This window comes from Neovison vison, chromosome 7 (assembly GCF_020171115.1).
Source record: "Neovison vison isolate M4711 chromosome 7, ASM_NN_V1, whole genome shotgun sequence".
In the NCBI taxonomy this organism is placed as follows: domain Eukaryota; kingdom Metazoa; phylum Chordata; class Mammalia; order Carnivora; family Mustelidae; genus Neogale; species Neogale vison.
In genome coordinates this window covers 49671074-49804481 of record NC_058097.1, presented here as the reverse complement: position 1 = coordinate 49804481, position 133408 = coordinate 49671074, and the positions used below count along the sequence as shown (strand labels likewise).

General features: G+C 46.4%; 8 protein-coding genes and 1 non-coding gene across 12 annotated transcripts; 8 read left to right on the top strand and 1 right to left on the bottom strand.

Annotated features, from left to right (window-relative positions):
* The first annotated feature begins 2563 nt into the window (after nucleotides 1-2563).
* Nucleotides 2564-12239, top strand: LOC122911760 (sialic acid-binding Ig-like lectin 8). Its single transcript, XM_044256760.1, has 7 exons — nucleotides 2564-3046; nucleotides 3251-3529; nucleotides 3757-3804; nucleotides 4639-4896; nucleotides 5533-5629; nucleotides 5929-6025; nucleotides 11863-12239. The coding sequence occupies exons 1-7, from the start codon at nucleotides 2602-2604 to the stop codon at nucleotides 12037-12039; spliced, it is 1401 nt and encodes a 466-aa protein (XP_044112695.1). The 5' UTR covers nucleotides 2564-2601; the 3' UTR covers nucleotides 12040-12239.
* A 4040-nt stretch (nucleotides 12240-16279) lies between these two features.
* On the bottom strand, nucleotides 16280-25794 carry CEACAM18 (CEA cell adhesion molecule 18). The gene is made up of 7 exons (XM_044256768.1): nucleotides 25673-25794; nucleotides 23892-24248; nucleotides 22373-22645; nucleotides 20782-21057; nucleotides 19176-19314; nucleotides 16908-16968; nucleotides 16280-16570 (listed from the first exon to the last, which is right to left on the bottom strand). The coding sequence occupies exons 1-6, from the start codon at nucleotides 25722-25724 to the stop codon at nucleotides 16932-16934; spliced, it is 1134 nt and encodes a 377-aa protein (XP_044112703.1). The 5' UTR covers nucleotides 25725-25794; the 3' UTR covers nucleotides 16280-16570; nucleotides 16908-16931.
* A 17030-nt stretch (nucleotides 25795-42824) lies between these two features.
* Nucleotides 42825-44253, top strand: LOC122911763 (myeloid cell surface antigen CD33-like). The gene is made up of 4 exons (XM_044256767.1): nucleotides 42825-42885; nucleotides 42944-43312; nucleotides 43518-43796; nucleotides 44027-44253. The coding sequence occupies exons 1-4, from the start codon at nucleotides 42825-42827 to the stop codon at nucleotides 44188-44190; spliced, it is 873 nt and encodes a 290-aa protein (XP_044112702.1). The 3' UTR covers nucleotides 44191-44253.
* A 7770-nt stretch (nucleotides 44254-52023) lies between these two features.
* Nucleotides 52024-56462, top strand: LOC122911762 (myeloid cell surface antigen CD33-like). Of its 2 annotated transcripts, none has more exons than XM_044256766.1 (7): nucleotides 52024-52079; nucleotides 52145-52528; nucleotides 52730-53008; nucleotides 53239-53286; nucleotides 55396-55489; nucleotides 55775-55855; nucleotides 56223-56462. In XM_044256766.1, the coding sequence occupies exons 1-6, from the start codon at nucleotides 52037-52039 to the stop codon at nucleotides 55845-55847; spliced, it is 921 nt and encodes a 306-aa protein (XP_044112701.1). In that variant the 5' UTR covers nucleotides 52024-52036; the 3' UTR covers nucleotides 55848-55855; nucleotides 56223-56462. The 2 variants fall into 2 exon arrangements, with proteins under 2 accessions (XP_044112701.1, XP_044112700.1); XM_044256765.1 differs by lacking the exon at nucleotides 56223-56462 and adding an exon at nucleotides 56112-56211.
* A 4360-nt stretch (nucleotides 56463-60822) lies between these two features.
* Nucleotides 60823-69303, top strand: LOC122911761 (myeloid cell surface antigen CD33-like). Of its 3 annotated transcripts, XM_044256761.1 has the most exons (7): nucleotides 60823-60931; nucleotides 60998-61381; nucleotides 61586-61864; nucleotides 62095-62142; nucleotides 63095-63191; nucleotides 63425-63506; nucleotides 68743-69303. In XM_044256761.1, exons 1-7 carry the CDS (start codon nucleotides 60889-60891, stop codon nucleotides 68905-68907), a joined length of 1098 nt encoding a protein of 365 aa, XP_044112696.1. In that variant the 5' UTR covers nucleotides 60823-60888; the 3' UTR covers nucleotides 68908-69303. The 3 variants fall into 3 exon arrangements, with proteins under 3 accessions (XP_044112696.1, XP_044112697.1, XP_044112699.1); XM_044256762.1 differs by lacking the exon at nucleotides 62095-62142; XM_044256764.1 differs by lacking the exon at nucleotides 63095-63191 and having other exon boundaries at nucleotides 63388-63506.
* An 8320-nt stretch (nucleotides 69304-77623) lies between these two features.
* Nucleotides 77624-85455, top strand: LOC122911759 (sialic acid-binding Ig-like lectin 13). The gene is given in 10 exon segments (XM_044256759.1): nucleotides 77624-77812; nucleotides 77878-78261; nucleotides 78443-78721; nucleotides 78908-78955; nucleotides 82184-82441; nucleotides 82529-82787; nucleotides 82789-82811; nucleotides 83123-83222; nucleotides 83560-83641; nucleotides 85273-85455. Coding segments are annotated over 10 exon segments (1665 nt in total). The 5' UTR covers nucleotides 77624-77763.
* A 1211-nt stretch (nucleotides 85456-86666) lies between these two features.
* On the top strand, nucleotides 86667-86769 carry LOC122914841. The gene has a single exon (XR_006385909.1). It is a non-coding gene; the product is annotated as a U6 spliceosomal RNA (small nuclear RNA).
* Nucleotides 86770-98144: 11375 nt separating this feature from the next.
* Nucleotides 98145-109989, top strand: SIGLECL1 (SIGLEC family like 1). The gene is made up of 7 exons (XM_044260495.1): nucleotides 98145-98252; nucleotides 98424-98550; nucleotides 105041-105167; nucleotides 106410-106691; nucleotides 106813-106918; nucleotides 108026-108182; nucleotides 109240-109989. Exons 3-7 carry the CDS (start codon nucleotides 105143-105145, stop codon nucleotides 109252-109254), a joined length of 585 nt encoding a protein of 194 aa, XP_044116430.1. The 5' UTR covers nucleotides 98145-98252; nucleotides 98424-98550; nucleotides 105041-105142; the 3' UTR covers nucleotides 109255-109989.
* An 8509-nt stretch (nucleotides 109990-118498) lies between these two features.
* Nucleotides 118499-126125, top strand: LOC122913854 (SIGLEC family-like protein 1). The gene is made up of 5 exons (XM_044260494.1): nucleotides 118499-118538; nucleotides 118886-119167; nucleotides 119322-119424; nucleotides 124965-125103; nucleotides 126039-126125. Exons 1-5 carry the CDS (start codon nucleotides 118499-118501, stop codon nucleotides 126123-126125), a joined length of 651 nt encoding a protein of 216 aa, XP_044116429.1.
* The last annotated feature ends 7283 nt before the right edge of the window (nucleotides 126126-133408 follow it).

Below are 133408 nucleotides of genomic sequence, written 5' to 3'. Positions count from 1 at the left end.
AATTGTCAGATCAGGTCTCTCAGTGAGATGTTGCTCCTCTCAAAGACAAGGGATAGATCTCTCATATTCACCCCCTTACTGGAAACCCGAAGACACAATGTAGATGGTTGTTGAACGAATGAATGAAATTTCCTCTCTCATCTCATGGGAAGAGTTGATCATTCTTCCCTATCAGATTAACATAAGCTAACCATCTCCCAGCTCACTGGGTCCTGGGCTGACAACGATTGATGAAGTCGGGGTTGGAGGGGGCGTCCCTGTGTAGACAGTGGTGCATAAGACAGGGCACCGGTATGATCTGGGCAATTCATTTGCCCACTCTGGACCTCAGTGTCTTCTGAAAGTCAGAGAAGTGGGGCTAGAAGGCCTCCCAGCTCTGATGGCCTGTGGCTTTTAAGTTTCTCTTTTGCATACAGCTAGATTCTCTGTGGTTTCCCTGTGTCTCTCTTCCTCAGTCTTCTGTTTTTCTTTGCGAACTGGGGGCCATGGAAACAGACTGGGGATGGCCCAGCACTTCTGAGCCCAGAGATTCTCCAATTGGCCCTGCTGGGAGAGAATGGGTTGTCCAGGGCAGGGGGCCGGGGTGGAGGGATGGGGCGACAGGGAGAGACACGGCTACAAATGCAGGAATTGTTGATGGTGTGGGAGTATATATGCATGCTCAAATCCTGCCCCTTCCCTTCTCAGTGACCCCAGCACTGACTATACCCCTAGTTATGGGTATTGGTTCTGGGAAGGTGTTAAATGGGATGGACAGATTCACAAGGTTAAATGGAAGAAAAGAGACTGTAATTTTTTCTTTGCATACAAAGTCTTAAGAAAAACATGTGTAAGGCCATAGTATTAAAGGCAGAATGCTTGGGTGATAAAGCTATGAAGAAAAAATGAGGGAACAATTAGCATTAAAGTGACTCTCAGCAGGGCGCCTGGGTAGCTCAGTGGGTTAAAGCCTCTGCCTTCGGCTTGGGTCATGGTCCCGGGGTCCTGGGATCGAGCCCCATGTCCGGCTCTCCACTCAGCAGGGAGCCTGCTTCCTCCTCTCTCTCTGCCTGCCTCTCTGCCTACTTGCCATCTCTGTCAGTCAAATAAATAAATACATCTTTTTTAAAAAAAGTGACTCTCAGAGCTCGTTTGGGGGGAGTGGGGTGTGCGATAGGGATGGGGACCCAAGGGGACGGTCCAAGGTGCCTGCAATGCTCTATTTCTATCTTGTGATGAATCACTGAGTTGTTTTTGTGGCATCCTTCCTTTTTTTTTAAACGACAGAGAGAGGAAGGGAAGCAGGCTCCCCGCTGAGCAGAGCCCGATGTGGGGCTTGATCCCAGGGTCCTGGGATCATGACCTGAGCCGAAGGCAGAGGCATTAACCCACTGAGCCACCCAGGCGCCCCACAGGCATCCTTCTTTGTGTGTATCTTATATTCCTCCCCCTCCCCCTGCCAAATGTATCAAGAAAACCAACATCAGTGGGAGGAAGTGCCACCTACCAGGGCTCCCAGCACCTTCTCCCAGTCCCTAGCCACACAAAGCTAACCTTCTGTGAATTCAAGTGCACACCTCTTCTCTCACCCAGTCCTCGCCATCTTGAGGGTGGATGGCACCTAGCTGGCATCCTCCCCGCCCCCGTGTCCCCTGCACTTCCGACTCCTGGGAGAAAAACCTGTAGGCTGTGGAGCAATGAAGAGGAGCATGGCCCCGTGAAGTACCAGTGGTGAAGAAATTGTCCTGGCACCAGACAGTCACGAGGAAGGGGGAAAGGGGAACTTTCTATCCCTTTCAAAATCTGCCCCTTCTCTTCTGCACTTCTCCCCACAGCAACCCCGCTTACAACCACAGCCTCAGGTTCCCTTTCCTCCTTTGAGTCAGGCACCCCTCAACATTCTTGGAGTCTTCGCCTCCACTGCCCGAGTGTCCCTTCTGCCCAAGCTTCCTGTGACACAACCTCCCACGTGGGGGGACAGTAGCCCCTCACTCTGCCTCTGGCCCCTGTCACAGGGGGCTCCAGGTGCCGGACACTTACCATCTCCCCATCAGACAGTGACTCTTGGGGCAGCGGCTGGGGCTAGTCTGTGACTTCACGAGCAGGGAGGGGATGACCCCTGCGTGGATGCCAAGGGCGGGAGGACAGTTGGCCTCCTCATGCCCCCAGGCCTGGCCTCCCCCACCTGTTGAGTCCTTGTGTCCTGCCCCCAGCAGGGCTGACTTCCACAGCCTGAGATTCAGGGGGTCTGGCCAGAAGGGACCCATTTTCACTTTGCAGAAAACAATCCCAGAGGGAGGCAGTATCAGCAGGGAGACGGGAGATGGGGTTCGAGCCCTGCACAGGGGGTGAATTTGGCTCCCTGAGGGCTCTCACCCTCTCTGGCCTCCAGGCCCAGCGTCCCCAGGAGTGGACACGTGGTGGCGGATGGCTGATTCCCAGCGGTTGTCCTGGCCCTGACAGTGTCTAGGTGTGAAGTTCCTCCTCTGAGGAGGGTCACTGTTCTGACATCACCTGCATCTTCCTCTTGGGGCTTCCTCTGATTATTGCAACTTTTAGTTCCTGAGAGACCAACCCTAAGAAACAGACACTCTGGGGACCCTGGCACTGCCAAGGCCGGACATGCTTCTGCTGCTATTGGCCCTGCTCTGGAGGAGGGAGGGGGCTGACGGTCAGAGGTGGCCCGAGAAGGGGGTCCAGAAAGTTTGCAGTCTGCAAGTGAATGGCTTGGTGACTGTGCAAGAGGGCCTGTGTGTGTTTGTGCCCTGCAACTTCTGGAACCCTGAGAATTACAGGTCTGACTTAACCTCAGCTCTCGGCTACTGGTTCCAGGAAGGGGCTGTTGTACATCACGATGCTCCAGTGGCGACAAACAACCCAGATCGTAAAGTGCGGGAGGACACCCAGGGCCGATTCCACCTCCTTGGGGACCCCCAGGCCTACAACTGCTCCCTGGATATCAGAGATGCACAGAGAAGGGACTCGGGGACATACTTCTTCAGGGTGGAGAGACAGTCTTCTGTGAGCTGCAGTTATAAACAGAACCTGCTTTCCGTGCAAGTGACAGGTAAGAAGGAGACCCCAGGAAAGGCCACATGGGAAGGACGGGGGTCCTGGGTCAGAGCTGGGATGGGACTCCCCCTCCTGGGAGGGGTTGCGGGTAACACAAGTCAAGGTTCAGAAGCAGGAGCTGGACCAAAGCCTGAGGCTTCTCTCAGGGTCTCACCTCGGACCCTCCTCCTGATTCCCCTGTCTCCCCTTCTCCTCACAGCTCTGAACTACACACCTGACATCCTCATCCCGGGGACCCTGGAATCTGGACACCCCAGGAACCTTACCTGCTCTGTGCCCTGGGCCTGTGAGAGGAGCACACCGCCCATCTTCTCTTGGACGTCAGCTGCCCTCACCTCCCTGGGCCCCAGGACTCACCTCTCCTCCGTTATCACTCTCACCCCACGGCCCCAGGACCATGGCATGCCCCTCACCTGTCAGGTGACCTTGCCTGGGGCCAGAGTGACCACAGTGAAGACCATCCACCTCAATGTGTCCTGTGAGAGCCAGGCCAGGAATCCCTGGGTCCCTGATGGTGTCATGAGGGCAGCGGGTGGGGGGTCAGGGCCTGGGGCATTGGGTGCTGGTCCCAAAATCTGGACTGGAAGAGGGTCAGGAGGACACCTGTCTCCATTCTTTCTCCACTTATGCAGCTGTTGGGGACAGAGGGCCAATGTCCACGAGCCCTCCCTATTGACATGAATCCTCCATGTCTTTCTGTCCCAGACTCTCCGCAGAACTTGACAGTAACTGTCTCCCAGGGAAATGGCACAGGTAGGATAGAGCTTTCTCCTGGGGTGTGGGGAGCAAGGGCAGGGCCAGGGTCATCCCCTTTCCTAGCCTCCATGTTGCTGTGAGCAACTGTCCCCTTCAGCTGCCTCCTCCTCCACTTCTGCACCACCCCCCACCCCAGCTCTGTTATCAGAAGAGGAGAACAGGGCAACGTGCACACAGCACATCTGCCCTTTATCATGCATCTCCTGACTCCTTCTTCATCTTTTATCCTCCCTAGCAACTGTTTATTTAAGTACTTCTGAAGAGGTAAAGCAGTCACACAGACAAATATTCAAAATGCACAGCAGAGTCTGTCCTCAGATGCCCAGTCTCCTCCTGGGAAGTGACCAGTGTCCATAGTCTGCTCTGAGTCTTGCTGTGTTTGCCTGGACGATCTGAGGGGTCCTGTAATATCAGTAGTACAGACTGTCCTCGATCTCCTCCGAGACTGTGCGGTATTCCTTCCCGTGGATGGATTCTGATTCTGTTTGAGTCTTCCGATGGGAGATCATGGCATCCATTTTATTCTATTAGCTGAAAGGCTACAATGAGTAATCTTTTGTCTCCTGCACAACTCTGTATATGTATGTCTGGGGGATAAGTCCCTAAAAGCAAAATGTAGCTTTTATGTTCTTTCCACGTTGAGATATGTGGCCAGTTGTCCTGAACGGAGGATTGACAAGGGTGCATTCCCACCAACAAGGGGGAAAAAAACATGCCTTTTCCTGCACCTCAACCTACTTCTGTTTCTCTGTCCCCTCATCCAGTCTGTTTTCAAATCCTGCTTTCGCTCTCTCTTTTTGTCTCTCTGACCCTCTGTCTCTTTTTCTCCAGCACCTACAGCCCTGGAAAACGGCTCATCTTTTTCAGTCCTGGAGGACCAGTCCCTGCACCTGGTCTGTGTTGTCAATAGCAACCCCCCTGCCAGGCTGTACTGGGCCCGGGGGAGCCTGACCCTGTGTTCCTCAAATCCCTTGAACTCTGGGGTGCTGGAGCTGCCTCGAGTGCAGGAGAAAGATGAAGGGGAATTCACCTGCCGAGCTCAGAACCTGCTGGGCTCTCAGCACGTCTCCCTGAGGCTCTCCCTGCAGAGTGAGTGCACCTGTGTGTGTGTAAGGGGGTGCTGGGGGAGAACAATCTCACTGCCCCCAGGACCTCCAGCAGCCTCTGAGCCTTACAGGGAAGCTCAACTCTGGTCTGTGCTCCCCTGTGAGGCCAAGATTTTCCCTGCCACCTATAGTTTCATTGTCCTCTTCCTGCCAGACCAGGGCTGTAGGGTAGGGTGAAGCCTGGGAGGGGAAGGACATGGGTCTTGAAGGAGAGGGGCTGGGGCCTGCACAGGTGTGTCCAGGGACACAGATCCTTGATTTGTGGGACAGGGAGGAAGGTGAGGCAAGTGAAGCACTCACCAGAGCACAAAATTCAAGGAGAAGCCCCCAAAACTTCAGTAATAAGAAGTAATACTGCATTGCAGTGTTTTTAAAAATATAAATGAATGCAAAATAAATATTACCATGAACCCAATATCCACATTTTAAATACAGACAGGCTGTACTTCAGCATCTGTTTGCCTCTCTCACCTGGCCCTAATCCCCTCCCCAAGACCCGGGTGCCCCTGTTTGGAGTCTGGCAGAGGGGCTAGAAAATGGGAATCTGGGATCCTACAGGGAGTGGGAGATCGTACCGAGTTCTTGGAGAGGAATCACCAATAATCCAATCTGTCTGCAGGAAAAGCATGGCCTTTTTCTGAGAGGTTGCTGGGGGCTGCTGGGGGAGCAGGTGTTATGGCTCTATTCTTCCTGTGTCTCTGCATCATCGTCATCGTGTGAGCATTGACCCTGGGGGTGGAGGGAAAACCCCCGGGTGGAAAGGGCAGGCGGGCCCAGAATAGAGGGACTTGGATGGCTCAAGACCCTAAAGCAAGGGCAGGAAGGAGGTCGATGGCACCTGGGTGAGTCTGTCACAGAACTCTGGCCCCACTGTCGAGGATGGGGAAGCCTACATTCTTCCACTCTCCTACCTCCATTACCCTCCAGCCCTTGAGAGAGAACAGAGGAGGGAGTCAGTCTGCTTATAGCATGCTGAACTGATCAGACTGAAAGGCTCTCTGGTCTCTTTTCTCAGAGTGAGGTCCTGCAGGAAGAAAGCCACAAGGTCAGCAATGAGCATCAGGAACATGGGCATGGAAGGTGTAAACTCTGTCACAAGGTCGGTCTCTCAGGTGAGTGACCTGGGCGACTTGCCATTGAGCATCCATCCTGGACACCTCCCCCTAGGATGGCCCCCAGGATTGTTGCTCAGCATGGTCCAAAGGTGCTCTCCTTATCTCCTCCTCTTCCTCCTTAAGGATTCCCCTTCTTTGTGACAACACAACCACCCCCTCCTCTTTCTTTCAGGCCAGGCATGGAGGAGTCACCTTCTCTTTGTCCTCCCTTTCTTCTCCTAAAACCCCAAATTCACCATGTCTTGTCTATTTTTCCTCTTAAGGACAGCTAGCATCAGCACCCCCTCCCATCTTGACTCCCATCATTGCCAAGGCTTCAGAATCTTTTCCCTGGACCCCCTCACCCTCTTGCCTCTCACCTCCCTTGTTCTACACCAAGCAGTCATCTAAAAACCCATCACTATTCAGTTCCTCTGCGTTTGAACTGCTTGTCTCCACTGTCTAGACCAGAGGCTGGCAACTTTTTCTAATCTAGGGCCATATAGGTATTTTTGGGTTTGCAGACTTTACCTTCAATTGTAAGCATTCAACTCTGCTGTTGTCAAGTAAAAGCAGCCATAGACCATATGTAAATGAATGAGCACAGATGTGTTCCAATAAAACTTTATTTACAGACACAGGCAGTGGGCTGTATTTGATCTATGGGCTATAGTTTGTGGACCCATCACCCAGAGAATAGAGTCCAAACTCCTTACCCTGCAGCCCGGCATATTCCGACCAAACACGTCTCCAGAAGGACTAGGATTAGGGTGAAGTGAGGGAAGAACTTGCTGCAGATGCAAAACTTAACGTAGTGCTCAAAAATATCAGTAATCCAGAATAATGTCTTAATATACTATTTTTTAAAAAAGTGAAATTAAGGCAAAAAAACCACGATAAGGAAAATACCAAAAAACTCTAAAGAATGACAGGATCAGTAGACTAAAGTTAGTTAAAAATTACGTAAGATCATAATTGAGTTTAGAGAAATTGTCAAACATGGCAGCATTCTCAAATGAAAACTAGAGAAGGGAGAAGTTGATTTTAAAAATGTCCTCTCTACATTTGCTTTCAGCAAAACCAGAAAAGCAAAATTATCAAAAATGCTGATTTGGATATAAATAAAATCTTTAAACTGAAAGTAATGTTTTATTACACACACTCTTCAAGTTTTCAATAATATTTCAATTATTTTAATGTGAAAAAATAACCATTAAAAATACACAAAAACATTTTTCAGGGGCACACATGTCTTCTTTGGTCTCAAGCTCCAAATGGTTCAGAAAGTCACTCTTACTTTCTACTCCATCGACTTCTCTGAACAAGGTTATTTGTGCCCCTGGATCTTTGCATGGGCTGTTCCTTTCTCCTCAGATGCTTTACCCTCTCATTACCACTTCTTCATTCCTGCTCAGCCTTCATGATCCAATGTAAATATCACACTTTTCATCCATTTATATTCAGAGTCTGACTGGAAGCCTTTGCAGGATTTTGAGCAAAGTGCTATGTAGGCTTTCATTCATTAATTCATTCAGGAAATGTTACTGAGCATGTGCCAAGTGACAGGCATTTCATCTGCCAAAGATTCATCTATGAAAAAAATCTGGGGTCGGGGGCACCTGGGTGACTCAGACAGTTAAGTATTGGCTCAGGTCATGATTCTGGGGTCTGGGATCGAGTCCCACATCAGTCTCCCTGCTTCTCCCTCTCCCTCTCCCTTTGCCATTCCCCCCACTTGTGCTCTGGCTCTATCTCTCTGTCAAGTAAATAAAATATTTTTTTAAAAAAGAAAAGAAAAAAATTCCATCTCAGGCTCAGTAAGTTTTAGTCTAGACATAGGGATATAACCAATCAATCAAACAACCAAACCACAAATAAGTGACTACAATGGAAAGGACAGACCTGTACTTTGGGGGCAACGCAGGGCACAGAAACTGGGAATGATGGGGAGATGGCTTATGTTTTATTGTTGTTGTTATTCTTTATTTTATTTTGATAAACTTACCACCTAGCCATCTTTAAATGTACAGTTGTGCAACCAATTTCCAGAACATTTTCATCTTGCAAAACAAACTCTGTATGTACCCATTGAACAACAACAAACCACTTCCCCTGCTGCTCCAGCCCTGAAACCACCATTCTATTTTCTGTTTCTGTAAGTTTGATGACTTTACATACCTCATGTAAGTGGAACCATGCAGCTTTTGTCTTTTTGCGACTGGCTTATTTCACTTAGCATATTATCCTCTAAGTTTACCCATGCTGTAGCCTGTGACAAGATGTCCTTTTTCTAAAGGTTTATTTATTTTTTATTTGAGAGAGAGAGAGAGAGAGAGAGAAGTGTGAGGTGAGGGGGAGGGACAGAGAGGGAGAGAAAGAGAATCTTAAGCAGACTCCCCACTGAGCAAGGAGCCCAATGTGGGGTTCAACCCCACAACCCTGAAATCATGACCTGAGCTGAAATCAAGAGTCAGACACTCAACCGACTGAGACACCCAAGTGCCACAGGTGTCCTTCTTTCTAAAGACTGAATAATATCCTGTTGTATGTATACAGCACATTTTCTTTATCACATTTCACATATCACATTTTTCTTTATCATTTTCTTTATCCATCATCTGCTGATGGATACTAGGATCATTCCACCTCTAGCTACTGTAAACAATGTACAATGAACAAGGCAATGTAAATATCTTTTTGAGATTCTGCTTTCCATTTTTTTCTTTTTGATAAATACTCATAAGTGGAATTGCTGGATCATGGGAGTTTTCATTTTAACTTTTTTGAGAAGCCACCATACTCCCTTGCCTCTTGGCTGCACCATTTTCCTTTCCCACCAACAGTACATAGAGTTCATTTTTTCCACATCCTTACCAACACTTATTGTTTTTTATTTTTTGCCTCTTAAAATATTTTGTTTATTTATTAGAGAGAGAGAGAGTAAGAGAAAGCATAAGTGGAAGGGGAGGGGCAGAGGGAAAGAGAGAGAGAAGTAGACTCCTTGTTGAGAGCTGAGCCTGACTTGGGGCTTGATCCCAAGACCCTGAGATCATGACCTGAGCCAAAGACAGATGCTTAACTGACTGAGCCACCCAGGTGTCCCTATTTTTGTATTTTTATAGTGGGCGTCCTCATGGGTGTGAGAGGATATCTCTTGTAGTTTTGATTTGCATTTTTCTAATGATTACTCGTGAATGTCTTGCGTAGGCTTATTAGCCATTTCTATGTCTTCTTTGGCAAAATGTCTAATTCAAGGTTTTTTTTTTTACCCATTTAAATAACTGGGTTATTTTGTTGTTGTTGTTGTTGAGTCATGGAAGTTCTTCATATATTCTGGATATTAACATCTTTTCAGATACATGATTTGCAAACATTCTGTGCCATTATGTAGGTTGTTCTGTGGTTTTCGTTAGTGATGATTAAGCAAAGACATGAAGGACCCTTAAGACTTTGCAATCTATTGTGCACAAAGAGCACTCTGGGAAGAAGAAATAGCAGGTGCAAATGCTCAGAAACAAGATGCAGACCAGTGAGTGGAGGACCAGCAGGAAGTCTGTGCAATTAGACAGAGGGAGGCAAGTACCAACAGGCAGGAAATTAATTTGGAGAAGTCAGGGTATGTGTAAATCATGTCTGCACACCTAGTCTGCTGTGGGCATCTGGAGATGTTTAAAAAAAAAAAAAGAAGGACATGACTTTCATTTTCACAGATCCCCCTGCTTACCATGTGTAAGAGACTGTACGTAGCAGGGGAGTTAGAAAGGAGGCTGGAGAAGCATTCAGGTATGAGATGATGATGATGACCAGAACCAGGATGGCATGAGAGATGGGCATGATTGCATCCTGATGAAGTCTGAAATTAAAACCAATGGGAATTGCTAATGGATTAGGGGTGGGATATGACTGACTGAAAGGGGTCCAGGATGACTCCTAGATTTTTTCACTGAGTAGCTAGAAAAGTGGAGGCATCAATCATTGTGCTTGAGAAAATTGTAGGAGGAAGAGATTTGGGGGAGAAAGAGTTCAGTTGGAATATATGTGTTTTGGACAAGGGAAACGGGATTTTAATTACACCATCAGATCAAAGGCCACAGTTCAAGAGAGGGAATGGACTGGTGGTAAGGCTTTGGGAGCCATTAGCCTATAGATGACATGAAGACAACTGAGTAGATGAGGTCACAAGGTGAAGCTGAAGAAGGAAAAAGTCTGGGGCCCCTCTCCTACTTAGAGTTCAGGGAAATGGAGGGCAACCAGCAAAGTGTCTGGCAGGTCAGTTGATGAATACCTTGTGATTAAGAAAAGAAAGGCTTTTACATAGGGAAGACATGCAATGGGGTCATCCGCTGTTGCAAAGTCCAGAGAGGCAGGAACTGAAAAGGGAACATTTAGATTTCACTAAGCAGAGGTCTTGATAACAGGAGTGTCAGGAAGTGTGTGTGTGTGTGTGTGTGTGTGTGTGTGTTAATTTGAATAACAAGATTTTTTAAAAAAGATTTTATTTATTTATTTGACAGACAGAGATCACAAGCAGGCAGAGAGGCAGGCAGAGAGAGAGAGGGAGGAAGCAGGCTCCCTGCTGAGCAGAGAGCCTGTTGCAGAGCTTGATCCCAGGACCCTGGGATCACAGGGCTCCATCCCAGGACCTTGGGACCATGACCTGAGCTGAAGGCAGAGGCTTTAACCCACTGAGCCACCCAGGTGCCCCTAAAGGGTTCTCATCTAGAGGGGGCAGCAGAGATGGGTGCCTCCCAACCCCGGTCAGCACCTTTCACTCTGCAGTAATGAATGGCTATACATTTAGTGGCCTCCAACAGCATAATTTTGTCATCTTATCATTCCAGAGGTCCCAAGTCCAAAATGGGTTTCACTGGGTTAAAGTCAAGGTGTTGGCAAGCAGGCCTGAGCTCCTTCTGGAAGCCCCAGGGGAGAATGCATTTTCTTGCCTTTTCCAGCTTCTGGAGGCGACTGGATGGCCCTGGTCTCATCTTCAAGGCCAGAAGCATCTTCAAATCTGCCTCTGCCTTCTTTCACTTGTAAAGAGAAAGACCCTTGTGATTACACTGACCACATCCAGATAATCCAGGACAATCTCCCCATCTCAACATGGTTAATTTAATTCCATCCCAAAGTCCCTTTTGCCATATAAGGTAACATATCCATAGATTCCAGGGGATTAGGATGTGGGCATTTTGGAGGGTCTGTTTTTCTGCCTATTTCACAGGGACATGATTTCTTTCACTGACTGACATTCCACCAAACTGTGAGCTACCTAAGGACAGGTGCTATACTCAAATCAAGGCTTTGTAACTCTCTCTCCCTTACCCAGTTCCTGTCCATTATATAATAATTCACAGTTAGATATTTATTTATTTAACACTTCTTGCCTCCTCCCTAGGTTAAAAAGTAAGCTGCAAGGGGAAAAAAAGAGTAAGTTGCAAGAGGTCAGGGCTTATGTCTGGTATATGCATTACGGTGTCCAGCTCAGGGCTGCATGCACAGGGGGTCCTCAGTAGGACACCAGGCTTTGGGGTCAGGAAGAACTTGGACTGGATCCTGGCTTCACCAGGGATTTTGAACAAGCTACTTCCTTGGTTTACCCTCTATTTTCATAGTGATAAAATAAGGACAATAATACCTTCTTTATGGGGTTGTTATGGGAAGTTAATGAGATTCACAAGCACCAAATAAAGTGCTATGTATTAAATATTTGAGGAAAGTATGCCTGGAGGAGATTCCACGAGAATATACGTGGGATGAATGGATGAAGGAATTCATGGGTCTCTCTCCTGGGTACTCTCTGTCTTATCCTGTCCCCACCATTCTGCTCTGACTCCTTTTTCTCTCCCTCCACTCAGGGTCCCCTGATTGAATCCTGGGTAGGCAGCCTTCCCCCAGATGTGGCTACCCTCTCCTTGGGGGAGGAAGAAGAGCTCCATTATGCATCCCTCAGCTTTCATGGGACAGACACTTGGGGCCAGCAGGAACAGGTGCCAACTGGTACTGAATACTCCGAGATCAAGATTCACAAATGAGAGCCTGCTGAGACCCAGCCCTGGCTTGGGGGATCTTGGCTGCTGAGGGGCAAAGAAAAAGTCAGTCTGATTCCTGTAGAACTAAAAGGCCTGCAGGCGATGAGTTGTAAGTACACAGCTTTAGAACACAGGCTAAAAGAACACAGGCTTTAGGAACAGTTTCAAGTTCAAAACCACACGCCACCCCTTTACTAAGCAAGTGACAGACCAATCCCTACTTTTCAGTGTCTCAGTTTCCCACTCTGTGAAACAGGGATGAGAACCCCTAGCTGCAAGTTCTTGGTGGGAATTACAGTAGGAAAATCCAGTCAGAGCTCCTGGCACAAAGTGTATGTTGACCATATGCTGGATCCCTGTGCTCTGAGCAGAAAAGTCTTCCTGAGAATTTTCCTGACTCTGGAGGGTTCCAGCAGCAGCCCTCACTCTCACCTGCTGACATGCCTCCTCCTGGAACATACTTCCCACTAGGTCTTCCTCTGCCTCTGTCCTTGAAAGCCAAGCTCAAGAGGTAGACTTCTGGGTTCAGAAGGGAGTCAAGCAGTGGGACATGATCTCTCCCTGTGGAGACAAACCAAACCTATGAGGAAGGTTCCCAAATGAGTCAGTACATACATATGTTTACATGCATAAACTGGCAAATTGGTTCCAAAATTTACATAGAAATGTGAAGGATCTAGAATAGCAAAAACAGTCTGGTGAAAGAAGAACACAGTTGGCGAAATAAGACTACTACAGAGCTAGAGAAACCAAGACACTGTGGTGGGGAAGAGAACAAAGTCTAATTAGAGTGTGTATATATAGCTAATCGAACAGGTCCAAGTCTATTCAGTTGGGGAAGGAGGAACTTTTTTTTTTTAAAAGATTTTATTTATTTATTTGACAGACAGAGATCACAAGTAGGCAGAGAGGCAGGCAGAGAGAGAGAGAGAGGAGGAAGCAGGCTCCCTGCAGAGCAGAGAGCCCGATGTAGGGCTCGATCCCAGGACCCTGGGATCATGACCGGAGCCTAAGGCAGAGGCTTTAATCCACTGAGCCACCCAGGTGCCCCAAGGAGGGACTTTTTAACAAATGGCCATAGAACAAGTGGATCAAGGTTTAGAAACAATGAACCTTGACCCCTTTCTCATGTCACATGCAAAACATTAGTCTGAGGTGAATCATAAACCTAGAGGTGAAAACTATAGAGGTTTTATAATTGTGCTGCCCAGTGGTAGCCACTGGCCGCGCATGGCATTTAAGACATGCTATACTAGGGGTGCCTGGGTGGCTCAGTCACTTAGAACATCTGACTCTTGATTTCAGCTAGTGCTGTGATCTCAGGGTCCAGGATAGAGCCCTGCATCTGGCTTGCTCCATGAGGAGTCTGCTTGCTCCTTTCCCTCTATTCCTTCCCACCCTCCTGCTTGCACTCTCTCTCTCAAACAGATAAGTAATTCTTTTTTTAAAAAAATATGTGCTACACTACTGGGTATTTACCCTAAAGATACAAACGTAGTGATCCAAAGGGGCACATGCACCCGAATGTTTATAGCAGCAATGTCCACAATAGCCAAACTATGGAAAGAACCTAGATGTCCATCAACAGATGAATGGATAAAGAAGATGTGGTATATATACACAATGGAATACTATGCAGCCATCAAAAGAAATGAAATCTTGCCATTTGCGACAACATGGATGGAACTAGAGCGTATCATGCTCAGCGAAATAAGTCAAGCGGAGAAAGACAACTATCATATGATCTCCCTGATATGAGGAAGTGGTGATGCAACATGGGGGCTTAAGTGGGTAGGAGAAGAATAAATGAAACAAGATGGGATTGGGAGGGAGACAAACCATAAATGACTCTTAATCTCACAAAACAAACTGAGGGTTGCTGGGGGGAGGGGGGTTGGGAGAAGGGGGTGGGGTTATGGACATTGGGGAGGGTATGTGCTTTGGTGAGTGTTGTGAAGTGTGTAAACCTGGCGATTCACAGACCTGTATCCCTGGGGATAAAAATATATATTTATAAAAAAAAAGATACACATAATAAACTTTACTCCTTTAAAAAAATATGTGCTACATTTACAGTACAAAAAGGGATAAAAGATGTCATTAATAATTTTTAATATGGATTACCTGCTGGAATGATAATATTTTAGATATACTAGTTTAACTATACTGTTATTAAAAGTAATTTCACCAGTTTATTTTTACTTTTTTTATTATAGCTACTAGATTTTTGAAATTATATATTTGGCTTGCATTACTTTTCTATCAGGCAGAATTGTTCTAGGAGAAAATTTAGGGGAATATCCGTGGGTATACAAAGATTTCTCACAGAACATCCACAACAGTAAGCATTATATGTTTTTTTTTTCATTAAAAACTCCTGTTCATCAAAAGACATGATTAAGAAAATAAACAGGCAAGCCATAAACTGGAAGATATATATATATATATATATATATATATATATATATATATATCTATATATCTGAAATGGGGCTTGAACTTAGACTATAAAAAGAATTATTACCAGTTAATAACACAATAATCTAATTTTTTAAATGAGGAAAATGACTTAATCATATATTTCACAAAAGAAGAGATTCAAATGGCCAGTAGGTAAATGAAAGGTGGTCAACACTGCTGGACATCAAGGAAATGAAATTCTCCACAATGAGATGCCCTATCACATCTGTCAGAATGGCTGAAATTAAAAAGCCTGAGCACACCAAATGTTGGAGAGGGTGTAGAGGAATTGAAACTCTTGTATATTTCTGGTGGGATATAAATTGTACAACTGTGGGTTCTGTACAACGGTGTGGTGGTTTTGTATAGTTAAACAAAATACCCACTCTATGACCCAGAAATTCCACCCGTAATTTTTACTCGAGAAGAATGAAAACAAAGGTCCCACACAAACTTTTGTACATAAACATTTATAGCAGCATTATTCATAATAACCAAAGGTAGAAACAACTCAAATGCCCATCATCAACAACAACTACAAACCTAGATGCCCATCAACAAGTAAATGGATAACCAAAGTGTTACAGCATACAAACAACAGAATACTATTCCTCAAAATATAAGAATGAACAGTTGGCCCATGTAAAAACATGAATGAGTCTCAAAAACATGGTGAGTGAAAGAAACCAGAAACAAAAGAATATATTCTATAATTCCACTTAGATGGGGCGCCTGGGTGACTCAGTGGTTAAGCCTCTGCCTTCAGCTCAGGTCATGATCTCAGGGTCCTGGGATCAAGTCCCACGTCGGGCTCTCTGCTCAGCGGAGAACCTGCTTCCTCCTCCTCTCTCTCTCTCTCTCTGCCTACTTGTGATCTGTCAAATAAATGAATAAAATCTTTTAATTCCACTTAGATGAAGTTCAAGTACAGATGAACCTAATCTATTGGGACAGAAATTCAACAAAAGGAGCTGCCTCTGTTTGGGGGTGTGTGGCTGGGGGATAACTTAAATAGTGCACAAGGACACTTTCTGGGATACAGGAAACATCCCATATCTTATTGGAATAGTAGTTATATGAGTGTATGTATTTACCAAAACTCATTGACTTATTCATGTAAGATTTCTGCATTTTACTGTATATAGATCTACCTTTGACAAAAAATAATAAAAATTTTTAACAATAATGAAAAGTCTTTAGGTAAAATTCAACAGTCTTACTTAAGACTGTAAGGTGGGGAGGGGCAGCTGGGGGGCTGAGTCCTTAAGCATCTGCCTTCCACTCAGGTCATGATCCTAGGGTCCTTGGGTGGAGCTGCTACGTTGGGCTCCTTGCTCAGCAGGAAGCCTGTTGGCACCGAGATGCATAAAAGCATGCACATACCTATTTTCAATCTGCCCGCACACCTCGAAGTTGATTCAGAAGACAGTGCTGGTCAGCCCATCTGAGGACGAGCTGTTAGTGGGGGAAGTGGGACGGGAGGTGCTTAAAACTGGAGCTGGCTCTTCCTGCAGGCAATGTTTTAACTTTATTGGGTTTTAGTAGAGCAGAGTGGCACAGTGAAGACTGCTGGGTCCATAACTTTATTGTTTTTTTTTTCCTGATTATAAAAACAGTTCATACATTTTGTGAGGGGAAAAAAAACCCACTTTGGAACATACAGTAAAGTGCAAAGAAGAAAATTAAGAGATAAGACTGTTAATAGTTAACATTTTCCATGTTTTTATACAGGGGTGTATATATGTGTATATGCACACATACATGTGTATGTATGCACATATATAAGTATCTGTGTGTGTATACATACAACTGTAGTCAGCTAATCTCCCCTCTTCATAACGATGGTCCTACCAGGTGCAGTTTTACATTATACATTCCTAACAATGAGTTGTAAGCATTTCCTGCATCAGTGAACACCTTTCTCCAGCGTGGTTTCTAACCATGACAGACTAGCGCAAACTGTGCAGTGTCATTTAAGCCATTCCTGGTTGCTGGGCAATTATAGGTTGTTCAGTTTCCCCGTCACTGGCAATGGTCATCTTTGCATCTTCTCTGGTGGTGCCATGGCATCAAGCTAAGAGAAGGGAGAAGTCAGAAGCGGGTTTGCTTGTGGAGAAGAGGCCTCAGAATTAGAGCACAGGGCTCCACATATGACCCGCCCCAGGCTACTTTCCATTGATTGGCTCTGATTGGCAGATGGAGCAGCCAATGGCCGCTCTGCCCTTGATGTCTCCCCAACCCTGTCCTACGTGGGGACTCCAGACTTGCTCCTAGAGTCTCCATCTCCCAGCTTCAGTGTGGCTGGGCTGGTTCCTTCTCTTGACTCTCTCCTCCAGTTAGACCCTGTTCCCTCTCCAGCCTGGCCCATCCCTCTGGGGACTCTCAGTGCTTCCCCCTCACTTCCACCTCACCTTTTTGCCCATTTGGTTTTGTCCTCATGTTCTAAGGCAGATACTGGGTAACCGGGGCTGCCTGCGGGGAGAAATCAGAGAAGATGTCATGTTTCAGGTCCTTAGGAAACAGAATTCCGGAGAATCCTGGGGAGATGAAGGGTCAGCTTCTTCTTTCCAAGCCATCCTTGTGAAGGACCTCAGGAGTAGCAGGGGATGAATCTGGGAGCTTAACCTCTGCATTGAGAGTCCTCCACATTCCCCATACGTTTTAGCATTTTTGATTTCTTAAGGTCACTGGAGGAAGATGCCGTGGGGCAGCAGAAGTGGGGAGGGAAAAGAGACTGTGTGTACCTGGGGAAGAAGCTGGCATTACCTGGGCTAATTCCTAGTGATAATAATATTAAGTTATTTCACACCTGTTATATGCCAGACACTAGAGTAGATGATTTATAGAAATTATATTGAATCCTCTCAACAGTCACATGAAATAGAAACTTTAACCCTGTTTTGTGAATGAAGAAACAGGACTTCAGAGAGGTGAAGAAGCTTGCCTAAAGTCACACAGCTAGAAAATGACAGAAGCTTGTTCTGAACCTGGCCTTTCTGATTCCCAGCTCCCTGCTCTCATGCATTCCAGACTGGAGAGCTGAGACCAAGGAGAATGTGGCACCTCTAAGGAGAATGGGGCAATGGAGATGTTCAGTTCACTCCTGGCTATGAGGAGGGGGTTATGCCTGGCTAGATTGCATCTTTCAGGTTGTAGAAGAAAAAGTAACCTAGATATCCTGGAACTACTCTTAAACTCCCCAGAGTTTATCATGACTAGTTTGGAAAAGTACATAAAGCACATTGAATGATGATGCTATCAGAAATAATACTTAAGATTTTATTCAGTGCTTACTATGTGCCAAGCTTTGTTCCAAGCTATTTGTCAGTGACACTGACTTTATCCCCATAGCAGATATCCCTGTGAGGTCAATACCAGTATTACTCCCATATTACACATGGCAAACTGAAGCACAAATGGGCTAACTGTCACGCTGGCAGTCAATACTTTAAGCTTCTTGCTGGACCATGCAATGATCACATATAGGTTCCATATCAAAATACTAAAATGATTTGAAAAAAGAATGTATCTTCTAAAATCTTCACTGTCATCACCACAATCAATACCACTGCCACCCCAATCACTACCACCACCATCACCACCGTTACCACCACCACCACCACCATCAACATCATCACCACCATCACCACCACCACCACCACCCCCATCATCACCATTACCACCATCACCACCACCACCACAATCATCACTAACATCACCATCACCACCATCTCCATCACCACCACTATCACCACCACAACCACTACTACTTTAGCATCACCAACATCATCAGCATCAGCATCACCATCATCTCCATCATCACTGCTTTCTTTAACATCTACTGCAATGGTTCTCAGTCAAGGCAATGTTGTCCTCAAGACCTTTCTAACACTTAGAGCCATTTTTGATGGTCTAAACTTAGACTGATGGAGGTTATTGCTGCTGGTATCAAGTGGGTAGAGGCCAGGGATGCTGCTAAGCATGCTACAATGTAGCCTTAACCCACCCCTGAAATAATTATCTGACCCCAAATATTGATAGTGCTAAGCTCGAGAAATTCTGATCTACTTTGTACCAAGAATGCTGCTAATTGTTTTATCCTCCAAGAATTGTGTCTAGTCCCCATATCTCCCTTCAGGGAAGATGTTACCCTTCACACCCTCCAGATGGGTGAAGAGGACCTGAATGGATTATGATCTACTGAGGGCCACCTAGACAGCTAAAGTCAGAGCTGAGATTGAAACCCAGATTAGAATCTTCCCTCTGACCAGTCTCCTCCCCTGCAGTTGACTCTACTACCTGTTTCCCTAACTTCACTTGGTAACTAGCGACTACCATGTTCCAGACATATGCTCGATGCTTGGCACCCACCCTGCTCATTCTCATGGTTGCCTTTCTAGGTGGACCTCCGTATCAACATCATAAACACAAAGAAACTGGGATGAAAGGAAGTCGCTAAGTGAAACCCCATTGCTATATGGAGGCATGACTGCCTCTACATTCTCCGTCTCTGTCAGTGGCTTCTAGTCCATGACCTATCTATCTGCCTCCGATGATTCCTGACAACACATTCCTAGCTTGTCCCTTCCCCTCCTGGCTTTGCCTTCCCTTCCTAAGGAAGTGTTCTTGAGACCCATTCCCCAGCAAGCACCCCTCCCTTGACCCAGGGCAAGAGGCACCTGGTGGAGAAATGGCTGATCAAGGCGTAGATCAGGATTCCACAGAAGTAGACACTGCCCAGGACTGTGAACACAATGAGCCACACCACTTTGGCTCCTGAGATGTAGAAACCTCTGTTCACAACAGGAGTTGTGTCCCCTGGAGGAGAGGATACAAGGGAGTCAGGGACAACATCATTCAACACTTTGCTCACCCACACATCTATTTCAGAGATTTATCAGCATTTGCTATGTCCCAAATGTTAAGAATTCAGTAGCGACATTCCAGCTGGAAAGTGGACAATTGACAATTAGGCAAAGAAATGTCTAATATCATTGCAGGCAGCAGGAAGCTCTCCAAAAAAGAATAAACCCACTCAAGAGGGTAGAGAGTGACAGGGTCGGGGGTGTTGATTACACAGTGTCATTAACTCATTGCACAGGTATTTGCTGAGCACCAACTATGTGCCAGGCACAGCGTTAAATAAGCACTAGGGACAAGTGGTGAGCAAACAGTGCTCCCAGCCTCTGTCCTTCTGGAGCTCACAGTCCAGTGGAATTAGAAAGATGTGGTTCAGTCAGTGCATAATCATTCACTGTCAGTCTGTCATGTCTGGTGCACAGCAGGTGCTTAGTAAATAGTATGGAGTGACCAGAATAAATGTCTCCAGCCCACATTCAGTGTTTGTGGCTCTCTCTGGGACAAGCCAGGCTGATGTCTTCTCATGCACTATCTGATTTAATTCTGCCAGAAGTCCTGTCATATAGGGACCCTTTTTTAAAATAAAATATTTTATTTATTTATTTGACAGACAGAAATCACAAGTAGACAGAGAGATAGGCAGAGGGGGGTGGGGAAGCAGGCTCCCTGCCAAGCAGAGAGCCCGATGTGGGGCTCGATCCCAGCAGCCTGGGACCACGACCCGAGCAGAAGGCAGAGGCTTTAACCCACTGAGCCACCTAGGTGCCCTAGGGACCCTTTTTATCTCTACACTACAGATAAGGAAACTGAGGCTCAGGAGGCTCTTCCCATTTACAGATTCATTCTCAAGCCATATTCCAAATACCACATCCACAACGGATCCCTGCTTCCTCTGCACCACCACCCACTCTAGCCTTTCCACTTTCTCTTCTGAGCAACCCAGTAAAACAGCTGAGGACATAGGCTGTGAAGCCGGACTACCAGAATTTGAGCGCTGCCTCCTCTGTTGATTGGAACTGGAATGTGGAAAAAAGCACTCAAACTTCCCACAGCTCAGTTCTCTTCTCTGTAAATGGAGGTGGCGTTCACAACAGTCACTTCCTCTGCAGTGAGACTATGAGGGCCGCACAGATTAGAAGAGGGGCTGGCACATAGTAAGTGCTCATTTGATGTTGGCTGACCAGCTCCCCCTGGGACTCACTCTTGCTCTGATCTGAGGTCCCCCAGGGCTTTATGGAGGGGGGAAGCTTTGGACTTGGACCTCAGAGGACAGGATGGGGTGGAGGGTGGATTTTACCCAACCATCGTGAGCATGGCTTTGCAGGGTGGGGAAGGCATACATGATGATGGGCACTGCCTAGGCAAAAGCACAGAGATGGGAAGATTTGGGGAACACGAGCGTCAGAGGTGGGCTACTGTACTTACGGGACAGCTGGATCTGGAATTCCCTGTACAGGGTCAGCTGGGTCACAGGGTTCGCCACGATGCATCTGTATTTGCCCATCTGGTCCCAGGTCAGACTTTGGAGAGTGACGCTTGCCTCTGAGAAGCTCAGGAGAGAGCCATTGTGGATCCACTGGTACGTGGGACTGGGTTTGGAAATGGCATCACACTCCATCATCACCTGGGAGCCGATCTTAGCAGACAGGACGCCTTTGGAGGTAATGGGACTGGTACTCAGCCGCACATTGTCTGGCCCATCTGCAGAGATGGCAGGAGACCCAGAGCTATGTTTCTGACCCCTTGGGATCCTGTCTCCTTCCCTCAATCCACACACAGTCCTCCCCGACCAGAAGGTGCTCCCACGTTGCACCCCATGTATCCCCTAGATCCAACACATGCAAGGCAGCTGTGCCAACAACATGACTATAACTATAACATCTTCCATTTCAAGCATCTATTATGAGTCAGTCCCATGACAGACTTTCACATCATTATAAAATAGGAGTAGAAGTAATATATCAGGTCCCCTGAACATTGGGCTCTGGTCTAAACACTTTATAGGTTCACACATTTGCTTAATCCCCATAACAACCCATGGGTTAATTTTATAGATGAGGCAAATGGGGTTCCCAAAGAGAGGATTAGGGATTTCATAGTATCCTACTGACCCACAAATGGGCTAAACAAATTCCCCTATGGCCTGGGAGGAATCTCCCTGCAGAAGCAGATCCTAGATCCTGGCTCTTGACTGCAAACCTGCAGCCAGCAAGCTGTGTGTGGACGTCAGAAACTGTCTGCTCTGTGACCACTTTATCTCCATGATTGCCAGAGCATGCTTGTTAGGAAATCTGATGGACTTCGTGTGGTTCTAGATTTAGATGTGAAAACCGTTCAAGACTTGTGCTTTTTCACAGTCTGAAGATGTGAAAGAGTTTGGTAAATGTGAAAAAGTCCCCGAACATTGTAAAGATCCAAGGTTCATTATATTTATAAGATGATGTCTTTGATTTACAAGACCCGTTTGATATTTTGGGGAGGTCTGGCTGGATTGCGTACTTGGGTTGGTGGGTGGTTGAAGGATCATGGAGAAAAGAGAATGCATGAAATCTGTCATTTAGCTTTAAAATCAAACTGTTTAAGGGAGTATGTCCAGTTCAATCTGAGTAAAAGGAAAAGTGAAGGTGATTTTACTAAATTTAGAAAACCAGAATAAAAAGACCAATGTATCTGAAGGCTCAAGGGAACATGGGATTTGAATATTTAATAAGTTGAATGACATTTTAAAGAAACTATTAGTTGTAAGAAGTCCTGTCTTTACAAAAGCCATATCTGAACAAATTTGCACTCTTTCTAATCTGAGGAGTAGCAAGTTGGGTCCCCATTTTAAATAGCAGATCATTCTGTGCGCTGAGGGTGATTCTAAGTCCAGAGAGCTGAGATTCAAACCCAGATACAGCTGGCTGGGGGCTGACTCATGGCGTTTCCTCTCCCCGGTTCTGCCTGTATTATTGCTACATCCCTGGGTGGCCCTAAGCCCACCCCCAGCATTACTCCAGGGCCCCAGACCACTCACAGGCCACAGTCAGAGAGATAATTTTACTATTCTGAGGAATCTCCAGGATGCTGTCTATCTCGCAATAAAGTGTTCTGTCATAGCGGCTGACTCTGTGAATGACAAGGGTCTTGAGGTCCGGGGAGATTGTCATCCGGTCACTGCTGGACACCAGTGTAAAATCCACATACCACTTGACAGTGGTGGCATTGGTGTAGCAAATGGCAGCCACAGAATCCACGTCTTCTACAAGAGAGGTGGCGTTGGCCCAGATGTCTGGCTTGCCTTCCACATCTGGGGGAAGCAGGAAGAAGACATTAGGGGTGGGGTCTGCCTCCCCAAGCTCTGCTTGGGGAAGAAACCCCGAAGGGGCTTCCGGGGTAGGTTGGTGAGAAGCCAAGAGTTGTAAGATGGGGTCTGAGGTCTTGGCAGGGGAGCAGCCCTAGAGCAGGGAGGGACAGAGAAGTAGGGAGTGGGCACAAGTGGTTGAGGTGTGGACACTAGTCTGAGTCTCCCATCCTAGGTGTGGAGTCATCACTGTGCATCCACTGCAGTAATGGTGAGTTCTTGGGATAGATGTGTGGCCTAATGGTTGTTTCTGAACCCAGGACCTGAAACGAGAACACCCCCAACTGAGGAGCCATCGGTAGAATTCAATTTGACAGGTGATATTTGAACTCTGTATAATAATTGCTCCCTTTATCTGAGTCCCATTCACTTTACAGTTACTTACAGTTACTTACACATACAGATACTCCCTCCAAACTTACAAAAGACAGAGGAGATACTGTCCCCATTCTACAGATGAGGAAACAGAACACCACAGAGGGAAGATGAAGACTCAAGGCCATGGGACATATTCATGATCAGAAGAAAACACAGGACTTCTTATCTCCAAATCCCCACTCTACCCACCCAGCCCCGTGGAGCCCCCAGGAGCTGTCTATAGTAGACAGAATTCCAAGATGGCCTCATGACTTCAGCCTGTATAGTCCCTGCCCCTCAAATGTGGGTAGAACCTATGACTTCCTTCTAACCTAAACAATACGGCAAAAGTGATGGACTGTCATTCCAATCGTTACCCTTATGTCATACAAGACTCCTTCTTAACAGAGTTAAAACTTCTTAACAGAGTCTCCCTTTCCCAGAGAGGCAGAATTCAGTTGACCTTGAAGAATCAAAGAGTCATGATGTGACATGCCCATGGACAGAGCCACACATGAGACCACAGCCCCACCTTGCGAGTCTCAGAGCACAGCACTTGCCAGACTTGCCAGACGGGGATGTGTGCTAATAAATGGGTATTGTCTAAGACTGCCACTTGTGGCTCTTTGTTATGCAGCAGAACTAACTGATACCCTGAGAGTGAAACTGGAACCCTTGAAGGAAACCAGTGACCCATCTCAGCAGGAGAAGCTGGACTACATCTGCCAAGTCTCCCCCTGTCACCTGCAGGTGGAGGAGAGTTGGACAGTATGATCTCCCAGGGACCTCACTCCCAAAGCTCCCAGGTCCGGAAATGGGCAACCTGCCAACTCACCTTGTATTTCAAGCCAGCCGGTTGCTGTCTGGGTCCCATTGCCAGTGTCCACCCTCACAGTGTAGTTCCCTGTGTCACTTAATGCAGATCGCCTGATCATCAGGTTACCTAATGTGGTCACATTCTCTCGGCCTCTGTACATGGGCCCAGTCTGCCAGAAATTGGAGGGAGGTTTGTAGCTGACGATCATATTGTCCTCAGTGTCATTTGCACCACGATGCCAGCTGAATTCCAGAGCATCTTCGGTGGCATTCTCAAGGACTATGACGGTCCGAAATCCCTTGAACCCTAAGAGTGACTCTGGGCTGATGTAGATTTGGCCAGAGGCTTGGCGGGTCCCCCAGGCCAGTAGACTGGCTGGAGAAGACAAACAGAACCCACATACATGTGAGAGAGAGAGAGAGAAAGAGAGATTGATTTACACTGCCCAGGAAGTGATCTCCAGGGACACTGGTGAGCGTGCCATGGGTTTCTAGCTCCCCAGCCTGTCCTCCCCTCTCCACCCCCTCAGCCCCTGTTCTGGTCCATTCCTTCCTCACCCTCTTCCAGCCTGGTTTCCTCCTTGGACACTCAGTCTTCAACCCCTCCTCATATGACAGTTATGTGGATCCTTACAAAGCCCCAGTTGTGACCCTGCTCTCTTAGGTAACTTCTGTAGTTCCCCAGCACTCCATGAATAAAGTTAAAACTCAACATGGCTTATGAGCCACTCATAGAAAGAGCTGGTCTTTATGACTCATCTAGCCTCCTTTTGGATCATACCTACCCCACCCCATTACTCCATGAACCCCCTTATTCAGTAACTCATTCATGCATGCATTTCTGCATTCATTTATCGGAAGACACAGTATCTGTACTGTGTTCCCCAGACATAAACGGCTCTCTTTTTACACCACACTCTGTCCTGACTTTGGGCTTTCACACATGCTGTTCCCTGTTTCTGACACACAGATCTCCATTCCCTCCTTCCCAGCCCCCCATCAACTCACTTCTATTCAGCCTTCACTTCTTAGCTTTGATGCCCCCTGCTCCCCAGTCTGGATCAGATGGCCCCCTGGGGCTCCCCAAGCCTCCTGGGCCCCCTCATCCCCATCCCCAATACTCTGGGTCACCGGAGTCTGGAGATAGATCTTCATCACACTGGACACCACATCACAGGGTCCCTGATCATGGGGCAGAACCCAGTGGGAGACCTCGGTTGATAGGTGGGTGGCTGAAGTCCTCCAAGACTGTCTACACGTGCCTTTGACTTAGCATCTAAATTCTGTGGAGTGCACATAAATGTGGATGAAGATCTGTCGTCCTAAGACATGGAGATCTCCTGTCTGTGTACCCTAAGCCTTGACTCCATGGAGGAGGCAAATACCCCTGAGATCCCCTGCTCCAGGCCTCCAGGTGTAGATACTGGTGGTGTTTGAGGACAGGACACAGGGTGGCCAGTGAGACATGACAGTTGTCCCTGTCATAGGAATTCAGAGGGTCCTAGAAGGAAGTGAGAGGTTGGGAAGGAGTCTAGCTGGAGAGGTAGGGGAGGGGATCAGGGCAGACTAGGAACCCGGGGAGGTGATTTCCAGCAATCACAGGAGGGGGTCCAAGTTCATCACTTCTGGGGGTGAATGGGGATGAACATTCTGTGTGTATGCATATGTGAGTGAGAGAGAGAGAGTGTGTGTGTGTCTATGGTTGAGGTAGGCCCAGGTATGTAAGCTCACGAAAGTCCTGGTGCCAGCTCTATCCCCCTCTCCTCTAACGCTTCCCTGTCCTGTGGGTTCAGCTCTTACCCAGGAGAACCAGCTCCCTCCAGAGTCTGCATCTGGGTCTGGAAAGGTCCATGGGTTATGCAGGTCCTCCTGGGCTAGGTGTTTGTCCAGGGACCGGGCAGTCTCCTCTGCCTCTTCACAGACCTGCGTTTCTGGCTCTGAGCTGCTGGTCCCCACCTCCCTCCTGCGCTCCAGTGGACTTTGAACCCCAGCCACCCTGGGCTGGGGAGGAGACGCTTGGGGAGTTGTTATCTTTATGACTCTGAGGTGCACTTAGCTTATCATGTATTCAGCTCATTTCTTTTTTTTTAGATTAGTATCCTATTCTGCTCTGGTTACAAAAAAATCTTAGGCTCACTTTTAGGAAAACTGGAAAATACTGAAAAGCACAATAAATACAGGACAGCAGCCTTTTTAAAATGTGGGGCAATTGTTCGTTTTTGTTTTTCCTACTCCCTGTAGATCTCACATTTTAAATTGCATTGTCTTATTTGATGAGGGACTGCTTTTCACTCCCTGGACACCAACAGCTTATTTTAAGTCTCTCTCCTAAAGGGTCAGCAGATCCTCCTCCACCTGGACATTTGGAGTGGCTGTGGGGCCTGCTGTTGTGTGCCTGAGCCAAAATGTATAAATCCCATTCTTTTGGTGGTGGATCTTTAGGTTCAGTAACAGAAGTGTTGCCAGGGCAGAGCAGAGTGTGCTCATGGAGGGCACAGTGCTGAGCACATGTGATGTGTCTGCATCTGGGGACCCCACAGAGAGAAAGGGAAACATGGAGATACAGAGACCCAGGTGGACTGGATGAGGGACTGAGAAGGCAGGGGAGCGGGCTCACCCCAGAAAGGGTCACAAATCTTTCAACCTGGACTCAGAAGTATATTCATCTTTCATTTTTATGACAGCAAATATGACTTTAATTGAAAAAGTAATGCATTGGCTGTAGAAATTTTGGAAAATTCTTAAGAAGGAAAAATAGAATTAATACTGTGTTAGTAATTAATTTAAATAGTTTTAAGTTGTTACGAATACTCATCTAAATAAATGTGTAAATCTGTTACTATTTATAATAGATTATTTAAATATTCAGATGAATATTTATACATTCATACAGTTTTACATTTATAAACATGTAAGTAAATACAATCCTTTTAAGTAAAGTACAGACTTATTTATCAGAATTTGATTAATACTATTGGAAAGTCACCTGTAACAGCCAGATCGCCTGGAGATACAGCCAGTGTTTTTCTTTGAAACTTTTCAGTTCTGATATGTCATACATACTCAGGCACAGATACATATTTTTACCAAAGTGGTATCATACCATTCAATATCCTTCTTTATTTGGGCTTCTCTAATGTTAAGCCCAAGTTTAGACAAAGGTAGGTGAATATACACCTCAGAGTTCTTATGGTTCATTCAACATCTCTGAAGTCTCCTACTGTATTCTGACAACCCATATTAATATTTGTAGCCTACTGCAAAACACATCTGTACTTGGTATAATAGGAAAATACTATATTATGTGCCACTGAAATTGCTAAATTGGTCCTCCTCAGTATTTGAGTGTAAGTGGTGCCCCTAGAAAACACAGAGAATTGTTTTTCTGCCTGTAGCTTATCAGAAGCCCTACTTCTTATATCGCCATTGGTCTTTGTTCATGGCTGCATACTATTCCACTGCACTGGCCATGGATCCATTTGTTCAACCCATCCCCTATTTGGGAGCATTCAGATGCTTTCAATGTTTCCTCTTTTTTATACCGACAGCAGCATAACGGCTTTTGCCCAGTCCCATTTTTGGAGCTAGATGGGTCCCAGAGATGGACTTTTGAGTAAAGAATTTACCTTAGCCAAAGACATATCTGACTTTGTCCTCAACTCCTGGAAGAAATGCCTAAATCCTTATAACTCCCTGCCTGATAAGAGTGTCTCTATTTGCCTTGCGGGGCCTTGGAACACACTGGATATTCCACAGTAGAAATTATGATGAAGGCTTTGGGTCACATGAAATCTGCTCTGCCCCTGGAGAGGCAGGAGATTGAGGTCAGCTATGTGAGCAGAGAATCATAACTGTGTGAAAGAGCCCCAATAAAAACCCTGAAGACCAGTCTCAGGTGAGCTTCCCTGGTCAGCAGACTGTCATACACCAGTGCTGGGAGGAGGTAATGCTGTCCATGACTCATGACTCCACTGGAGAGACATGTGGAAGCCCCTGGACCCTGACCATGCCCTTTTCTCCCTTTCACTGACACTGATCTGTATCCTCAAGCTGTAACCAGCCCTAACCACAAGGATAATAGCTTTTAGTGTGTTACGTGAGTCCTTCCACTGGAAGGAGGTGGTCTTGGATATCCTGAACTTACAATAGTGTCACAAGTGAAGGTGGTCATACGTATGGATGCCCCCTAACTATGCCTCACTGTCTCCACTTGTAATGTGAGGATATGAAGCCTTTTTTCTCCATAGGACTGCTGTGAGCTTTCAATAAGGTCACATGTATAAATGACTGCTAACAATGTCTCCCACACTGACCATTTCAGGACATGTTAATTCCTAATGGCATAATTGAAAATCCTTTTATAATGTTTCACTAAACTTTTTGGGAAAAAAGAAACATTTTAAACTGAGTTTATAGATATTTAAAAAACACTTCAGTTGTATGACTTAATAACAAAAATCTTCACAGGTACTTAAATTATCCTATAAATCTCATTAATTAAGATCTTGTATCCTTATTACCTTTCTTTTTCCTTATTAAGGTAAAAGAGGATTGGTTAATGGGAAGAGGCCAGCAAGCTCTGGCACAGAGGCCATCTGATTGAATCTATTTAACATCACTTGACACGAAGCATCCCTATCCAACAGAGCTTTATGCCAAGCCACTGCAGAAGAATGTCCTTCTCTTGTGTCCAGACTGTACATGGACAGTAATGCTTGGTCCAAGCAATCAGGACCGATATGGAAAAACTGGTTTCATCCAGAGCCCACAGCAAGAATCTGAGCATTTAAGGAAGTGAGATCCTCAGGAGGGCCCTACGCTCAGGAGAAAGCAGCAGGCTTGGGACATACTTTGGGCTCATAGACTCACTCTCATTCCCTTAAGCCAATACCCAAGCTCAGCTGGGTGTGAGTGGCAGCCTGAGGAGGCCTCCCAAGAAGCCCTTAATCTTCTTCTAGATCCCAGCTTTGTACCTTTTTATCAAGACAGCAAAACGTCACAGGCCCTCCCAGGGCAAGGTTCTGCCCGGGACATCCAGAGTGAACACTGGAAGATGCTCACCAGGCCCAGAGACCACAGGGAATGCCAACCTGGGATCCTCGTGGAGATCAGGGTTCCACACCTGTAAACCAGGTGGAACCCTGATGCCTCAGCCTGGTCCTTGTGGCCCTGTGTGGGCAAACCTATCACCCCAGGTGCATCAGACCCTCAGGGAGAGCCATGAAGTTGTCAGTCGGAGCAACCCTGAGATGGTCTACATTTTCATGAGGGTGCCATGCGAACTGGGTAGAGAGGATAGGAGGCAGGACCCTCCCCCACCCCAGCTCCCAGGGAAGAATGAAGTGGAATGGGAAAATAACATTAACAATAACATGGGTAATAACAACAGGGATAATAGTAATAATTCTTTGCCTTTTATCATTCCTGTGTAGCGAGACTGTCGGAGAGACTGGCTTCTGAGTAGCTGGGTGGGAACCAGGTGTCAGGGTGCAGATGGTGTGGAAGCGAACGGGTTGAAGGAGTAATGGAAGGAGGACACAGGTGGTGCCGCCATCTGGGTAACTCTCTGGATGAGCAGCAGAGGGCGCCCTAACCGGGCAGGGAACGTCGAGAGAGAAGCGCCGCTGCCAGGAGGGCATCGTGGGATTGGTGGAGAAGGGCACAGACCCGTTTCTGCCCCCAAATTACCTGATCTCTGTAGGTTTCAGTGACCTCACCGTCCATTCGGTAGGCCTCAGAGTCGATATCGCACCTCCTACCTTTATGAATTTGAGAACAAAAGCCAGACAGTACAATCAACAACCACACCACCAAAAAAAAAAAAAAAAAAAAAAAAAAAAAAAAAAAAAAGCAAGGAGAGTGATAGGGCCTCTGTCATATGAACCCTGGGCCAGCCACACCTAAAGCCGGGTCAAATTATGTCCTGAATAAAAAAGGGGACTCAGAGGGGCGCCTGGGTAGCTCAGTCGGTTAAATGTCTGACTCCTGATTTTGTCTCAGGTCATGATCTCAAGGTTGTGAGATGGTGCCCAGAGTTGGGCTCTGCACTGGGCAGGGAGTCTGCTTGAGATTTTCTCTCTCTCCCGCAGGAACCCGCCTCTCCCCCAGTTCGCACTTGAAATTAATTAATTAATTAAATCTTCAGGGGGAAAAATGGGGGGACTCAGAGACAGAGATGCGTAAGACAGGAGCCCCAGACCTCGTGGTCAGGTCAATAAGTACTCCACATTAAATAATCCACATTGTGTTCTCACTATGTATTTTCCATTTGTAGGTTTGGGGATTTGGACTGTACAGTTAAAAACAGACGCTTTAGAGATAAAAAGAAGAGATTCAAAACTGTCTCCAGCAGGAGTTTGATCTGCTCTGCAGAAAGCGACATCATGAAATATCTCAATTTTGGGACAGTCTGTCATAACCTGATTGCGACTTAATCCCGTACAAAACTCTACAATTCAACCCCTCAACACTTGTATTTTTGATGTCACAATTTACACCTTTTCATATCGAGTATCCATTAACAAATAGTCTTAGTCATAGTTATTCTTAACACTTTTGTCTTTTCACTTTTATACTAAAATTAAGTGATTCACACACCTCCATTCCAGGGGTACCGTGTTCCATATTTGTCTGTGTACCTGTCATTCCCAGTGAGTTTTATACTTCCATATACTCATGCAGATGTTCTCACAACCTTCCATTTCGACCTGAAACACTGCGTTACGCATTTTGTTAAGACCTTATGCTAAATGGGATAAGCCAATCGAAGAAGGGCAAATGCTCCACAAATGGACTTAAATGAAATATCTAAAATAGTCAAGTTCACCGAAGCAGAGAGTATTGTGGTGATTGCCAGGGGCTGGAGGGAAGGGAAAAGGGAAGCTGTTGGTCAGAAGATATAAAGTTTCAGGGATGCCAGATGCATCAGTTGTGAGATCTGCTTTATTGTGTAATGCCTGTAGTTAGCAATACTGTTTTGGGCACTTAACAAATTTGTTAAGGGGGTAGATCTCATGTTAAATTTTCTTACAACAACAACAACAACAACCAGACAAAACAAAACCCAACAAACAGCAGAGAGTCACCAGGAAACTTTGAGAGGGGGTGGGCATGTTTGTAACCAGAATCGTGGTCACGATTTCAGAGGTTTAATGCATAAGTGCAAACTCATCAAATTGCATACATTAAATACGTGCCATTTTTCATACAGCAGTTGTATCTCAATAGAGCCATCTAAAAAGAAAAAGGAAAATATATCACATCTATCAACCTCATCATCGCTGGTGAAAGAGAAAGGGATCATTACTATAGACCTCAACGTGTCTACATGAGGCTCAAAGGATGCATTACAGGTAAAATGTTTGGCACAGTAGTTAATTTACACCAGTGCTCACACTAACAGGCTTCCCTCAGTTAACTGGACCACTTCCTGGGGATCATAAAAATCTCAGATGGGGGCTCCTGGCTGGCTCAGTGGGCTGAGCCTCTGCCTTCTGCTCAGGTCATGGTCTCAGGGTCTTGGGATCCAGCCCCACATCCCCATCTGGTTCTCTGCTCAGCAGGGAGCCTCTTTCCCCGCCTCTCTCTGCCTGCCTCTGCCTATTTGTGCTCTCTCTCTCTGTCAAATAAATAAATAAAAATCTTTAAAAAAAAAAAACCTCAGATGACCTTTCACTTAATTCCTTAAGCCTTTTAGTTTAACCGCAGGAATTTGAGGAATCATTACTGCCATCTGGTGGCCACAGCCTGCATTTCCGCTTCTGCGGATTCCCACAAGGAAGATAGTCTCAACAGTCAAGAGCACACCCCTCAGACTGTTTCACAGTCTGAGGGGTTTGAAGTGGCGGGGGGTGGGAGGTTGGGGTACCAGGTGGTGGGTATTATAGAGGGCACGGCTTGCATGGAGCACTGGGTGTGGTGAAAAAATAATGGATAATGTTTTTCTGAAAATAAATTGGAAAAAAAATACAAAAAAAAAAAAAAAAAAAAGAGCACACCCCTTCGTCCTCTGTTGTGTTGAGGTTTCAAGGTGGGCTCTGTTTTGGTTTTCTCAGCCCTGAATGGGAGGTAGTTTAAATCCAGGAACCTCTGCAAAGAGAGACGATGGCTTCTGATCACAGGTTACAAGGGATATTTTGTAACAAAACCTAATTGCACATGGATACACCCTAAACAATGATATTCTGCATTTCCTCTTTCCACTAAAAAAAAATATGTCCAAGCCTCCGTCCTCTGGGAGAATGCACCCTATTTACCCTAAACACAAATTGCTCCTCCAACCACAGAACAGACAGGACTCTGCAGGATGTCAGGTGGCTCTGGACGCACACATACAGGCTGCTGAAAAGCAAGAGAAACAGCCACACACGTGAAGCTTGGCAAGAGGAGGGGAGGCCCAAAGTGAAAGCATTCTTAAGAAAAAGTCCACTGTGGGATGCTGGATCAGGAGGGGTTTTGCACTGTGAACTGGGACAGCCTCCAACCATGTATTCGAGTATTTGCTCACAGAGCCTGTATAACACACTGTACTGGCCCTGCCCTTATGTGGTGATGGAGGAGGGCGGGAGACATGGCCAAGGAGATGGGTGGATCCTGTCCTCTCAAAACAGAGATGTGGGGATCAAGTGCCTGGTGAACTATGTGAAAAAGCTGGAATAAGCCCCCATGTAGCCTGTTATTCTTAGTTCTGGCTCCTGTCACGAAATCCTGGAATTGCCTAGGGACCACCCCACTAAGCGGGGAGAAAATAGGTCAGGTCTCAGTTCCAGTCTCCAACACAGTGAGTGTGTTCACTCTGTTTTGTTAAATAAATGCATGAATAGAAAACTTCTCCCTTCAGCTCCCTTGGAGTTCTTCCATATTCTTCTGCCTTTAACTCCTACTGGGCCACTCCAGAACTAATCCCCAGCAGGAGTAGCATGATTTCCTGATACCTGCCCAGGAGCACCTTAGTCTCTAATGTGGAAGCAGGTACTAAAGGTTAGGACATGGGCAGGTGGTGTGGAGACAGGGAGCAGGTCTTGCCTTCCCTGGTGTCTTAGGGCATGTCTGTTGCCCTTTCTGAACTTCAGCAACCTCCTCTGAAAAATGGGAAGTGAGCACAATCTCTCAAGGCAGACTAGCTCTGATTCAGGACAAGTCTAAGGTTCTTGTTCTGTGCATACACCTCAGTGTCACTCACCTTCCTGTCAGAACTTCCTCTTGGTCCTATAGCTCATGAGTCCTTGAAAGAGAAAATCCCAGCAGAGGGCTTGGCCCATCTCTTCCCAGAGCTACAGCTAATCCTGCTGTCTGGGGGGTGAGCAGGTAAGGCAGGAGGGCTGAGGCAGAGACTCTCACCCCCAGGGTCCCAGATTGAGCATCTAGATTTCATGCTGGGAGAGAACAAGCCAGTTTGTGATGACATGAGAAAACTTTTCATCCCCACTACCTATACTGTCTCCTATCCTCAGGATGGCTGGAATAAATCCACGCCTGCTTGTGGCTACTGGTTCCAGAACAGGGACAAACCTGGTAAGGATTCTTCAGTGGCCATGACCCACCTGGACCATGTACTACAGGTTGTGACTCAGGGATGTTTCCACCTCCCTGGAGACTCTGAGAAATACAGCTGTGCTTTGAACATCACTGACACCAGGAGGATGGAGGCTGGGACATATTTCTTTAGAGTGGAAAGAGGAAATGCAGAATATAATTATTTATATGACTTGTTTCTTTGCATGTGAGGGATATGAAACTGCCTACAAAGAGGACAAAGATGGAACATGGGAGAGCCCAGGGAACCTGAATGCTGTAGACTGAGTTGTGCCCCCAAATTAATCTCCTGGAGCCCCAACCCCAAATGTGATTGTATTTTCAGAGATAACTAAGATTAAGTGAGGTCATAATGGTCGAGTCCCAAGATGGATGGCCTTATAAGAAGGGGAAGAGAAAGAGAGTGATCCCTCTCTCTTCTGCCCTTGCCTCCCTCAACTCTAGGTATGGAAGAGGACAGGCCATGTGGGTGCACAGGACATAATGAGGTAGCTTCACTTAGGGGTTAAAAGGAGGCCATTGAATTATCCTGGAGGGCCACACCTGAGCTGCTCCTGGCCCTTGCTGTCCAGGGTCCTGGAAATGTCCTGGATAGGGGCTGGAGACGGAGGGAAACCCACCTGTTGCTCAGGGCACCTGTGGGGCCCCAGGGTCTTCCTGCTTCTCCGTGCAGAGTGAACTTCAAGAAACTGGTCTCTGGGATGCTCCTTCCAGCAGGTATGAGAGAGGACGGTAGAAGGGACAGGAGCGACCTCAGTCTCAACTTTATTCTCAAGTTCAGCTTCAGGTATTCCCAGGGACATAGACCAACTCTGTCTTCTGTGTTGCTCTTGCCAGGACAGGGGTCTGTGTGGCACCTGTGCTCAGCATTCTGGATCCTAGGACCTAGGATCTTGGGACCTCAAGGGAAGGGTCTGTGACCTGTCTAGCATGTGGTTGGGGCACAGAGGTCCTGGGGATGAGAGACGTGGGAGAAAAGGATATGAGAAGGGCACCTGGGTGGCTCAGTGGGTTAAAATCTCTGTCTTCAGCTCAGGTCATGATCTCAGGGTCCTGGGATCGAGGCCTGCATTGTGCTCTCTGCTCAGTGGGGAGCATGCTTCTCCCTCCCCACCTCTCTCTGCCTGCCTCTCTGCCTACTTGTGATCTCTCTCTGTCAAATAAATTTTAAAAAAATCTTTTAAAAAAAGGATATGAGAAGGATGGGGGGAGTGGCAGCAGCTGAAGATCCCTTCCTCCATGCAGTTCCCCTGAACCATCCTTGAGGAGGATTTGAACACTCCCTGCCAGGCAGGACTGAAGGCTCCTTGAGGTCAAAGTCTGTCTGTATACCTCCAGCCCCAGACCCAGCACAGTACCGGGTAAACAGATGGTGTCCCATGAATGTGGTCAAATGACAAGCCAGTCTCCCCATGAGGGAAGTCAGAGATTAGCATCTGCAAGGCAGTTAGGCATCTGCACTGCCTGAGGCTAACACCTCTGGTGGATGTAGGCATGGCCTCCAGCAGGGCTGGCAGGATGACCACGTGGCAGGGCAGAAGATAAGACCTGGAGGTCCCTGAGGGCATGGTGAACTGCAACCTATTGTGTGAGCCTGTGGGGGACCACAGTGAGGAGGTGCAAAAGCTCTTCCTACTGCCCAGCACATTTTTGCCTCTGCATTGACCTTGAGCCTATGGCATGGTCCTATAGCTGGGAATCTTCCTTCCTGTCCACTGAAAGTATAGGCCAGGTCCACTCTGCTCACTTGTGCCCCAAAGCGCCCAACAGAGCTTCCAGTCCCATGGCCCCAGCCCGTTTCCACCCTCATGACCTCTACCAGACAAGTGCCTATACACTGTATGTCTCTCCCTTGGATGGGGAGCATCTCAAGGGCATGAACTGATTCTGCTATGTATCCTTTTTGCGTCTAGCTGACATCCACTCTGCACCCAAGACCCTTACCCATCTTTCATGGACTGGACACCCACACAGAACCTCCAAGATCCCACATCAGCTCTAGACTGGGTTCTCTCAACCTCAGCACTGTTGAACCCTAGAGCTGCACGATTTTTTGCAGTGAGGGAGGGCTGTCCTGTGCATTGGAGGATGTTTAGAAACATCCCTAGTTTCAACCCACTAGATGCCAGACACACCTTCCTCCTAAGCTGTGATGATAAAATGTGTCCAGACACTGACAATTTCCCCTTTGGGGAGAGGCAGGCAAACACCCTTGTTTGTGAACCGTAGGTCCAGGCACCACAGTGGTTAACTCAGCCCAGGCCAGGAAGTGAGTACTTCCCCTTAGCAAAGGGAGGGCACCAATGGCACCACAGCCTGGACAGCAGGACTCCAGCACATGCTACAACACATGCAGGACTCTCTCTCATGCTACGGAGTTCTCAGACACATCTGCTGTTCAGCTCCTCACCAGGACAGGCCTCCAGCAAATGTGAGGCCTGATGGGAAAGATGCATGTCACTGGTCCATAAGAAATAATATTAGAGCACTTTGTGCTCTAATAATAATATTGTGCTCAATAAATAATATTGAGCACAAAGTGCTCTAATATGTGTTTACAGAAAAACCATGAAGACTGAGCAGCATGTGACATATTGGGGACCATGTTCTGGAAATAAGAGCTGACGAGGTGACATTTGAAAAAAGACTTGAAGTCAGGTGACAGAGCAGGTTCTGTATTTACCTGAGAGAAGATTGTCCCAAGAAATGGACAATGGGGAAAGATGAGTGAAGTTGCTCTGAGACAGGAGGAGGGCTGGTGTGGAAACAAGAGGATGGGGTTGAGAGCACAGGAGTGCAAGGTGGGGATGTTGGGATGATGGTGCTGATCTGGTGGGGGTGCAGACCCTGTGGGACTGGGGGTGCAGATCCCATGGGATGCAGACCCTGAGGGTGTGGATACCTTGAAGAAGAAACCCCATGGGAGTGGAGACCCTGAGGTAGGAGAGCAGATCCCACAGAGGTGCAGACATCGTCCTGGTGCAAATCATGAAATGCAAGAATATGGAAGCCTTTGAGGAGAGCAGAGATATGACTGAACTTTCCTTTCAGTAGAATCCCCATGGCTGTTCTGCTCAGGAACAGCCAGATTGGGTCCACAGCGGCAAGACAGAGATTCGGAGGGCACTCATGGCTGCCCCAGGTGAGACATGATGTTGTCTCCAACCACGGAGAGTGGGGACTTTTTTTTTGGATATATAATGACAATAAAACAAACAGGATTTCCTAAAGGATGGGGGGGTAGGAGGAAGAGAGGAGCAAGAATGATGCTCAGTGTCTTCTCTGAGCATCTGGCAAAATGGAGTCAAGGGATTTAGAGATGGTCCCTCTGAGAATGTTGGGGATGGAACAGGCTGTGACTGTCTGGAATCAGCAGAGGGGTCCAGGCAGAGATGTCAAATGCCACAGTTCCTGGAAGGGCATAATCAATAGGGAGGAAAGGGACTGATTGCACATAGAGAAAATGAGGCACTTGGAGACAGGTTTGTCACTGGGGACCCAATAATGGCAGAAGGGGCAGGAAAGGTATGAAGATGTGATTGGAGCAGGTTCAGGAGAGTCAGAGGAGAGGAGATGGCAGAAGGGGTACAGACCACCCTGTGAGGACTTTGCTGCAAAGAGGAGCAGAGCAAGGCTCCAGAGAAGGAGAGCTTCTGCCTTTTCTGCCTTCCCCCTGGAGGGAGCATCTCTGATTACCTGCCTGTATTAACTTCCTGAGGTCCTCGTAAGAAATGCCACACTCTTGGGGTCTTAAGACAAAAGAAATGTGTAAGCTCTCACAGGGAGGTCAGAAAGCTGTGATATGAAGGAAATTCATTGTTTCCCTCTGTTTTGCCAAGATATCCCTGGGACTCTGTAACACAGGACAGGTGAACCAGAGGAAAGTGTCCAAACGTATTTCATATGAGATTTATGTGGCACAGGAGCCTTCATAAAGAAATGAAGACCCCAATAAATGGTTAAACCTGAGGGGTTGTTGCTAGATTTGCTGAAGAGTAAAAAGTTGGGGCCACACCTGGGAGAACAAAAGGCTTGAGCTGTGGGGGATAATTAGCACAGGAGTGGCTTGAAGGGACCTGCTTGCCGGATCCATCTCTCTGTCCATCTTTCATCAGACTTGTGATGTTCCTTTCCTCTGGGTAGAGGGAGGGAAAAGTCACAAAGTCCTTCCTCCACTGGCCAGTTCTCAAATTTCCTCAGCCTGAAAGGGTCAGGATGCCAAAATCACACATTTTGGGAGCCATGTCCTGAACCCCAGAATCCTAAATCAGGTTTGCTGCCCAGAAATCAAGAGTGGTTGAGCTCCATGCCCTCCAGAGGCTCAAGGAGAGAATCCTTTTCCTGCTTCTTGGGGGTGCTGGTGGCTGCCAGCATGCCTTAACCTGGGGTGTCACTGCTCCACTCCGGGTCTCTGTGGTCATGTTTCCTCATGCTGCTCTGTGTGCAGAAAGTCACTCTCTGCTTCCCCTTTAGAAGGACACTCTGATAGATTTAGGACAAAACCCAGATAATCTACAATGATCTCCACAGGCCAGATCTCTAACTTCGTCCCATCTGCAAAGACCTTGTTTCCTGTGAGGTAACACCCAATTTCCACAGATTAAGACCTGGGTATGTTTGGGGTCATTATTTAGTGCACTGCATGGCCCAAAGTATTTTCCCACCCCTAAATGTCCCTACCTAGCCCCCTGACCTTCTTTACTCTGTTCTTCCATGTCCTGAGGCACTAGTGGGTCACCTCAGACATAACACAGGACTTGAGGAATAGGGACCTGCTGTTCTGTAAAAGCCACCATTGCTGGAGCTAAAAGAAAAGCGACAAAGAGAAAGTACCTACAAATACATATCTGATGAAAAAGTTGTATCTACATATTTCAATATATTTTTTTTTTAATTTTTTTAAAGATTTTATTTATTTATTTGACAGAGAGAAATCACAAGTAGATGGAGAGGCAGGCAGAGAGAGAGAGGGAAGCAGGCTTCCTGCTGAGCAGAGAGCCCGATGCGGGACTCGATCCCAGGACCCTGAGATCATGACCTGAGCCGAAGGCAGCGGCTTAACCCACTGAGCCATCCAGGCGCCCTCTACATATTTCAAAGATTCTCAAGACAAAGCAATAAGTCAGCAAATAAAACATAATTATATAAAAAATGGTATCTCAACAATGAAAAAACAAACCACTGTAACTACAAATTGCAAAGATTTGAACAGATATTTCTCCAAAAGTATCCAAAAGACCGCTAAGCACATGAGAAGATGCTCACATCTAATATCAGCAAAATGCAGACAACAGGCACACAATGAGAAACCTCTTCATACTCATTCTGATTGCTCTTATGAAAAAACAAAAGAAACAAAAAGCAGAAAATCACACGTGTTGGCATGGATGCAGAGAAAGTGGAACTCCTGGTTTTGCTCTTGAGGTTGTAAATGGTGCATTTGCTGTGCCATCAGTACGGCAATTCCTCAAAAAATTAAACATGGGATTAGCATAGGATCCAGTAATTTCCCATCTGGGTACAAACCCAAAGGGTCCAAAGCAGGCACTTGAATAGCTGTTTCTACATCTGTGTTCATGGCGACATCATTCATAAGCGCTAAAAGGTGGAAGCAACCCAAGGGTCTACCAAGAGAGGAACAGATAGACAAAGGCTGGTATGTCCATACAGTGCCATATTATGCAGTCTGGGAAAGAAGGAAAGTTCAACACATTCTACAGCATGGATTGAGCACATTATTCTAAGTGCAATAAGCCAGTCACAAAAGGACAAATCCTGGAGGATTCCACTTACATCACGTACCTAGAGTAGGCAAGTTCATAGACACAGAAGAGAGAATGATGGTTGCCAGGGTCAGGGGATGCTGGGGGACAGGGGGAATTGAGGGCTATTAATTTAGTAGGCACAAAATGTCAGATTGGGATGATAAAAAAAAGTTGTGGTAATGGTGGAACAACAATGAGAATGGGCTTAAGGCCACTGACCTGGACAGTTAAAATGGTTAGAGAGTAAAGCTTTTGTTCTGCATGTTTTACTTCAGTCAAAACAGAGCAGCCAAACATTGAACCAGCCAGCCACCTCACCAAAGAAGGACAATGGATGGCAAACGAGCACATGAAAACATGCCCATCCCCACTTGTCCTCAGAGTAAAACCAGGATGAGATACCAGTGCACACCTCTTAGAATGGCTAAGAAAAAAAAAAATCCAAACACAAATACAAGAAAAGTCCTGGTAATGTCAAACACTGAAGACACTGTGGAGCAACCAGAATTCACCACACTCTGCTGGTGGGATCACCAAATGCTACAGCCACTGTGGAGGACAGTTTGGGAGCGGTTTTGTCCCAATTCAACCTACACATCTTATGGGACTGAGCAACTCTATGCCTAGGCATTTGTCCAAGAGAAATAAAACACGTTCCCACAGAAACCTGCAAGTGAATATGGACATCCCATTATTCATAGTCATACCAAACCTAGAAACAACCCCAATGGTCTCCTCAGGGTAGCATATGCAACATGAGGGCACACAGAAACAGTGACGTACTAGCAGCAAGTACAGGAACAAATTATGGGCATACACAACTCAACAACATGTGGACCCCTCTAATGCAGCATGCCAAGTGAATGAAGCCAGACTTTGAAGGCTACTTTTGGTATGATTCTGTTTCTGTGACATTCAGTAAACAACAGAACTACAGGGATAGAGAATAGACCAGCATTTCTGCAAAGATTAAAGTTGGAGGGAGGATCTTTCCACCAAGGGACAGGAGGAAAGAATGTTTTGGGGAATGGCACTCTGCAGTGTCTTCACCATGGTTATGGTTACATAATTCCCTACACCCATCAGACTTCACAGAATTGAAGGAGGTAACAAGTGAATATCACTATGTCTAAATTAGAATAAATTAATAACAAAGAGCACACTGAGAAAACACTACCTTCTGCTAAAATTGCTAAAATTTAAAAGGCTGTAGGGAATTTGGGTAAATTGGAAGGGGAGGTGAACCATGAGAGACTATGGACTCTGAAAAACAATCTGAGGGGTTTGAAGTGGCGGTGGGGTGGGAGGTTGGGGTACCAGGTGGTGGGTATTATAGAAGGCACAGCTTGCATGGAGCACTGGGTGTGGTGAAAAAATAATGAATAATGTTTTTCTGAAAATAAATAAATTGGAAAAAAAATTTAAAAGGCTGTCAACATCAAGTGTTAAGAGTGTTGAGCCACTGAAATTCTGGAACATGGTGGAAAGGATTGGTAAAGGTTCAATCCGTTTGGGAGAGTAGGTTAGCAATTTCTCTTAGCGTGAAACATGCAGTTACTCTTGGACCCAACAATTACACTTTTGAGAAGGGGTCTTCTTTCTTCTTTAGCATTTCGTATGTCTGTTTTTTAATCTAAGTATGGTTGACATGATCTTACGTGAGTATACTCTACTTGAGTATATACTACTTGTATATACTCAAGAGAATGAAAATATGTCCATAAGAAGTTTCACTTTCACATAGTCAAAACTCGAAAATCTCAACTGTCTATCAATAGGTGAATAAATAAGAGGTTATAGTACACTCATATCATAGCATAATACTTAGTAATCATGTGTTATGAACTATAAGCACAACTTGGGTCCATTTCAAAAGCAGTATGCTAAGTGAGAGAATACAGAACACACAAGTGAGTATATTTCTAGGAAATTCTCAAATAGGTCAAATTAATTCACCATGACAGAGACTATATCAGCGTTTACCTGGGGCTGAGGTTCCAGAAACCCATGTGGAATGGTATTTTTGTTCTCTGTCTCCATTGTGGAGGTATACATTTTTCATAAGTCCTAGAGATGCACACTTGAAGAGGGTACATTTTATCTTATAAAAAGTACAAAGTACATTGAAGAAACACCATGAGAACTCACAGAACATTCCAGTCCATGAAAATGGTATACCTCCCTTTACTGTAAATTCATCACTTTGGGTTTTCTGTTATGTGCCACAATCCTACCTTTTGATAACCTAGAATAAGGTGTGATTTCACTTATTGGAGACTCAATTCCTCATTTATCAGATGAGGTGAAAAATAGCTCTATGTTAGTAATGTTTAAGGAACATACTTTAGATAACACTGCGTTTGCAACATTTTACAACTGTATGATGCAAATGAACTATATGTCATATTATATTGCGTAGATAGACATCAATGATTTGCCAGATGCACACTCCACAGAGATGGAAAATCACATAGGCAGAACCTGTGATTTTAATTGCAGCTGTATATTTGTTCCACTATGTTTTCTGCAGTAATATGTGTTTTGAGCCACATTTCACCTTGAGAAGCTAATTTTTTACATCACAGGAAATGCTAGTCTGTATGATGAGGAACTAGAAAACCTGCTTCAGTCCACCCACCACTGTATAGACAGCATTCATGGGAAAGATTTTCCCATGACTCATTTACATAAAGAACCCACATAGTTCTCATTTTGGAGATGCCATTGAAACTTCATGAATCAGCGTAGTAGAAGGGAAAGAAAAAAGGACCCATTCTTGTATATTTAGAAAATATCCAGTAGGTCAGCAGACACATTTATTTATTTATTTGTTTGTTTGTTTGGTTGTTTATATTATGTGATGTTAGTCACCATACAGGACATCATTAGTTTTTGAGGTAGTGTTCCATGGTTCATTAGCAGACACATTTAAAAAGACCAGGTGTCTGCAGCTGTGAACCTCACAGGGACAAAGAGAAAGTCTGGTGTGTCTATGGAGGAAGTGGCTCCCTGGGTGGGGACTGTGTCAAGGGATGGACCAGGCCAGGTCCAGCTGTCTTGTCTCCAGTTCCCCCAACACAGATGTTCACTAAGCTCATGGAGAATGAATGAATGAATGTATGAATGGCTGCTGCCTTCTCTTCATCCAGGATCCCTTCTCTTCTGCCCCAATGGCTCACACAGACCTATAGAATCCTCCACCTTGCAGGACAGAACACCCGAGGATCTAGATGAGGCTGTGACCCTCATCCAGGTCTAGCCAGGAATTGACTAGCTCCCCAATGTAGACGGTGCTGCTCAGACAAGCCCCTCTGATGGAAGAGACCTCAGGAGACTCACTGTGTCCCAGGCCTCACATGTCCTCAGAGGTCCTGGTCCAGGCTCTGGTGCCAGAGGGAAATGCCGAGATGAGAGGCAGGACATGGGTCTGCTCCTGCTCTCTCCTTCCCGGGTAGGTCTCCCTGGTATCCAGCCAAGGGCGTGGCTGGCTCTGCATAGAGAACGGGGAGAGCTCTGGAGCTATATTTCCTCTTCTGTGAACCACGAGGCCCTGTGCTCCTCCCCAGCTTCCCGTGGGTCCCCCTCAGCCTCCCTCCCATTGTCTCCCTCTTCTCCCTCACCCACAGGAAGCCCACACACCCTCCATCTCAAAGATGCTGCTGCTGCTTCTACCCCTGCTTTGGACAGGTGAGTGGGCCGAGGGGAGGGAGTCAGGTGGGCGAGGGCTGCTGCTGACCCTCGATCTCCGCAGGGTCCCTGGCCCAGGGCTCAGAATTATGGCTGCAAGTGCAGGACACGGTGAAGGTGCAGGAGGGCCTGTGCATCTCCGTGCCCTGCCGCTTCTCCTACTCCTACTCCCCATCCTACTGGACCTCGCCTTCCCCTGTTCATGGCTACTGGTTCCGTGAAGGGCCCATTGCACACCAAGATGCTCCAGTGGCCACAAACAACCCAGATCGTAGGGTGCAGGAGGAGATCCAGGACCGATTCCACCTCCTCGGGGATCCCCAGGCCTACAACTGCTCCCTGGACATCAGAGATGCACAGAGAAGGGACTCGGGGACATACTTCTTCAGAGTGGAGAGAGGGTCTTCTGTGAGCTACAGTTACACACAGAACCAGTTCTCTGTGCAAGTGACAGGTAAGGAGGAGACTCCAGGAGAGGCTGCAGAGGAAGGATGGGGGTCGTGGGTCAGAGCTGGGATGGGACCCCCCTTCCTGGGAGGGGTTAGAGGTTACACGTGTCAAGGTTCAGAAGCAGGAGCTGGACCAAAGCCTGAGGCTTCTCTCAGGGTCTCCATCTTGGACCCTCCTCCTGATTCCCATGTCTCCCCATCTCCTCACAGCTCTGAACCACACACCTGACATCCTCATCCTGGGGACCCTGGAGTCTGGACACCCCAGGAACTTGACCTGCTCTGTGCTGTGGGCCTGTGAGAGGAGCACACTGCCCACCTTTTCCTGGACGTCCTCTGCCCTCACCTCCCTGGGCCCCAGAACTCACCTCTCCTCGGTGCTCACCCTCACCCCACAGCCTCAGGACCACGGCACCAGCCTCACTTGTCAAGTGTACCTCGCTGCAGCTGGTGTGATGGTGGAAAGGACCATCCAGCTCAATGTCACCTGTGAGTGTGGGGCAAGAATGCCTGACTCCCTGAAGGGGTGAGGGGCAGGAAGGTCAGTTTGGGGAGCCTTGGAGTTTTATTGGGAGGTCTGTCTGAGTGTGGGACCTAGAAGGACTCAAGCTCTGTCCCTCCTGTGTTTCTGTGGTTTCTGGGGGTGAGGAGAAGATACCTACATGTATCTCACATGCCCCTGCCTCACTGAAGAGGAAAATCCCCTCTTCCCATTGCAGGTGCCACACAGAACCCAACAACTGGGTCTGCCTGGGACACAGCCCAGGTAGGAAGGAGCCTCCTCCCTGGGTATAGAGAGTGGGGTTTTTCCAAACCTCAGCACAGAGTCATGTTCCTGCCACTTTCTGCACTCACGGAGATGACAGAGATCCCCTCTGGGTGAAGCCAGTGTTTCCTCTCCCTCCCCAGCCCCCATGTCCCTGTGAGAGCTGTCCTCATCAGCTCCCCTCCCCTCTTCCGCACCCTTCCTTCCCCACCCCGTCATCAGGAGAAGGGAAAATAGGGCAACGTGAACCCAGCAGATCTGCCCTTTATCATGCATTTCTTCATGACTCCTCCTGTCCCATCTTTTATTCTCCCGAACAGCTGCTTATTTAAAAAAATTTTTTAAAAAAAGTACTTCTGAACACATAACATATTCACACGGACAAACATCCAAAATATACAGGAGAGTCTGTCCTTAGACGTACAATTTCCTTCTGGGAAGTAGCCAGTGTCCATGGGCTGCTCTGAGCCTTAGTGTGTTTGCGATGCGGGGCTTAATCCCAGGACCCTGAGATCATGACCTGAGCTGAGGGCAGAGACTTGAACCCACTAAGCACCCAGGCGTCCCAGTGTGTCTTCTCTTAATGGAAAATCATGGCATTCATTTTCTTCTACCAACAGAAACACTGCAACACTGTAATCCATACTCTTGCATCTCATTTCATGTACACCTGCCCGTGTGTGTGTGTGTGTGTGTGTGTGTCTGTGTGTGTGTATCTATGGGGTACATTCTTTTTTTTTTAAGATTTTATTTACTTATTTGACAGACAGAGATCACAAGTAGGCAGAGAGGCAGGCAGAGAGAGAGGAGGAAGCAGGCTCCCTGCTGAGCAGAGAGCCTGATGCGGGGCTTGATTCCAGGACCCTAAGATCATGACCTGAGCCGAAGGCAAAGGCCTCAACCCACTGAGCCACCCAGGTGCCCCTATGGGGTACATTCTTTTTTTTTTTTTTTTTAATTTTATTTTATTTTTTTTCAGTGTTCCAAGATTCATTGTTTAAACACCACACCCAGTGCTCCATGCAATACACGCCCTCCTTAATACCCACCACCAAGTTCATCCATTCCCCACACCTTCCCCTCCAAAACCCTCAGTTTGTTTCTCACAGTCCACAGTCTCACATGCTATTATTTTTTTTCCAATTTATTTATTTTCAGAAAAACAGTATTCATTATTTTTTCACCACACCCAGTGCTCCATGCAAGCCGTGCCCTCTATAATACCCACCACCTGGTACCCCAACCTCCCACCCCCTATGGGGTACATTCTTAAAACCAAAATAGCTTGGGGGGCGCCTGGGTGGCTCAGTGGGTTAAGCCGCTGCCTTCGGCTCAGGTCATGATCTCAGGGTCCTGGGATCGAGTCCCGCATCGGGCTTTCTGCTCAGCAGGGAGCCTGCTTCCTCCTCTCTCTCTGCCTGCCTCTCTGTCTACTTGTGATCTCTCTCTGTCAAATAAATAAATAAATAAATAAACAAAAAAAAACCCAAAAACCAAAATAGCTTGGGATGCCTGGGTGGCTCAGTGGGTTAAGTCTCTGCCTTCTGCTCAGGTCATGATCTTAGGGTCCTGGAATCAAGCCCCGCATCAGGCTCTCTGCTCAGCAGGGAACCTGCTTCTCCCTCTCTTTCTGCCTGTGTCTCTGCCTACTTGTGATTTCTCTCTGTCAAATAAATAAACACAAATCTTAAAAAATACAACAAAATCATATGGTTTCACTTATTTGTGGAGTATAAGAAATAACATGGAGAACATGGGGAGTTAGAGAGGAGAAGGGAGTTGGGGGAAACTGGAAGAGGAGGTGAACCATGAGAGACTATGGACTCTGAAAAACAATCTGAAGGGTTTGAAGTGGCGGGGGGGGGTGGGAGGTTGGGGGAACCAGGTGGTGGTTATTAGAGAGGGCACAGATTGCATGGAGCACTGGGTGTGGTGCAAAAATAATGAATACTGTTATGCTGAAAATAAATAAAAAATGAATAAAAATTACAACAAAACAACAAAACAAAACAAAACAAAAAACCCCCAGGATTTTCTAAATGATGTGAGGAAGGTAGGGGTAAAGAGAGGAACAAGTATGATGCCCAGTGTCTTCTCTGAGCATCTGGGAGGCTAGAGTCAAGGACTTTACAGATGTTCATTCTGAGAATGTTGGGGATGGAGCAGGCTGTGACTGTCTGGATTCAGCAGAGAGGTCCAGGCAGAGATGACAAATCCCATAGCTCCTGGGAGGGCACAATCAATAGGGAGGAAAGGGACTGATAGCACATAGAGAAAAAGAGGAACTTGGAGACACGTTTGTCACTGGGGACCCAATAATGGCAGATTTGACAGAAGGGGCAGGAAAGGCATGAAGATGTGGTTGGAGCAAGTTCAGGGGAGTCAGAGGAGAGGAGATGGCAGAGGGGTACAGACCACCCTATGAGGACTTTGCTGCAAAGAGGAGCAGAGCAAGGCTCCAGAGAAGGAGAGCTTCTGCTTTTTCTGCCTTCCCCTTGGAGGGAGCATCTCTGATTACCCGCCTGTATTAAATTCCTGAGGCCCTTATAACAAATGCCACACTCTTGGGGTCTTAAAACAGAAGAAATGTAAGCTCTCAAAGGAAGGTCAGAAAGTTGTGATATGAAGAAAATAGACTGTTTCCCTCTGTCCTGCTGAGATCTCCCTGGGACTCTGTAACAGAGGACAGGTGAACCAGAGGAAAGTGTCCAAACGTATTTCATATGAGATTGATGTGGCACAGGAACCTTCATAAAGAAATGAAGACCCCAATAAATGGCTAAACCTGAGGCGTTGTTGCTAGATTTGCTGAAGAGTAGAAAGTTGGAGCCACACCTGGGAGAACAAAAGTTTGTTTTTTGTTTTGTTTTGTTTTAAGATTTTATTTATTTATTTAACAGAGATCACAAGTAGGCAGAGAAGCAGGCGGGTGGGTGGGGGGAAGCAGGTTCCCTGCTGAGCAGAGAGCCTGATGCAGGGCTCGATTCCAGGACCCCGAGATCATAACCTGAGCTGAAGGCAGAGGCTTTAACCCACTGAGCCACCCAGGTGCCCCGAGAACAAAAGGTTTAGCCGTGGATGGTAACTGGAGTGGCTTGAAGAGACCTGCCTGTCAGATCCATCCCTCTGCCATCTGTCATCAGATTTGTGATGTTCCTTTCCTCTGGGTAGAGGGAGGGAATAGTCACAAAGTCCTTCCTCCACCTGCCAGTTCTCCAATTCCTTCAGCCTAAAAGGGTCAGGATGCCAAAATCACACATTTTGGGAGCCATGTCCTGAACCCCAGAGTCCTAAATCAGGTTTGCTGCCCAGAAATCAAGAGTGGTTGAGCTCCATGCCCTCCAGAGGCTCAAGGAGAGAATTCTTTTCCTGCTCTTGGGGGTGCTGGTGGCTGCCAGCATGCCTTAACCTGGGGTGTCACTGCTCCACTCCGGGTCTCTGTGGTCATGTTTCCTCATGCTGCTCTGTGTGCAGAAAGTCACTCTCTGCTTCCCCTTTAGAAGGACACTCTGATAGATTTAGGACAAAACCCAGATAATCTACAATGATCTCCACAGGCCAGATCCCCAACTTTGTCCCATCTCCAAAGACCTTGTTTCTTGTAGGGTAACATCTAATTTCCACAGATTAAGACCTGGGTATGTTTGGGGTCACTATTCAGCCCACTGCATGGCTCAAAGGATTTTCCCACCCCCAAATGTCCCCATCTGGCCCCCTGACCTTCTTTACTCTGTTCTTCCATGTCCTGAGGCACTAGTGGGTCACCTCAGACATAACACAGGACTTGGGGAAGAGAGACCTGCTGTTCTGTAAAAGCCACCATTGTCAGAGCTAAAAGAAAAATGACAGAGAGAAAATACCTACAAATCCATATCTGATGAGAAAGTTGTATGTAAATATTTCAAAGATTCTCAAGACAAAGCAATAAGTCAGCAAATAAAACATAATTGTATAAAAGATGGTATCTCAACAATGAAAAAACAAACCACTGTAACTACAAATTGCAAAGATTTGAACAGATATTTCTCCAAAAGTATCCAAAAGACCGCTAAGCACATGAGAAGATGCTCACATCTAATATCAGCAAAATGCAGACAACAGGCACACAATGAGAAACCTCTTCATACTCATTCTGATTGCTCTTATGAAAAAACAAAAGAAACAAAAAGCAGAAAATCACACGTGTTGGCATGGATGCAGAGAAAGTGGAACTCCTGGTTTTGCTCTTGAGGTTGTAAATGGTGCATTTGCTGTGCCATCAGTACGGCAATTCCTCAAAAAATTAAACATGGGATTAGCATAGGATCCAGTAATTTCCCATCTGGGTACAAACCCAAAGGGTCCAAAGCAGGCAATTGAATAGCTGTTTCTACATCTGTGTTCATGGCGACATCATTCATAAGCGCTAAAAGGTGGAAGCAACCCAAGGGTCTACCAAGAGAGGAACAGATAGACAAAGGCTGGTATGTCCATACAGTGCCATATTATGCAGTCTGGGAAAGAAGGAAAGTTCAACACATTCTACAGCATGGATTGAGCACATTATTCTAAGTGCAATAAGCCAGTCACAAAAGGACAAATCCTGGAGGATTCCACTTACATCACGTATCTAGAGTAGGCAAGTTCATAGACACAGAAGAGAGAATGATGGTTGCCAGGGTCAGGGGATGCTGGGGGACAAGGGAGAATCAAGGGTTATTAATTTGATATGCACAAAATGTCAGATTGGGATGATAAAAAAAAGTTGTGGAGATGGTTACTGGCGATGGTGGAACAACAACAGGAATGGGCTTAAAGCCACTGACCTGGACAGTTAAAACAGTTAGAGGGTAAAGCTTTTGTTCTGCATATTTTACTCCAGTCAAAACAGAGCAGCCAAACATTGAACCAGCCAGCCACCTCATCACCAAAGAAGGACAATGGATGGCAAACGAGTACATGAAAACGTGCCCATCCCCACTTGTCCTTAGGAAATCCCAGAATAAAACCAGGATGGGATACCAGTGCACACCTCTTAGAATGGCTAAGAAAAAAAAAAACCCAAACACAAATACAAGAAAAGTCCTGGTAATGTCAAACACTGAAGACACTGTGGAGCAACCAGAATTCACCACACTCTGCTGGTGGGATCACCAAACAGTACAGCCACTGTGGAGGACAGTTTGGCGGTTTTGTCCCAGTTAAACCTACGTGTCTTATGGGACCGAGCAACTTGATGCCTAGGCATTTGTCCAAGAGAAATAAAACACGTTCCCACAGAAACCTGCAAGTGAATATGGACATCCCATTATTCATAGTCAGCCCAAACCTAGAAACAACCCCAGTGGTTTCCTCAGGGTAGTGTATGCAACATGAGGGCACACAGAAGCAGTGACATACCAGCATCAAGTACAGGAACAAATTATGGGCATACACACCCAGCAAAATGCGGAACGCTCTAATGCAGCATGCCAAGTGAATGAAGCCAGACTTTGAAGGCTACTTTTGGTATGATTCTGTTTCTATGACATTCAGTAAACAACAGAACTACAGGGATGGAGAAGAGACCAGCATTTCTGCAAAGATTAAAGTTGGAGGGAGGATCTTTCCACCAAGGGACAGGAGGAAAGAACGTTTTGGGGAATGGCACTCTGCAGTGTCTTCACCATGGTTATGGTTACATAATTCCATACATCCATCAAACTTCACAGAATTGAAGGAGGTAACAAGTGAATATCACTATGCCTAAATTAGAATAAATTAATAACTTAAGAGCACATTGAGAAAACGCTAACTTTCTGCTAAAATTACTAAAATTTAAAAGGCTGTCAACATCAAGTGTTAAGAAGAGTGTTGAGCCACTGGAATTCTGGAACATGGTGGATGGGATTGGTAAAGGTTCAATCTGTTTTGGAGAGTAGTTTAGCAATTTATCTTAGTGTGGAGCATGCAGTTACTCTTTGACCCAACAATTACATTTTGGCGAGGGGTCTTCTTTCTTCTTTAGCGTTTTGTATGTCTGTTTTTTAAGCTAAGCATGGTTGACATGATCTTATGTGAGTTTCACAATTATGCTACTTGTATATACTCAAGAGAATGGAAATATGTCCATAAGAAGTTTCACTTTCATATAGCCAAAACTTGAAAATCCCAACTCTCTACAATTTGGTGAATAAATAAGAGGTTATGGTACATTCATATCATGGCATAATACTTAGTAATCATATATAATGAACTACAAACACAACTTGGGTCCATTTCAAAAGCAGTATGCTAAGTGAGAGAATACAGAACACACAAATGAGTACATTTCTAGAAAATTCTCAAATAGGTCAAATTAATTCACCATGACAGAGACTAGATCAATGTTTACCTCGGGATGAGGTTCCAGAAACCCATGTGGGGTGGTATTTTTGTTCTAATTCTCCATTGTGGAGGTATACATTTTTCACAAGTCCTAGAGATGCATACTTGAAGAGGGTACATTTTATCTTATAAAAAGTACAAAGTACATTGAAGAAACATCATGAGAACTCACAGAACCTTCCAGTCCATGAAAATGGTATACCTCTGTTAACTGTAAAGCAATCACTTTGGGTTTTCTGTTATGCGCCACAATCATACATTTTGATAACCTAGAATAAGTTTATTTCACTTATTGGAGACTCAATTCCTCATTTATCAGATGAGGCACAAAATAGCCCTATGTTAGTAATTTTTAAGGAACATACGTTAGATACCACTGCATTTGCAGCATTTTACAACTGTATGATGCAAATGAATTATATATCATATTATATTGTGTAGATAGGCATCAATGATTTGCCAGACATGTACTACACAGAGAAGGAAAATGACATTTTAATTGCAGCTGTATATTTGTTCCACTTATGTTTTCTGCAGTAATATTATATGTGTTTTGAGCCATATTTCACCTGATGAAAAATCAGCTGATTTTTTCCTTCCCAGGAAATGATGAGGTACTAAAAAACCTGCTTTAGTCCATGCACCACTGTATAGACAGCATTCAGGGAAAAGATTTTTCCCATGCTCATTTACATGAAGATACTACATAGTTCTCATTTTGGAGGTGCCATTGAAACTTCATGAATCAGCATAGTAGAAGGGAAAGAAAAAGAACCCATCCCTGTATATTTAGAAAATGTCCAGTAAGCCAGCAGACACATTTGTTTGTTTGTTTGTTTGTTTATATTATGTGATGTTAGTCACCATACAGGACATCATTAGTTTTTGAGGTAGTGTTCCATGGTTCATTAGCAGACACATTTAAAAAGACCTGCTGTGAACCTCACAGGGACAAAGAGAAAGTCCGGTGTGTCTACAGAGGAAGTGGCTCCCTGGGTGGGGACCATATCATGGGATGGACCAGGCCAGATCCAGCTGTCTCGTCTTCAGTTCCCCAACACAGATGTTCACTAAGCTCATGGAAAATGAATGAATGAATGTATGAATGGCCGCTACCTTTTCTTCACCCAGGATCCCTTCTCTTCTGCCTCAGAGGCTCACACAGACCTATAGAATCCTCCACCTTGAAGGACAGAACACCCTGTGGGTCTAAATGAGGCTGTGATCCTCCAGGTCTAGCCAGGAGTTGACTAGCTCCCCAGTGTAGACAGTTCTGCTCAGACAAGCCCCTCAGGTGGAAGAGACCTCAGGAGACTCACTGTGTCCCAGGCCTCACGTGTCCTCAGAGGTCCTGGTGCCAGAGGTAAGTGCCAAGATGAGGGGCAGGACATGGGTCTGCTCCTGCTCTCTCCTTCTGGGTGGGTCTCCCTGGTATCCAGCCAAGGGTGTGGCCGGCTCTGGGTAGAGATCGGAGAGAACTCTGGAGCTGCCGTTCCTCTTCTGAACCACAAGGCCCTGTGCTCCTCCCCAGCTTCCCGTGGGTCCCCCTCAGACTCCCTCCCGCTGTCTTCCTCTTCTCCCTCACCCACAGGAGGCCCACACACTCTCCATCTCAAAGATGCTGCTGCCGCTGCTGCTGCTTCTACCCCTGCTCTGGACAGGTGAGTGGGCCGAGGGGAGGGGGCCAGGTGGACGGGGGCTGCTGCTGACCCTCAATTCTCCACAGGGTCCCTGGCTCAGTACTCAAGATACCAGCTGCAGGTGCAGAAATCCCTGACGGTGCAGGAGGGACTATGCATCTCCGTGCCCTGCCGCTTCTCCTACCCCACTGACTACCGGGCCCCGTCTTCCCCTGTTCATGGCTACTGGTTCCGGGAAGGGCCCAGTGTACACCACAGTGCTCCAGTAGCCACAAACAACCCAGATCGTAAAGTTCAGGAGGACACCCAGGGCCGATTCCTCCTACTTGGGGACCCCCAGGCCTACAACTGCTCCCTGGACATCAGAGATGCACAGAGAAGGGACTCGGGGACATACTTCTTCAGGGTGGAGAGACGGTCTTCTCCGAGCTACAGTTATAGACAGAACCTGCTTTCCGTGCAAGTGACAGGTAAGGAGGAGACCCCAGGAGAGGCTGCCGAGGAAGGACGGGGGTCGTGGGTCAGAGCTGGGATGGGACATCCCCTTCCTGGGAGGGGTTAGAGGTAACACATGTCAAGGTTCAGATGCAGGAGTTGGACCAAAGCCTGAGAATTCTCTGTCTCACCTCGGACCCTCCTCCTGAATCTCATGTCTCCCCATCTCCTCACAGCTCTGAACAACGCACCTGACATCCTCATCCCGGGGACCCTGGAGTCTGGACACCCCAGGAACCTGACCTGCTCTGTGCCCTGGGCCTGTGAGAGGAGCACGCCACCCTTCTTCTTCTGGACATCAGCTGCTCTCACCTCCCTGGGCCCCAGGACTCACCTCTCCTCAGTGCTCACCCTCATCCCACGGCCTCAGGACCACGGCACCAACCTCACCTGCCACGTGTACCTACCTGCAGCTGGTATGATGGTGGAAAGGACCATCCAGCTCAATGTCACCTGTGAGTGTGGGACAAGGATGCCCGATTCCCTGAAGGGGTGAGGGGCAGGAAGATCAGTTTGGGGAGCCTTGGAGTTTTATTGGGAGGTCTGTCTGAGTGTGGGACCTAGAAGGACTCAAGCTCTGTCCCTCCTGTGTTTCTGTGGTTTCTGGGGGTGAGGAGAAGATACCTACATGTATCTCACATGCCCCTGCCTCACTGAAGAGGAAAATCCCCTCTTCCCATTGCAGGTGCCACACAGAACCCAACGACTGGTGTCTGCCTGGGACACAGCCCAGGTAGGAAGGAGCCTCCTCCCTGGGTATAGAGAGTGGGGTTTTTCCAAACCTCAGCACAGAGTCATGTTCCTGCCACTTTCTGCACTCACGGAGATGACAGAGATCCCCTCTGGGTGAAGCCAGTGTTTCCTCTCCCTCCACAGCCCCCATGTCCCTGTGAGAGCTGTCCTCATCGGCTCCCCTCCCCTCTTCCGCACCCATCCCTCCCCACCCCATCATCAGGAGAAGGGAGAATAGGGCAACGTGAACCCAGTAGATCTGCCCCTTATCATGCATTTCTTCATGACTCCCCCTGTCCCATCTTTTATTCTCCCGAACAGCTGCTTTTTAAAGTACTTCTGAACATGTGATATATTCACATGGACAAACATCCAAAATATACAGGAGATTCTGTCCTTAGACGTACAATTTCCTTCTGGGAAGTAGCCAGTGTCCATGGGCTGCTCTGAGCCTTGGTGTATTTGCCTAGAGGATCTAAGGGGTCCTCTGATATCAGTAGTACAGACTGTCCTCGATCTCCTCCGAGACTGTGCAGTACCCTTCCCATGGATGGATTCTGATTCAGTGTGTGTCTTTTCTTAATGAAAATCATGCCATTCATTTTATTCTACCAACAGAAACACTGCAACACTGTAATCAATACTCTCGCATCTCATTTCATTTATGTGTGCCCCTGTGTGTGTGTGTGTGTGTGTGTCTATGGGGTAGCTCAATCATAGGTTCTTTGTAATCTTGAGAGACAGGCAAAGTTTTCTCCACAGAGAGTGGACGGGTTTATTTTCCCAACAGCCAGGGTCAAAGCCTATGTTTTCACCAACCCTCCATGGGGTGAAAGTTCTGATCTTTGCCAGTACCAAGTGGAAACTGTTATACAGTATTTTTTATATATATGCAATATTGTGTCCTTGAGGAAAAATTCACCTATAAGAAAAATTGCATTTTGGCTATTTCAAAGTATACAATAGGTGGTTCTCGGACATTCACAGTGTTGTAGGACCATCACTACTACCTGATTCCATCCCCCCCCCCCACTGCATTGTCATCATCCCTAATGGGAAACCCCCTGCCTCTTAGACAGTCATTCCCTATTCCCCCTCCTCCTGACCCCCTGCAACCAGGAACCTGCCTTTTGTGTCTGTGGATTTGCCCACTGGGAACATGTCAACTAAATGAAATCCCACAAACTATGGTTTCTTGTGTCTGGCTTTCATTTTACCAAAACATTTTCAAGGATCATCCATAGAGCTTGTATGAGTACCAATTCTTTTTTGCTGGATACTATTCTATTGCATGGATGTACCATGTTCTATCCATCCACTGATCAGGCGATGGACATGTGGGTGGTTTCTGTTTTGGGCTATGATAATGCTAAGAACACTGGAGGACACGTTTTTGTTTGAACATTCTTTTAAGCTTTCTCGAGCATATGTCCAGGAGGGGAAATGCAGGGTCCAAGGGTAGTTTCTGTGTTTTAACTTTTTGAGGATAATGCCAGACTATTTCCCACAGTGGCAGCACCATTTTTCACCCCACCACAAGTGTGTGAGGGTTCCCTTTTCTACACACTCTTCCCAACATTGTTGTTTTCTATTTCAAAATAATTATAGCCTATTTGTGGTTATGAGGGACTGTAGTAGTGTGGTCTGATTTGCATTTTGTAATGACTAATGTCATTTGTTTTCACAAGGACACTTTTTATCATTGGCATATCTTCTCTGGAGAAACTTTTGAAGTCCTTTGTCCATTTTTTAAAGTGGGTTGATTGCCTTTTTGTAGTTGAGTAAGTGTTCTTTATATGTGCTGGACACTACACCTTTATCAGATCTGTGATTGGCAGATATTTCCTCCCAATACATAGGTTGCCTTCTTACATTCTGAATAGGATCAAGTGAACAAGACGATTCACTTTGATGAAGTCCAGCTTTTGCATATTTGTCCAGTCCTCCTGCTGGAAGGGCAGTGTATGTGGAGGGGTGAGCCCCAGAAACGGGGTCCCACATCCAGTGACGCCAGAACGCCTGGAGAACCAACGGCCAGAGTCGTACTAGAGTGAAGGACACAGGGCTGCATTCAAGCCCATGAATCTTTCCTCATCCCATGTCACTACAGTAAAATCAGAGCCCATGGCAGAGGTGGTTCTGGTGGCCATTGCAGAAGCAGCTGTCAAGACCCTGTTTCTCCTGCTCTGTCTCGTCATCCTCATGTGAGCACTGCCCCAGGGGCAGGGGAGAGGTAGGGAGGGCGGGGGCATGTGGCTGAGTCCCAGGCGGGTGCAGGAGGGACTGAACAGGCTGAGGTTGGGGCAGGAAGGAGGATTCCACTGAGTGTCCATGGGGGGATGTCCCTGCTCAGCTCAAGGTAATCTGTGTGACCAGACCTGCCCTCTCTTACCTAGTCACCCCTCCAAACCCTTAACTGGCAACATGGGTGGGTCAGTTCACCCTGCACCCCCATGATTAGACTGAAAAACCCTGGTCTCTTCTCTCAGAGTGAGGTTCCTCAGGAAGGAGACAGCCAGGCCTGCAGGGGGCCTGGAGGAGGCAAAGCCCACCCCCAGTTAATCCCTCAGGTGAGTGACGTGGGCAGCTCACCACCCAACATCCCACCAACACCTGCTCCGTGATGGCCCCAGCATTGCTCCACTCAGCATGGCCAGAATTGAGCTGCCACATTCCTCCCAAAGCCACTTCTCTATGGGGTCTCCCTCACATGGTTGACAGGGCTCTCCTCTCTAAGGCCAGAACTGGGGTGTGGCTCTCCACTGTGACCTCCCTCCCTCCTGCCTGACCCAGTACATCACTCAGTTTTGTCATCCTTCCTCCTAGGCTCATCCTGATGCCAGTCTCCTCCCCATCCTGACCTTACTTGCACCTGTGGCCTCCTTTCTTCCCCAGACTTCTAACCCACCTGCCTCCAGCCTCCCTCTCTCTCCTCAGCACACTGAGTCTTGGGAGACCATTATCATTCACCTGCTCCACAGCATGAAGAGCTATGGATCCTCTCCAGGGCCAAGACCAAGGCTGGGTTTGAAGTCTGGCATGGTCCGCTCCCCACTGGACCCTCCACCGAGATCTCTGCCTCTCGCTGCATCTTGCAACATCTCCACAACCAGCTGGGCCAAGGTTTTGCATATGCTCTTTCTTCTCCTGAAGTGCCCTTTCCTCCCCAACCCTGCATCTCCAAGTCCTAATCATCTTCAGGCTCAGTCTTAAAAGCCAACTAGCCGTGTGTGTGTGTGTGTGTGTGTGTGTGTGTGTGTGTGTGTGTGACTCACATGATTTTGAATCAAGTCATATTCAGTTAAGAATAGACTCCTTCAGCAAGTACTACTGAACATCTACTATGTGCCACCTTGTTTTGGTTTCGGGTGCATCAGTGATCACAACAAAATCTCTGTCATCAAGAACTGTCATTCTGGAGACAAGAAATCAAAAGAAATAAATAAGAAATAATATTAGAGCACTTTGGGTAGAATATGTGTTTGCAGGAAAGTCATGCAGACTGAGTGCACATGGCATATTGGGGACCATGTTCTGGAACTAAGAGCTGAGGAGGTGACATTTGAGCAAAGACTGGAAGTCAGGTGACAGAGCAGGTTCTGTATTTGCCTGAGAGAAAATTATCCCAAGAAATGGACAATGGGGAAAGGTGAGTGAAGTCGCTCTGAGACAGGAGGAGGGCTGGTGTGGAAACAAGAGGATGGGGTTGAGAACACAGGAGTGCAAGGTGGGGATGCTGGGACGATGGTGCTGATCTGGTGGGGATGCAGGTTCTGTGGGACTGGGGGTGCTGATACCATGGGATGCAGGCCCTGAGGGTGTGGAGACCTTGAGGAATAGGAAACCTCGTGGGGGTAGAGACCCAGGGGTAGGAGTGCAGATCCCACAGAGGTGCAGACATCGTCCTGGTGCAAATCATGCGAGCCTTGCAGAAAATGCAAGAATCTGGAAGCCTTTGAGGAGAGCAGAGATATGATTGAACTTTCCTTTCAATAGAATCCCCATGTCTGTTTTGCTCAGGAGCAGCCAGAGTAGGTCCACGACCACAAGACAGAGATTCGGAGGGCACTGCTGGCTGACCCAGGTGGAACATGATGCTGGCTCCAACCACGGAGAGTGGGGGCTTTATTTTTGGATATATAGTGATGATAAAACAAACAGGATTTGGGGGGCACTTGGGTGGCTCAGTAGTTAAAACCTCTGCCTTTGACTCAGGTCATGATCTCAGGGTCCTGGGATCAAGGTCCACATCAGGCTCTCTGCTCAGCAGGGAGCCTGCTCCCCTCCCCTGCCCCTTGCCTGCCTCTCTGCCTACTTGTGATCTCTCTCTGTCAAATAAATAAATAAAAATCTTAAAAAACAAAGCAACAACAAAACAACCCCCCCCCCCAGGATTTGTAAATGATGCGGGGGAGGTAGGGGTAAAGAGAGGAACAAGTATGATGACCAGTGTCTTCTCTGAGCATCTGGCAGGATGAGGTCAAAGACTTTAGAGATGTTCATTCTGAGAATCTCGGGGAGGGAGCAGGCTATGACTGTCTGGAATCCCCAGCAGGGTCCAGGCACACATGTCTTATGGGACCGAGCAACTCAATGCCTAGACATTTACGCAAGAGAAATAAAAATACGTTCCCACAGAAACCTGCAAGTGAATATGGACATCCCATTATTCATAGTCATTCCAAACCTAGAAGCAACCCAAGTGGTCTCCTCAGGGTAGTGTATGCAACATGAGGGCACACAGAAACAGTGACATACCAGCATCAAGTACAGGAACAAATTATGGGCATACACACCCAGCAACATGAGGAACACTCTAATGCAGCATGCCAAGTGAATGAAGCCAGACTTTGAAGGCTACTTTTTGGTATGATTCTGTTTCTATGACATTCAGTAAACAACAGAACTACAAGGATGGAGAAGAGACCAGCATTTCTGCAAAGATTAAGGTTGGAGGGAGGATCTTTCCACCAAGGGACAGGAGGAAAGAACGTTTTGGGGAATGGCACTCTGCAGTGTCTTCACCATGGTTATGGTTACATAATTCCATACATCCATCAAACTTCACAGAATTGAAGGAGGTAACAAGTGAATATCACTATGCCTAAATTAGAATAAATTAATAACTTAAGAGCACATTGAGAAAACACTACCTTTCTGCTAAAATTACTAAAATTTAAAAGGCTGTCAACATCAAGTGTTAAGAAGAGTGTTGAGCCACTGGAATTCTGGAACATGGTGGATAGGATTGGTAAAGGTTCAATCTGTTTTGGAGAGTAGTTTAGCAATTTATCTTAGTGTGGAGCATGCAGTTACTCTTTGACCCAACAATTACATTTTGGCGAGGGGTCTTCTTTCTTCTTTAGCATTTTGTATGTCTGTTTTTTATGCTAAGCATGGTTGACATGATCTTATGTGAGTTTCACAATTATGCTACTTGTATATACTCAAGAGAATGGAAATATGTCCATAAGAAGTTTCACTTTCACATAGCCAAAACTTGAAAATCTCAACTATGTATCAAATGGTGAATAAATAAGAGGTTATAGTACACTCATATCATGGCACTATACTTAGTAATCATGTGTTATGAACTACAAACACAACTTGGGTCCATTTCAAAAGCAGTATGCTAAGTGAGAGAATACAGAACACGCAAATGAGTACATTTCTAGGAAATTCTCAAATAGGTCGAATTAATTCACCATGACAGAGACTATACCAGTGTTTACCTGGAGCTGAGGTTCCAGGAATCCCATGTGGAATGGTATTTTTGTTCTTTGTCTCCATTGTGGAGGTATACATTTGTCATAAGTCCTAGAGATGCACACTTGAAGAGGGTACATTTTATCTTATAAAAAGTACAAAGTACATTGAAGAAACACCATAAGAACTCACAGAACCTTCCAGACCATGAAAATGGTATACCTCTGTTAACTGTAAAGCAATCACTTTGGGTTTTCTGTTATGTGCCACAACTATAGATTTTGATAACCTAGAATAAGGTGTGATTTCACTTATTGGAGACTCAATTCCTCATTTATCAGATGAGGTGCAAAATAGCTTCATGTGAGTAATGTTTAAAGAACATAATTTAGATACCACTGCGTTTGCAACATTTTACAACTGTATGATACAAATGAATTATATATCATGTTATATTGTGTAGATAGACATCAGTGATATGCCCGATGCGTACTCCACAGAGATAGAAAATAACATAGGTAGCACCTGTGATTTTTTTTAAAATTTTTACCTATTTATTTGACACACAGAGATCACAAGTAGGCAGAGAAGCAGGCAGAGGGAGAGAAGGGGGAGGAAGCACGCTCCCTGCCGAGCAGAGAGCCCGATGTGGGGCTCGATCCCAGGACCCTGAGATCATGACCTGAGCTGAAGGGAGAGGCTCAACCCACTGAGCCACCCAGGCGCCCCAGCACCTGTGATTTTAATTGCAGTTGTATATTTGTTCCACTTATGTTCTCTGCTGTAATATGTGCTTTGAGCCACATTTCACCTTGAGAAGCTGATTTTTTACATCACAGGACATGATGAGGAACTAAAAAACCTGCTTCAGTCCACGCACCACTGTATAGACAGCATTCATAGAAAAGATTTTTCCCATGACTCATGAACACTGTTCTCCCTTCTCATTTACATGAAGATCCCACATAGTTCTCATTTTGGAATGCCATTGAAACTTCATGAATCAGCATAGTAGAAGGGAAAGAAAAAAGGACCCAATCCTGTATATTTAGAAAATATCCAGTGGATCAGCAGACACATTTATTTATTTGTTGTTTGTTTATTTATATTATGCGATGTTAGTCACCATACAGGACATCATTAGTTTTTGAGGTAGTGTTCCATGGTTCATTAGCAGACACATTTTAAAAAAGACCAGCTGTGAACCTCACAGGGACAAAGAGAAAGTCCAGTGTGTCTACGGAGGAAGTGACTCCCTGGGTAGGGACCGCATCACAGGATGGACCAGGCCAGGTCCAGCTGTCTCATCTCCAGTTCCCCCAACAAAGATGTTCACTAAGCTCATGGAAAATGAATGAATGAGTGTATGAATGGCCGCTGCCTTCTCTTCACCCAGGATCCCTTCTCTTCTGCCCCAATGGCTCACACAGACCTATAGAATCCTCCACCTTGCAGGACAGAACACCCAAGGATCAAGATGAGACTGTGACACTCCAGGTCTAGCCAGGAATTGACTAGCTCCCCGGTGTACACGGTGCTGCTCAGACAAGCCCCTCAGGTGGAAGAGACCTTAGGAGACTCACTGTGTCCCAGGCTTCATGTGTCCTCAGAGGTCCTGGTCCAGGTTCTGGTGCCAGAAGAAAGTGCTGAGATAAGGGGCAAGGACATGGGCCTGCTCCTGCTCTCTCATCCCCGAGTGGGTCTCCCTGGTGTCCAGCCAAGGGTGTGGCCGGCTCTGGGTAGAGAGCAGAGAGAGCTCTGAGCTGTAGTTCCTCTTCTGTGAACCATGAGGCCCTGTGCTCCTCCCCAGCTTCCCGTGAGTTCCCCTCAGCCTCCCTCCCGCTGTCTTCCTCTTTTCCCTCACCCACAGGAGGCCCACATACCCTCCATCTCAAAGATGCTGCTGCCGCTGCTGCTGCTTCTACCCCTGCTCTGGACAGGTGAAGTGGGCCGAGGGGAGGCGGCCAGGTGGGTGGCGGCTGCTGCTGACCCTCAGTTCTCCACAGGGTCCCTGGCTCAGCACTCAAGATACTGGCTGCAGGTGCAGGAATCCCTGACGGTGCAGGAGGGCCTATGCATCTCCGTGCCCTGCCGCTTCTCCTACCCCACGCACTACTGGCCCCAGTCTTCCCCTGTTCATGGCTACTGGTTCCAGAAAGGGCCCAGTGCACACGATGGTGCTCCAGTGGCCACAAACAACCCAGATCGTAAAGTGCAGGAGGAGACCCAGGGCCGATTCCGCCTCCTTGGGGACCCCCGGGCCTACAACTGCTCCCTGGACATCAGAGATGCACAGAGAAGGGACTCGGGGACATACTTCTTCAGGATGGAGAGAGAGTATCCTGGGAGCTATAGTTATAGACAGAACCTGCTCTCCGTGCAAGTGACAGGTAAGGAGGAGACCCCAGGAGAGGCTGCAGAGGAAGGACGGGGGTCGTGGGTCAGAGCTGGGATGGGACACCCCCTTCCTGGGAGGGGTTAGAGGTAACATGTCAAGGTTCAGAAGCAGGAGCTGGACCAAAGCCTGAGGCTTCTCTCAGGGTCTCCATCTCGGACCCTCCTCCTGATTCCCATGTCTCCCCATCTCCTCACAGCTCTGAACCACACACCTGACATCCTCATCCTGGGGACCCTGGAGTCTGGACACCCCAGGAACCTGACCTGCTCTGTGCCCTGGGCCTGTGAGAGGAGCACGCCGCCCATCTTCTCCTGGACGTCAGCTGCCCTCACCTCCCTGGGTCCCAGGACTCACCTCTCTTCGGTGCTCACCCTCATCCCACGACCCCAGGACCACGGCACCAACCTCACCTGCCAAGTGTACTTCCCTGCAGCTGGTGTGATGGTGGAAAGGACCATCCAGCTCAATGTCACCTGTGAGTGTGGGGCAAGAATGCCTGACTCCCTGAAGGGGTGAGGGGCAGGAAGATCAGTTTGGGGAGCCTCAGAGTTTTACTGGGAGGTCTGTCTGAGTGTGAGACCTAGAAGGACTCAAGCCCTGTCCCTCTTGTGTTTCTGTGGTTTCTGGGGGTGAGGAGAAGATACCTACATGTATCTCACATGCCCCTGCCTCACTGAAGAGGGAAATCCCCTCTTCCCATCCCAGGTGCCACACAGAACCCAACAACTGGTGTCTGCCTGGGACACAGCCCAGGTAGGAAGGAGCCTCCCATCCATGAGGCATTGACTGTCCAGGGTCTCTGTCAGGTTAAGTCAGAGTGGGACTTGAGACTCAACAGGTGGGGGGGTGAATGTGGGGCTGTAGTTAGACATGAGAAACCCCCTCAGCACTCTCTTTCATACCCTCTCACTCTGGTCTTGCTAGGTGACCTGCAGTTTTCTCCCCACCACCCTGAATATGGTCTTTATCTTCCTCTGGTCTTTGAAGGACTGAAGCATTTTCAGTAAACTTTATTTTTAGAAGGGAAGTTTTAGGTTCTTGGAGAAATTGAGCTGAAGGTAGAGAGTTTTCCCCCAAAGCCCTGCTTTTACATGCATAGCGTCTTCACTGTCAACTCCCACCAGAGGGTACTTTTGTTACAATAAAACCTACATGGGCGTGCGTTTATCACTAACAGTCCATAGTTTACATCAGGGTTCATTCCTGGTGTTGTACTTTCTATGGATTGTATAATTTATAATGACATCTAGTCACTATAATATCCATCTAGTGTCATGCAGAGTAGTTTTACTGCCTGACTGTCATTCCTCAGCCCTCTGAGCCCAGCCTTACCCCCACTGGTATGGTAATGACATCTGGCCCTCACCAGAACAGTGAACCCCATTAGGACTCTTTTGGTGCCCACCAAATGGCTGATAGGTGATGCCCAGAGACACATCCCTCACTCTGGGTGTCGGGCTCCCAGGAGGCACAGCCAGGAAGGACGAGGAGACCTGAAGGTCTGAGAACTCCTCTGCCTCCCCCTGCTTCTGGAAGCACGGAAGACCACCTTTGACCCTGAGTGATAGGGCCAGTGGAGACACCCTCCCTGGAAGGAAGGAGGGACTTTCTCCATCCCATGGAGCTCTGTGCATACGTCTATCTCCCTCTCTCTGGAGTGCCCATGCTCAAGACTGGAGTTCACCCCAGGTGTCTCTGTCTACAGGGAAACTGGGGATGTGGTCAGGAGTGATTCTAGGTGCCGTTTCGGGAGCTGGTATCACCATGCTGCTTTCTCTCTGCCTCTGCCTTATCTTCTTTGGGTGAGCTGGGTGGGTATGGGGGAGGGGGGAGAAGTGGGACTTGCAGGGGTTGTGAGGTCCTGGAACAAAGGCAAAGAGTGCCAGGTACGAGTGTGTTCCCAGCTCGGTCCCAGCAGTCTAGGAACATGGGGACCTTGTTACAAAGCCTTGATATGAAGGCTCTTGGGCTTGCCCCACCCTCCACCTGCCTCAGAAGAGCGACCCCATGTCAGAGACCCTGGTGTCTCCATCAGAGTGAAGAGCTGCAGGAAGACAGCATCCCGGAGAGCAGAGGGCATGGATGGCAGACCCCCGGTTGTAGAGCCAGCTCCCCTGGTGAGTGACGTGGGCATCCTGGCATGCAGACTCTCTTCCCCATCTCCCGGGGTGGCCCACAGCCACACTCCATTTAGCGTGCCCAGAAATGAGCTCATCACCTTCTTACTTGTTTGAAAATGTAGGTTTTATCCTTCAGGCATCTGAGGCCAACAGATCAGGAGCTGACTGCCACTGAAAAGGCACTGTGTTACTCACAGTTCCCAGGAAGAGAGGCACACCCCTCCACACAGGACCACATGGGGCAGGGCTAGGGTGGGTCAGGAGGCAGAGGGGGCAAAGGGAGTCAGGGGTAGGGCCTTTATTGTGGTTTGCAAAGGAAAGGCACGGTGAGACAGGGTAAGCAGATTCAGGATTGGTTAGTTTGAATCATTTCAGCAGGTTATGACAAATGTTTGGTGCCTGGCCGGGGGTGATTAGGCTAAGGAACAGGGGCCCAGAATGTCAGCTTTGGACGGATTGGTTTGCACATGAAAGGCAGGCTTGCCAGCAGTCCTTCTCCATCTCTAGAGACTGGCTGGTTCTGGCAGGGACAGTTCTCCCAAGGTCAGCAAGGCCCCAGATGCTAAAGCCTCAGAAACACGTCGTGAATGCACTCCTAAACATGTTCTTCCTGCTGGCTGTCTGCCTCCCTGATGGCACTTGTGTCCCTGACACCCCGCTAGAGACCCAACCCTGTGCTGCCCCAGCCTTGCTCTCCCTGCACCAAGAATGCAGCAGAGCACGTCAGTGCTATTCTCATTACAGAGTAATGCAACCATTCCCTTCGGGCTGGGCTCCCCTCTTAGTCCTTACCCTGCTGCAGCCCTCCCACCTTTCCTCTGTGAAGATCCTTGTCCCACAGGCCCAGGTTTGAAAAGCACAGCTCCTCCACAACAGGTCTGGCATTTGGGGCAGGAAACCCAGTCAGCAGAGTCACCGTCGATGCTTCAACCCCTGACACTGGCCTGCTCACTCGCTTCAAGCAGAGTGAGCTCTATGCATCTCAGAATCATTGCTGGGCTGTGCGCTTCTTCTCGTGTGTCTGTGTCATCCTGCCCTAGTCCTGCTCATCTCCGAGCTCTGACAGACATTTATTTATTTAAAACTCTGACTAAGGGGGAGCCTGGGTGGCTCAGTCAGTTATACATCAGACTCTTGATCTTGGCTCAGGTCTTGATCTCAGGGTCATGAGTTCAAGCCCCATGCTGGGCTCCATGCTGGGTGTGAAGCCTCCTTTAAAAAGTAATCAATCAATCAGTCAATGAATCTCTGATTAAGGTGGATACCACTGAGGCTTCTGAACACATGATCTGCAGTAACCATGCACGCATTCATTCCTTTCGCATATATCTCCCACTTGCCGATTGTTCTGGGTGCTTGGGTAATATCTATATTTTTATAAATGCATATGTTACAAATAGAAAATGTCCCTGCGGCCAAGGACTTATAATTTACTGGGTGGGTGGCGTGATGAAAACAGTGAACAGATGAGCAAAAAAATATGCAAGCAATTGATAGGAAATGATGCTTTGGAGGGGAGTTTGATGGCAGAATGAAGGATGACGGTCCTGGGGCTGCAATCTTTGAGAAAACACCCACCACAGCCAAAGTGAAGGAGTGTAGTGTGAGCCCCGAGACCATCACCAAGGCTCTATCTAAGCAAGGTTTGGAGGGTTCTGAGGTTGGAGCATGCCTGATGTGTGGGAGAAACTGCAAGTTGGACAGTGTGTGTTAAGGAGAGCTGTGTGGGGGTGGGCAGAGGGTAATGGTGGGTAGGAGGAAATGAAGATGGAGAGGCATGGAGGCTGCAATGCTCCACATTACCTATGTATTTTGAGAAGGGTGACTATATCAAGGAAAGCCACAGAGAACTATTTCCAACACTTACTGTCACTAAATGTGTGTGGGTTTTCCCCACACCAAGTAATGCTCTTTGACACCAGCTGGGTGTCGTACAATTCAACTCAATTCTGACACTATCTATCTGGAGCCAGGTTGGATCCCAAAGGTCACAGGCTCAGCCCCACAAGGCTGCCCCACCCCCTTTCAGATGCCAGTCCTAAGCCCAGGTTGTCACCTGTGCTTCTGACCAACTGACTGTAAATCAGCAATTCCCACAAGCCCCTTCCTCAGTTTTAATTAGTCACAGTGGTCCATAGAACCCAGGAGGGTAGTTTACCTACTGGGTGCCGGTCTATTATAAAAGGATGTGATGAAGGCTAGAGATCAACACCCAGATGGAAGAGATGCATGGAGCTTCCATTCCCTTTGCAGGTGTGTCCACCCTCCTAGCCCCGCCATGTGTTCACCAACCCAGAAGCTCCCCAACCTTCACCCCCTACCTTGTACTATGGGGATTTTTATGGAGGCTTCCTCATGTAGACATGATAGATCATTACCTCCATTTTCAGCTTTACTCCCCTTCCTGGAAGATGAGGACATGGGGCTGAAACTTCCAAGTTTCTAACCACAGCTTGGCCTTTCTGTGACCAGCCCCCATCCAGGAGCCCACCCAGATTTATGTCATTCAGACAAAAGATGCCGCTGTCATCCAAGAAATTCCAAAGGATTTAGGAGCTCTGTGTCTGAACATTAGAACAGAAGATGCTCCTAGCACTCTTCTCACTTAGTAAATTATAATGGTTTTAGGAAATCTGTGAAGGAATCTATATTTATATTTATATCTATATCTATCTATCTATCTATCTATCTATCTATATTTCTATTATTTCACAGACATGAACTGATGCTCTTTTTTTTTAAAATTTAAATAAGCTCCATGCCTAATGTGGGGCTTGAACTCACAACCCTGGGATCAAGAGTTGTGTGTTCTATCAACTGAGCCAGCTGGGTTCCCCAAACTAATGTTCATTTTAATGGAATCACTCTGGCTGCTGTGCTGAGAGTGCCTATAGCAGGCTAGGGCAGAAAAGAGGAGACCAGATAAGGAAGACACTCCAATAATCCAGGTGAGATGGAAAGCAGACTGCGTCAGTTTGCTAGGGTTCCCATAACAAGATACTATAGATGGAGTGGATTAAACTACAGAAACATTTTCAGAAACAGTTGTGAAGGCTGGAGGTCTGAGATGAGGTAACTGCAGGGTGTCTTCTTCTGAAAACTCTCCCCTTGGCTTGCAGATGGTCTGCTTCCTCTCTATATCCTCACCTGACCTCTTCTCTGTGTACACACATCTCCACTGTCTGTTCCTCTTATAAGGGCATGAGTCATTTTGGGTCCTACCCTAATGTCCTTGTTAAACTTAATTACCTCTTTAAAGACCTCATCTCCAAATACAGTCACATGAGGTGTTAGAGCTTCAACTTACAAATTCAACATATGGACACAGTTCAGTCCATAAGATGGACTTAGTCGTGTGTAACAATGATGAATCAGGATTTGCTAATGGAGTGAGAGAGTGTATGTGGGATATGAACAAAGATAGTTCACTGCCTCTACTTAATGGGTGTGATAGATGCCAGTGATAACTCTACAGATGTCATAGATGTTATGGATGTCCATACACGTTCATAGATCCCAAAGAGGACTCCAGTGTGATTACCCTGAGTAGTATAAGTAAGTGGGAGAGACAGAGATACAGGGTGGAGATGACAAGAAAACCACTGAGAAAAAAGAAATGACCAGGAGAGTGTAGGGTTGGGTCTTGACAGCCAAAGGGAGATGAAGCTTCAGAGAGAAGAGAATGCTTATTTGTTTCAAATGCTACTAAGTCCAGCAAGATAGGTTCTCAGAAATGAACCTTAAATTTAGCAAATGGTGTGTGTCACAGCTGATCTTGTCAAAAGCAGATCTGGATTCCTGGGAGAGGAAGTTTACTTGACTGGTTTGAGTTCAAGAGAAAATGGGAAGATGGGAAGTGGAAATACTTTTGAAAAATATTACCATAAATCTAGAGAGAAACTAGTCTGTAGCAGAAAATGGTCATACTTTAAAATCCCCTGGAACTTTCTGTGTGATAGGAGCATCTTTTTTTTTTAAGATTTTATTTATTTATTTGATAGACAGAGATTACAAGTAGGCCGAGAAGCAGGCAGAGAGAGAGAGGAGGAAGCAGGCTCCCTGCTGAGCAGAGAGCCCGATGCGGGGCTCCATCCCAGAACCCTGGGATCATGACCTGAGATGAAGGCAGAGGCTTTAACCCACTGAGCCACCCAGGCGCCCTGATAGGAGCATCTTTTGTACTAACAAGGTGACTCTGGGTGGGCTCCTGTTTGGACTGGTCACCAGAAAGACCACCCCATGGTTAGAGGCTTGGAATTTTCTTCCCTGCCCCTCCCCCATTCTCCAAAGAGGGGAGAGAGGCTAGAAATGGAATTAGTGATTGATCATGTCTACATGATGAAGTCTCCATACAAATCCCAATGTATGGGGTTCAAGGAACTCCCAAGTTGGTGAACACATGGAGATGACGGGAATGTATTTGGAGAGGGTGTGGAAGCCTCCACTCTCTCCCCACACCTCACCCTGGGCATCTTTTCATTTGATTGTTCATCTGTGTTGTATCTTTTATCACGTTCTTTTATAATAAGCTGGTAAACAGTAAGTAAACTGCTTTCCTGAGTTCTGTGAGACACTCTAGAAAATTAATGGAACCTGAGGTGGGGCTCGTGACAATTGCTAATTTATAACCAGTTGGTCAGAGCTGTCAGGTGACAAACACAGGTGAAACCTGGACCTCTAATCAGGTGAAGTGGGGGTGGGGCTCCTTGTAAATCTGAGCCTTTAATCTCTGGATTTGGTGTTATCTCTGGGTAGAGAGCATCAGAATTGAGTTGAACGGTAGGCCACACAGCTAGTGTTGGAGAATTGTTTGGCGTGGTGAAAACCCCACACATCTGATGTCAGAGGTGTTGTGAATGTGGTAGCAGTGTGAGAATGAAGAAGACACACCCAGAAGAAAAGTGAGCTTTTAGTAAACACCCTCCCATGTGTCCTGTGCCGGAGAGACTGGGGTTGAATTCATGACCACAGATGTGTAACCTCTCTGAGAACTGGTTTCTCTTTCTGTAAAATAATAGTCTTTTCCACACAGGTCTGAGTGACTGTTTAGTAAAATTTGAAAACAACCAATAGTGTTAGATTTGTCATATAAAAAATGTTCGATACAAGATTGGAACAAAGAACAATGTCCAGTCAGAATCAAATTCACTTCATGGACCCTCTCTGCCTTCTCCTCACCCTACCTCAGACCCCCCCCCACCTTCCTCTGACCCCTTCTTTGTTCTCTAAACAGGATTACCAGCAGGAGTCCAAGTCAGACCTCCCTGCTGACCCCACAAGCTCTGCAGGAGTGCCCACCACCTCAGAAATGGAGCAAGAACTGCATTATGCCTCCGTCAGCTTTCACAGAATGGAGAAGGGCACCTATACAGAATACTCAGAGATCAGGACCCAATGAGGAACCATCTGGTGCATCAGTCTTGGAGAGAGCATCCATACCCTCCAGGAAGGGGGACCAAAGGCTGATTCTTGGAGAGTTAACAACCCCATTGGCAAAGGGTTTACAAACTCCTGAATGTGAGTTTTCTGCTATATTGAAACTAAGGCTTTACAACCAGAGAGGCCTGGGGTGGAATCCATGCTCTCATTTATCAACAGTATGACATCAGGCAAACCATTTTACCGCTCCATGACTTGATTTCCTGCTTTGCAAAATGGGTATAAGAAGTCCCACCTCACAGGACTGCCACAAGGAGTAAATAAAAGTGCATATAGGAAAAAACCAGCAGGACGCCTGGGTGGCTCAGAGGGTTGGGCCGCTGCTTTCGGCTCAGGTCATGATCTCAGGGTCCTGGCATTGAGTCCCGCATCCGGCTCTCTGCTCAGCAGGGAGCCTGCTTTCTCCTCTCTCTCTCTCTCTCTCTCTCTCTCTGCCTGCCTCTCTGCCTACTTGTGATCTCTCTCTGTCAAATAAATAAATAAAATCTTTAAAAAGAAAAGAAAAAAAGGAAAAGAAAAGAAAAAACCCAGCAGAGGCCCTGAATGCACTGTGAGAGTTTGGTGCACACTAGTTCCTTCCCCTTGAACAGAAAGGTGTTGGTGACATCTCACCTAGGCTGGGTGTGTTCTGTTGGGATACCAGCAATGTGTCAGTCTCACTTTCAAAACCCTCCCATGTTGTAATCATTTTGTAATGTATACATATATCAAATCATTACATTGTATAATTTAACCCACACAATGTTATGTGTCAACTATATCTCAATAAAGCTGGAAAAAATAAACTATAGATCCAGATGTACTACTTAATGATAAATATTATTGAATATTTATCAGAAAAACAAAACCCTCCCCATGGGTCCCTTTCCTGACTTGGCCTCCAGCATCACCCCTCTCCCTTCCTGAATCTTCCCTTTCCATCCTGCCTGCCTTCTACTAGTCTTGTTAGAAGCAAAATCACATATTAACATTTAGAGAATTTCCTAAAACTCAGGGCTGACCACAGTCAAAATACCTCTCCATCTCCTCGGCCCCAAAGACTAATTTACAAGCTTCTAATTTGATGTTCCAGGTCAAGGGTCAGAAATTTGTTTTTTTTAGAGAGCCAGATAGCAAGTATTTTAGGGTTTGTAAGCTGTAAGGACCCTAGTAACTATTCAACTCTGTGTTTGTAGTGCAAATGTAGCCATAGCCATTCCACAAATGAACTAATGTAGCTGTGTTCCAACAAAATTTTATTTGCAAAAGCAGACAACCCACGGTTGTCTAACCTCTATTGCAGGCTGTTTTCAACTTTACCCAGTCTACTTCTGCATTTCCATATACTGACCCATCAATCCCTCATGCCATTCTCTAAGTGCTCCCATGCTTGTGAATTCCTCCCTATCTTTGTGCATCCATATCCTTTTTCCAGGAAGACCCATCACCAGATCTTCATCTGTCTGGCACCCTCTTATCCTTCAAAATAAACTTGAAAATAGATGTCAGGTTTGAGATGGTTGGTGGAGGCAAGCAGGAAGTTGTAATCTTCCTCCTCAAAAGCCAAATATTTTATTTAAAAAATCAACTTAAATAAAAACAGCCCTACCTCCACCAGTAGCACCAGAACCATGACAGGGATAAAGTATAAGGTCATAAGATCATAAAATGACTCCTAAAAACAAATGGGAGATTCTGGTGTGGTGTAAGAAAAATGCTTGGGACCTAACTCTCCGTTCCCTACATCCAAGAGGGACAGCTGTCAGATTTCTGTTTATGATAATGTCAGGCTGGGTGACATGAGCCAACCATCTGTTGAAAACATAAAAAGTTGATTGTTAGATGGACCATGAGAGACTGTGGGCTCTGAGAAACAAACTGAGGATTTGGGAGGGGAGGGGATGGGGGGATAGGTCAGCCTATGGTGGGTATTAAGGAGGGCATGTATTGCATGGAGCATTGGGTGTGGTGCATAAACAATGAATCTTGGAACACCGAAAAAATAAAATAAAATTTAAAAAATAATAAACTTAAAAAAATAAGTAAATAAATAATATGGTTTTTTTTAAGGAAAAAAAATTTGATGGTTAGACTTTCAATCGAAACAAGTTGTCATCAACACATTGTTCCCTGCTCCTCCCTCTACTTGCAACTAGAAACCCTGTAAATGGTGCAAGAAACAAAGGAGAATTCTGGAATGCAGTAAGAAGAAAGTGAATTGGTTTAGGCCCCTAGAGCTAGGGGACTAACACAGAAGGAGAGCATCTCAGTTCTCCCATCCAACAGAGGAAAGACACTCAGACCCATCATTTCTCAAATCCTGAGAGACAGAAGGCAGCTAGGTAGGGCCATTTTTCTCCCGGTTGGAAGGGAGCCCTTTTAACAATCAGGCAGGCCCAGCGCCCCCAGCAAGGGGGATCAATTGCAGCCAGAAATGCATGTCCAAGAAACACCTTCTCCATCAGACTTGAGATATCTTCTCCTGCCCAGAGGCACTGGAGCAGGAGAACAGAAAGGGAGAACGAGATCCAGGCATCCTGTCTAATATTCCTGACCCTGACCTTAAATTTTCTCTTTTGTCAAATGTGAAGACTAGCCTCTTCACTTTCAGAAGTGTGTGTGTGTGTGTGTGTGTGTGTGTGTGATGAAGCAAGCTATTTAAAGGAGGAGTACAGGGGCGCTTGGGCGGCTCGGTGGGTTAAAGCCTCTGCCTCCCATTCAGGTCATGGTCCCAGGGTCCTGGGATTGAGCCCTGCATCGGGCTCTCTGTTCAGAAGGGAGCCTTCTCCCCCCCCCCACTCTCTCTGCCTGCCTCTCTGCCTACTTGTGATCTCTGTCCTTCAAAAAAAATAAATAAAATCTTTAAAAAAATAAAGGAGCAGTACAAGAGGCCAGTAAGCCGAGGACCTTAGCAGGAAGGCTCACACAGAAGGGACAGGCAGTCATCATCCACAGGAGGAACAATGCCTGAGAATGAACAGGAAGGGTGGCAGGTGAAGAGAGAGGAGGCCAGCACTGCCCACTCCTGATTGTTTCTCTGGCTCCATCCATCCCCACCCTTTTCCCCTCCTGGCCCGAAATCCAGTCATAAGCATCTGGGTCCTCCCTGCTGCTGAGCTGGGAGGTACCTGAGCTCAAAGCATGACCCTGTTTCAGCACCACGGACAGCACCAACCCCTCTCGGGACACCGCCCCACCTAAGACTCTCCAGAGGTCAGTGTCTCCTGGAGAGTCAGTGGATGGAGAGCCCCCAGAATGCCAACAATTTATCAGCCCCCAGTGCAGAGTGAGAGGAGCCTACAGAAGGGTCTAGTGATATCCTAAGTCAGTGATGCTGGTCAGGGGTGTCTGAGACCTCATAGGATGTGCTTCCCTCCTCAGACTTGGGCTCTTTGTTCCCAGAAGGTGTTAACCAGGGATTGGGTGTTGTCCTGAGGTGAGGTTTAGGCATAGGTGGCCCCAGTAATTAGATGGAATGACAAGGCCAGTCTTGGGACATTGTTGGCAAGAAAGTAGTGATCACTCAAAGAGGGGGTCCTTATGGCATTTAGAGCTTTTGTAAGACCTTGGGAGAAATAACGTTTCCATTCAGCTTTGTAACTGTCTTCCTACCAAGCCTGAATAACTTCAAGATTTTTTTTCTTTCCGCATTTGAATTGATTTTCACTCTTTCAGTCTGGGATAGGTTTTTCCTCTTTCCATGTTTTCTCACATTTCTGTCTAGACCCTTCCTGTCCCCTGATAGGTGGTTTCAACCACTCCAAGGGTCCCACCTCTGCCCAGGTGATTCTTGCAGTTACTAGCCCATGCTGTCTTTAGCCCCAGAGCTGGTAAGTGGAAGGAAGACTGGGTCCTGTTAATAGGTCTGGAAACAGGAACTTCATGCCCATCCAACATCCCTCCATTTCTGTTCCTCCTTTTCTGGTCCTTCCCTGCTCAGGATCGCCTGCATGGGGGCTGACTTCCACCAGCCCCCTCCCCTATGGTCCCTCCAGGATCTACTACACCAAGTGATCAGATTCCTCCCAGGGAACCCTTTATCTGAGTCCCCCCAGCACAAAAACAGGGTTCACCATTGATCACCCCCAGAGCCAATATTCTGCAGGACGCTGACTTCATTTGGCTTTTCCCTGATGAGGTTGGAAACCTCTAGAAAAGGAAGGATGAGAAAAACTTGAGCTGCTTTGGGGTGCCTGGGTGGCTTAGTTAGTTTAGCAACTGCCCTTGGCTCAGGTCATGATCCTGGAGTCCCACATCGGGTTTCCTGCTCAGCAGGGAGTCTGCTTTTCCCTCAGACCTCTCCCCTCTCATGCTCTCTTTCTCTCAAATAAATAATTTTTTGAGCTGCTTTGTCTCTTAGGATAAGGGAAAGTCCTGGATATGGGAGCCCAAAGGGAGGGGCCAGGCATGAGAGCACTGTGCCCATTGTCTCCCAAACTTCTCTCCCCATCCCTAACCCACCTCCACACAGTAGGAAAGCACTTTGCTGATTTTCCCCAGTCCCTACACAAAAAAATAGATAACGAATTTTTGTTTACCTGTCACTTCTGGTCTTCCAAACTATTTCCTCTGGTTGTAAGTAAGTAGATGCAAGGAGAGAAAAGTCACCTATATGTAACTTTTTTTTTACCATAATTAAAACAGTACTTTATGCAAGATTCTGCTATTTGTGTGTTTACCTTTATGTAAATATGCCACTTGACATGTATTTATCACCTACTCTGAAATTTGTCATTATTGTGTACAAAGCAAGTCTGCACTGCTTGTAAGAAATGCACATTCTTGCCTCCAAGGACTCACTTTCTATCTTGGAAACATAAATACACAGTAAAGGAAATTCATCTTCTCACCCTCTCTCTGCCCATCCCCAATCTGTTTTCCATAGAGAAGCCAGAGGGAATTCTAAAAACCCAAGAGTCATTTTCAGCTTCTAACCCTCCAGTAGTTCCCAGTTGTTCAAGCAGAAATAGCAAAATCCTTTAACATGAACTCAAGTTGTAACATGAACCATCTTATTTGGCTAAGGGGGCAGGGACCAGGTCCTAATGCCTAGAACACACCACAAGACAAAAAGTCAACACATGCACAGAGGTGCAAATGAATTTGTTTGTTTATTTTATTAAAGGAAGATTTTTTTCTGAAGGCAATATCATGACCCTTATAGATATAAAATAAACCTGTGTTAAAGATTTTTTATTGTGGCAAAAACACATACCATCAGATCTACCCTCTTAACAAATTTTTAAGTGTACACAAGTGTTAACTGTAAGTACTGTGTTGTACAAAGGATCTCTAGAACTTTTTCAACTTGCAGGACTGAAACTTCATAACCACTGAGTAGTAACTCATTTTATTTATTTAACTCATTACAAACAAGGGAATGAGACAGAAATTAAAGATGCCCAAATTTATGTGGATAAGGGAATATTGAAATGAATTTGTGGATGCATGTAAAAGTGGCTTGGTAGGGGGATTTAAGTCCCCTCCCCAAGGAGACAGAATGTATGTATATGTCTTTGGACAAGAATTATTTGCATTGCTATTAGTTATCTATAAATTATAGCATTTAAATTGGTTCAAAGGTAATAAAATGCTAAACTCAGATAATCCCAGATGGGTATGTTCTAAAGAATATATACTTTTTCACTGTGGATAACCAGAAATCTTATTTTTATTATCCTAAATATCCTTATAATTCTTTTTTTAAATAAAGATTTCATTATTAAGTAATATGTGCACCCAACATGACACTCAAACACCCACACCAAGATCAAGAGTCACATGCTGTAGTGACCAAGCCAGCCAGGCATCCCAATATCCTTACAACTCTTCCTTTTTAAAAGATTTATTTATTTATTTATTTGACATAGAGAGTGAGAGAGCACAAACAGGGGGAGCAACAGGCAGAGGGAGAGGGAGAAGCAGATTCCCTGCTGAGCAGGGAGCCTGATGTGGGTCTCGATCCCAGGACCCTGGGATCATGACCTGAGCCAAAGGCAGCTGCTTAACCAACTGAGCCACCCAGGCACCCCTATCCTTACAATTCTTAAAGTACATATTCATTGATCACCTAGTGTATGCCAAGCATTTTTCTAACCAGGGTGGATTCAGCAGGAGAGACAGACAAAGAATAATTAAGCAGATTATATTTTAGGCTGATTTGTGATAAGGAGTTTGAAGAAAAATGAAAGAAAAAGATACAGAGAGAATATGAAATGGATTATAGTTTTCAATATGTTGTCCACGGATGTTGTCATTGGGAAAATGATATTTGAGTGTGCACACATATGCACACGCACGTGCCACAGGCACTTTAAGCAGGCATGCACGAGTAACTCAGATATGCACACACAGAGGACACAGACCTACAGACACACGTACACTTCAAACAGACACACAGACATACACACACAGAGACAGACACACCTCCAAATACACACAGAGAAATCACACCCATATATATACACAGACATACCTCAGGCATTCACACAACAGACCACAAACCCAGAACACACACACATATATGTACACAGACCAAAGAAATACACACATACCACAGACACACAGAGAGACTGCAGACACAAACACACATGCACCTACAGGACACACAGGCCACAGACACACAAACACAACAGACACACTCATATATAACTTCCACCACAGCCACACAAGGTGAGGTGTTAGCCATTGGCTCCTCACACTGGGAGCTTTGCCCTGGGAAGACTGGGGCCCTGGTTCTCTGGCCAAACAGATGAATAGACCAAGGTTAGTCTTACTTCAGCTCCCAGGACCCACCACTCAACAGATGGGAGACAGGTGCTCAGGGTGCAGGAGGATGGGTTCAGCCAGCAGAGGGGCCAGATTGAGCAGAGGCCCATGGAGGCTATCCTGACCTGGGGAGAGAAGGGGAGGTATGTTCATCTAAGTAAGAGCAAGGCAGAGATTAGAGCACAGAAGAGCAGCAGGTGTTTCCTCCAATTACCAAACCTGTCCCTTCCTTTCCCCTCCACCCTTGGAGTGGCCTCATCCTACAGACTGGCCACTGGCCACTGTGTGGACTGTGACCAGCGTGGGCCAGACCAGCCTGCACAGAGCACTAGACCTGTGTGAACACATCTGCCTTCTTGAAAATCCCATACGTTGGTTTATTAGGGTTAACATAACAAAGTACACTAACCCCGAGGCTTAGTTAACAGAAGTTCATTTCTCAGAACTCTGGAAGCTAGACATTGTGGGTGGAACAGGCTCCTTCACAAGCCTCTCTCCTTGGTTTGTAGGTGGCTGGTTCACCCTTGTGTTCATGTGGTCTCCTGCTTGTGCATGTCTCTGTCCTAATCTCCTCCTCCTCTTCCTCTTCCTCTTCTTCTTCTTCTTCCTCTTCTTCCTCCTCCTCCTCCTCTTCTTCTTCTTCTTCTTCTTCTTCTTCTTCTAGGATTTTATTTATTTATTCTGAGAGTGAGAGAGAGAGCACATGCATGGGGAGCAGCAGGCAGAGGGAGAAGCAGACCCCCACTGAGCAGGGAGCCTGATGTGGGGCTCGATTCCAGGACATTTAACTGACTGAACCACATAGGGGCCCCTCCTAATCCCCTGTTCTTATAAAAGCACCAGTCTTGCTGGAGTGGAGCTCACACCAATGGCCTCATTTTACCTTAATGATCTCTTTAAGACCCTATGTCCAAAGATAGTCATATTTGGAGGTACTGAAGTTTGGAGATGAACATATGAAATTTAGGGTGACACAATTCAGCCCATAACAACCTGTGAATATAGACCTCCAGCTATGCACAGAATTAGACCCCTTCCCAAGGCAGCACAGTGAGCATCTAGTACGCATGATCTCTTCGTGGGAGGCCACAGATGAAGGAGCCCTAAGACACAGCTGGCCAGCAGGACCTTCTTACCAAAAGCAGGAATATGAAGTACCACTGAGGAATGGGCAGGGCCAGACATTTGACGTGTAAGATGGCCACACCCAAGTCCCTGGAAAATGCCCACCACTGTCCTCATATTCTCCCACAGATAAGAGCTGGGCACAGCAATCCCTCCATGTGACCGCTGGGGAAAATGAGCCTTGGAGGGGAGGAGGGCCAGGCACACCTGGACATTCTCCCTCAACGTCATGCAGTGCTATCATCTTGCTGCAAATGCCCAGGTCTCAGGTGTGGCCCGATGTGGGCTCTCAGGGCTGTGAGCCGGCCAGCAAGCCCTGGAACACTGGTGAGTCCTGGTCCTTGTCCACTCTGGCCATTCATACCTGGGAACTCACCTCCTAGCTGCCCAGAGCAATGGTGTTTCCTTTAAGCCCCTGACCGTGCATCCACCAGCTCACACTGTACCAACAGGAGCTGCCACAGCCTGGAGTTTCTCTGTCCCCTTGGGTGTGAGGGAAGTTTTTAAGAACAGAGATGGAGTCTGTCCTTCTCCACTTTGACTCCACAGCCCTGAAAGGAGGTGTTCATGATGTGGGTGTCGTGCTCACTCATTAATTACACATCAATCACATCCCTTGCCCACAGTAGGGAGGTAGCCCCACCTTTCATGCCTCAAGGTTCCCCTGCTCACCCCTCCTGCATCCCACATCTGGCAGGACTGACCATATGGGGTTTCTAGAAGCTGTAATTGGCCTTCCTGGTGGGAATGGAGGCCGCAAATAGGGACTGGGGGGTGGTGGCTGGCTGGGACCCCACCTGGAAAGTAGAAGTTGTTAGTCTTCAAGGTCCATGCTGTCATCGCCAGCGTCCCAGCACCAACTTCCTCTTCTGTGGCCAGTCACTTTTCAGACCTTAGCCTTGGCCTTCCTATTGGGGCTTCCTCTCTGTCCTGTGGCAGCTCCATGACTCTCACCCCAAAGATGCTGCCGCTGCTGCTGTCCCTGCTGTGGGCAGATAAGTGGGCCGAGGGGAGGGGGCCCAGGGAGCTGGAGCTGCCACTCACCCTCAATTCTCCACAGGGTCCCTGGCTCAGTATACAAGATACCAGATGCTGGTGCAGGAGTTCCTGACGGTGCAGGAGGGCCTGTGCACCTCCGTACCCTGCTGCTTCTTCTACCCCCACAAATACACTAATAATGACCCAGCTTATGGCTACTGGTTCTGGGAAGGAGCCAATTCACACCACGATGCTCCAGGGGCCACAAACAACCCAGGTCATAAAGTGCAGGAGGAGACCCAGGGCCGATTCCACCTCCTTGGGAACCCCCAGGCCAAAAACTGCTCCCTGGACATCAGAGATGCACAGAGAAGGGACTCGGGGACATACTTCTTTAGGGTGGAGAGAGGGTCTCATGTGAGATACAATTATCAGCAGAATCAGCTTTTCGTGCATGTGACGGGTAAGGAATGGGCTTAAGGAGAGGACACATGTCCCATTCGTGGATCCTGAGGGTTTCTGGAGCAGGGCCAGGAAGGGACCCCCTGATCTCCATCCTGGCTGGGGAGGAGACAGCTGGCCTGGGGTGGAGGCTACTTCTAGGGGCACACTCAGGGTTCCAGTGCAGGATATCTCCTCCTCAGCTCTGACACAGACACCTGACATCCACATCCAGGGGCCCCTAGAATCTGGCCACCCCAAGAACATTACCTGTAGCGTGCCATGGGCCTGTGAGAGGGGGACACCTCCCACCTTCTCCTGGATCGGAGTCGCCCTCCCCTCTTGGGGCTCCAAGGCTCCCCACTCCCCCGAGCTCACTTTCACCCCGAGGCCCCAGGACCATGGCACCAACCTCACCTTTCAAGTGACCTTCCCTGGAGCTGGTGTGAGCACGGAGAGGACTGTCCAGCTCAACGTGTCCTGTGAGTGTCAGGCCAGGATGCCAGGGTCCCTGAGGGCTGTGGGTATTGAGGAGGCAGGTTCTTGAATCCTGGGGAGGAAGGAAAGAAAACACCAGACTCCATCCCTTTCCCATTTCTGAAGTTTCTGGGGGAAAAGGGCCAACACCGACCTTCTGCATCTGAAAACAATTGTGTCTATCTGTTCAGATGCACCCCAGAACCTGACCATCAGTGTGTTCCGAAGAGAAGGTACAGGTAGGGTACAATCTCTCATCTTGGGCTATGGTGCAAATGGCATCTGTCTCCATCCTTCAGAGCAGAGCTGGGGTTTCAGAACTCAGGTGGGAGAAAGGTTCAGGTGTGGGGGCAGCAGAGGTGGGGAGCAGCCCACTGGCTCCTCAGGGTACAAACTGGTTTCTCCCCACCGCTGACCCTGCTCTCAAGGGCACTGCATGACCTCTGTGCCTGATGGGGGTGGCCGTCCCCAGCGTTCCAGCTACGTTCTCCCTGCAAATCTCCCCTCATTCCCCTTAGGATCTGGACCCCACCTACTCCTGCAATTCCCTTCCACATCATAGTATTATTGTTTAAAACAGTAAACACAAAATGTGTTTTGGTCTGCTTGGGCTGCCATAACAAAATACCACAGACAGAGGGGCTTAAGCCTCAGACACTCATTCCTCACATTTCTGGAGGCAGGTCCAAGGTCAAGCTGCCAGCCAGTTTGGTTCCCAATGAGAGCTCACTTCTCGTAAACAGCTGCTTTCTGGCACTGTTTTCTCTCACACAACTAAAAGAAAGTGAGTTCTTTGGTGTCTCCTCTTATAAGAGCACTAATCCAGGGGCACCTGGGTGGCTCAGTTTGTTAAGTGTCTGCCTTCGGCTCAGGTCGTGATCCCACAGTCCTGAGATCAAGTCCTGCCTTGGGCTCCTTGCTCAGAGATGGGCCTACTTCTCCTTCTCCCTCTCCCTCTGCTGCTTCCTCTGCTTGTGCTCTCTCTCTCTCTGACAAATAAATAGATAAAATCTTTTTAAAAGAGAAAAAGAGCCCTGATACCTTCCAAGGCCCCTACTCTCATGACCTCACCTAACCCTAATCACCCTCAAAGACTCATCCAAATACCTCCAAATACCACCATGTTGGATGGTAGGGCTTAGACACATGAGCTTAAAGAGAACATGATCCAGTCCCCAGCAAAATGGAGTAAGAATAAAATAGTCTTTGGCACCTGTGTACCTCCCCTCTTGATTATTTTTCCAAATACAATCTACACATCTACATTTAAAAATACACACATACATACACACCATGCTATATAACTCCTCTGCATCTCTATTATTTTTTAAGTTTTCATTCAAATTCCATTTAGTCAACATATAATGCAACATTAGTTTCAAGTGTATAATGTAGTGATTCATCACTTCCATACCTCACCTGGTGCTCATCACAAGTACCCTTCTCAATCTCCTTATTTCCCCCTTACCCCTCTTCCTCTTCTCTAGGAAATGATCAGTTTGCTCTGCATAGTTAAGAGTCTGTTTCTTGATTTCTCTCTCTCTCTTTTTGCCTTTGCTCTTTTGTTTTTTTTCTTAAATTCCACATATGTATGAAATCACCTGGTGTTTGTCTTTCTTCCAGCTGACTTATTTCACTTAGCTATTATTTTTTAAGAGTTATTAATTTATTTTAGAGAGAGAGCATGCACACATGGGGAGAGACAGAGGAAGAGGAGAGGCAGAGGAAGTGGGAGAGAGAGAGAATCTTCAGGCAGAATCCCCACTGAGCCCAGATCCCAACCATTCAGGGCTGGGCTTAGTGCCAGGACCCTGAAATCAAGACCTGAGCCTAAATCAAGATTTGGTCGCTTAACTGGCTAAGCCACCCAGGTGCCTCTCACTTAGCTATTATTTTTTAATAAACTTTTCATGGTGGAGTAATTTTAAGTTTACATTGTATTTTTCTATAAAGCCCTGGTCTATCTTCCCTTGTCTTTAAAAGTATTAACACCACCATGATGCATTTGTCCCAACTAAGTAAGTGAAATGTCAAATGGGTACATTACTTTCTCTATGCATTCGTAGTAAAGCTTCTTCATTCTTACTGAGGATTCCGTGGTCTTCCAATTAGAAGTATATTATACTGCGAACTACTTAATGAGTCCCCACTGGTGGAAAGCCATGGTGTTTCCAGACTTTTGTTAAGGCAAATAATATAGAAACAAATAACTTGTATAAACATCTTCCATATGTGTGCATGTGTCTGTAAGATAATTTCCTAGAAAAGTCCCAAATCAAGGGATATGTTTGCAATTTCTACAGTTACTGCTGAATCATACTGCACAGAAGCCGTTGTTTTTATAATCTCAACCTGCTGAACATTTTCATCCTTGCTGATATCTTAAGTGAATTCACTGTCATTTTAAGTTGAATAATCATCTTGTAAATAGGTTGTGTAGCTTTCATTATGCTTAAGAGTCATTTGTATTTCTTTGTGGTCTTTTTCTTAATGATCTGAAGAAACTCTTTTTCCATGAAGGAGATCAGCTGTGTGTTACTTGAAAGGATTTATTTCCAGCCTAGTAATGACCCTTTGACTTAGCATATGGTGACTTTGATAGACAAAAACATGGTTTTTTGAGGGAGGCGTTGCATTCAGTGACATACTGGAGTTGGTTCTCACCAGCAGGCAAGAGCCAATTGTGTCCATGTTTTCCCAATTCTGAGTTCAGTGACATTTAGTCGGGTGCTTGAAATCGGCCAAGGGGGAAGTATTTACACCAAGGAAATTGGCAAATCAAGACTTTTTTTCCTCCCCTCCTCCTCCCCAATGAGCTGGTTGTTAAACACATACCAGTAAACCACTGTTACTGTCTTTCCCTAATCTATTATTATTTTTGAATCCACAGCAATGTCATATGTCAACACTCACTCAAGCCTTACAGACTGCCTGCTCTTCCCTGAGCATGCAGAGCCATTTCACACCTTAGCTGCAGCTACACTTTCTGTGCCAGCCTCCAGCAATGTCCTTCCATGCTAGCTCCTGGCCCCTCTCATGCTTCACTTTAGCCTCTCCTCCTCCAGGAAGTCCTCCATGCCTGACAGTCTCACTGAATTCCCATCTTCAGGGTTCCCCTGAGCACAATGTACCCCTATCACAAAACACATCACACTGCTCTATGACACCTGATTCTGGGTATCTTGCTCGCAAGACTGTGAACTCTCAGACACAACTAAATTAGACAGGTCTTAGTGAACTTAGAGAAAGACAGAATGTACATGGGCCTCTGTACATGGGTGCTTGCTCTCAGTCCTGTCCCCTTCAGCTGACCTCATGATCATGGGGTTCAATCACGTGCTGGAAGAGAAGAAACAGATATACATGATGTGAGGAAAAGACAGAGAGAGAGAGAGAGAGAGAGAGATTGAGAGTGAGGCAATACGCCCAGTGAGGACCAGGGCTTAGCTTTCTCTCTGTCTTGCCAGGACCTGAGGCTCTGAGCAATGGCTCATCTCTCCCAGTCCAGGAGGGCCAGCCCCTGCGCCTGGTCTGCATCGACGACAGCAACCCTCTTGCCAGGGTGAGCTGGACCCGGGATAGCCTGACTCTGCAGCCCTCACAACTCTCAAATCCTGGGATCTTGGAGTTTCCCCAGGTGGAACTGGTGAACCATGGGAGATACATCTGTCAAGCTCAGCACCTGTTGGGCTCCCTGGAAGCATCCATGAGCCTCCTTGTGAAGAGTGAGTTGGGACATATCTGGGAAGTTGGGACATAACTGGGCGCTGGGGAGGGTGGCCTCCTCTGATCTCTCTGCTGTCTGCCCACAGCCCCCCTGAAGCTGTTTGGTCCCTCCTACTCCTGGGAGGGCGAGGACATGCACTGCCACTGCTCGGCTCAATCCCAGATGCCCCTTTCTGTGCACTGGCGGCTGGGGGAGGAGCTGCTGGAGGGGAACCACAGCAACACCTCCTGGACCCTCACCTCCAGCTCTGTGGGATCCTGGGCCAACAGCTCCCTGAGGCTCAGCGGGCCACTGGGCTCCAGCCTCAGACTCAGCTGTGAGGCCTGGAATGCCCACGGGAAACAGCATGGCTATCCTGCTACTGCCAGGTCAGGGAGTTATGAAGAGCAATGCCCGGGGAAGGGGGCACATGAATCAGGGTGCATGAAGACATTGAAGAGACAAGTGACTCTGACTTGGGCAAAGGGGCACTTGAGGTCAGAATCATCCATAGGTTGAAGAGGAGAGGGATTGAGGGAAGGGCCAGGGGAACAGGAGGCTGGGGTCACATAGAGGGGTGGGGGACAAAGGAGCCAGTCCTGGGTAGCTGTAGGCACACCCCTGGGTCATGGATTCCAGAAGGCTGGGTGCTCAGGTGCCTTAGCAGGACTGGAGTTTACCCCAGGTCTCTTATCTTCAGGGAGACCGGGGGCCAGGACAGGTGTGATTCAGGGGGCCATCTGGGGAGCTCGTGTCACAACCCTGCTTGCTCTCTGTCTCTACCTCATCATCTTCTTCACGTGAGTGAGGGCTCTGCTTTGAGTGAAGGCCTCCTGAGGTTGGGTGACCCAAAGAATCTCCCAAACTCGAAGCCCAGAGCTGAAGAAACCTGGGGAAGTGATGCAGCCAGAGGGGACACAATTTGTCCAAGTGGCATCAGGAATCTGCCTCCTGACATAGAGACTGGGAGTGGTTTGTTCCCAAATGCGGTTCCCACTGTCAGGGAGCAGAGAACATGCATTCTCCTCCTAGTTTCTGTAGCCAGATGGCAGCCTTCCTGCCCTGCCTCAGTCAGTCATCATTCCAGGCTCCCAGCTGCAAGCAGCCAGGCTGAAAGGCTCTGATCTCTCCCCTCAGAGTGAAGACCTACAGGCAGAAGTCAACCAGGAAAGCAGTGTGCAGGAATGGCATCCATCCAGCCTCAAATATGGTCTCCCAGGTGAGTGGCTGGAGCATCTCTTTCTATCTGGTGTCCCTCCTGGACACACCTCTCCTGGGATGGACCATGGGGTGGCTCACTCAGCATGCTAAAAGATGAGTCCATCATGGACCCTCCAAATTTGGCCCTCCCTCAGGATTTCTAGCTGGGCTCAACTCAGAGACCCAAGAGCCCCTTTTCTTCTCCCCTCCCGTCCATCAGCAAGACCCAGTAATGGGCCAAGTTCCACCCATTTCCCTTTTAGCAAAGTTTTTTTTTCCATGTAGCCCCTTCCCTGCTGAGCCCTTGCTGTCTCCCTCCTGGGCCACTTTCTGTGCCTTACCTCCATGACGCCACCTCTCCACCTTACCTCCCAAGCTTTGGGCAAGAAATTCCCCAAACACCTGTGACCCAACTGTCTGAATCAGCATGGTTCAACAAGATAATATGAACCATGTACATAGCTAAAATTTACTAATGGCCACATTTAAAAAGTAGAAAGAAATATGAGATCAGTTTTGATGTAATATATTATTTAACCCAATACATTCAAAATATTATTTTACCATCATATCATCAGAATCAATGTACAGATTATTAATGAGATAGTCTGAATTATTCCTTCCTCTCCTTCTCCTTCCCCTCCTTCTCCTTCTTCTTCTCTTCCTCTCCTTCTTCTTCTTCTTCTTCTTCTTCTTCTTCTTCTTCTTCTTCTTTTCTTCTTCCCCTTCTTCCTCTTCCTCTTACCCTTTCCCTTCCCTTTTCCCTTCCTCTTCCTCCTCCTCCTCTTCCCTCACTCCTTCTTCTTCTTCTTTTCATACTAAGTCTTTGAAATCCAGGGTATGTTTCACACTCATGGCACACCTCCACTCAGAATCTCCATGTTTTATGTGTTCAGTAACCACATGTGGCTAGGAGCTACTGTATGGGACATGTAGTCCAGTTTCCTTGGTCTGGTGTCCCGTGACCTGTCCTCTGCTGAGCTCTCCAGCCCACTTCCTTCCCCTGCCCACAAAAGTAGCTCCTTAACCCCAGGCAGGGCTCGTTTTCTGTAACTTTGTGCCTTTGCACACATGATTTCCTTTGACCCTCCTCATTTGCACTGGCCAGATCCCTAATTCACCTTTCATGCTCCAGTTTGAATATCCCTCTGCCCTATGCAGGCAGACCATCACCATGCCTCCCTGTAATAATCACAGGCACGTTCCCAGCATCGTGTGAGCCCCTGGGTTGATGCTGCTCCTGTGTACCAGATCATAAGTTACAATTTTATCGTGTGTGTGTGTGTGTGTGTGTGTGTTTGTGCGCGAGTGACAATTTGGTACTGTCTCCTTGTCCTGATAGGCTGTTTGAGGTCAGAGATTGTGTGTGCTGAAGAGTTTGTTGACTTTGCTTACTCTGTTTTAATATCTATAAAATGAGGATAACAGTTATACCATCCACAGGGGAGTGGGGGAGTTGTAAGGATTCAATATCATCATGATAAAAATTTGTTAAAGATACAAATGAATGGATGAGTGAATGAATGAATGGATGGATGAATGCTCAGGAAATGGGCATGAAGTGGATAAATGAGTAAGTGCACCCCAGCCCCTTCTTCCCTTCTCCAGACCCAAAGGGCAGCTCCAATGACTTTCATTCATTCCACTCAGGATCACCTGAGCAAACGCTGCTCAGCAAGCCCCTCAGACCATCTGCCCCCAGCTGCGGCCACCTCCCCCTCAGAGAAGGAGCAGGAGCTCTACTATGCCAGCCTCAGCTTCCACGGGCTGAAGTCGCACAACTTTCAGAACCAGGAGACCACTGAGTATGCAGAGATCAAGATCCAGAAATGATAACCTCAACCTGATCCCTGCCTCCAGGAGGGCCAGCTCTGACTGGAGCCTGGACAGGACATCTCTGAAGAAACGTATAGCAGACACTGATTCCTTAGGAGCTGACAGCCTTCGGAACCAAAGTTTATAAATTGGAATGTGACACTTTTTAGAGTGGCAGAAAATAACAGATTCCTGATTTCAAACATCAGGCGAGGCACTTTACCTCCCCATGTCTCCCTGTGTTCCCTCCTCTGTGAAATGGGGAATAGTATTCATCAGGTACATTGTTCAGTGGGGAAAAAATGCACCATTGGCATTGTTAAGCGTATCCTTATGTGTTAAGTTTACCTCAGGATGTAGGGAGAGATCAGCTTTTGAACGAACATGTATTATTTTGTCTTTTGTTTTGTTTTTCTTTGTATTATTTTTAAAAGTAAAAATATTTCTGAATGTAACTCTGGCAGGAGTAGATATTTCCCAATACAAGTGTGTAACAAAGGATTCATTCACAGTATAAAAAGAATATATAAGAATCTTCCAAAAATCAGTAAGAAAAAGGCACACAACCTAATAAAAAAGTGAGATATTCAAAGGGCCCATAGGCATATAGAAAGCTGTTTAATGTCAGTAGCTTTCAAGAAAATGCAAGTAAAGACCCCAGTGCTAGGTCACTGCACAGCCACCACTATGATTAAAATAGTAAAAATGGTATCAAGAACATCAAGTGTTGAAGACACTACACCAAGTGAAATAAACCATCACCAAAAGACAAACACAGCATGAGACCAGTTATACAAAGTATCTAAAGTAACCAAATTCTTAGAAACAGAAGGTAAAGGGGGACTATGGGAGGGGAAACAAGAAACAGCTTTCAGTAGGTAGGGATTCAGTTCTGCAAGATGAACACTTCCTAGAGCTTAATGATGTTCATGTAGTTAATGCTACTATACCATGCACTTAAAAATATTTAAGATGATAAAATTTATGTTTTTTTAAACTACAATAAAAAGGACAACTTTTAAAAACCCATTATTTAAAAAGGGGTTGGGGATGTGGATGGACAATTAATGGTTAATGGGTATAGAATTTTACCCATTCTAAGGACAGATGATAACGACAATTGCACAATGTAAATGCAGTTCATGCCACTAAATGTGCACTTGAAACAGTAGATTGTAAGTTGTGTCTACGTAGCCACAATGACATTTTTTCCTTAAAGAATATCAAGTATGCTTCAGTAGCACCTATCCTAAAATTGGAAAGAACCCGAGAAGATTAGCATCGCCCTTGTGTAAAAATGTCAGTGTTGGTGAAGATGAGGAGCAACTGGAACTCTCCTACATTGTCAAGGGGGAGGGGAGTGGGAACTGGTACAAGACCCTTGGGAGAATGCTGGTCACTCTCGACTGACACTGAGCATGGAGCCAGCAATTTCATTCCAAGGTGTGTGTCCAGCACAAGTTCATAGAAGCATTCACTGGATGTGTACGAGAACGTTCATGGCAGCTGTGGCTGCCAGGAAAAAATTGAAGCCACCCAAATGCCCATCAACAGTAAGACAGGTAGATAGACTGCAGCGTATTCATGCAATGGAAGAAGCAAATAACAGCTCTGTACAACGCGTGAGAAGCTTAGAGACATAATGTGAAATAATCCAGACGCAAGAGTCCTCACTATGTGACATCTTTGATGTGAGGTTTCGAAACAGACAAAACCAAGGTGATTATCATATGATCTCTCTGATATGAGGAGTTTGAGAGGTAGGGTGGGGGGTTTGTGGGGTAGGGAAGGAAAAAATGAAACAAGATGGGATCAGGAGGGAGAGAAACCATAAGAGACTATTAATCTCACAAAACAAACTGAGAGTTGCTGGGGGGAGTGGAGGAGGGAGAGGGTGGTGGGGTTATGGACACTGGGGAGAGTATGTGCTATGTTGAGTGCTGTGAAGTGTGTAAGCCTGATGATTCACAGACCTGTACCCCTGGGGCAAATAATACAATATATGTTAATAAAAATAATTTTAAAAAAAGAATCAGACAAAACTAATCTTTGCCATTGGAAGTGTAGATACTGGTTGCCATTGGGGGGTAGTGACAGGAAGGGTCCAGTGGGGCCCTCCTGGGGTCTTCCAGTAAAGATTTGTATCTTGATCTGGGTCCTAACTGCTCAGATGTGGTCACTCTCTGAAACATTTTTGAGTAAAACATTTGTGGTTTGTGCCCTTTCCTGTTTGAATAGTACTCTTTAACAGAATTTACATTAAGATTTTTTTAAAAGATGGGGCACCTGGGGTTTCCACTCAGGTCATGAACTCATGGTCTGGACCAAGCCCAGTACCGGGCTCAGGGGAGTCTGCTTCTCTTTCTTTCTCTCTCCTTCTGCCCACCTCAACTCATACATGTACTCTCTCTCAAATAAATAAACAAAAATTTAAAAATATTTTAAAATATTATCCTTGTAATTATCTAATTCTGATTTCCACCAAACTCTAAGCTCCCCCAGGGCAGGGACTATGTCTGGCCCTGTGCTTTTAGAAATCAGCCTTGGACACAACACATGAAGTGGGCTCAGGAAACCTCTGAAATGCCTACCACTCAGGTGCAAGGGGACAACATACCTGGGCTCTGCTGGGGCCTCCAGCTTGTATTTCTACCCCAGAGCTCTCTCCTGGACTCTAAACCTGTATGTCTTCTTGGACATGTCTCATTGAAGGACCACAGGCTCCTCACTTTCAGTGCATCCCAGACTGGCTCCATGTCTTTCCTCATGTCTGGTTCTCCCCTAGGTTCTCCCTTCAGGATGTGGGAATGTTCCACAGGACATGCTGTCTGATACCCACCATCTTAGCAAGGAGGGCATCATGCTCCCATGTCTCCATTAACTGCTACGTCCCACCAGGGCACAATTTCTGGTCTGGCACTCACTGGGATCTGGTGAAACAGGTCTCTTCCTCTTCTCCAATTTAAACTCCTCTCTGGCTGTTCCTCTAAGAGGTCACTGTCTGAATCACTTCCTGAATCTCGTGAGTCTGCATCTTTTCCTCCCTCACTGGAAGCCATGAGGTCCCCTTTGCCGTGGTATAAAGCACCCCAAGGAGCAACTACCTGGTCCAATAGTACTCAAGGCCCAACTTGCAGCATTAAGCCTTCTTCCACCCCTTCCTGCTATCCTGGGGAAGACTCTGGAGCTCCCTCCTCTGGAAGGAGATCACATTAATCTCTCCACCATTGCTTTAATCTTTAATCACAGGGTCTAGAGACCATCTAAGTGGTTTTTGTGATGTTGGTTGTGGACACTGGTTAAATGTTTAAGCCCCTTCATAGTAGCCAAAACGTGTAAACAACCCAATGCCCATCAATGGATGAATGCAAAAACAAAATGTGGTCTATCCCTAAAACAGAGTATTATTCAGCCATAAAAAAAGGCTGAAGTCCTGATACATATGACGTGCATGAACCTCAAAAATATGCTAAGTGTGGTACTCCATACACAAAGGCTACTTATTTCATTCCATTCCATTTATATGAAATATGAAATTTACTCATTTCATTCCATTTATATGAAATATGTAAAATAAGTAAATTCATAGATATGGAAAGCTGATTACAGGCTGCCATGGACTGCGGAAAGGGTGAATGTTTAGTCGGTGTGGCGTTCCTCTTTGAAGTGACGAAAACGTTCTGGAATCAGATAGAGGTGGCGGTTGCACAACATGGTGGATGTACTAAATGCCACTAAATCATTCACTTCAAAATCATCTAGTTTTAGGGGAGCCTGGGTGGCTCAGTGGATTAAAGCCTCTGCCTTGGGCTCAGGTCATGATCTCAGGGTCTTGGGATCAAGCCCCGCATCGGACTCTCTGCTCAGCAGGGAACCTGCTTCCTCCCTTCTCTCTCTTTGCCTGCCTCTCTGCTTACTTGTGATCTGTCTGTCAAATAAATAAATAAAATCTTTTTAAAAAATCATCTAGTTTTAAATAAATAAATAAAATCATCTAGTTTATGAAAAAAATCATCTAGTTTATGTTACATGAATCTCCCCTTAATTAAGAAAAATGACTTAAGTTCTTCAAAGTCATTCAAATGCCCACTTCACCACTTGACCTGTTGCTGCTTCCACTTGCTCCTCCCTCCAATGAAGATAACAACATTTCCTAGCTCATTTGGTGGTTTTGAGAAGGCACTGAATTAATGCACACAGGGAGGCTCTGTCCCCAGTGTGTGGTGAGCAACTCTTGGATACTGGTCAAAGGGAACTCAGCCAAGGGCCGAACGCTGCCCAGGTAATCCTTCGACTGGTCAAATGACCTCTAGGCTTCAATTTATAGACGCATGATATCAAGTTGTCCACCAAACCCTGATCAAGTGGGCAACTCACCCCGTGGTCCCAGGGAAAGGCCATTAATGTGCAAGCGAGGAAGGAGAAGTGTAAGGCCTATTTCAAGTCTTCACATCCAGGGTTTTGTTTCACTTCCCCCTCTCTCATCGCCCATTCCCATGAGTCACCAAGTTCCCGATCTGCCCCCTCCCCCACGCATGCCTGGATCAGGTCTTCTTGACCTTTCTCTCCAGGACCATTAAAACAGCTACCTCCTCAGCCTCTAGGTTCCCCATTAGGCCATCTATCCCTCCCCTGCTAAACATCCTTCTGTGACTGCCCCTCTCCCTCCAAATGAGGGGTCAACTCCAATGAGAGCAACTCAGGAATTTTCACAATCTCACTGTCACCTACCTCACCCCTTTCTCTCAACCACCATCCCTCACACACCTCAGCCACATCCTTGTCACTCCCAGAACATCCATGCCCTGTTGTGCTCTCCATGCTTCCTTCACATGGTTCCATCTCACTGCAATGGATGGAGAAAGGGGTTTCTCCATCTTTATGGCACATACTTATCCTTTGATATCCCCCTCAAATCCACCTCCTCAGACAAGCTTCATTCCCTCCCTGATTCCCACCCCCTGCCCTGCAGCTTCCCATGTGTTGGATTGGCATGGTTTAACAACCTCAGTGCTATTGGTATTTGGGCATTAGGGGCTGAATGAGTCTTCATGGTGGGGAGCTGTCCTGTGCACTGTAGGATGTTAAGCAATGGCCTTGGCCTCTACCCCCAGAATGTCAGGAGCTTCCCCTACTCATCTTTGACTACCAAAAAATGTCTCCAAACATTGCCAAGTGTAAATGGAGTGGGGAGGTTGGTGCACAAAGGTCACTGCTTGAGAAGCACTGGGTTAGGGCCACCCTTCTCTGCACTCATACAGATACTTCAACAGAATGACCAACTTTCTCTAGTTCTTCTTTTCAAGGTCACCACAAACACCACTTCACTCCTGGCCAGTTACAAAACAATTGAGTACAGTTCCGTTACTTTGCATAACATTTGTGAGGGACACCTTGAGAAATCCCTACTTTTCTTCCCATTTCTTCATTCTCCAAACTTTTACTGCATGCCTCTTTGGGGAACACCAAGGCGAAGAAGATAACAGTTTCGGCCTCAGAAGAGCTCAAGTTCATCCATGGGATTCAGGAAAGGGACAGAAATACACAACTTTTAAAACACGGCATGATGAGGCCTCTATAAAGATGGGAATAGGGTATTAAACATGTAAGTTGAGCCCATGGTCTGAGGACACAAGGGTGAAAGCTCTGACCTCTGCCTCAGAGGTGGGAAGAGGGTTAGAAAAGGATTTTGAGGGGAAACTCTTTTCAAGCTCCATCCTGAGGGGCAAGCAGGAGTTGGCCAAGCCTAGGAGGAAAAAGCAGCCCAGGTAGTGATAACATCAGATACAAAGCAAGGAAGTGGGAGCTGACCTGGCAGCTTTTTGGGCAAGGACAGTCAGTTTGCAATAGGTGGAACCTGAGGTGAAGGAGACAAGGTTAATTTTCCCCCTGAAACTCTGGCTGGCATCTGGTCTCCAAGGGCCCCCAGTAGCCAGGCTGAGAAAGCTGGGCTTCATCCTCCAGTCTGCCACATTAAAAAAATAAATGGATTTAGATAGAAACTTTGTTCAAAAGGATTATTGCAACAAGAAAAGGAGGATTATTGCAATAGGGGAAGGAGGATTCCTCTTGCCACAGAACAAGTTTGAGTAAATCTGAAAAGATGGAAATGATTCAGGGCATCTTTTCTGGTCACAGTGGAATGAAACTAGAAATTGATGACAAAAAGGAAAACTGGAAAACTCACAAATATGTGGAAATAAAAAACACACTCCTAAACAACCAGGGGGTCAAAGAGGAAATCGCAAGGAAAACTAGGAAATAACTCAGGCAAAAGAAAGCTAAAACACAGAATACCAAAATTCATGGGATGCAGTGAAAGCAGTGCTCAGGGAGAAGTGGAAAGCTATAAATACTTACCTTAAAAAGGAAGAAAGACTTCAAATAAATTGCTTAACTTCATGTATTAAGGAACTAGATGAGGAAGAATAAATGAAACCCAATGTTAGCAGAAGGATTGAAATAAAAAGATTAAAATGGAGATAATTGAAAGAGAATGGAGCAACAATGAGATAATCAACAAGACCAGAAGTTGGTTCTTTGAAAAAGATCAGCAAAATTGACCTACTTTTACCTAGAGCAACTAAGAAAGTAAAAGACTCAAATTACAAAATGAGGAATAAAAGTGAGGACATTATTACTGATTCTACTAAAATAAAAAAAGATTATAAAAGCATACTGTGAATAATTGTACACCAACAAACTGGGTAACCTGGACAATGAAGACATTCCTAGAAACACATAAACACTAGCAAGACTCAATCATGAACAAATGGAAAATCTGATAGATCTATAATTAGTAAGATTGAATCAGTAATCAAAAACCTTCCAACAGGGGCGCCTGGGTGGCTCAGTGGGTTAAAGCCTCTGCTTTCGGCTCAGGTCATGATCCCAGGGTCCTGGGATCGAGCCCCATGTAGGGCTCTCTGCTCAGTGGCGAGCCTGCTTCCCCTTCTCTCTCTGCCTGCCTCTCTGCCTACTTGTGATTTTTCTCTCTGTCAAATAAATAAATAAATAAATAAAATCTTAAAAAACAAAAACAAAAACCTCCCAACAAAGAAAAGCTCAGGATCAGATGGTTTCATGGGTGAATTCGATCAAACATTTAAAGAAGAATTGGGGATGCCTGGCTGACTCAGTTGGTAGAGTATGTGACTCTTGATCTTGGAGTTCTAAGTTCGAACCCCATATTGGCTGTAGAGATGACTTAAAAATAAAATCCTTAGAAAAAATAATAAAGGAGAATTAATACCACCCCTTCTCACACTCTTTCAAAAAGATCAAAGAGAAAGGAATATTTCCTAACTCATTCAATGAGGCCAAGTTTATCCTGATGCCGAAGTCAGATAAAAATTGAACTTCAACAACTATCATATGATCTTCCCGATATAAGGAAGTAGAGAAGCAACATGCAGAGTTTGGGAGGTAGGAAAAGAATAAATGAAACATGATGGGATTGGGAGGGAGACAAACCATAAGTGACTCTTAATCTCACAAAACAAACTGAAGGTTGCTGGAGGGGAGCGGAAAGGGAGAGAGTGGTTGGGTTATGGACATTGGGGAGGGTATGTGCTATGATGAGTACTGTGAAGTGTGTAAACCTGGTGATTCACAGACCTGTACCCCTGGGGCTAATAATACATTATATGTTAATTTAAAAAATTGAACTTCATCAGAATTGAACATTTTTGTGCTTCTAATGACATTTTTGACATTGTGAAAAGACAACCCACAGAACGAGAGAAAACATTTGCAAATCAGATATCTGAATCTGGAATTTAAGAAACAAAACAAATGAACAAACAAAAAAATACAAAAAATACACTCTTTTTAAAAATTTTTATTTATTTATTTGACAGAGAGAGATCACAAGTAGGCCAAGAGGCAGGCAGAGAGAGAGGAAGGGAAGCAGGCTCCCTGCTGAGCAGAGAACCCGATGTGGGGCTCGATCCCAGGACCCCAGGATCATGACCTGAGCTGAAGGCAGAGGCTTAACCCACTGAGCCACCCAAGTGCCCCCCCAAAATACACTCTTAAATATGGAGAACAAACTGGTGGTTGCAAGAGGAGAGGTGGTGGGGAGATGAGTGAAGTAAAGAATGGGAATTAAACTATACAGTTAAGGTGATGAGTAATGGAGTATTGTTGCTCCATTCTCTTTCAATCATCTCCATTTTAATCTTTTTATTTAAATCCTTCTGCTAACATTGGGTTTCGTTTATTCTTCTTTGTCTAGTTTCTTAATACATGAAGTTAGGCAATTTATTTGAATTGCACATATACAATTCTATATGTACTCTATAAGGGTGTGTAAAATATGTACTCTGTAAGAGTACATATAGAATTGTTGAACAACTATATTGTACTCCTAAAACTAATACCTCATTGTATGTTGGTTAAACTTCAGTTTAAAAACATAAAAATAACATTACCCTTCAGGAATGTGCAATTAAAACTACAATAAAGTATCACTACAAAAACACCAGAATGGCTAAAATTAAAGATTAGCTATTACCAGGCTTTGACAAGGATGTGGAGCACCTCTAACTCACAGGTTGCCGGTGTTAAGTGTAAATTGGTTTTTCCATTTGGAAAATTCTTTGGCAGTATCTCACCAACTAAACACATGCCTAACCTGAAATTTTTTTATTGCTGTTGTCCATTTAAGAAATATTTATTGGAGCTCCTGGGTGGCTCAGTGGGTTAAGCCTCTGCTTTTGGCTCAGGTCATGATCTCAGGGTCCTGGGATTGAGCCCCACATTGGGCTCTCTGCTCAGCAGGGAGCCTGCTTCCCTCCTCTCTCTCTGCCTGCCTCTCTGCCTACTTGTGATCTCTCTCTGTCAAATAAATAAATAAAAATAAAAATCTTTAAAAATAAATAAATAAAATCTTTTAAAAAAAAGAAATAAAAGAAATATTTATTGACAGGTACTGTGGGAGATACAAAGATGACTCCAACACAGATCCTGCCCCAAAGGAGCTTACTGTCTGGTAGGGGAGATAGAACATGTACAGGGGAGACATGGTCAGAGCTATATTTCAGTAAGATGAATCTGATACTGCTAACATGAAACTTTGAGTTCCTGTCTCCTCGGCTTGTCCAAGATTAAATGAAAACATATCGATGAATATTAAATATCCTCAATATTCCAAGCATGCAAGAAACCACAGTGAAAAAAGACAAAACAAAACTTTGCTCACAGTGAGCTTACCTTCTAGTGAAGGAGTCAGACCATAAGCAAAACTGTAACTTAGTAGCAATAAGTGTTTTTGAAAATGTTCAGTGGAAAAAGGAAATGTTCAGTGGTTAAGAACGTGTTTAATGAGCAGAACTCATTAAACGAAGTTCTGAGGAACTCAGGAACTTCCTGAGTGAGGAAGGTAGTAGAGTAGTTTTCATTAGCAACATCAAGAAAAGCTTCTCTAAAAAGAAAGCATCCACATTCCCACAGCACCGCCTGATTGGCTCAAGTCCTGCTTGCGGGCTACAGCTGCCTCATTGATTGGCTGCAGCGTGAGGGCGCGTGCAGCCTTTGATTGGCTGCGGAATAGGTGTGTAGGCGCTGATTGCCTTCAGGGTAGACCTATCCAGTCGCTGATTGGCTGTAGAATAGTCCCATCAACTGCTGATTGGCTGCAGGCTAGGCACACCCATCTGAGGAGGTAGGGCAGAACCAAGGGAGACTCCAGGCTCCCCACAGCCTTCCCCGCGCCTCAAAGCAAAGTCTCCTGGCGTCGCGAGCCTGTCTTGGCTTGTTGGCTCTTCTGGGAGCCGTTGAGTGCGAGATTTGCGTTGGGCCTGCCCGGACTGGGCTTCCAGGAAAGTGGGGCTTCTCAGTCAGGCGGTGGGTGCCCGGTTTGGGAGTCAGGTTTGTGGGGGGCTGGTGGGGGGCGACGCCTTCAGGCTCCAGGGCGGCGCCTCGAGTCTCTGGTTGGGGGGGTGGGTAGTCAGTCAGACGCGGCCGCCCCCTGAGAGCAGCCGCCTGCTCTTCAGTCCGTCCGTCCGTTCATGGGGCCTAACTGCCTTTCGCCTGCTACCTGGTGGGCCACCTGGTCAGCCTCAAGGCCCCCCCGGGGGTCACCAAGCGGTCGGTTGGTAATGATCACATTAGTGCCCTTAGGAGTCCACAGGTCATCTGGTTGCAGACCAGTGAATGAGTTAATCCGATAATCCGCCTGCTCCGTAGCCCGCCCTGTTAGTTCACACGCTCCCTCTGAACCAGTCCCTTAACAAGTTAATCCCCCAGTAAAGCCCTCAGTCGTTGGTCCCGTGGTTATCCCAAGTGAAAGCCAGTTAATCGGCTTCACTGTTAGTCTTCGGCATTTTCTAGAAAATCAGCTTTCCAGTCAGCCTAAGTAGGTCGGTCGTCCAAAAGTGAGAGCTTCCCTCAGCAAGTCGGGAAAGCCCTCTGGGCCTCTGGGACTCCGCCAAGGAAACGCGCAGACGCGAGAAAAGTGTGCTGAGGCCAGTCTAGCCAGGAGCCCTTGGAACAAGAGCCGAAGGTAAACTGGAGAGAAGAAATGATGGGCCCAGGGAAGGGTAAAGGGGAGGAAAGCAGCGGGGTGCCTGAGGAGTCATCCTGCGTGTAAAGCCTGGCAGAAAAGAGCACCAAGGAATTAGCATTTTAGAGCTGGATGGATCACTACATCTCAAATCCTAAAACCCACGGGTGTTACAGATGAGGAGACCGACGGAAAAGCAGCAGAAAATATTTGACCAAGGTTATTCAGTGATTTACTAGCAGAGCCTGGGCCAGAACCCAGACAGGGTTCCCACGTGCAAAATGGAGTTTTAAATTGGAGAAGGTTGGGTATGGGCAGTGCAAAAAGGGAGCAGGTGTGGCTTTCCTCCATCTAGCTTTCTGCTCAGATGTCACTTCCTCAAAGAGGTCTTTTCTGACCACCCTATCTAAACTGTCTCCCCACTCCCCCATCCCATAATCCTCTATCCTATTATCCTGCATTATTTTTCTTGCATAGTACTTAATAGCTATCAAATTAGCTTGATTGCAAACTTGTTTACTGTCTGCCTTCCATACTAGAATGAGGACAGGCGCTGTCTCATTCTTGGTTACCGCCTTATCCCCATGCCTGGCATAAAGGAGGTGCTCAAAATGTTGGTTGCTGGAGGGAATGAAGGAGCGTGCCATCACTAGGGACCAGGCTTCTTGAAATTCATTAGTGGGAGCAGACTGTGTTTGGAAGTAGAGAGCCTCCGTAGAGTGGCAGGTAGTGAGATCAGAGAACAAAAGGAGAGGGCTACTACGTGCAGAACTTTGACTTTTTCTCTGAGATGAGAGCCACTGGAGAGTTTTGAGCAGAGAAGGGCCAGGAGCTTGCTGAAATGCTGGTAGGTTCCCTCCGGCTGCCACTGTGGGGAATAGAATGGACAGGGACTAAAGGTAGAGCAGCAAGGCCAGTGAGCAGGTTACTGTAGCAACCTGCTACATGGTGAGAGGGGATGGTGGCTTGGGCCAGGATGGTCACAGTGGACTGATTTGAAGTGGTGAGATTTTGAATATATTTTTAAAACAGTGCCAGGATGCCTGGGTGGCTCAGTCGATGAAGCTTCTGCCTTTGGCTCAGGTCATGATCCTGGGGTCCTAGGATCAGGTCCCGCATCAGGCTCCTTGTTCAGCGGGAATTCTGCTTCTCCCTCTGCCTGCCACTCCCCCTGCTCATGCTCGCTCTCTCTCTCTCTCCCTCACTCTGACAAATAAATTTTTAAAATCTTTTAAAAAATAAAATAAAAAATAAAAGCAGTTCCAACAGGATTTTCTGACATGGCTATGGAATATGAGAGAAAAGAGAGTAGTCAAAAAGGACTCTAAGGTTTTGATTCTTGATTTCTTCCTAGGTACAATTTCATTTGATTTAGAGATGTGTTTCCTAAGTTTGAGGTGATTGATTTTTTTCCTTCTTCTGAGATGAAAGTGAGGATGCTTAAACTTTTAATTTTACTTTCGACACTTACTCTGTTGCCTGTTGGCCAAAGAATGTAGGTAGTTTACACATTTTCTGCTCTCTTGAAAGTTGGTGTGCGGTGGTGCCTGGGTGGCTCAGTTGGTTGGGCATCTGCCTTTGGCTCAGGTCATGATCTCAGGGTCCTGAGTACTCCCTGCTCAGTGGGGAGTCTCTTTCTCTCTCCCTCTGCCCCCCTGCTCTGCCTGTGCTCTCTCTCTCTCTAATGAATAAATAAAATCTTAGAAAGAAAGAGAGAGAGAGAAAGAAAGATAGCCAGTTGGTATGGAGAAAGAGGAACTTGAGTTTTAAATCTGTCTCTAACTACACTTGCTCAGTGCATTGAGAAAATCACTTATTTCTCCAACCTTCAGTTTCCTCCCCCATAAGGGGGAAATCATAAGACTTAATTCCTCAGAGTTTCTGGAAATAAATGAAGACTACCCAAATGAGAACAAACAAATTACTTACTCAGAGCTTGCTGTAACAAGAGAGTCAGCCGCCAGCCCTTGCATTCGGCCAGTGACTCAAAGGCAGGCAGCATCATGGGAAAAAAAAGTTTCTGATAGGGTCAGATTAGAGACTGTGATCATGGCGAAGCTGAAGTTTAGCCAATTAGAAGTGGGGGCACCTTATGTGATTGGATTGGGAGCAGATTTGACTTTTTTTTTGATTGGTTCTCAGCTGGAAGCAGGGGCCAAAAATAGGGAACTTGGTACTCATTGACAAAGTTCAGAGTGTTCTGGGCCAGCTGCTGCAGAGACTGTGATTTGTGGACTTCCTGGACTTGTGACTGCAAAGTGAGGCTCAGGGTCATATACGCCACATAGTTGAGGCTCAAGTGTCACATACGGTATGGCCATTGTCTGTATATTCAGTCACTCGGATTGTTGGGAGGAATAAATGGGATGATGTACTTGGGAAGTTGCACGATATTAGTAGTTAAATAAATATTAGTTTAAAATATATTGAAATTTCATTATGGTCTAATTATGCAATCCTGTCTTTGTTTTCATTTACTAAGTCATCTTTATGAAAAGAATTGGTTGTAATACGTGAAGGCAAACTTCTGTGTCAAACAATGCCAAAGTGTCTGAAATAAAACTGACAATCCTACTTCATTTTTTCTCTAATCACTGCTCTACCCATAGGTAAGTACTGGTACCAGCATATTATGTATCTTTTCGGATCTTTGTTTTATTTATGTATTACATATGAACATATAACTTATATATGAGCATATATATTTACATGTAATACACATATATAAAGCTTTTGTATAAATGACAATGATCAAATTTTCATTTACATGAAATATTTCAGACAAATAGAAAGGTGTAAAATAGTATTAGAGCATATATCTGCTACCCAACTTAAAATTTAAAGCACTGCCTCTTGTGTCTCGTTTCCCCAAATATATTTCACCCATACTTGGAAATAACTGCTACCTTGGATTTGGCATTTATCATTTTGTGTATTAACGTATTTAACCTAGCCTGAAGAAAGGTCTGGCCTTTGCCCTTGGCTTCTGGAAGATAGTCTGGAAGTCCCTAGAATGTCCTGCCTGACAGGATGTTTTTGTTTGCCTGGAGGCATCACACTGAATAGTCCAAAAATGTGATTAGCAGGAGGGGCTAGCCACACCAGATCATGTGATATTATTTAGAATGGGGTCTTTGGATCATATGGTATCAGCTCACCTTCATAAGGTGCTGGAGCTGGAGGGTCACCCAGGTGGCTCAGTCAGTTAGGTGGCTGTCTTCAGCTCAGGTCATGATTTAGGGTCCTGGGATCGTGCCCCATGTCAGGATCCTGGCTCAGCAAGGAATATGCTTTTCCCTCTCCCTCTGCCCCTCCCGCTATTCCTGTGCATGCTCTCTCTCAAATAAATAAAATCTTTTAAAAGAAAAAGAAGCAGTAGCTGGAGATGGAGACTTAAGATCAGCCATGGGGCAGTCAATCATGACCATATGATGAAGGGCCACTAAAACCTCTGGGCACCAGGCTTGGGTGAGCTTCTTTGGTTGTCATATTCCATGCATATTGTCACACATCATTACCAGGAAATGTTAGTTATACTGTCCATGACAAGGAAAGGGAAGCTGGAAACTCTCTGGTTGGAACTTTCTTAGACTCAGCCTATGTGATTCTTCTTTGGGCAGATTTTAATCTGAACCCTTTAGTTGCAACAAACAATAACCATGAGTGTAACAGTTTTCAGGAATTCTCTGAGTATTTCTGGTGAATTATCAAACCAAAGAATAGTCTCAAGGACCTTAAAACTTGCAGTTGGTGTTAGAAGTGAGGGTGGTTTTAGAGACATTTGAAATCTGCAGTTGATGTCAGAAGTGAGGTCATCTTTATTTAGACTATTCACTAACTTTGCAGTTGACATCAGAAATTTGATTTGTGAGAACTTGGCTCAATGAAACATAAGTGTTGGGAAGTGCAAGCCCAAGGATGTGAAGTCAGGAGAGAATGAAACTTTCCTGTCCCCATAGTCAATTGTTGGCACGAAAATGCAACTGTTCTGCAAATAGTTTTAGAAGGTTAATGTTACCAATTTTTTTAAAAAACCATATGGATCCAACTCCGTCTGGAAGAGTTGACTTACTAGATGCATAAAGAAATTCAAAATCTCAAGAAACAAGCTCACTATACAATCTTTTGGTTATTTTTATCTGTAATAGCGAAAATGAAAGTAAAGAAAAGGGCTAACACTGGGCCAAGTTAGGCTTTGTCCAGTCTGAGCTATGGCTGCTAGCCTCACATCTGCTATTAAAGAGAAAAGCCATGTTGAAACAACAGGTAGCAAGGAAAATTAGAGTGATTCACAGGAGAATGAAGAAAGATGAAGGGGAGGGGTCCCTGGGTGGCTCAGTCAGTTAAGCATCCGGGTCTTGATTTTGGCTCAGGTATGATCTCAGGGTTGTGGGATCAAGCCCTGTATTGGGCTCCATGCTCAGTTTGTCCCTTCCTCTCTACTCCTCCCCCCAGTCATGCAATCTCTCTCTTAAATAAATAAATAAAACCTTAAAAAAAAAAAAAGGAAAGATGAAGGGAAGTGTCAAAGGAACTCATCCCAGTGGAGAGGGAAATTTTTTTTAAGATTTTATTTATTTGACAGGGAGAGATCACAAGTAGGCAGAGAGGCAGGCAGAGAGAGAGGAGGAAGCAGACTCCCTGCCAAGCGGAGAGCCCAATGTGGGGCTCCATCCCAAGACCCTGAGATCATGACCTGAGCCAAAGGCAGAGGCTTAACCCACTGAGTCATGCAGGCGCCCCTGGAGAGGGAAATCTTTAAACACTTACAAAGAAATAGAGTGCACATTGATGGGGTCAAAACAAAGATCTTAGTGCAGCGCTCTTGGGAGTTTGGGTGAGTGGGGTCGGGGGGGGGGGGAACCCCAGATGGTCTCTCAACTTTGAAGGATCTTAGTCAAGTCTTCTATAGTTACCCTAGGTCGGAGGAATTTCAAAAGCCAGAAGGCAAATGTGACAATGGGACCCTAACTTCAAATTGCCTGAGGTGATGATTCCATTATCTAATCAAGATAAAGATTGGTAAAAAGGCGGGGGCCCCTTGGCTCCATGCCCAACTGGAGACTCAAAGCCATAGGTACATTAGTGGTAAAATGGTCTGGAGAAGAATTTCTGGGACTCTTTAAACCAGGAGGCCCATGCATTGTGAATCCTAGTGAGAATTATAGTTAGACTAGGAAGATATGAGAATACAAGGATTGAGGGGATTAAAATGAGGGTTTAGATGAAAAATGGAATACTTGAACAGATTTTATGTAAAGCCATTGTGTCTCCTCCTTTTTCTAAATATAAGTAGATACTGTGTCTGAAACAGGACATGTATTATGAAACAGGAGGCATGTAAATCCTCCCTTCAACCACTTTGATAGGACATGCTAAATGGGAACCAATAAACTTGTCCAAGCTCACACAGGTTATTAATTTGAAAAATATAAGATATCTGATGAAAAAAGCATGTCGGAAGCCTAGTGTTTGATTGGCTTATTTGGATTTTGGAGGACACATATTCAACATTTGGGGATATGGCTAACCCCAAACCATAAAATTACTAGAATGAAGTCTTGGAGTCCTTGTGCAGACAAAAGCCAGTGAGCACCACCCAGTGGCCACTCCTGGGATTTTTTTTAAATCAGAAAATTTCCATTTGAGAGACAACGAGCTGCTATTGGGCTGTGATTGAACCTGCCCATAAGACTAAAGGAAGTAAAATAATCCTGAAACCTAACGTACTCATAATTGTACTCATAATTATCTTCGGTAATGTTGGATAAACGTGCTAATTAGGAAGGCCATGTCCAGAGGAGTTCAGTAATAAAATGCAAATGGTTTATAGAGGAACAAGCTACCAAGGGAATATGAGGAGGTCCTCAATGTATTCACGGGCAGGTGGTCTCCCCTCACCCTTAATTTTTTTTTTTTTACCACCTGAGGAGCTGCCAGATCCTACGGCCACTAGGGTGATAGCAGTGAATAGCTCTCGAATGACTAACAAAGAGCTGTTTGGTTTATGGAAGGCTGTTGCAAGATGAATGGTTTCCTTTGAGTGGGAAATATCAGCAATGGTATGCTAGTAAATATTTGATAACCAGATCTCCAAAGGGAAAAAGAAGCCCTGAATTGTACCATTGCCAACTTCCACTGTGTAGACACTCTGACCGTAGACAGTTTCAAGCTACCAACTCATGATATGAACTTAGGAAGAGATCCAATAGCACACCATTATGTAGTATTTCCATCATACAAATACAATAGATGTAAGTAACCTCAAGAACACAGATAACATTGAGATGTGCTAGAAAAATTAGGCAGTAGTTTCAAGTAATTACTGCCTTTGTTTTTAATATAATTTGTGAGTTTATATAATTTAAATCATAATAATGGCTGTTTGACAACCGGCTTGCAGTATTCTTAAAAACTTAATAATCAGCTTTTTAAAAAAGTTGGTTTATGCAGCTTATTATTATGGATATTATTTAGAAACCAAGATATAGGTGCTAGGGATGTTTATCACTATGGATGTGTCATTGCTTCTAGGCTATTTCAATGAACAGAATATGGAACTAGAATTTATTTTTTTTCTTTTTATTTTTAAAGAAACAATACTTTTTTTAAAAAAGATTATTTATTTATTTATTTATTTGAAAGAGATCACAAGTAGGCAGAGAGGCAAGTGGAGGGCAGGGGTGGGAAGCAGGCTCCCTGCTGAGCAGAGAGTCCAATGAAGGACTCAATCCCAGGACCCTGAGATCATGACCTGAGCCAAAGGCAGAGGCTTTAACCCACTGAGCCACCAAGGCACCCCTAGAATGTGTTTTTTAAAACCAAGAGTTTGTACCAGTATTGCTAATTAAATTTAAACTTTACTTTCTTCTTTTAAATTATTGTATTTTATATTATTTTTCTTTTTCATTACTATGAAAATCTTTAAAACATAAGTAGTTTCAAAATTACAATACCAATACTGATAGCTTTCTTTGTCTCCCTTAAAACCCTTTGGAGGGTTTTAAAACCCTACAGCCAGAGGCCTATGTTCAAAGGTTACTTGAAATAGATATTCTTCCAGAATTGTTCTGTTATCATTGTTTTCATTTGTTTACTAGATCTTGTTGGTGTTCAATTTTAGGGTTTTGCTTTCTTTTTCCCTTCTTGGTTTAAATGACCTTTCTGAACAATAAAATATCAGTATGGTTGGGAAGGTTTTTTTCTTTGACCAGATCTGTGTCAACTGACTACCAGGATATACATGTAAGGGAACCTGGGAACATTAATATTTATTATCTTCAGTCTCTGTAGTGGAGGCAACAGGGACAATGGTGCTGGAATACCTGTTGAGTCAGAAGCCAGCAGTGTCTTCCCCAAAGTCTTATAGACTGGGGACACATCCCCTCATGCTGCCTTTTCCGGGAATTAATGCAGAAATGAGGGACTCATGGCCCAGAGAGGGAATGGATTCGTCTATGGTCCTCCAGTGAATCAGTGACATAGCTTACATAATTGGTGTTCAAATCCTGGGCTCTTGCTCTTAAATCACTGCTTTGCCAAAAAAGTGGGGGGAGGTGAGGATTGTTTCATAAAAAGGGAGACTGACATTTGAACATTTTATCAGTGACTATCAAAGGTCATTTTCTAAGCTCTTCTGAGGTCACAAAGGTCTGTTTGATGTAGGGTCTTACCTTAAAGTGCTGAGTCTCAGGTAGATTCTCTTCTAAGACACTTCGTTAGTTTCCCAACAAAAGTGACCTGACCAAATGAGAGTTTGTCTTTCTCATGTAAGGAGATGGACAGAGATAGGCTGTGAGGAGCTGGTGCAGCAGTTCCACAAGGCCGTCAGGCACCACGCTCCCCAAATTGTTCTGCAAGAATGTCCTTCATGAGTGGCATTCATCCTTGTGCTTACCTCATGGCTGCCAAATGGCTGCTCGACCTCTAGTATCATACCCATATTTCAGGGAAGAAGGAGAAGGAAGTGACAAGGAAGAAGGAAATGAGAATATCAGGAAAGGAAAACTTTCCCAGGAATCCCCAGCTCACTTCCACTAAAACAATGTCACGTGCCCCATCTTAACTACAAAGGAGTCTAGACAAAGTGGTGCTTTAGCTTTCAACGTTGCACCCCTAAACAAAGTTGGATTTGTTAGGAACGGAGAGCAGGATAGGTAGGTGTTGTCTGGCTGCACAAAAGCAAGTAACTCTAGTAGGTGGAGAAAACAGATTCTTTCCTCAAAAAACAACAAATGAAAAAAGTTAGTAATTCTCAAAGGGGAGAGATTTACCCACTTCTGACTGGGTGGGGAGATCAGGAAAGGCTGCCTGCAAGAGATGGCACTGAACTCAGCTCTGAAATTGAAGTAGGATGTGAATGTGGATGGAGCGGAGTTGCAAGAGGAAAAGCTGTGGAAGGGAGAAATCCCTGAATGACTGGAAAAGAATGATGAGGGTGAACATTGGAGAAGGCAGCATTTTCCCTTTGGCGTGGAAAATGTTGGCAAAGGCACAGGGAGACAGAGAGCAAGGGTGAGGCAAATTGTGGAGAACCTCATTTACAAAACAAAGAAGTTTGGACCTTTTCTTAACAGCAGTAGGAATTCCTGTTCATTTTCATTTTCCCAAAGGATCTGTTAAGGCTTTTCCACCCTCTCCATCCCTCACAACCCACACAGTATCTACAGCATGTCATTCTTTCCCAACCAGCATTCCAGGCTCCTCCCTGGCCACCTGGCTGGAGTTGCTCCAGTCTAGGCCATTTCTCCTATGTCCAGGGGGTTATTCCAAACACCCAGATTGGCCCTGCCCCTCTGAGGTACACAGCGCTTCCATGAATCCCTATTAGCTTTGAGATAGAACCCAAAGACTCTGTAAATGAGTTCCTCCCAAGTGGGCTAGGACTAGGAGGGAAAGACCAGAGGAAAGAGAAGGACACGTGGCATTGGGGCCTCAGAGAGGTCGTAAGGGAGCTGGCTGTCCCTTGATGCTCTTGAACATCTCATCCCGTGTGATTGCTGCTTCTGAGGGCGAACAGGCTTCCGGGATGACCAGAGATTAAAGCCTGTGGCTTGCTAAGAATACTTTCTGCTCTCCCATCCCCACATCCTCTTTCAGTTACTCATCTTCTCATCTTCTGAACCACGTGGCTCTGATGTGAGAGCCAGCTGCGGCGAAGGCCCTAGCCCCTCCTCTTCCTGAGGACCCCTGCTGCTGCTGATGGCAGATCCCCTGCCACAGCTGGGTGAGTAGGATGAGTGAGTTCTGGAGGTGCCTGAGGCTCCAGGACTGGGGCGGCCTGGGCTGCGGGGGTATGAGAAGAGAGGACAGAAGGGTGTAGGGTACCAAATAACCAATACGGACTAGTTATCTGTGCACTGGGTCCTGGCAGGGCTGGGAGTGGCTGGGGTGAATAGCAGATTGGGCCAGAGAGCAGAGTTGGGAGTGAGGATGGGCAGTCAGCCAGGGTGGTTGAAGAGATGAGTGCATTAGGAGCTGGAAGGCCCAGGGTTAGTCAGGTTGCCCATATCTGCCAGCCACTGTCCACAGGCATGCTTTCCCAGATGTAAAAATAATCCAGAGGACAGCAGTGGGGGAGTCCCTGCAAATTATTCATCCCCCCAAGTGACCCAGATAAAAAATTCAAATCAAGGGCTACTGTTTAAGAGAAAATTACCCCTTTCTTCTAGTAACCTCAAACAACTCCAGTGGAAAAGTATGTGGAAACACTAAGAACTGATTCCTCATTGGAGACCTTGTAGAGAGTGACCGTTCCTTATTAACTGACAAAGTCACCAAGTGGACAATATATCCTACCTGTTCTACATAGAGTGAGGCAGGCTCAAATGTTCTTACCCAGAAAATGCCAAAACAATCTCTGCTTAGGATGAATGCTCAATCAAAGCCAACCTGGGGCTGGGAAGAAAGAAGTGTAGAAAGGTGTTCTGTTTATTGAGTGGATAACACTTTACCATATATTCAGCTAGTAACACTATCAACCTTAGGGCATTCATTTTTACATCCATGATAGCAGGATACAGGTTCAGCGAATATCCCTATTTTCCAAACTGGGAAAGAACAAAGAGAGGGGAAGTGACTTGGCCACCAGCATCCAGACAGGAGAAATTGATCACAGGTGGAGCTAGGAAGGAGCAGAGCCTGAAGGATGGAAGGAAGAGGAAAGTAGGCGCTGAGGCGGGAAAGTCTAGCCTGGGGCTAGGTAAGTAAGAAATAAGGACAGGTAAGGAGTCAGCAGTGCAGATCCTCAGAAAGTTCCCTTGCCATTAGTCAGGTCCAGTGTTCACTTTCAGGCCAGGTGAGGAAGAGGATGAAGAGGAACTGGTCTGTGAAGCCTGACTCCTCTGGGCTTCCAGAAGGTCCTTCCAAAGCTCCTTGGGAATCACAAATAAGGAGAAGGCTGGGTCCTGGAGAAGTGGAGAAAGGAAGTCAGGATGCCTTGCTAACTGCTGACCCTCCCTCCCCACAGTACCCACCAGGCTACTCTATTCCTCTTGCTCCACGGAGAGGACTCTGCAGTGCAGCTGCTCCTTCCATGGGATCCCCACACCCTCCGTGCAGTGGTGGATGGAAGGTTCTCTTGTAGATGAGAACAACCCAGATGGCGACCTCCAGGTGACTTCCACCATAACTGCCCCCTGGGCCAACAGCACCATCAGCTTGGCGGAGAAGCCAAAAAAGAGCACGAAGCTTCTTTGTAAGGGGAAGAACCAAAGTGGAACCCATGCTTTGAGCATCCTACTGATACCAAGTGAGGATAGAGGGGGCCCAGTGACTGTGTGAGGAAGAGTGAAATGGGGAGGAAGAAGAACTTTGGCTCCAATTCCAAGGCCCCAGGAGAGAAGCCTTTCTCACAAACTCTCTTTTTCCAGGAAAGAGTCCTTCATCCAGCAAGACCTTCATTAACGGGCTGATCCACGGCATTGTCTATGGAACCATTGCAACAGCATTGATGTTCCTCTGCTTCTCCCCACTCATGTGAGTACCAGGGATAAAATTCTACCTGGCAGGCCCTGCAAGGCTGCCATGGAAAAGGAAAGACAGGACCCTTCCCCCAAGGAGCTTAGAGTCTGGCAAGGGAAGAGGGCAACAAAATGGTCACCACAGTCCAGGGCCATCAGGACAATGCTGAGCCACATACAGGTCCCGAAGACAGAGGTTTTCAGCAAATTTCATAAAGGAGAAAGTAAAGCAGGAAGTGGCAGCCCTGGAGAAGGCAGCAGAATCCCCAGGGAACTGTCTGAAGTGGGCCTAGGGGGGTTGAGTACTCATTTATTTCGTGGAAAGTAGTATATATGTATCCCAAAGACACATTTGAGGAATTGCCAGTGTCTTTGTGCAATGTCAGGTACATTGAGAGTGATAGGAAATGGCTAAAAATGAAGTTGAAAAGGCTTCTTGATGTTAGTTCATAAAGACTCTTGAAAGTTGGCTAAATGTATTGGCTAGAAGCCCAGAATGAGAAGGGCAGAGTTGCCAGAGGTGAGGCCAGAGAGTTTGGCAGGGGGGCCTCTGGCCACTCCAAGTGTCTTGGACTCAATCCTCAGTTGAGAGCCATGGAACAGTGCTAAAATGGGAAGGAAAGCTCCTAGGGGAAGGTGTCTGTACAGAAACCAAAGAGCAGGGGCCCAGTGGCATGAAGCCAGGCTGGAAGTTGTTGCCATAGACTACACAGCAGAGAGCCAGGTTTGAGCCAGGCAAGTGATGAGGGGCAGTCAAAGAGATGGGACTTGGGACTGACTGACTATAAGGGGTGATAAGGGAGAGGCGCAAAGCAGCAGGGCAAACTGGGGAGATATTTTTAAAGTGTAATCAGCTGGACTTAAAAACCAATAACAATCCTTTACAGTTTGCAAAGCTCTTTCATAGCTGACCTCATCTGAGCCTTACAGCCTGATAAATAAGATCTCCCTGTCTTACAGGGGATAAAACCAATTCCCGGAGAAGCTGTATGGCTTGCCCTCGATAACACAACAAGCCAGTGGTGTCACTGAGGCTCTAAACCAGAACTTCTGGTCAAGACTGGAGCCCATTGCTGGGCAGAAAGCCAGAACTAACCGGGGGAGGGGGGTATCACTTCCTTAGAATGAAATATATCAGAATGAAGCTGACAAAGGAAGTTGCAGCAATCAAAGCAGAAAACAACCCTACAGTCAGACCAAGCCAAGAAGCCAAGATGCCTCTGAAGCCTGAAGAGCCAGGAAAATCCACAATCAGCTCATCTTCAGAGAACCAAATATTGGTGGGTATCCATTGTGTCTGGAATCTAGTCTATCAGAATGATGGCAATAAGACTCACAAAGAGAGGTACATACAGTGTTTAAAGGAATTATCATCCTCAATCCTACAGGGCATCTAGAATACCAGAATGTGCTGCCAGATCATCTTATAGAGGATGAAAGGAAGAAGGATGAAAATTAAGAGAAATAGAGACTAATTAGAATCAGCAATGTACACATACACACACACCCCTTCACACTGAATCTATATTGAGAAGGGGATCAAAAGAGCCAACAGAGGTTGTGGCAACCAAAGTTGTAGAAACCAAAGGCTTTGGTCTCTTGAGTTTTTGGTAGGCTGTGGTCAACACAGTCTGTAGATGCCACAGACCCAAGTTAGCCAGAAGTGCTTGAAGGATAGCCCCAAACCAAGGTACTCCTAAAGCCAAGGTACTCTCAAAGCCAAGGTACTCTTTCATTTACCTTGGACCCCATATCCTCAGCAGGGCTTGGAAGAGACAGACCTCACTGTTATTTACCATTTATAAGTCTTTGGGATCAGAAATGCCCTGCTGCCCTCCTTACACACTACACTAGGAACTCATGTTCCTTTGTGGATAAACCATGCATCTTAAATTCCAACAAAATGTCCTGCAGTATCTCCTAACCTCCATGTTGGGCAATGCTGGAGTCTCGGAAATGGGTGAGACCTGGGCCCTGCCCTCAGAAAACAATAGGGCTAGTAGGAAGGCAGCCTTACAGTAACAGGGCTGAGATGGGGGTTATGGTTGCCCAGAGGAAGGAGGGACTAACCCGGGGAAGTCAGGCAGAACCTCCCAGAGGAGTCTGAGGAACACTGGGTGGGCTCCTGGTGCTGGGAATGCACATGGAGGATCAGCAGGAGAAGACATGGTTGCATACTCCAGCCATGAGATTCTGAGAAAAGGTAAAGCCAGTGCTTGCTCCACATTACTGTAATTCTGTGCTCAAAGAGAGAGACAGGAAATTTCCTTTTTAAGATTTGGATACCTCACCTCTAGACCTGTTCCAACATCTTTCTTTCTTTTCCCTGCTCTGTAGCATCCCTTACCCTAAACTTCCAGAAAAAGCAAAATAAACTGGAACTGATGACACCTGTGAAGACTACATGCCTACCTGGAGTCCCCACTGTCCATGGAATTATCACAGTCTACAGAATTCTCAGCAGCCCCAGAAACCCTGGAGTCTATGACAAACCCAATGATCCCTAAAGCCCCACCTGTCCCTCACGCTGGTTCTCCACTGAATAGGGTTACTTTGGGACCTGGTCTTAGAACATTTGACAGCAAACTCTATGATTTGCTGTTCAGGTTAACTAGAAGAAATATGCTCTGGCCTGGGATGGTGTCAAAGGAAGGGAAAATTAATGTGAGACCATGGTCCACCGAAAAGTAGCTTTTGAGCCCCTACTGTGTGCCCAGAACCTACTGTATTCTCAGGCTTTAGACCCATCATACATGGATTGAATACCAACTTCAGGGCTTAGTGGCTATATGTCTTTGGATAAGACCTTTCAACACTGCCCTGAGAGATACATAGGTGGAGAGTGAGTGAAAGGTGGTGTCCAGAGGTAGAGGTGGAGAAAAGACACAAAGTGAGTCCAAGGGCCTAGAGGGAGTCTATGCACCCGAGTTTAGATGGAAGGCTGAGTTTCTGAGGTCCCTGAATGCTAAGATAAGGCATTGGAGCTTTATCTGGTAGGATCTTAATCCTGACTCCCTTAGAATGTAAGTTCCACAAGAACAGGGATCTTGTCTTGTTTTCTGCTTGTACCAGCAGCACCTAGAATGATTCTTAAAATATAACAGACTCTCAAAAATGTTTGTTGGATAATTGAGTGAATGAATGGAGGGTTGGGTGGGTGGATTATAAGCTGTTGCAAGGTTTGACGCAAAGTAGTGGCTGGATTTGCCATGATGTGAATGGAACTAGAGGGTACTACACTAAGTGAAATAAGTCAGTCAGAGAAAGACAAATACCATATGATTTCATTCATATGTGGAATTTAAGAAACAAAACATATGAACATAGGAGAAGGGAAGGAAAAAAATGAAAGTTGAGAGGGATGCAAATCATAAGAGACTGAACTCTAGCGAACAGCATTGCTGGAGGGGAGGTTGGTTGGAAAAATGGTAATTGGGTGATGGACATTAAGGAGGACACTTTATGTAATGAGCACTGGGGTTATATGCAACTAGTGAATCACTAAATTCTCCCATTGAAACTAAAAAAAAAAAATAGTGGCCAGATACATAGTGAAAGATCATTCTAGGAGTTGTTATTGAAGATGTACTTAGAAGAAGACTGGAGGCAAAGAGACCACTTAGGAGGTCAGTGGAATATTTTTTGGCCAGGCTGAAAGGCAGTCATATAAGGAATGAGAACAGGAATCTGGCATGAGAATGGGCCATAGCTGTGTACTGTTCCCCTCAGAATGGATGACATTCCCTTCTGGTGCAAGGTGCTGGCAATTTTTAGAGGCTGCAAAAAGGGTCATCTTTTCCTTGGGGCATTATTTGTGTGTAAATCCAATGGTTCTCCATCCAGCACTAATGTGGTGGTTATCCTGTAGGCAAGAGCAGATATTTATATAAACCCTCACATGTATGGACACCCTTTTGGCATGTGGTTCACACATTCCACAGAGACAGGAGCACACACTGTGCCAGATAATGAGGTGAACAAGCCAGACACTGGCCTTGCCTCCATGAAGCTCGTGGTCTACACAGGTTCACAATGAAGAAATAAATGCAAAATTGCAGCTTAAAATATTGACAAGTGCTAGGAAGAAAAAGTACCTAACACTATGAGAAAATATAAGGGACCAGGGGAGGAACCTAGTTTGGATTAGAGAATTAGAGAAGGCCTCTCTGAGAAAATGACATTTGTGCTGAGGCCAAAAGGATTATTAGGGGGTCAGCAGATTCTAGGCTCTGGAATAGGAGAAGTTTAGTGAGTCCAAGAGCCCAGAGAGGGGATCTATGCACCCGAGCCCAGATGGAAGGGTGAGATCCTGAGGTAACAGGTCTTTCAGGGCTTCAAAGGGTCTGGTGAGAAGTTTAAGTTTTATCCTCACTCACGGAGAGAGGGTTATTTCCTTGTGTGCTTTGTAATTTCAGAAAGTGGGCTCCTAAGGAGTGGTGAATGCCATCTAGAAGAGAAACGGGAGAGAGGAAGGGAACTGGGTTGGGAATAGGTCGGGGATAGGTTTAAAAAAAGATTTTGTCAGAGATCACAAGTAGGCAGAGAGGCAGGCAGAGAGAGAGGGGGAAGCAGGCTCCCCGCCCAGCAGAGAGCCTGATGTGGGGCCCGATCCCAGGACCCTGAAACCATGACCTGAGCCGAAGGCAGATGCTTAACCCACTGAGCCACCCAAGCACCCCCCGCGATAAGTTTTGACAGAGAATGGAGAACTGGGTCTTCCTCAGGTCTCTTGGTTCCTTGGTGAAGGAGACTCTACTTGCAGGAAGGAAAAGGGGTACCAAGATGCCTTCTGATGGGCCCTGAGGGTCAAGCACTTCGCATTTTGTTCCTTGGTAGATGACTTTCAATCCATCCCATCACCTGCTTGCCCACAAGTACTGGCTTGAGGGAGGAGTGTTCCTTACAGATTGCCCCATGTCTCCAGGGCCGGCAGGGGTCTCGAACCTCTGGCTCAAGATAAACGAAACACCAGTAACTCCAAGCTCCCTCAAGCGCAGGAGACCAACAGTTCTACTTCATGGTTTCTCCCTGTCCCAGCAGCCCCCCACGCGCATCCTCAGGCCCTGATTGGCTCTGGAGAGATTCGCGCATGCTTACTGGTATGCCTGAGGGGTGGGGCTTTGGGGGAGCCACATCCCCACGTGACCTCAGGCCCTTGGGACGTTGGTGAGGCTGGGGACTCACATGCCACCTAATGAACTTGTTATGAGTGAGCTAATCAGTTAGGTTTCCTCTACCTTAGTCCCTTCCCAGTGAGTCACTCAGTAGTTGTACACATGCTTATTGCACATGTCAGTTGATCTGGGTTGTAGGAAGCCATTAAATCAGCCAATCAATTCCTCCCTCTGGAAAGTAAGTTCCTGTAAGTAGTAAGTCAGCCAATGGTGAGTTTGGCTAAGTCCGCGTGATGCCCTTAACCGAACTCAAGGAGGACGTTGGGTTGTCACGGAAATAGCAGAGTGGAGACGTGCGGAGGACTGTTCAGGCTGGAGCTGTGGGCACCCAAGACGAGGGTAAGTCTGGAAAGGGAAATGCTTATTTAGCGGGAAGAGGAAAGAGGTTTCTTGTGGAGACAACCCATGGCTGCACCAGGCCCTGGAGAAGGGAAAGAGACTTGGAAAAGATCATAATTTTGAAGTCAGAAGGACCATTACACATGGGCAATAACACCTGCTCCTTTTACAGATGGGGAAAATGGGGGGAAACCAGAGAGGGAACAGCACTGTCTAAAGTTTCCAGCGAGTTACTGGCAAAGCCTTATCTGGAATCACCTCCAGAGTTCTCCTTAATCTTTGATTTGAGGTTGTAAATAAATCACTATATTCAGTTAGATTCTGAGAATTAATTTCTAATTAAATTTTTTAATTTCAAAAATAAAGACCTAATCTAACTGAAAGGAGAACTAGGCTAATCAACCCTCCCCTCTCAGTAACTGAGCAAGCAGATGAAAAAAAAATGGTATGGATATAGAATACCAGCAACTGGGGTGGCTTAGTTGTTTGACTCAGTTGGTTAAGCATCTGCCTTCAGCTCAGGTTGTGATCCCAGGGTCCTGAGATTGAGCCCCAGGTTGGGCTCCTTGCTCAGCAGGGACCCTGCTTCTCCTCCCTCTGCCTGCCACCCGCTGTGCTTGTGCTCTCTCTCTGTCAAATAAATAGATAAAATCTTTAAAAAATACCATCAGCCAAATTGACTTAAGTGACATTTATAGACTATCCCATCAAACAATATAGAATACACATTGTACTCAATAGCTCCTGGAACACTTAGACCATATTCTGAACTATAAAGTCTCAACAAACTCAAATGAATTGTAATAATATAAAGTATGTTTTCTGACCCCAGTGGAATTAAACTGGAAACTAATAGTTGGAAAATCATCAAGATATGTGCTTAAACATTTTTTTCAGACAAGAACCTTTTTAAGACCCTGGAGGACACAAAGATCTATTTGATGTAGGATCTTTCTTCAAGGATCTCACTCTTGGATAGTTCTCCTGTAGGATATTTGACCAGTTTCCCAAGTAAAGAAACAACCGAATGAAGAGGAAGCATATTTGTAGGCTGTACAAGGTGAATATAGCAACTCCACAAAGCTGTCAGGGAACCAGGACCACTATATTGTTGTTTACGGTATCCTTAGTCTGTGGCTTTGATCTTTATGGTATCTCATGGTTGTCAAATAGCTGCTCCACCTCCAGCATCACATCCATATTCCAGGGAAAGAGGAGGAGAAGGAGCAAGAAGGGACAGGTTTTGAAAAAGAAGAAAGCAACAAAGAGAAAGTAGTGCTGATATCAGAAAAATAGAAATCTCAAAAGTCTTTGGCAGGTAGCCTCATGGTTGGTATTCTAAGTAGACAAGTCTCTCAGAATATTTGCTTAATAATAAATCTAGCAGAGTCCAAAGTTTTTATTTGCATTGCACATGTGGGAGAAAAGAAGAGTACAGTCCTACAGATGGGCGTACAATTTAAGAAAACAGAGATGTCAGTTACAATATTATTGTTATCAGAGCAAGAAATTATTAAATAAGACAACTGGTCAGAATTCTATTTTATTTGGATATCATTTTCATAAGACATGGAATAATTTCTAATGTCTTTAGAGTCTCATAAGACCACTTTATTTAAATTGTTCTTCCAAGGGCGGATTTGTATCAACAGAGAACAGAACAAGTCAGCAACAGTCATGAATATTCATACAAAACTGTATATTGCAAAGGAGAACATAAATTATATTCTTATAAACATTCTCAGTTTTGTACAATATCAAATCAAATTCCTTGAGTCCTTTTATAACACAAAACAATATCTTTTGATTTATAGCTTCAGGGGAAGTGAACATCTTTTTCAATTCTTTCTAAGACTTGTTTCCTTTCATTATGAAAACTTATTTTTTTAAAACCAGGGTCTGGAATTCCATTAGCTAGCATTATATGCAAAAAACAGACCTTCAGAGCTCAGTTGTAATGGTAAAGAAAGTAGAGTAAATGCTGAATAGGCTTTTATCCACACAAGACATTTTTCTTGTACTTGTACTGGTATTGGCCACAACAGTCATAGAACCATTCCTGGATGTAGAGGAGGCAGAGAAATAAAGTTTTTTTGTTTGTTTGTTTTATTTTGTTTTGTTTTTAACTGGGGGTTGGTCATCTGAACAAATTTAAAATTATAAGTATACACAGGAGGGTGGTTATCAGGTAGGCATTTCTCAGAGTTTGTCTGAGACATTGCCCTAAAAAAGATGAATGGATAGGGATATTGAAGTGAGTCTAGGAATGGAGGCTTCTTTCTGGTTGTGGAGATCATGGAAGGCTACCTGATGGAAGTTCATTTGACCTGGACTTAGAAAGAGGGCTAGGATTGAATGTGGGCAGAGGGGAGAGTTGCAAAAGAATGTAGTGAAAAGAAGAGTGGCCCAAGTAAACATACAGAGACAGGAATGTATAGACTATATGTGGAAAGGTGCTTCTCTCTTTGACAGGCAAAGAATAGCAGAGGCTAGGGAAAGAAGCAGTGGAGATAGGGCAACTTTTTGAGCAAAAACATGGACAGCCTCAAATGCAAGGCAAAGGAGTTTGGAATTTATCCTGTTGACCTAGACATGTCTTCTATTGCTTAAATACTACTTAAATATATTCTGTCCTCTCCACCCGCATGGCCACTGTTTCTTCCTCTTGAACTGTCTTTCTCCTTGATGCAGATCTATAGTGATCTTTATGACACCCAAATATGTTCCCCATGGTTCAAAACCTTTGAAAGTGATTTTCACTACTTCCCCCATCGACTTGGGAGAGAGGTCAAGCTTCTCAGTCTGGCAGTTGAGGTCCTTCAAAGAGGGAAGGACCTGGGAGTGATGACTAGAGGAGAAAGAAGAAAGACATGGTACTGGGGCTCCAGAGAGAGCCTCGGAAACATTGCTCTATCCTTGAAATTCCTTAGCATCTGTTCCCATGAAGCTCCTAATTCTCAAGGTGAACAGAATTTAAGAGTGGTTGAAGAGACAAAAGCCCCTAGTAGGCTATGAATTTACCTCCACCTCCACCCCATGCCTCTTACTGCTGATTCTCTCTTCATCCATTCCAAATCCTATCCTCCACAATATATGGATGAAACCTGAGTCAGCAACTGGATAGGTCCTGGCCCTTTCTTGTTCCTGAGATCCTGTTGGTGCTTATGTCATTGCCACTGTTATGGTTGGGTAAATAGAATGAGAATCAGGGTTGGAGGTGTCTGAGGAAGTGAAAAAGGAGTGGGGGTGAGGTGGGTATGGGTGGGGAGTGGAAGACAGTACTGAGTAAGGTGAAGACATAGAGAATTAAGTACTTGATAGATAATAAATAATAGACGTCTTCCATGTGCATATTCTGTGACTCACAGTGTGTCCCGTTTCATCTACCCAAAAACTCCCTGAGGAATTATTGTCCTCATTTCACAGATGAGGAAACAGGCCTTGGGAGATTCAGCAACTTGCCACAAGTCATTAGAAATTTCGCTATTGGAGTGCCCAACTCCTCTGACTCCTAATTCCATTTTAATGCCATGCCCATGCCACTCCAGAACTTCAATGATAAATGTATACACATCTGCTTTCTCAACACCATCATCTATATAGTAGGTGTTATTAAGTCACGTCTTAGAGAAGAGAAATAGCATGGTGTTCCAGAACCAAGAGTGTTGAGATCCCTTGTGGTGATGTTTTGGAATACTGGACTTAACATGTAGAAAACCAGGTTCTAGTTAATGCTGTTACTCCTTTCTCTGTAACCTGAAGCAGGCCTTTATCCTTTCTGAGCCCCAGCTTCTCCCCTGTCTAAGGGACTATAAAAAACCATTATCAGGATGGCTTAAACTGATTTCTATGAAGGTGTTGGAAAATCTATAAACAATTATACAGGTCAGTAATACAACCATAATTTTAGGATGGCATTACTAGAAGTGACCTCGGCCTCCTTCCATTTTATACATAAGGGACCTGTCACCTGGGAAATGAAGAAATCAGGGAAAAGAATACTTGTTCAGTGAGAGCCAACAGCTAAGTTACAATCTAAAATTATTATAGAGAACTATGTACATCTTTAGTTAATATCTCTTAATTCCCACAACACTGTAGTATTGGTAGTATTGTGCCCATTTTTCTGATTGAGAAACTGAGATTCAGAAATGGAGCTTCATGGCCAACCTCACAAGATATAATTACTACCAATACTAAGAACAACAGAAAAACCCAGCAGGCTAAATTGTGGTGGTACACTTAGGAGTCCACAAGACCACCCTCAGGTTCAATGATTCACAAGAAAGACTCACAGAACTTAGCAGAACTGTTATATTCTCAGTTGCAATTTATTATAGCAAACAAATGGGGATTAAAATCAGCAGAGGGAAGAGGCATGAAGGGAAGGATTTAGGAGAGGCTAGGCATAAGCTTTCAGTTGTCTTCTCCCAGTAGAGTTGTGCATACAGTATTTATTTCTCCTGGCAATAATGTTTGGCAATATGCCCAGTGTTGCCAGGCAGGGAATCTCACTCAGCTTTAGTGTCCAGGGTTTTTACTGGGGGCCTGGTCCCATAGGTATGGCTGACCTTAGTCTCTGGCTCCTCCAGAGGTCAAACTGATACCACATATGGCCCAAGGTCTGCTCCATAAATCACTTTGTTCATATAGACTATCCAGCATGACCCATGGCCCTAGGTAATGGACACTCTTATCGGGAGGACATTCCAAGGGCTTAGAGTTTACCTCCCTAGAACTGGGAAAGGGTCAAAACTTTCTAGGGTAAGCTTAATCCTTTAATGCACAAGTGGGACACTGGAGGACACTAGGTTAGTCAGTTTTTCAACTTAAATCCCTCTCCACAGGGTTACTTTCTCATGTTTTGGTGGAACTCAAGAAGATACAAGTAGAAGATGTGTAATCCTTTGAATATTTGAACTTCCCAAGGAATCCCCAAGCAATTCTGTGCTCATGGCCTACTGGCTCAATAAAAATATCAGGTCCTGTGTAGCTATAAATCAACCCAGTGCTACCATAGATAATAACACCAAGGGCAGATTCCACACTATTTGAAATCTTGACGAACAAGACTGTACCCTGCTGATCCACAATGTACTTAAAAGGGACACCATGACATACTTATTCTGTGCAGATCTAGAACACAGGAGTCCTTCCTGTAGGAGGAAATAAAACTCTCTATATCAGATGACAATCTCATTCAAATGGGTGGTTTGTAAAGGAGCAACTCCAAGAAGATGTTCTGGTAATTGTGTGGTTTTTACTTCATAGAGCTTTATAAAGTCCTAGGTATTTTGTTTTTACAATAATACAATATATGCTACAATTGATAACTTTATTTCTTTATTGATAGAAATACAAAGAGGGGAAAAGTGATTTGCCCCACACCATCCAGCAAGTAAGAGGTGGACAGGGAAGCAATCACAGATCTGCTGGAAAGGGGCAGAGCCTGAGGGGAGAGTTGGATTGGGAGGGAAGATGCACTGTAGGAACTGACCCTAGGAGGTCTGGGCTGGGGGACAGGTAAGGAATTAGAGGCAATGTAGATCTCAGAAAATTCTCTCACCCTTAGGCTTGAGAGTCCAGGATTCAGGTTCAGGCTCTGCCTCCTTAAGGAAGTCTCCTCAGTTTGCTCACCTAGATAGTGCATAGAAGGGATATATCCGTGTGAAAATATATCCAACAGTAACAGTATCAGGTTCCATGAGGTTATCAGAGTGGGGAGGGGGTACCAGGTGAACTTATGGGTGAGAAAATGCTTTGTAACCTGGAGACACTGGTGGGTCACTGAAGTATCCATGAGGATCCCTTGTTTCAGTCCAATCTGTCTTTCCCTTCAGGGCAGACCCAGAAACCAGAGCTCCACATCCTAGAGATTCTCGTGGCTGGGGATCCTATGATTTTGACTTGTACCATTAAAGGCACCGAAAAGAAAACAAAGCCCCTTTCCTTTCCTGGAATTGACCCACCATGTTCACCAGCACAGATGGCTCCAGCAACTCCCCCTCCTACTGCTGTACCTCACCCTGAAGCCTCAGGATTATAACACCACCCTCAGATGTCATTTGAAATTCTCCCCAGCTATGTTCTCTGGAACTGTCGGGGTTGCATTCCAAGTGATCTGTGAGTGCTGGGGGCAAAGGAAGATCCAGAGTCTGGGAGAAGTGGTGGGCTCAGGAGAAATTCCCGAGTCCTGGGGCAGGGTTGGGTGGGAGGAGTCTGGCAAGCTGTCACATCTTTACCAGGCTTCAGCGGCTGAAAGACCAGAGGTAAGAGCTGAACAAGAATCAGACACAGGTGAGGAAGAGGATGAAGGGAAACTGGTCTGAGAAGCCCAGCTTCTCTGGGCTTCCAGAAAGTTTTTCTGAAGCTCCTTGGGAATCAGGAATAAGAATAGGAATAAGGAAAAGGAGAAAGTGGAGAAAGGAAGTAAGGATGCCTTGGTGACTGCTGACCCGCTCTCCCCATAGCGCCCACAAGGCTGCTTAATGCCTCTTGTTCCTTGGAGAAGACTCTGCAGTGTAGCTGTTCCTTCCATGGGCTCCCTACACCCTCTATGCAGTGGTTGTTGGACGGTGTTCCTGTGAGTGTCAACAACACAAATAGCATCTTCAAGGTGACTTCAACGGTAATTGGTGCCTGGAACAACAGCACCATTAGCCTCACTGGGGAGCCAGATTTACTCATGAATCTCCGCTGTGAGGGGAAGAACCAACATGGAATCCATGCTTCACGTGTCTTCCTACTACCAGGTCGGTACGCAGGGGTCTACTGACTGGGTTAGAATATCAACACCGGGGGATCAAAATGAGGATGGGCGCAGGGCCAGGGGAAAGAGTGGTAGCTCAGACTTCACAGCCTTAGGAGGAAAAAAAATATAACACTCTCACTTCCCTCTGATTCCAGATAAGCATTCAGGTTCCAGTGTGTTCGTGAAAGGGCTGACCCAGGGCATCGTATATGGATCCATCATCTCCGCACTGTTCTTCTTCTTCCTTGTCCTCCTCATGTGAGTATCAGGTTAAAATTCATCATCAAGCCTTTTCCAACACCTACTACATTTATTTATGTTCTTTATTTCCTTCATTATAATCCTTCCAATCTGTTCTTTTTGCCCCCTTAACATGGTCTCTTATATTATTTAATTTAACCATTCTTCTTCTCCCAATATGTGAGTGTAAGGCTATCAATTTCCCTCTAAGCACGACTTTAGTTGCATCTCACAAACTTTGGTATAAAGTATTTTAGTATCACTTGGTTAAAATAGTTCTAATTTCCATTTTGATTTTTAACCCAGGAGAGATTTTCTTAGACATACCAATGTATTCTAATGATCCTGTTTTCTTTATTTCTAGCTTAAATCCAATAAGTGGATTTAATACTATGAATTATTTCAATTCTTTATTTTCTTCGTGGTAGTTTTTATAAACATTCCACACAGGCTTAAAAAGAATGTGTATTCTACACTTGATGAAGACTGTTTTCAACAGATACATAGGCTTTTTCTTTTTTTCAGATACATAGGCTTTAAATCAAGTTCATCTTTTCTAGTTGTATTGTGATTTCTGCTCAGTGCCCTTCTCTGCACTTCTTCTCCCATCCCTGCTCCCCTCTCTCACCAGGCTGACATTTACTCATCATTAAGGGCTCAGCTCACAGCCTTTACATCATGTATTTCAGGAAACCTTTCCTGGCAGTGGGCTGGGTGCCTTTTCAGGGCCCCCACAGCCATCTGGGCTTTTGGATAGTATTAGTGCTAATGGTCCTACTCTGATGTGACTAAGTGTGGGTATCTGTTTTGTTTGTTTGTTGTTAGGTACATCTGCTTTGCCTCTTTCATCTGTGCTCTCGTGTCTGTTACCTCCATCATTTCCTTTCACTGTGGGCTTCTCATTTAATATTTCTCAGGTTTTCTTTTTTCCTCTGTTTGTCCTTTTGCCCTATGTCCTGCATTTTCTAGGGATATAGACAAGAAAGCAAGTGCTAGATTAAAGGTCCATTCAAGGGAGATACTAAAGGGACCCCACCCTTCAGAATCTCCATCCATGTAGGGGAGGATGGCATCCATACTGCCTAGAAATCCTCCCACACAGGACACCTGGGTGGTTCAGTCAATTAAGTGTCTGACTTTTGATTTCAGCTCAGGTCATGATCTCAGGGTCCAGGGATCAAGCCCCACATCAGCTCCTTGCTGAATGGGGAGTCTGCTTCCTTCCCTCTCCCTCTGCCCCTCCTCCCCACTCTCTCTCTAAAATAAATAAATCTAGGGGTGCCTGGGTGGCTCAGTGGGTTGAGCCGCTGCCTTCAGCTCGGGTCATGATCTTGGGGTCCTGGGATCGAGGCCCACATCGGGTTTTCTGCTCGGTGGGGAGCCTGCTTCCCTCTCTCTCTCTCTCTGCCTGCCTCTCTGCCTACTTGTGATCTCTACCTGTCAAATAAATAAATAAATAAAATCTTTTTTAAATAAAATAAATAAATCTAAAAAAAAAATCCTCCCACACACCCCTGCGAGCCTTCCCCAATATGATGCCTTATCAGTATTACAGATATTTTCTTTCCTTCCCCTCTTCTCTTATCTCCTTCCCCTCACTTGGCAACAAGTTTTACCTACTTCACAGGAAAAAAGCAACTCCCAACACCTACAGAGTTATTGCCACTGGCACTGGTGATTTACTTCTTGCCTTTTTCAGAGAAAGAGGCATCCCTCTTCCTGTCCACGGTTAGCCTCACCTCCTTTGCCTGGGAATCCATCTCCTCCACACTCCACTAATAATCTCTTCTGTCTCCTAAATTTTCAGTCATTCTTCACCAGTTCTTTCTCTGAAGGGTATAAACATGCCCAAATCTCTCCAACCTCAGCCCCACAAACACCCTCTATGTACAATCCAATTTTTTTTGAGAGAAGAGCTTACTCCCACTGCCTGATTCTCATCACCCTTACATTCGTCAGTCCCCTACAATCTGCTCACCAGCACCACGCCATTGAAATGGCACTCTCTAAAGCAGTCATTTATCCTTATTCTCAAAATCCAATGGCAGATGTTCTATATTTTTCTTGTTCACTTTAGGTAGTGTTTATGATTCTGGTGGGTGGGGTGAGGCCCTCCTACCCATGGGCTTTTTTTTTTTTTTTCACAGTGAAGGAGGATGGTGAGGCCATCTGCTGAAAGATGTGGGTGGGAGCAGGGGTGAGGGGAAGGGATCAAGAAAAGTGGGGATGGTGATGAGATGATTGGAATAGCCACTGAGGAGAATGAGTGGGATCCACATGAAGACAAGGGAAATAATTGGTGACCAGCAGCAAAGGTCCAATGGTGACTGGAGATTGTTCAATATCAGCAGCAACAATGCCATTGCTGTGTGATGTTTCCTCCCAGTAGTGGTCATTGGAAGAGAAAGAGTGAAGGGTGGCATTGATCTAGATTTGGGAATTTGCAGGCAGGATGCCATGGAAGGATGATGGGGTGGAACACCAGAAAGATATGAAAGCTGGGGGAAGAGCACCTCGAGTGGTAGCCATTGTTCCCCGTGAGGCAGGGAAAAAAGGAAGAGAAACAAAGGTGCTAGAGAATGTGGTATCTTGGATCTAAAGTGTCCATCTGTGAGATCAAGGAACAGAAACCAAAGACTGAAAGAGAGTATAAGGAACATGAATAGGACAGAAGGAGGCACAGCATAGAGTATTGGGATTTAAACTGTCATAGGTGGAAAAGTTTTGGGGAATAATGCATGAAGGATAATGGTTAAAGGAGATAAGTCACATTAGTTAGGACTCTTCCAGTTGTGAGTAATAAGAGCTGAATTCAGCAAGCTCAAGGAAAAAGGAAACAGTTATTGCTATATGTTGCTATATTATAGTCCCCTAAACTTAGTGACTTTAAACAATGGTCATTTTAGTATATCGCACAATTTCATGGATCAGGAATTTGAGTAGGGCCCAACTGAATGATTCTTCAGCTTCCTATGGTATCCACTGAGGTCACTTGGCGGTATTTAGCTAGCTGCTGGGCTAGGGCAGAGGGTCCAAGATGCCTACACTCTCATGCCTGGCATTTTGCTGTGGACAGCCAGAGGACGGGGTTCACCTGGGCCCCTCTTACTTTCCATGCAGTGTTAGAGCCTCAACTGTCATGGTCCCTTCCAAGGCAAAGTTGCCAGTCCTTTTAAGGCTAGGCCTGGAATTGATAGAATGTCACTCATATTCTCTCAGAACAAGTCACAGACTAGCCAAGATTCAAGGGGAAGGGAAAATAGACCCCATTTCACCATGGGAGGAGTGCCAGAAATTTGCAGCCATCTGTACATAATCTGCTACAGGAACATATTGACCATCTGTTAAGTCTAAAACTTCAACAACAGAGATTTATTTTCTCATGGTTCTGGAGGCTGGAAGCCCAAGACCCAAGTGTCAGCAGGATTGGTTTCTCTTAAGACTCGTTGGCTTGCACATGGCCACCCTCTTACCACTTCATATAATCATCCCTGTGCACACACACACCTGGTGTCTGTCCCTCTTCTCCTTTTTTTTTTTTAAAAGATTTTTATTTATTTTAATATTTTTTAAGGATTTTATTTATTTATTTGACAGACAGATCACAAGTAGGCAGAGAGGCAGGCAGAGAGAGAGAGGGGAGGAAGCAGGCTCCCTGCTGAGCAGAGAGCCTGATGAAGGACTTCATCCCAGGACCCTGGGATCATGACCGGAGCCCAAGGCAGAGGCTTTAACCCACTGAGCCACCCAGGCACCCTGGATTTTTATTTATTTTAGAGAGAGGGCAAGAGAGAATGAGTTGGGGGAGGACATGAGAGAGAAGGACAAGCAGATTTTGTGCTGAGTATAGAGCCCAGTACAGAGCTCCATCCCACAACCCTGAGATCATGACCTCAGCCAAAAGCCAGAGTCTGCCACTTACTAAGCCACCCAGGCACCTGTCCCTCTTCTTACAAGGACACAAGTCATATTGGATTAGGACCCACCTAAAAGCATCAATTTAACTTAATCACCTCATTGAAGGTCTTATCCAAGTACAGTCACATGGATTAGGGTCTATCCATATAACCTCATTTTACCTTAATTAAGGACCTTTTTAAAGGTCCTTTCTTCAAAAACAGTTACATTCTGAGGTACTGGGTGTTGGAATGAATTGGGTGGGATAAGGAAGACACAATTCAGCCCATAACAGGGAATATATATACTTCAGACATGACTGGATCTAGGTATGCATATGACATTAAGAGTCTGCTGTCCCCATGCCTTTGCTCTACTTCCTTCTGTGTGTCCTTGACCCCTGGAGGCTCTCTCCACCTAGTGGCAAGATGGCCAGGAGCAGCCACATGATTGTATCCTATCTCAGCAACTCTAGCTGAGACAGGACTTGTCTTCCTCTTGAGGATATATCAGTCCAGAGAAGACTCTGATTGTTCCTGCTTCAGTCACAGGGCCGTCCTCGACTAATGTTTTAAGTGGGTGAGGTACTTTGGTGGGCCAGTCCTAAACTTGACTGCTGTGCCATTCCAGTCCCATAGAAACCATAATAAAAGCTCCCACATGTGCTTCCCCCTTCTACTTCCCTGACCAACCCTGGAGCTTCCCCATGTGGCCCTGTGTGGCATGGTGTGCCCCTCTTGGGAACTTGGAGATTTTTTTTTAAAGATTTTATTTATTTATTTGTCAGGGAAAGAGAGAGCACACACAAGCAAGAAGAGAGACAGAGGGAGAGGAAGAAGCAGACTCCCTGCTAAGCAGGGAACCCAGCACAGGGCTTGATCCCAGGGCCCTGGGATCATGATCGGAGCCAAAGGCAGATGCTTAACCAACTGAACCCCCTAGACGTCCCACCTCTTGGGAACTTTGAATAACAAACTGTCCAATGGCAGCCATTCCCCAATCTGTTAGCTTCATCACAGCTGAATACAAACAAAATCCCATGTACATTCCCACTCCCGGGGAAAAGCCAGACTGAGCAAAGCAGGGGGACCAATGAGCAGGGCAACTGCAGTTGCCAGGGCAAGAAAGGAAGGGAACCAGTTATGTAACCAATGATACATCTACACAACAGAGCACCATGCAGCTGTGAAAAAGACTAAGGAGGCTGTCAATGTACTAACATACACAGATACAGTGGAAATATTAAGAGAAAGAAAAAAGGTATAAAAATTAGTCTAGAAAAAAAATCATATACATATTGAGACATCACAGGGCTGGGAGAGAACCTGAGGAAAGGCACCACCATGAAGGGACTTGGTTGGGGAGGGCTGGGACTTTGTCGTGAGGGTGCTGGGGAGCCGTGGGATGGCTGGGAGCAGGGAAGGTACAGGTCAGCTCTGGGCCAGGAGGCTGGAAAAGAAGCTAGGAAGAAGATCCAGGCCAAGAGAGTAGGTATTTGTATGCCTGTTTGAGGAGGAGAGGGAGTTGCTGGTCACAGAACTAGCAAATGGAGGGAAAGAAAGGGTCTGGGTCTTCTGACCCCCAACCCAGGGCTCCTTCTGGGAACAAGGAGGGGACGGGGAGACGGAGCACAGTATTAACCACAGGGCTCATGACTTTAGAATGAAGATGCTTCAATGGTGGGAGGACAGGCACATTTCCAAGGCTAAAGAGGCCCCAATTATCCAGATACCAGAGTTTCTGGAAGAGCCAGAAACAGCTGTGAAGTCTGAAGCCAAAAGCACTGAGCGTCAGTTGGAGGTAAGTCCCTGGGCTGGGACGGACACCAGACACACTGCTGCCCAGCTGAGGCCAGCTGACCTCCACATCCTGCCTAAACTCACCCACTGCCTGTTGACACCACCAGGGAACACTCTTTAGAAACAAAGATTGTCCGGGACCCCTAGACTTGCAAATCCAACCCCTCAGGGTCAGAGCCCAGAGTTTCTGCACTGCCAGCAATGTCTCGGACTCATTCTGACACGTGGCCACTGGCAGGACTGGGCCTTACCCGAGTGTCTCTCTGGTGCCTTAAGCTGAGTCCCCTTCCAGCAGCAGAGTCCCCTTTGCTGTGGATGGTGAAGAGCCTGAGGGGCTCTGGGCCCAGACCCTGCCCCAGGTGGGAAGGCAGACTTGGCCACAAGTGGCTGCTGCCCTTCCGGGAGTGAACAGAAAATACTAGGGCATGGGCCCTATTATTATTAGTCTACTCAAGGCTGCCATAATGAAGTGCCCCAGACTCAGGAACTTAAACAGCAGGCATTTTCACAGATCCGGAGGCCAGAAAATCAAGATCAAGTTGTCCGCAGGGCTGGTTCCTTGCGAGCGCTCTCCTCGGCTTATAGACGGCCACCTTCTCCCTGTGTCCTCACGTGGCCTTCCCTGTACACGTGTCTGTGTCCTAATCTCTTTATGTGAGGACACAGGTCATAACGAATTAGGGTCCACCCTAATGGCCACAGTTTAATTTAATCATCTCCTTAAAGGTCCTGTCTCCAAATAAAGTCAGTGCGAGGTACTGTGGGTTAGGGCTTCAACATATGAATTGTAGGGGAAAGGGGCTTACAAGGGGGAGGGCACAATTCATCCGGTGACACAGGCATCAAGGAGTTAGTCATAGCTTTCCACTGGGGGTACCCAGAGAGGGGAAGGGCTTGGCCAAGGCAGAATAATGCCAGGATCTGGTTCTCCCACAGTCCAGGGCTCTTGAGCCGGAAGGACTGACCACGGGCAAGAAAGCTCCCAGACTGATCAAGACAGATGCGTGGCTCTCAGACGCCTAGATCCACTAGCCCGGTCAAACTTCCCAGACCTACAGAGCAGGAGCAGTATCTCCATCCAGAGACTCTTCAGACCAGAAGTCAGCGCCAGGAGCTCACACATTCACCCCACAAGGACTCCCATGTGCTGGACCTGTTTGTCAGTCCCCTCCCCAACCAAGGATCTGCCTACTCTCTGCCCTTGAGCAACGTGGTCTGGACAGGCCTGCCAACGCGCAGGACCACTGGTGACCTACACGGGACCCTGGCGGGGAGACAGCACAAACAGACGGGCTAACGCTATTGTCCACATGGGCACTGTGACCCAGAGTGACAGTGACCCTCCTGCAGCTTCAGGCACTGCCAAGCAAAGCTAGCCTCCGCACTCTGCAGAGGGAAACTGAGACCCGTGGAAGGTAAGTGCCTGAAACACTAAAGAAGCCCAGAAGTCTCTCTGCAGGGACACTGGAGATCACGGGCCTGCCCTCCACACCCCCAAGTTGCAAATAGGGAAACAGAGGCTCACAGTGCCTCAGGCCACACAACAAGACTGCACAGCCCAGGACACCCCTCCCCCAACCCAGGACCCTTGCTCCCTGGAGCAGTTGTCCCTGTCCCCTGGAGATTTTTTCCTGACCTTATAAGACTACAGTGCGGAGGCTGCAAACTCAAAAGCCCACAGGGGCCGGGCAGGTAACAAAATGAGTGCCCCTGGTCCACATGAGAACCGAGTGGTCCTGAGAGCAGGTGTCCCACCTGAAGGGGGAAGCAGAGAGCTCAGATCCCACTCTTAACCTGTCCCCTCCCCCAGCAGGAATGAGATCTGCTGGGTCTTCTGGTTTCTCTTTTATCTATTTATCTATTTACTTGTTTTCAAAAGAATCCAGACGTCTAGATTCCAGTGTGAAATTTCTGGATTCGAACTGTTAGTAACTGTTTTTAAAAAGCAGCACGGGCCCCCAAAAAGCCATATGTGGACCTATCATTTGCAAGTCTCCTCGGAACCATAGACTTGGAGGAGACACCTTTCCTCTAAACACACCTCTTGCCCAAAGGTATTGTTATTCAGAATGCAAATGCCTCGCCCAGTGGAAACAGAATCCCCAGACCCTGGGCAGAGGCTTGGGTCTGGAAGGATGAGGAAGAATTATTTAGACGGTGAAGGACATTACAGGAATTCATTCATAGGTGTTACCGCAAACAGCTGTGGTGTCCCCATGTGGCAGGCCTTGGATTGGGAACACCGGTGAGTGAGGTTCATGTCCTGCCCACAAGGCATTCCCTGGTCTGGCTGCGGCCTGCAGGGTCAAGGCTGCAGACAGGGGGCATCAGGGAGGGGCAGGGGCCAGTACTGGGAAGAGAGAGTAAGACTGGGAGAACTGGGAGCTGGAGCATTGCTCCCTGATCTGGGCAGACATGCTGGGAGCTGGGAAGCCACAGGACGGAAAGTGGGGGACCTGGGGTGCTCCAGCGAGGGCAGCACAAGCAGGGGGCAACAGCAGGAAGGAATGAGCCAGTCAGGGCACCCCAGGCTGGCCAGAGGAAGCTCCCCTGCTCTTGGGCCTCAATCATCATCCAGCGGGCTCTCAGAAGCAAGAGGGACTGCTGCCTGAAGGACACACAGGCAGGGACAGCACCCTCGAGCTCAGCTTTGGAGGCCCGGCAGCCTGCCAGTTACGGACTCAGGGATACCTAGCTCAGGAAAAAAACATGCTGTCCCCATGGGTGGGGTGGCAGCGAGCCAGCAGCAGCTCCGCAAATGAAGATGAGGTTGGAAAGTGCTCCTTTGACCAAGGAGCAGCTGCCCTGCAGGGTCTCTGGTTCATCACCCACCCCTCCTCATCACTCTCTGCCTCCGTTGCCACCCCTCTCTCCCCCACTCCCTCTGTTCCTCATCTAATACACGTTTTCCCAGGGCCCCCAACTGCCACACTCATGCTGAGCCCTGCAGGGACAGTGCAGACTGGGACACAAGTGCCTTAGGGGGAGGGGACTGTGAGTGTGGGACCACTGAGGTTCAGAGGTGGATGCCCAAGCTGCTGAGAACCTTTATCCATCAGAGGAGGATGCTTCTGTCCCCATCTAGCCTGAGGTGACTACTCACTCCCCAGGACAAACCTCCGGTCTCTTGACTGTGATATGATAGTCACTCATGTCACTGGGCAAATCTTGCTATTTCCTCACTCCACCTGAGGAGGAGATCATGGGGTAGGTGGACTTTCTAAACAGCCCTCCCTCATTCCTTCAGGAGATGACAGGCACAACCACGATGATGGCACTGGCCAGCACCCAGTGCCCTCTGGGCCCTCAGGCCTTCATGCACAGAGCCCAGCAGCACTGTGCAAAGGGTCTGGTGGTCAAGTGCATTTTACAGAGGAGGAAACTGAGGCCCAGAGAGCTTAAGAAACCTCCCTCCGGGGGCGGGGCATGGGAAGGGGGAGAAACCTCCCCAAGGTCATACCTCAACTTTATGAGACAGGAGCTGGTCCCCCAGCTTTTCCCACAAGGAAGCTGACATTCAGAAAGGGGAGGGTCCTTGCCACCTGCTCCCCCACTTCTGCCCTCTCCTGTCCACTCCTGGGAGCCCTGTCCATCAGGATGACTTCTACTGATCATCAGGAGACCTGAAGGCTGCAGTTCAGGCTGGGGAAGGAATCTCTCTGGGAGCAAGTCCCTACCCCCCACCCATCTCATTTTCATTCAACAGCCCCCATCTGGTTCCCTTCTCAGTTAACCCTTTTTGTATCTGCACCTTGCTAGGTTTGGAGGATGGTGGAGGACAGGGCTGCCACTGTCCCTTCCTCTCCTGGTTAGGGATCCTCACTGGTCACTGCAGTGAGGCTGTGGGCGTGTGAACCTTCGTGGGCGGCCATGGGGCGCTGGAGCTGGGCTACCGGTGATGGGATCCCAGCACTGCCCTGAGTGTGGGCTGATCATGCACCCCGTTCCCGGCTTCATCTGCGGAATGGGAGCATAACATCATGTGTTACTGTGAGCTGGGAATGTGTTCATAGCTGCCTGGCACCGAGCAGGGCACTGGGGCCACCAGAATGGCAGCTCATGTTTGTTGAGCTCTGTGTGTGCTCCAGGTCCTGTTCTTAACATGTTAAGACCCATTTATATCCATCAGCGTTCAACCCAAGAAACAGAATCAGTAGCCGACCCGTATTAAGAGATTCATTGCACGGAATTGGCTTATGTGACTGTGGGGCTAGGCAGGTCTGATGTCCTCCAGGCAGGCAGTTGTCAGGCAGGCGGGAGACTCTCAGGCACAGGATCTGTTGTCCCCAAGCAGAATTTCTTCTCCTGGGAATCCTCCGTTCTGCTCTAAAGGCCTTTCAACCGACTGAGTCAAACCCACCCAGATAATTGAGAATTATCTCAACTGATTAGAGATGTCAGTTACATGTACAAAATACCTTCAGGGCAACAGTTGCTGGGGGTTTGACTGATGGAGGACTCTGGTCCAGCCAAGTTCATGGAAGAAACTGGCCATCCCACCATTTGATCCCCACCCTAGCCCTGTGAGGTGGGGGCCATTTTGCACATCCTCTAGAGAGGGACAAGGAACCTGCCTGATTGAACACAGGTGGAGGAACTGGGAGCCAGGGCTCAGACACCCCCACCACCCCCACTCTGCCTCAGGCAGTGAGTGTCTTCAGCTGCTGTTACTAACACCTAGCACAGTTCCAGGGACCTGACAGTGGCAGGAAAAGGGAAAGTATATTACAAAGTGGGTGACCTTGGCTGACCTTTTGTGGGGAGGAAGCCAGTGAAGAGGGTAAGGAGTTATTCTTCCAAAAAAATGTATTGAGAGCCCTACTGTGTGTGAAGCACGGAGGGCATAGCACCCATGGCGGCAGACAAAGTCCCTGCCCTCAGGGAGCTTAGAGTCCCATGGGGGAGAAAGACACTAAGTCAGTGAACAAGAATAAATAAATGGGATATGTGACAATGGGTGGTAAGGAAAACCGTGGGTGCCCCTGGCCAAGGGGCCAAAGGTGGAGATAGAAAGCCTCTCTGAGGAGGTGAAGGTCTTAGAAGAGAGTCTAGGCAGAGGGCAGAGATGAACAAAGGTCTAGGGGCTGAGTTGCCAGTGTGTTTGCAGAGAGGAAAAAAGTCAATGCAAGAATTCTCCAGGAGGAAGCTGCACTTCCCACAGGACCCAACTGAGAGCCCCTTGAGAACCCACAAACACAAGGTGTGGGCCACTTCCAACACCACCTGTTCTGATTTTAACTGCCAGCTTCTCGCTTTAGTGAGTTCCTCATTTTCAAAGAGGCTTAGCAGGAACAAGTTACAAAGGGGAACAAAAGGAAAAAGAAAGACCCCTGTCTCATTGCACTCCCAAGAGACAACCATGGTCCCTGGCTCCTGTGTTTCCTCCCAGAGCGGTGGTTCCTCAAGGGAGCAACTTTGCCCTTCCCTGGGGACACTCTGGGTTGTCCTGACCATTATGGGTGGCAGGAAGAGAGCTCCTTACATCTAGGGCTTGAGTCCTGGGTGCTGTTCAATATCTTACAATGCCCAGCACCTGATGAACGCCGAGTAATAACACAGCCTGTGCTAGCCCTTGGACAGCCCCTCCAGTAAGGTTCTTTTTTTTTTTTTTTAAGATTTTATTTTACAGAGGCACAGGAGAGAGGGAACACAAGCAGAGGGATTGGAAGAGGGAGAAGCAGGTCTCCTGCAGATCAGGAAGCCTGATGCGATGCGGGGCTTGGTCCCAGGATCCCCAAGATCATGACCTGAGCAGAAGGCAGCCACTTAACGACTGAGCTGCCCAGGTGCCCCTCCAGTAGGGTTCTTAAACACACTTCCTGATAAGGATGCCACTTACAGAGGTGTGCACAGGGTTAGGGATTCCAGGATTCAGCTACAGAAGGAAAGGGCTTCTTCCAGATTCTGCTGGATCCTGGAGAAACCAGGGGGAGAAATGTGCCCTTGGGGCCTCACTGAGAACCAGGGCTGGGGCAGAGGAGCCACCTGACAGGAACCAAGGAGGGCAGCAGGCAGGGAGGACAACATTCTCCAGCCATACTCCAGTGTTCAGTCTGTGCCTCACTTTGGCCAAACCCCCCTTCAGGTCCAAGGTGGAGGAGCTTGTTGGTGTGATCAGTAGAGGTCAGCCTCCCAGGCATGTGTCAGGGGAGTGGAGGATGGTGGAGGGATGCAGTGAGAGGCTGAGTAATGGTCTCCAAAGATATCAGAGCCGAATGCCTGGAACTCATGAATGCTACCTTACAAAGGGAAAATGGTCTTTTCAGATATGATTAAATGAAGGATCCTGAGGTGAGGGGTTTATCCTGGATGACCCAAGTGGGCCCTAAATACAATCACAATACCCTTATATGAAGGGCAGAGCTTGGAGCCATGCAGCCTCAAGCCAAGGAATGCAGGTGGCAACCAAGAGCAGACACGCAGGGAACAGATTCTCCCCTGTTCCACTCCAGAAGCCTCCCTAGGGAGCATAGCCCTGTAGACATTGTGCTTTTGGCCCATGGAAATTGGTGTTGGCCTGCAGGCCTCCACAACTGGGAGGGAACAATGTGTGTGGTTTTAAGCTACCATGTTTTTGGTAATTTGTTACAGCAGCCACAGGAAGCCTGGGCAGATGGGGATGGTGATAAAGGGAGAGACAGCAGCACTGCAGAAACCATGAGAGCTCTCCCTCCTGGCTGGGTGCTGGGATGGGTGCTGTTCCAATATCAGGAAACTCCCTTCATGCTCTAGCAACTCCAGGAGCAGGAATTATTACCCTCAGTTTTTTGGGTGTTGAAACGAAGATACAAAAATATTAAGTAACTTGCCCTACCAAGCATTTTCTTTTTTAATTTGAACAGGGAAAATTTAATATAAGGAATTATTAACTTTAACAGGTAATATTCTATAAAGGGGTAGGGGAACACTATAGGATTCAGGCCCAAGGAAGGAATGAACTTGGAAAGGAACCTCCCCACCAAGGCTGAGGTGCAGCCCACACTGTAAGATATGTGGTTGTGGATCCCTGGACGGTGGGGAAGTTGGCTGGCTTGCCCAGACCAGAGCTGGTCCACAAATGCTGAGCAAGCAGAGAATACCCCTCCCAAGTGCTGGCAGGGTGAGGCTGGAAAGACAGCTTCTAGGACATATCAGGAAGGCATCAGTTGGGAAAACACTGAAAGTTGATGAGCTAGCATCCACATGGGCACCACTGAAACCTGATGGAAGTGAGCTCATGTGTCACTGGTGACCCTAGATAAGAGCAAGAGGAAGCCCAGGGAAAAGTCAGAACAAGGGAGAAGCCCTGTTCTTCTGCAGTGTCCCTCAGGCTCTCTCTACTGACAAAGCTTAGCAGCCAACTCGCTGCAAAGGGAGATAATTTAAAGGTTCCAGCCCTATTCTTGACAAGCAGATAGCAAAGGGTGGCTTTGGAGCATAGAGGCAATAGAAGTAGTATGATTATCTGTTCATCGTACCAGGTCTGGGAGGGATGGGATATTCTTTTTCTGTGATTAGCAGATATCGTGTGTGTGTGTGTGTGTGTGTGTGTGTGTGAAGTGCCTGTTCAAGTCTTTTTGCCAAGTTTAAAAAATTAGTTGTCTCTTATTGATTTGTAGTAGTTCTTTATATATTCTGGCTACTAGTTCATTGTCAGATATACATACGACAGATCTCTTCAGCCATGTTTAAAGCTTTGGGAAATTAGTTATCTGTGTCTCTATTTCCTCATCCATGAAATAAACACAAAACACACCTTATAAGGATGTCATGAAGTTTCAAGGAGCTAATATCAAAAAAGTGCTCAGAGAGGCACCTGGGTGGCTCAGTGGGTTAAGCCTCTGCCTTCAGCTCAGGTCATGATCTCAGGGTCCTGGGATTGAGTCCTGCATTGGGCTCTCTGCTAAGCAGGGAGCCTGCTTCCTCCTCTCTCTCTCTCGTTCTCTTTCTCTCTCTCTGCCGGCCTCTCTGCCTACTTGTGATCTCTCTCTGTCAAACAAATAAAATCTTTAAAAAAAAAAGTGCTCAGAAAGATGCCGGCACATAGTTCCCACAAGAAGAACTGTGCCCACAAGAAAAGGAACCGGGATCCTAGAATCCTGGGTCTGAGAGAAGAGGGGCTGGGGGCCTGGATTCCCGGGTCTGAGGGAGGAGGAGCTGGGACTGGACTCCTGAGTCTGAGGGAGGAGGGGCTGGGGGTCTGGACTCCTGGGTCTAAAGAAAGAGGGGCTGGGGACCCGGACTCTTGGGTCTGAGGGAGAAGGGGCTGGGGTCCTGAACTCCTGGGTCTGTGGGAGGAGGGGCTTGGGGACCAGACTCCTGGGTCT

Excerpts from the sequence above, each read along its gene's own strand:
- SIGLECL1 (XM_044260495.1), top strand. The coding sequence starts at position 105,143 with ATGGCAGATCCCCTGCCACAGCTGG. Across the intron at positions 105,168-106,409 it reads AGATCCCCTGCCACAGCTGG|TACCCACCAGGCTACTCTAT; the intron begins GTGAGTAGGATG and ends CCCTCCCCACAG. Across the intron at positions 106,919-108,025 it reads CTCTGCTTCTCCCCACTCAT|AATGAAATATATCAGAATGA; the intron begins GTGAGTACCAGG and ends TCACTTCCTTAG.
- LOC122911763 (XM_044256767.1), top strand. The coding sequence starts at position 42,825 with ATGCTGCTGCTGCTTCTACCCCTGCTTTGGACAGGTGAGTGGGCCGAG. Across the intron at positions 42,886-42,943 it reads GGCCGAGGGGAGGGAGTCAG|AATTATGGCTGCAAGTGCAG; the intron begins GTGGGCGAGGGC and ends CCCAGGGCTCAG. Across the intron at positions 43,313-43,517 it reads GTTCTCTGTGCAAGTGACAG|CTCTGAACCACACACCTGAC; the intron begins GTAAGGAGGAGA and ends ATCTCCTCACAG.
- LOC122911760 (XM_044256760.1), top strand. The coding sequence starts at position 2,602 with ATGCTTCTGCTGCTATTGGCCCTGCTCTGGAGGAGGGAGGGGGCTGAC. Across the intron at positions 3,530-3,756 it reads CATCCACCTCAATGTGTCCT|ACTCTCCGCAGAACTTGACA; the intron begins GTGAGAGCCAGG and ends TTTCTGTCCCAG. Across the intron at positions 6,026-11,862 it reads TCACAAGGTCGGTCTCTCAG|GGTCCCCTGATTGAATCCTG; the intron begins GTGAGTGACCTG and ends CCCTCCACTCAG.
- CEACAM18 (XM_044256768.1), bottom strand. The coding sequence starts at position 25,724 with ATGGACCTTTCCAGACCCAGATGCAGACTCTGGAGGGAGCTGGTTCTC. Across the intron at positions 24,249-25,672 it reads GAGGGAGCTGGTTCTCCTGG|CCAGTCTACTGGCCTGGGGG; the intron begins GTAAGAGCTGAA and ends TGTCTTCTCCAG. Across the intron at positions 22,646-23,891 it reads CGGCTGGCTTGAAATACAAG|ATGTGGAAGGCAAGCCAGAC; the intron begins GTGAGTTGGCAG and ends TGCTTCCCCCAG.
- LOC122911762 (XM_044256766.1), top strand. The coding sequence starts at position 52,037 with ATGCTGCTGCCGCTGCTGCTGCTTCTACCCCTGCTCTGGACAG. Across the intron at positions 52,529-52,729 it reads GCTTTCCGTGCAAGTGACAG|CTCTGAACAACGCACCTGAC; the intron begins GTAAGGAGGAGA and ends ATCTCCTCACAG. Across the intron at positions 53,287-55,395 it reads CTGCCTGGGACACAGCCCAG|TAAAATCAGAGCCCATGGCA; the intron begins GTAGGAAGGAGC and ends ATGTCACTACAG.
- LOC122913854 (XM_044260494.1), top strand. The coding sequence starts at position 118,499 with ATGTTCTCTGGAACTGTCGGGGTTGCATTCCAAGTGATCT. Across the intron at positions 119,168-119,321 it reads ACGTGTCTTCCTACTACCAG|ATAAGCATTCAGGTTCCAGT; the intron begins GTCGGTACGCAG and ends CTCTGATTCCAG. Across the intron at positions 119,425-124,964 it reads TTCTTCCTTGTCCTCCTCAT|AATGAAGATGCTTCAATGGT; the intron begins GTGAGTATCAGG and ends TCATGACTTTAG.
- LOC122911761 (XM_044256761.1), top strand. The coding sequence starts at position 60,889 with ATGCTGCTGCCGCTGCTGCTGCTTCTACCCCTGCTCTGGACAG. Across the intron at positions 60,932-60,997 it reads TCTACCCCTGCTCTGGACAG|GGTCCCTGGCTCAGCACTCA; the intron begins GTGAAGTGGGCC and ends AGTTCTCCACAG. Across the intron at positions 61,865-62,094 it reads CATCCAGCTCAATGTCACCT|GTGCCACACAGAACCCAACA; the intron begins GTGAGTGTGGGG and ends TTCCCATCCCAG.